This window comes from Oculina patagonica, chromosome 14 (genome assembly GCF_052425735.1).
Source record: "Oculina patagonica isolate OP01 chromosome 14, crgOcupat, whole genome shotgun sequence".
Taxonomy (NCBI): Eukaryota; Metazoa; Cnidaria; class Anthozoa; order Scleractinia; family Oculinidae; genus Oculina; species Oculina patagonica.
The window spans coordinates 311,694-426,473 of NC_135771.1; the positions used below are offsets into that span (position 1 = coordinate 311,694).

Consider the following 114,780-nt stretch of genomic DNA (forward strand, 5'->3'; position numbering starts at 1 on the left):
ACAAATTGAAAATACAGTTGATAAAGTACAACTGAAGACACCAAGAAAAGCTCAAAGCGAAAAAGATTCGGCGATGGATAAAGGTGTATCCTTTTTCAACAGTAAAGCCGAGGAGCATAAAAGTAAAGAATAGTGTCAGTTGATAAGAAATAAATGATGTGGCAAGAAACTTATCAGCAACGCGAAAATCTTAGTTTTCTTGGAGTTCAAAAATTGATGGTAGACAAATAAGACACGAAAGAGATGATATACTGTAAAATCGGAGTTATAAGCTCCCCCCCTCCTTTGCTTATAAGCCCCCCTGATTATAAGCCCACTTACCTGGAAGTAAAAAATACACCTGGTTATACCCCTGCCCTCGATAAAAGCTCCCCTCTGCTGGATGACAGTACTGGATGACAGGGCTTAATGTTGCTTTATTATGACTTTTTAACTTAAAGACGTCTTTCGATCAACACTGCCGTAGCTCGTTTCGACACAATTTCCGCTCATAAGTCACCTGGATTTAAGCTCTCCAGTTTTCAGGTTATAAATCCACCCAAAGGACTGGTCGTTATCTGACAGGGTGAAAGCTAATTGGCTAAATAAGTCGAAGAGCTTACTATACTTTCACTAGGCTTATTTACGAGCAGAATTCATCCAAGCAAGCAAAGTCTTTCCCCTTGAGATCACTTAAAACCTGGTCAAGCATACTTTGCAAAACCCGTAAACAAATATATCACTCGTAAAAGATTTATGACCCCAAGAAAGAGCCATGTTCTCATTGTCTAAGGTTAGAGTATTTCTTTGGTACACACATGATAAAGAAAGCCTTTTACATTACATTCTCGTTCCCAGAGCCTCCGTTTCTTTTGGTCACGTGGTCGGCGAAACGAAGGGCTCTGGTAACACTGACTACCGGATGTCGTAAAATCCACGACATCCGGTAGCGCATGCACACTGCATAAATGTTCTTCTGCGCCTGCTCAGTAAAAGAAAGGGGAAGGCTGGGGCTGACTGAGACGAGAAGAAAGTTGAAAGAAGATACGAGATTTGAGTTTAACGATCGAAAGAGCTGTACAGCAATCCTTGCTACAATTGTCGGAGGACATCAAGAAACAAGGAATGGAACAGGAAGCCGCCCTGCCTGCTGTAGTCGTTAAGTTGAACGACTGTCTTTGTGTTTTTCCCGCTGGTTTTGGCAATTCAAGTCGTTGGTATTTTCACTTACACAATTCGATTCGTTTGGAACTCGTTGAATTGCATGGCTGATAGATGTGTTCTTGTTGTGTCGTCTCTACACGCAATATTATCTGACGGCAGATAGAAAAGTTAGAATCCAGAGGAATTGGAGTTATAGTGTTTAAACATGGAGTCGAGGATATCATCAGCTGATAACATTCCGACGGTTGATAATACTGTGAAATTTATTATGGCCATGCGGAGGTATTGTAGAAAATTCAGAACTAAAAAAGCCGTTGATCGACGAGGTATTATTCTATTGAGCAGCGGTAAGAAAATTTTAATTTCAAAGTCTTCATGTATTCATGAACTCCATTTAGTGTGTATATCTTGTATAAGCTAAGTTGATAGTACAAATGTTTGCAATATTTTTAATGCAATAAAAGGTACAACTGAGTTACACCTTACAAGAGATGTACTTGTCATTCGTTCATAAACAAAGGTCTGCTTCGTGAATACGTTATTCCAACAAACTCCCAGTGTTATTCGGTCTTTTTCCGGTAACATTTTCAAACTTGCCCGCTACATCTTCAATTGTTTCAATGACCGGAAGTATAACCAAAATTGCGTAGAAGCGTTTCGTTTTTTACCCAATTACGCATGCAGTTTTTATCAGCCAATCAAAAAAATCATATTTTTTACCGTTACCAGGGCCACTACGTCATGTCATTTTAAAAAAATACGCGTGGCCCTGGGGAAGAGGATGTTTACATTATAATCACTGATAAAGCAATCGCGTATTCTCTTCCAAGTAAGTTACCACCATACAGTTAAGTTGTCGATTTTCTGTAGAATAATTTACTACTGTCTAGCATATATTTAACTATGTTCTTTTCTTTGTTGTGCACAAAATGCCTCCATGGATTTAGCTAAGAACTGAAGCCTTTAAAACTCCTGCATGATCTCGAAGATAAGGTCGCAAGTACCTTGGTCCTTTTCAGATCCAACATGTAGTCACTGGCTTTCAGTTCCGGGTTTCCCATGGTAGCCTTTCTTATTTCACATATATCACAAGGTCGGGAGTTTGTTTTAATATGATTAAACTTTTACGGGGACATTTTGTTTAATGAGGGAGCCAGTTATTCGCATAAATTAAACTGTTACTACCGAGTTGAATAACGAAGCAATGCGATAGTTTGGGGAAATTTTATGGCTATCTTAAAGTTTAAGTTTCCGTTGCCAAATTGAGTTTAACTACCAAAATGTGTAGTTACTATCTATCTCTACAAAACTTTTATAGCGAAGCTCCGGCACGCGAAGCGCGATAGCGGATCACCATGGGTAAGAAAATTTGGTAAGCCCATAAAACCGAAAAATAGGTTATCGAGTGAGCGTACGCCCGCCCGCGCCTACAGACTCTTGTAATGCGCAATTGAAATTTTTTTTATTGATAATTGCGCAATATAAGTGAATTGTTATTATTATTATCATTATCATTGTTATTATTATGATTATTATTATTATTATTATTATTATTACTATTATTATTATTATTATTATTATTATTATTATTATTATTATTAAAAAGTATTTTCCATGAAAATATTGAAGGACCGCAGCCTGGATAAAACATATTATAAAATTTGAAAACGATCTCTTGCTTAAAAACTTTAAAAATACGAGCTTTCGGCTGCTTGAACTACAGCCTTCGACGGGTAAAATGTAAAAAGGTAAAAAATTCAGAGTGTGAAGTAAGAATAAAAATGCTAATAACTAAGAATATTTGTTAAAAATAATGTTGTACTGTCCAGGTAGAGGACAGGAATTTGACCCAGATAAGACTTCACCCTAACAATATCAACAGGGATAGTGGAATTGAAATTCCCGAAGCATGGATGCCCACGATCAAAAAACACAACACCAGAAGAACTGAACGACAGCGGACCCCTGAGGGAACAACAGCACACCGGAACAGCGAGGATCGAAATGCACCAATCAAAGCTGTTGAAAACCAACCAATCACAGCGCAGCAGCGTGCTAAATAAGATTACACCTAACCAGTAGACCTTATCGCCTGATGAACACTAGCAGTGTGCAGTCGAAACGTCGCGATCTACATCACAAGTGACACTACGTCGTGAGACAAACGGAAAATACTTATTATTATTATTATTATTATTATTATTATTATTATTATTATTATTATTATTATTATTATTATTATTATTGAGGGGATTCACAAGTCAACCAGAGCTGGGGGGAGGAAATGCAATATTATCATACCCCAACGAACGTTAATTTCGGCATGTATCTTTGATATTGGGCATCCATGTTATGGTCAATTACAGCTGTCAAAACAAGGTTTCTGCAGACCAGTATCACATGACTATATTGCGTGCTCAAGTGAACAGCACATCGAGGTCATAAATTGTTTTGAGGCTGACCACTGACCAGGTTATTGTTTTTCATTGCATCGCGGGCTCAAATCCAATTTTCTGGCGTTCAGGGCAATGACAGGACTTTGTAAGCGCAATTTCTGCGATTGGAGTTGACGATTTTTTTTGGCTATGGATCTCTTTTGAGTAGCATACGTTTAATAACTTTAATAACAGTATTTTCAAAAGGAGTATTTTCACAAAATTTTAAGAACCAGAAGATAAATGTGGAGCTGCTCCGCTTTTAGGCTTGGCTAAATCTATATATTAGTGGACGTTAAGCAGTATATCACATTCGTAAAGGTGTTTTCAAAGCAATCGGTGATTTAGCTATGTGATACATATTTCAGCTCAGGCAGTGAATGTTGTAAACGACTGCTACACTTTTCATGACGTTGACAGTACATGGGAAGACGCCCGCGAGGCTTGCCGTGCAATGGGTGCTAACCTGGTTACCTTCGAAACTACAGAAGAGTGGAACAATGTGAAGAAATTCATAAGAGAAAAAGTAGAAAAGGGTGACAGTGATTATGTGCACTGGTACATTGGACTTCGTAACGAAAGTGGAACGTGGAGATGGGTCGGAGAAGGTTCGCCTGGTGTCTCTATAACTGAGAATGACCCTCGCTGTCAGCTCGATGAACCCAACACTTGCTCGGGCTCTGAACGTTGTGGAGAAATCAATGCTTTGTATCGAGGTCAGCGCGGGCACTTTAATAATGTTGAGTGCAATGTTAGATATATGGCAGAAAGAAGAAAGTACAACGGCGAGCCTGTCGATCCACGTGGATATATTTGCGAAAATGACTAATCCTGAATAGCAAAAATTTTTTGTGAGTTAACATTATTAATAAGAAATGATCAAAATGTCTTCAAAGTAGAAGTGGAAATAAAATAATACAACTTACTTAAAAATAACAAGTAGTCATAACTTTAAAAAAAACTGACAATATTCTATTTATGTTTAACAATGAACATCTGCTAACGATGTAATGCATATGCCCCTTACTATCTGTTTCTCTTCAAAAGCAGACGACGTTCGAATAGTATCCCATGGTGCAATTCTCCGCGCACTTCACGCAATATCGAAGTTATGGCGGATTCCACCGTAAAATAACGCCGCTTTCTCTACGGCACATTTCGTATTTTTATCCAGTCAAAAGCAAGAAAATTGTATTATTTTGTTGTTTGTCATACTTTCATTGATTTGCAATTGTCCTATGACCGTGGTTTGTTAAAAAACGCCCTCAATTTTGATTATTTTGATTAGCTCTCCTTCACAAAGTGTTCACTGACCCGCGACAAGGTCATAAATATTCACGATTCTTCGGATTATAAGCAGGTTTCTACTAAATATGGGTCTCACGCTTGCTTAATGAAGGCCGTATTATTCTACTTGCAAAGAAGTACCCAGAAGTACCCGCATCTTAACGACTTTTTCAGCGATCAAAGATGACTGAAATTTCGATCGAAAAGCAGGGCCGCGTGTTGCGAAGCGTGTGTGATGTCTGTTTCATTGCCATTTATATTTACATTCAAAATGACTAATTTCGAAAGTAATTTTAAAACTGTACTTTTTCAAATAAGTGAAATGCTTACAACTGGTGAAAAATAACCGTAATAATAAGCTCAAATATGTATTCACAGATTATGTAAACAACGCCGAACGAGCCCGCCGACTGCGAAGCGGACAGACTAGAGATCGATAGAGATGTAAGAAGAAATGTAAGAAAACCGATTCGGATCAGCACAGGACTTCTTTATTAACACTCCAGCAACAAATAGCTCATCTATAGCCGAATTTTTGACTGTCACAGGAACGAGAGCTCTTCGACGTTCGTCCAATTGTTCGATAATACTAACATGTATTTCTCTGTATACTAATTCTCCTTTGAAACGCAGTGAACGTAGAATCAGTCGTTTTATCTCGAAAGCAGCAGCAGCAGAATCAAAACTAGTCCGGAAACACGCCATGGCGAACGCTTCTTCTCGCTTCGCAAGAGCTGAACAATACTGATTAGGTCACGTACGCAGTGATAATATAAGATGAAACGAAATGCATCATGGGATACTATTCGAACGTCGTCTGCTTCAAAAGCGAATATTTTTGGCTTTAAATTGTGCGAAAGAAAATCTTTCATTGCTTCTTTTGACACCACTGCTTGGCAAAAACGTTCAGTTTGATTAACATTTTCACCGGCAATGTAATTAAACGTTGGGTGTTTTGGAGAAAACTCATGAAGCTAAAGTTTCTCTCAGCAATCGCCTCGAGCAACACTCACGCTTCTTTCATGCTCTCCAAACCTCCTGCACCATAACTTAATAGTCATGCTAAAGCATGAACCAATTGTAAAGTACCACCTAGTTTTCTTTACGTATGGCCTCACTTAAAACCTCTGAGGTTCTGCTCTTGGACGCTTTTCGAGACCAGTAGTGAAAGAAGCCCTACTAATCACGTCGTAATCTTAAAATGTTGAACTCTTTCCCTGAAAGAAAATATAAAATTAAACATAAAATATGCTATAAGCATTCACAAAGGCAAGGTGGCAGTGAAACAGTCTTGTTTGACGCACTATCAGATACTGTAGGATAATCGTTTTTAAAAAGTTTACTATCTACCATCCAGTGGATTAAGCCTCTTTTCCGAGGAGGGGGGGGGGGGGGGTTGTATTATTTTGATATGTCTTGGGTGGGTATGTGCCACCCGGGTCTCCGAAGTAGCACCCCATTTTAGAAAGAATTTCATCATCATCGCGCCAGTACGCACTTTAGGTAATCTACTGCGGTTTAGGTTTTTTGTTGGTAAAGGGGAGTTTGGTTTGTGGTGTTGTGTGGATTATCATGTGGAGGTTAGTGGATGTGATATTGAAGTGGTGTGGATCGGAGGTGATTTAAAGTATTTTATCCTAATTTTTTAGGAGAGTTATTTAGATAGAGTTTGCTTAATGGGTAGGGGCGTGGTCAGTGGGGTAGTGAGTAAGAGAGGTATGTGTTTGGGGAAAGGAGGGGTGTTAAGTGTGGTAGTGATGTGGATTAAATTAAATTGATACTTTTAGTGATGATACTTTTAGTGAGTTGCTCTGCGAGAGAGCACAATGGATGGAGTTTAGTTATTCGTAGTTAGGTACTCAGGTATGTCTTGTGTGCGTATGTGCCACCCGGGTCTCCAAAGTAGCACCCCGTTTTAGAAATAATTTTCATACAAAATAATTCCCCCTTCTACAAACAGGTCATTGTTTTAACACCCCGCTTTGGTGGCTACTGATAGTTTTAAACTTTAGTGCGTTTGAAATATCACATCCCGTTCTAGATCATACCTCAGATCATTCATGCTTCAAAAAGAATTTTAAAAATTGGGGGGGGGGGGGGGGAAGGTGCGTGGCACTTAGGTTAAGCAACTTCGACGAGCGCTACAGAAAGGAACATGGCCATAAATTTTAAAAATAAAACGATGTGCGATTGCCCCATCAAAACTCTATCATCATCGCGCGTTTGGTGGCAAACGGTCGTTTTTGAACTTTTCCCCAAAATGCTAGGGTTAAGATAAGCAACTTTAAGGAATGAGGAGGGGTGCCTCGAGGTAAATGATGAGTAATTTCAAAATTATTTTTTAACGACATTAGATTGCCCTAGCAAAACTGTATCATTGGGGTTTGTTTGGTGGCAAACGGTCGATTTTTATTTTTTGCCCAAAATGATAGGGTTAAGGTTAGCAACCGAGGACCGCTTAACCTAGAAAGACGTAAATAAATTGGGAAAATTTTAACGCCATGCGATTGTCTTAGTGAAACTCTATCATCGTGCCGAGTTCGGAGGGAACCGTTAAATTTGAAATTTTGGAACCTTTCATTTTCGAGGAGTGCTAATAGCCAGAAATTCCGAACCACGACCGAACCGCGACCCCCCACGAAGCGTGACAATTGTGTTTGCATGTGCTCTCAGGTTTCTAAAAGAAAAATATATAGATATCGTATTTCAGTCGATCGCTGCAAAGACCGAGGTGCTTGAATTTCACTGTTCCGATAAAAATTTCTTCAGTTGTGGTGATAGTTTTGAATTGGAAAGGGTTTTGTAGCTTAGCGAAGTAAATTTCGTTCGGCTTTTTCCACTTGAAAATTTTACGAATGCTAACAAGGATCCGCCATACTAACCTTTGTATATTATGTCTTGTTTATGCAAACCACTGATCTTTGCTTTGGGTTGCTCTCTCTTGCTGAAGATTAGAATCTCCATTCCAATGCAGAACTTGAAGACCACATCCAATACTTTAGTTTTCGATATTTTTTGGTTCTCTTCGAGTTGAATTCATTGCGGTTTTTGCTTTATAAAACTCCCGAAATCTCGCAAAAATTGTCCGTCTTTGACTGCACACTTTCAAAATCGCTCGGATGAAACTCTTGACGAACGCGAGCTGTTTTCCTAACCGTATGTGTTGTTTTCATCACAAAATCTAGCCACCATTTTGAAAAATAGTTCAAGCTTCGGCGTTTTTAGGGAAGAGTTAGAGCCTGGGACTTGAATTCCCCTGAGGGTTTTCGTGCTGCGTGACATATCGGTCACGGATCGAAAATGATTTTCGATCTGATTTACGGCGGCTCAAAACCGCTTGGAAAGGCTCCTCATTGTACGAAATCGGACCGGAGAAAACAGAAACGTATCAGTAGAGTTTCTACAGAGCTTATTTCAGGGAAATCTTCTTAGACAAGTGATAATATTTGCCAGATAATCTTTATTTTCTCGGCTGAAAGTTGGCTTGTCAGCGCCGGCGCTGGCGTGACTTGTTTTCTTGACAGCCGTGAGCCAATCAGCGCATTGGATATAATGACGTATGTCACGCCTGCTATGGTTCGGAATTTCTGGCTATGCGGCGGGAAGGAAAATGTCCATAAATTTTGAAAAAACGACGTGCTTTTGCCCTAGCGAAACTCTATTACTTTGGCTGTTTGGTGGCAAACGGTTGATTTTGAATTTTTTCCAAAATACTAGGGTTAAGGCTAGGGTTTAGATGAGGAGCTTTGACGAGGAACTCCTCGAGGAAAACGTGGAGTAATTTTAATAAATTGCTACGAAATTTATTTGCCCTAGCAAACCTGTATCATCGTGGCTTGTTTGGTGGCAAAACGTCGAATTTGAAATTTTGCCAAAAAATGCTAGAGTTTGGTGGCAAACGATTGATTTTAAAATTTTGTAAAAGGTTAGGTTGAGTTTGGGGTTACTAACTTTAAGGAGTGATACGGCATGCGATTGCCCTATTAAAGGTCTATGATCCCGCCGAGTTTTGAGGCAAACTTTTGATTTCCAAATTTGAAATTTGAAACTTCGATGAGTATTACAGGGAATAGGATGTCGATAAAATGCGAAAAACACGCAAAACATTTACTGGAAGACTTAACGCTTCACCATCGTAACCTGGCGTCGAGACGGCGAAGCATTTTGTGAAATGACTTCTCTGAAAACAAAAAAGACATTTGGTTCGGTAAGATCAGAAACAGAACAGATATTGACCAAAGACCCAAAAAATATTTAAAAATTCATTTTAAAATATGAAAGTGATCGCAATTTTGAAATGAGTCTGGAAATAAATCTGACTCGGAATGCGAACCTGTGTCTGAATGTGATTTTGTTTCCATTAGGTTGAATATTCCTAGAACTGAATCCGAATCTGAATATTTTGCAAGCGCAGGTCAAATTAATTCAACCGTTTGCCACGAAATGCGAGACGATGATATACTATTGCAAGGGCAATCAAATGCCGTTTAAAGTTTAGAAGTTCATCGATATCTTCTTTCGTGTAGCGCTCTTTGAAGCTTTACCATAACCCTAACATGTTTTGCTAAAATTTCAAATTCAACTGTTTGCTACGATACTGGACGCGATGATATACTAAGGCTTGGGCAATCGAATGCTGTTTTTATTTTAAAAAATCATAAACATCTTCCAACGTGTAGTGTTCTTCGAAGTTGCTAGCCCTGACCTGTTGTGCTAAAAATTTAAATTCAACCGTTTGCCACGAAATTTGAAACGATTATATACTTTGTCTAGGGGAATTAAACACTGTTTAAATTTTAGAAAATCATCGACATCTTCCTTCAGGTTGAAAATTACAAACCAACGAGCAATCCAGATCAGAAAAAATAGACTTCAATTAAGTAGAAACGACAATTCCAACTTTTTTACTTTTATTCATTCTTTATTTTTCGCTCATTTCTTCCATGATACTTAATGCCTTTTCGTTATGCTTCTGTTGGTGAATCGGACTCCTTCTATACGTCAACTGCAAAACAAAATCATTTTATTCAATATGTAGAAACCAATCCCTAGGCCCAGTCTACCGCGATTATGTATTACTCGGCCCAGTCCACCGTGTATATTAAGTCACCTTTTCGCGGGTTTTATGCATATTGTTTCTTCACGGAATATTCGTTTATATCTAAGAAGCTACGTTCGTTTATCGTCCTTCGTTTCGCCGCGTGTCCAAATCGTCAGGTACATATCGTTTCCTTCGTTTGTCTCCTAGTATTTCCTCTGTTATATGCTGTTATTTCTGTTCTTAGTGTAATATATTTCTTTATTTATGTCCTAGAAACCACTGGTAATTAAGTTACGTCCACAAGAATAAATTTACATTGAATTTTAAGTTGTATTGCTGGTGCGTTAGCTACAGTTTCTGACGAAATGGATTGAGCTACTTGGTTCGTTTGTGTGTTTATTCCTGTGGAATTATGTCATTTGTGTCTACGGATACTCCGTTAAACGGACGAGTTATGGATGAGTTTGAAAGGACTCGACAACCAAGTTCGCGTCTCGACACCGAAGCCGTTTGGCGTGAAAGAATGTTGTCCCTAAAGAAATCTCGAGCTGGTCACCTTGGAAATTTAAACAAGCTGTACAAAGACGTCGAATTATTAATGCGAAACGCCGAAAATTATCACGAAGCTTGTGGTAAAAAAGAAAATGTTGATATCGCATTTGCGAGATGTCTTCAAGCCTACGACGAATTTTACCAATTTGTTGTTGATGATCCCGTGTTGAAATCAGAAGCGTTTGATGCTTGGCACAGCGTTATGACTGGCAAAAAGGAATTCGACGAACGCTTCCAAGAATGGTGCCAATCAGTTCAACGTATCGCGGACGAAGCTTCTGCGGGTCTTCGTCAAGAAGATTATGTTAATAAAGAAGTGCCAAATGTCACACCTTCTCTAGTCGGTTCAAGAAGCAAAAAGAGTTCGAAGACAAGCTCCAAGTCAAGTTCCAAACATAGTTCCAAGGCTAGTTCGCGCGCTAGTGAGAAATCGAGAAAGGCTAGAGCCGAGCTTCTTCGTCGAGAAGTTGAATTAAAGAACTTGTTGAAGCGCCAAGAAGTGGAACGTGAAATGGAACGTCAAATAGCCGAAATCAAAGCTCAAGAAGAAGAATTAAGGCGCCAGATTGCTTTATTAACGGCAGAGGGGGAAATAGAAAAAGCCAAAGTGGTTGACGATCTCTATGAAACCTCGGAGCATTCAAAACGTACTACCAAGGAAGAGTTTAAACCGCTTAAACAAGAGGAAAACACCGAGAAATCGCGTCAAACCTTCCCTTCCGTTAAACAGCCTCCTACAGTGCCTCGTGATGAATCAAGCCTTGAACATGGCGACAACAAACAAGTTGAGAGAAGCAGTACAAAATCGGCGCTGGACCCAAATGTACGAAGTTCGGACCCAGGGCCTCCTCCCCAGAACATCAGTGGTGGAAGCCTCACCAGTTCGCAATCTCTGCAACAAATATTGAAGCAGCAACAAGATGCCTTGCATCTGATGGCGTTCTCAATTCAGCAAGGTTTCGAAATGCCTAAAAGGGAACTTTTAACCTTCGATGGTAACCCCCAGAACTATTGGCTCTTCGTGAACAACTTCGAAGTCAATATCGCGAGACGGGTACCAGACGCCGCGTCGAAGTTAGCATACCTTGTACAGCACTGTACAGGTAAAGCTAGAGAAGCTATTAAGAACTGTGCCATTATTTCCGACCCAGAACAAGGCTACATGAAAGCCCAGGAAATCCTGCATCACAGATTTGGACAGAAACATATTGTTGCGCATGCTCACATCGCGAAGATAGCGGAGGGTCCTCAGCTTAAGAATACAGATGTTACTGGTTTGTCAGACTTGTCTGTTCAAATGCAGAATTGTGCGTTGACTCTCGTTCAGATGGGCTACGAGGCGGACGTTAATAGCTCAGATAATCTCGTTAAGATAGTAAAGCGCCTTCCTGTTCATCTGCAGTCCAAATGGGCGGACAGAGCTGGTACGTTAACCTTAGCTGGCATTGAGCCTACCTTCACGCATTTAGCCGGATTTGTTGAAGAGAAAGCTTTGTTAGCAAATACGATGTATGGAAGGATTGTTGGTTCAACACCAGACAAAGAGCGGAGTTCTAAACCTCCATCTAAAGTGAAGCCTCCTTCCTCGAAAGGAAGCACGTTTGCAACGCAGTCAGAAGTGGTCGTAGGCGGTGTCCAAGTTGGCGCAGCACCCGCGCTCGCCATATGCCCTTTGTGTTCTGGTCAACACAGACTGTCAAAATGTGAGCTTATGAAAGCAAAGACCCCAGAAGAAAGGAAAAGCTTCGTTAGACAAGCGAGACTGTGTGACAATTGTTTCCAAAGCGGACACATGGCCATGAATTGTGGTAGTAAAATGAAATGTCAAGTAAGTGGATGTGGATGGAAGCACCACACAATGCTGCATGTCCGAAAGAAGAATGAAAGTAACGTTAACGACACTTCTCGTAACAACCCTCCAGTCACCTCACAACAGACTAGATCCACTACCGTTAATGGAACCGGTGCGACTGGATCGAGTGCCGTCAATGGGGCCGGTGCGACTGGAACAAATGCCCCCAGTGCGGGCGGAGAGACTGGAACGAGTGCCGTAACGAGTGCCGTTAGTGGCTCCGGAGAGACTGGTCTATGCAGTGCTACCGACTCTGGCAAGAAGAATGTCTGTTTACGAATCGTTCCAGTCGTCGTGAAAGGGAAAGGCCAGCACAATACAATTATGACGAACGCGCTACTAGATCCTGGATCGGATGTGACGTTATGTGATGTGAGTCTAATGGAGAAACTTCAAGTAGTCGGCCTTCCCAAAGAGTTCTCACTAGTAACCGTTAATGGAGCGTCTGAAACCCGGATGGGATATGAGTTATCTTTGTCCGTTAGAGGTCTACGTATGGATGAGGAGATTGAATTGAATAGAGTATGGACAGTGGATACATTGCGTTTACCTCAAGGTAGTCCACCAACGAAAGAGGATGCTGCCCAGTGGCCCCATCTAAATGGAATTGACTTTCCAATGATTCAAAATGACAAGGTGTCGTTGCTTATCGGATGTGATGTACCCGAAGCTCACTGGGTGTGCGATCAAAGGCGTGGTCGGCGTGGTCAACCTTATGCAGTGCGTACCCCTCTCGGGTGGACCTTGATGGGACCTCTGGATTCGTCTGAGAGAAATTGCTTTAGTGTGAACTTTGTTCGCTATGATGACGAAATGCTTCATCGACAGATGGAGAGTATGTTTAGAAACGACTTCAACGAGCCCATGATCACCTCAAAGGTCGCGATGTCAGTTGAAGATCGGAGAGCCTTGTCCCAGATGGAAGAATCAGCGAAGCTTGTGAATGGCCATTACCAGTTGGCGTTGCCTTGGAAATGTAAGCCTGTAAGCCTTCCAAGAAATCGCGACTTCGCTCTAGGAAGGTTACGCAAGTTAAAGAAACGGTTCCAGCGAGACGTTCATCTCTTTGAGAAGTATAAGGACACCATAAACGGTTATGTCTCCAGCGGGTACGCAAGACGAGTTCCTTGTGAGGAACAGGAGGTTGGAAAGGATACACCAGTCTGGTATTTACCCCACCATCCAGTATTCCATCCTCAGAAACCAGGAAAGGTGAGAGTCGTTTTCGACTGTGCAGCCAAGTTTAAGGACACCTCATTGAACGATAAATTGCTGCAAGGTCCAGATCTAACAAATGGTCTTGTGGGCGTCCTCATACGTTTCCGTCAAGAGCCCGTAGCCATGGTTGCTGATGTGGAGGGAATGTTCCACCAGGTGCGAGCTGCTCCTGAAGATTGTCATGCGTTGAGGTTCCTGTGGTGGCCAAACAACGATCTCTCAGAAGAGCCAGTTGATTACCAAATGTTAGTGCACTTGTTTGGAGCCACGTCATCGCCAACTTGCGCAAGTTTTAGCCTGAAGAAGACGGCCGCAGATAACCAGGTTGAATTTGATGCGGAAACCATTGACACTGTCAACCGAAACTTCTACGTAGATGATTGCCTAAAGTCAGTTCCTTCAACTGACAAAGCGGTACGTTTGTCTGGTCAGTTGCGAGAATTGCTGTCAAAAGGAGGATTCCGCCTTACGAAATGGTTTTAGTAATGACAGAAACGTAATCGCCACTGTTCCAGTTACGGAGAGAGCGGCGTCAGTGATCAATTTGGATTTGGAAGATCTACCTGTAGAACGGACGCTGGGTGTACAGTGGGACATGGAGACAGACGACTTTAAGTTTCGAATAATGGATGAAGCGAAAGCTCCAACGCGTAGAGGTATCTTGTCAGTCGTCAGTTCGATGTACGACCCTCTAGGGTTCGTGGCACCCATTATCCTGCCAGCCAAGAGCTTGTTGCAGAGCCTGTGTAAGCAGCAATATGGCTGGGACGAAGTGATTTCGAATGCAGACTCCATTGTCTGGCAAGGTTGGCTAAAGGAACTAGCATGTTTGAGAACAATATCAGTTCCCAGATGTTTCAAGCCATCAGGATTTGGCGCAGTTGTCAATGTTCAGTTACATCATTTCTCGGACGCGTCCGAATATGGTTACGGAGCAGTATCGTATCTCCGAATGGTCGATGACAAAGGTGTCATACATTGTTCGTTTGTTCTTGGCAAATCTCGCGTGACCCCCCTGAAAGTGGTGTCCATACCGCGCCTTGAACTGACCGCTGCTGTAGTTGCTGTGAAGTTGAATTGCCTTATCCGGAACAAAATCGAGTATCCCATACACGACACAATCTATTGGACGGATTCCACTGTAGTCCTGCAGTACATTCGCAATGAATCAAGAAGATTTCAGACATTCGTAGCCAACCAAGTCGCGATGATCCATGAAGAATCCACGCCACGTCAATGGCGACACGTAGACACCAGTTCAAATCCTGCGGACGTCTCGTCTAGAGGGGCCAAAGGTTGCGATCTACACAAGATGGAGTTGTGGCTTCATGGCCCAGAGTTTCTATGGAAGGAAGAGAAATTTTGGCCTGAACAACCTTCCCAGTTGCCAGAGTTACCTGAAGGTGATAGTGAATGCAGAAAACGCTCTGGTCAGGTGAATGTGATTGTTCATGGAAAGGCGTTGGAACCGTTGTTGACACGCTATTCATCCTGGGATGGTCTGCGAAAGGCCATCGCCTGGCTAGTGCGTTTTAAGAAATATCTGGTTGGTCGCGCTAGCAAGGCTGTAGACAGTATTGCCAAGGGGCCTCTAACTGTTGCCGAAGTTATTGCTGCAGAAAGCGACATTGTCAAAGCCGTTCAACGTGATGCGTTTCCAAATGAATTAGCTGTGGCAGGCCAGAGAGGATCTGGTAAACAGATGAAGTGCTTCCCACGAAGTAGTCCAATACGCAACTTGAACCCTTTCCTTGCCGAGGGAATATTAAGAGTTGGAGGTCGCCTTGAGAATGCTCCAGTTCCATTTGAAGCGATGCATCCAGCCATTCTCCCAAGTAAACATCACGTGACGAATTTAATTATTCAGAACTTTCATCGCCAACAAGGGCATTGTGGCCCTACCCATGTTCTTACTTCTATCCGACAGAAGTATTGGATTGTTCGAGGGCTCTCAGCAGTACGAAGAGTTCTAGCAAATTGCATGGATTGTCGCAAGAGAAATGTTCGTCCTGGTGAACAGATCATGGCACCTCTCCCGGAGGCACGAATCGCACCGTCAGATCCCCCGTTTACACATGTGGGAGTGGATTACTTTGGTCCCCTTTACGTGAAGCAAGGTCGAAGTGAAGTAAAACGTTATGGCTGCCTGTTTACATGTTTAACCATGAGAGCGGTTCATATTGAAGTCGCGCATACGTTAGAAGCCGATTCCTTTATCTGTGCCTATCAGCGTTTTGTTTGCCGTCGAGGAAAGCCTCGGAGAGTTTACAGCGACAACGGCACCAATTTTACCGGCGCTGAGCGAGAGCTTAGAGAAGCACTGGGGCGTTTGGACCAGACCAAGGTTTATAATCACCTGAGGATCGATGACGTTCAGTGGTCCTTTAACCCTCCGGAGGCAAGTCATCAAGGTGGAATTTGGGAACGTATGATCCGATCCGTAAGAAAGATTTTGGCCGCTTTAGCAAAGGAGCAGCTGATGAATGATGAAGCGCTGTCCACGTTGCTGTGTGAAGTGGAGAAGATACTCAACGACAGGCCCTTAACCCCTCTCAGTGACCACCCGGATGATCCTGAGCCGCTGACTCCGAACAAACTTCTGCTGTTGAAGTCAAATCCCTGCCTTCCCCTTGATGTCCTCACAAAACACGACAAGTATGGTAAGCGCTGGCGCCAAGCACAATGCCTAGCAAACTCATTTTGGAAGAGATGGATGAAAGATTATCTACCTGCACTTCAAACAAGACAAAAATGGTGCTCCCCTCGTCGTAACTTCGCCGTAGGTGATCTGGTTCTCGTCGTCGATGAGAAAACGCCGAGAGGTCGCTGGCCAATGGGCTTGGTTGAAGAGGTGTTCCCGGACAGTAAAGGTTATGTACGTCGCGTCAAGGTGAAAACGGCCACATCTGTCTACAAACGAGACATTAGAAAGCTGTGCCTTCTTGAAGGAGTCCAGAACTCATGAACTCTGTTTACTCTGTTTACAAACTCTGTCACATTACGAACTGCGTAATCTAAGAAATGAGTTGTTCTTCGTCGCATTATGAACTACGTAATTTAGGAATTGGTTACTTTTCGTTATTAGAATTAGCTGTAAGTGTGTAGCTAATTCGGGGCCGGTGTAGAAACCAATCCCTAGGCCCAGTCTACCGCGATTATGTATTACTCGGCCCAGTCCACCGTGTATATTAAGTCACCTTTTCGCGGGTTTTATGCATATTGTTTCTTCACGGAATATTCGTTTATATCTAAGAAGCTACGTTCGTTTATCGTCCTTCGTTTCGCCGCGTGTCCAAATCGTCAGGTACATATCGTTTCCTTCGTTTGTCTCCTAGTATTTCCTCTGTTATATGCTGTTATTTCTGTTCTTAGTGTAATATATTTCTTTATTTATGTCCTAGAAACCACTGGTAATTAAGTTACGTCCACAAGAATAAATTTACGTTGAATTTTAAGTTGTATTGCTGGTGCGTTAGCTACACAATAGCTGTTTGCCTTGTTGCGATACCGTAAAATTCCGGTTATAAGCCCCCCTGCTTATAAGCCCCCCGGTTATAGGCCCATCTACCCTAAAACAAAAAAATACATCCGGTTATAAGCCCCCCCCCCCGGATATAAGCCCCCCTCTGCTGAATGACGGTACTGAACAGGGCTAAATGTTGCTTTATTATGTGTTTTTAACCTTAAAACGTATTTCGATCAACACTCCCGTGGCTCGTTTTTTTTTTATTCCGCTTATAAGCCCTCCCAGATATAAGCCCCTCCGCTTATAAGCCCACCCAAAACCCCTTACGAAGTTGTATAAGCCCAGGGCTTATAACCGGAATTCTACGGTATTTAATCTGTTTAACCGAAACCAGTCAATAAACTTTCTCTTCCCTTCCCCGTAAAGAGAGATTAAACTCCGGCGAGAGAAGAGAGTTCAGCTTGCATGCACATTCGCTCCTCCCCTGCCCCTTAATGTACTAAAACAGGAAGATGGGAACAACTTAAATTTTTAAAGGTGAAACATAGCCACTATCCACTTAAAAACAAACGGCCGAAACAATACTCGCTATCTACTGCAGTCTACACTGTTCATTCATTTTTTACGATAACTTTTCTTGCATTTAAATCACGCGCTTGGTCGCGTAATTAAATTCGTCATCTGAGCGAGCAGTTTTTACCCGGACACGAGTCCCAAGCAAGTAACGCCACACTCCTTTGTCATTTTTGATCGGTGCGTTTTGAGCAAGCACATGCAAGTTATCCTCGAATCTCTTTTCTCCCCGCCTGGTATCAACCCCTATATAGGCGGGGAAAGAAGAGCGCAGGGACTTTCTGGACTAGATTAGCCCGAGTTGGAATTCAGATAAACATTTTACGCTATAAGACGTATTTTAATTGCAAAAGCAACTGCACAGTGATAATCAAAAGAAAACTAGGACTTGAATTAAATTTCATCTTCGAAACCTTATCATTTATTCTGTTGGGAAAAATAAGCTCCGTATTGCTAGATTATTGAAAAAAGTGCGCTTCAAACAAACTTTATCGAGCAAGCTAAAACTAAAAGATTATTGAAACTTTAGCTATAGTTTTAAGTGCTTCTATTGACGAACGAATTTTAAGTAGAAACATGGCCATTAGAATTCAAAAACATAATATTGTTAGCCTTTTTAAACAAAAAGTTTTAACGAGCAAATATTATGACAACAAAAACAAAATATATTTCCCACTTATGGAAAGATTATACATTAGGACTTACGTACCATAAAACCAATCGAACGAGATTGCTTCAATCTCTTTATTGAACTCCACAATTACTGTTTGCCTTCCCTTTTTAACCTTTACCTGAAACATAAAAAAAAAATATCTTGAAAACTTTTACTCGCGCTTGCGATACACAAAGTAGAGAAGCATCGATCTATTATACGTTCTAGTTTAGTGCTTGTATGTTACGTTTGTAAGCCGGGGAACAAGGAATATATTTCCAGAAAGGAAAAGCCGACCGTTTCTACCTTGCTTCTACAAATAACACTGCCTCTTCTCTCTAATCTGCGTAATAATAAAATCATTTAAACAATAACAACACAGTACCTTATTGAGAGTCCATTTACGACGTGGATATGGTCTTATCGAAATCCGCTTTATTTTTCCCACATTTATATCTTTAAAACGGGCTTTAATGACCAATAGGTCTCTAAAAAGAAAAATAACTGGCAGTTAATCCCCTATTGAGAAGGAAATGGCGGAGAAGACGAACAAATACCCATTTGCTGTTAATTTGGGTAAAGTTTGCATTCGAGTCCCATATCTCCGTTTTCCGTGGCATGAGGCGACTAGGAGTATTTCTTCTCCCCCTGGATTGGATTTCAATCATTCGGGGGGAATGTTACTCTCAGGACGGGGGGCGGTGGCACTTGACCCATGTTCGGGTATAGAGTTGCCGCCTGTTCGAAACCCTGACATCCCTTCCTTGTGTAAGACAACGCCCCCCGTTTTAAGACCTTATTTGTGATGCTGATTGGGTGGAAATACACTTGAAGACGATAGTGCTGATAGGGGGGGGGGGGGTAGTAACTCTCTTCAGAATTAAATTTACCGATACCCAATTATACACCTGGATGGATAGAAGGATGGATAGAAGCAATGGTGGATTGAGTATCTTGTCCAGTAGCACAACGCAATGACCGCGGCCAGTACTGGCAGCCGCACAACTCTAACTTGAGTCAAGAGCATTAATCAATGTACTAAACCATGCATTTTATTTTACAAAAAGGTGCGGTTATCACCCAGTCACTATTCTAAACGCTATAATTAGCTAAATGTAACAAGCACACGTCATACCCTTGCGTTTCTGTTGGCATTTTGTTCAAAATTCCATGTACTTGTGTTTGGTGTTCTTCTCCTTTAATCTTAACAGCCAGACCGTTCAGAATTTCCGCAGATTTGTCAGGGGTGTAAACTTCGACGAAGTACCTAACTGTTAAAACCAGCAAAGTGATTATGAAAGGAAAATGTAGTGAAACTAAACTGATTTCAAAATTAAAAGAAATAAATTAATCATCTTTGTCTTACGAGGGTAGCACTTAATAGGCTTGCGACTAACAAACCTGTGGCCCTCGAATTTCCGATCCAATTGGAATTGAAGTGTTGGTTCACATAGATGTCTTCTTTTTTGCCGTAAATGAACTTGAAAAAGACACTTTTTTGAGTTGTTGACGATCGAAAGCTTTCCAAAGAACATTTATGTTGGTGTTGTTGATATTTAGGACCTGAGGATCGGAGTAAGAGTACGAGATCGAGTACGAGTACGACATTCGAATTCAATCCAGTTACGTTCCCAGAGTCCTTACTTCTCCCTGTTACTGATCAGTTGAAAAGGAGACTATCGGTACAAGATTGGTGTGAAATGTAATAGTCGAGCATAAGAACTATATTTGGAAAATCGTTATCGTACTTAATCTCGTACTCATCGTACTAAAACTGAAACTTTAATTTGTAATATTTACTGTTTTGCTGTTCATTTCCATTCTACTTACCGTAAGGTCGACGAAATACTTTAGCTGCAAAACAAAATGTAAAATACAATTGACAATAGTTTTTTCTTTCGATATTATTAAGCCTTCTTTAAACCCCCCGTTGTTGGTTATTTCACAAAAAACGTTCAAACAGTATCATTGCTTAATTACATATTATTTAAGTTGAAATACTGACTTAAAAAATGTGATACATTGTCTCTTGGTAATTTGTTACTCTTTTGTCATTCTTGCCTTATTAAGTTGTGTAAAATGACGGCCGGCAAGCGTATTGTTCGGATTAAATAGTACATATTTATAGGTTCAATGCGCATAATTCTTAACGAATTCATCCTCTATCAACTGATTGTATTTCGTGCTGATGGTTCTTCGTATCGGCTGTTTTCGGGTTCAGCATTCAATGGGTTAAACACTTCTTCGAAGGTGTAAATGGGGTTAAACTCATAGCTAAGAATCGGTCAAAGTTTTAACCGTTAGCTGAGAAATGAGGTGTTTTTTTAAACTGACAACTGGAATCTGATACCTGAAAAATTTGCTTTCAGTTAAAACTGATCTAGAATATTACCTGCTAGCTAGAAATGGCCAAAATATAACTGATAACTGAGTTTACAACACACCCGGACATGGACTATTCAAATTCTACAACAAAGACATTTTTAACTTTTTGCAAGACTTTTGCATTGCAACTTACCAGAATACTGTCGACTGGAAATTTTACATAAGGACCTACCAGAAAACCATTCATTGTCTCTTGGCCATTCGGGAATCTCTTTTTTGAACACTGCAGTTACCGTTTCCTGTCCTTTTTTAATCTTTACCTGATACACAGCAAAATAAATAAAAATAAATAAATAAATAAATTCGCCCTTTGGGATGCATAAAGCAGAGTAAAATTAATTATAGGCATAATTTATGGTTTAGGGCTAGTTATACAAATTATAACATCAACTGAAGTGTATTTCCAGAAAATGAAAAGTGGCCGTTTCTGCTGTCAATCTAGCTATGTGGACAGTCAAGTTTAAAATGTTTAATGTTATTCACTTTTGATTGGCGCATGTCCGTGCGGTTTTACTTGGTTTTAAATGCAATTTGCAAGTGTTCTAGGGAAATATTGATTATTTTCTACTAACTCACCTGATATACGAGACTATCACTTTTCACGGCACATGGCCGTAAATTTTACTTGTTCTTATTCGCAGGCTGGTGATTTTAATTTCTATAAAGTCATGTGACCTATTACTCACTCACTTCTGTTGTGGTCAATTGCCCATTACACTTAAGGGCGTTATTACATTTGTGGCTTCCACGTGCCACTTTAAAGAGCACAGAGGGCCAAGTCCCGTCCGAAACTACACTTACTTTTTACAGGAGTAATAACAACGTACCTCTTCAAGGAACCAACCATCAATGATGCCCCCTTTTATCCTTTTTGGTAGTATCTCAATCCTCTTCATATTGCCCACATCACGATCGAAGAACTCAGCCTTTATCACTTGTAAGTCTCTAAAGAAAATCAAACAATTGACTATCGATCGAAATTCACCAATTTTTCTAAAATTAAAAGTTAAAAATTGTTTTCTCTGCATCTACTTGGAACAATTACCTATCGTTTTAATCCTAGATAAAGATTCCATATAATCTCCCTGGAGTGTTACCTTTATATACATACTAATGGGCCATTTAGATAAATCTCTACGTAACCAGTGCATGCACCCCAAAAGGTGCCAAATATCTTTAACAGTGGTAAATAAAGGTTAAAGAGAATACAAACACTAAAAGATACAAAACCACGAATTTTAACGTTTCACATTTCCCTCCCCTGACCATGTACTTAGCGGAACACAACAAAATACATGTCATACCCTTGCTTTCCTGGTGTTGTTTTATACAAAACATGATCTGCAGTTTTTTTTCCTCCTTCTCCCTCAATCCTAACAGTCATTCTGTACTTGCTGTTTACATATGTGTCCGGGGTGTAAAATTCCACTGTGTACCTGGCATCTGTTGACATAAAAAAAGTTGTTAGAAACGCGTTGGAACACGATGGGTCATATACTAAATAATTAAGCCACTTTTTATTTACTTTGGAAAATCAAAACGAAGAGCTCTGCAATCGGAGAGGCAATCTGCACTCTAAGCGAGGTAAAAGAGGGGACCAGGGGTGTAGAGGAAGGCCGGAGGAGTACTTTAGAATATGAACTATATTGGTACTGGTATAGCAGGGAAGTGCTGTAGTATGTGAGCTATAGTGGTATAGGCCGTCCCAAAGGCTATGGGTTTTGAATTGTTTTGATTATAGATTTTTCTATTTTAATCTGAAATTGGGACACGATGGATTAACGGCTTCCAAAAACGGCTGATGCTCGGCCAAAGGTAAATAGAAAAGACCAAAATAGTATATCCACATTGACCCACTTAACTCATTTCATCGGGTTTGCAAACGAAAAAAAAAAACAAAATAGTAACAACAAGTATTAGTAGACGCGATTAAGTTCTTTAAAAATTGTCAGGGTATGAGCGATGACGCATTTGCTCTGTAAACTGCCTGCCGGGAAGAGAGATTACTAATGAAGGCCATTTTAATTTACTTATAAATTTGTTGATTTTATGCAGAGTAATAGGAAGATAGAGCTCCTGGGAATTAAAATAAAATTCTTACTTGGGCAAACCAATCGTCTTACTCGAGCTACAAGACGATCTGCGATATCGTTAAGATCAGCAGCAGAAACTTCGAGGTCTATGGCATCTTGTGGGTCAGAAACAATGCTCTTTAGCTCTTGTAGTCGTTGTGTATTTTGAGTGTTAGGAATAAGGGCGCCGACCATTTTGATGTTGTTATCGACTCTCAACTGCTTTGCTGTTTTCTCAAGCCAGAACGTGTCCATATCGTTCCCATTCTCATGCTCTGAGTTCCCGTCTGAGAATACGACTAGTATCTTGAGTTTTGTCGACGATTTGTTTAATAAAAAGGAAGACAAAATTAAAATGGGTGTTGTGTGAATAACAGACTTATGTATTTAAGACATTTAAGTCTTACTAAATCGCAGTATACTTCTGTTTTTGCAATTATATAACTGTGGTCTGATTTGATCACACAGTTTTAACAAAAACGAAAAATAACCATGAATAAAGCTAACCTTTGCTGTAGCGTCGCCTTTTCTGTCGTCACGTCGTTTTTCAAACTGTTTTAAGACCATTTTTTCCAGAGCACGTTTCAAGAGGTTTTTGGTACCGCTTTCTCCATGACGGTATTCTCTTTCCATGTAACGGATTGTGTCCGCTGCGTCGCCAAAACAACTCATTTGCCGCGATGTACCGAACGTTGCCAGGGCGAAGTTGTAGTCTTGTGTTTCACTGCCTAGGAGAGTCAGTAGTCTTCGAACCACAGTTTTTATGCTTTGAACTGTCTCCACGGAAATACCCTGACTGTCTTGAATCAGAACAATCACATCTGCCTTCTTCTTGCAAAACGTGCCACCTGTAGTTATTATACAGTAAACACCCGCGAGTAAGAGCCTGATTCTCAAGAGCCTGTTAGGCTTTTAGGGAAATAAGGTAAATCGACATTCTGTATCTTTTTTAGAGACACCTACGAGCCGTATCACTCCAGTTGCAGTTTAAATGCCAATGTTGGAAATCATAAACTATTATTATTGATATAATCACAGAAATATGTATGCAAATCTTATTTATATAATAACCTGAATTCTACGCGCATTTTGATTGGTTCTTACTTATGATCTATTAGAGTACAGACGCATAGATGACGTTACGCGGTGGTGTGACTCGCGCGCGTGACCCGAGTTCATAGTCTAAATCAGAGTTGTCGACAAAGTTTTTCAATCTCGCGGGGCCACAACAAAGCAAAAAGTCCAGTTTAATTACAAATCTGCAGTAAGAAATAATACACCAAGTATCGTTCACCTTTCGAAACATTAAACTGGGCTAAACAAGCTTGAAGAAGACAGTGAATTATTCGAGAAAAAATCGAAATCTGTATGAAAGTGTTTGACCGATGTTGTTCAGTTGGACGACGCCAGGGGAAACAAATGAATGGCGGTTCAACGCTCAGGTTAATGCTTACAGATTTGAACAACTTTCCAAATCGGAATAAAGGTTAGTTTTTTCATTGACTTTCAAATTACCATTTTTCTGTTTATTTAATCGGTTTAACAGTGCTTCGTGGTTATGAAAACTTTATCATGCAATGAAAACAACTTAGCTCACCGGTATAGCGGTACTGCTACACTGAAGTGTACTAAAGTCTTGTGTTATTATATAAAAAAATAGATTCCATTTTGCCGTGGGTCTGTTCAGTTATAGATCACAGACGACGTCAAAATGTGGTATAAAGAGTTTAAGCAATAACACGGAACAAAACAAGCACTACGAGAAAGATAGATATCCGTTGCCTTTGTTTAATTGTTTAATAGAGGCTAAGAGAACTGAATAATGTTTGCTCAATCGATCCGACTTACTTTCTGATGACCGCGTGCGATCTCCAAAACCACCGTGTTTACGATCAATTCTAATGCCTTGACAACCATCTCTTGAAACTGTTTTCGGTCCAAACGCCTTAAAAGCCAATTTGCAAAATTTCCAATGTTTTAAAAATCCATGACTTAGAGTGGTTTCTTTCAAATGAAGGAAAATTTCATTCAGCAAATGCGGCCATGTTTTAATACTTGCCTGGATGTCAAAGGTGGTATGGCTCAGAAACCAAGCCTTCAAATGTTACAATCACCTCTCGTTGGGTGATAATAACCTCATAAGCCGAGTTTTTTGCAACTGCAGCAAAGTCAAAGTTCTCTACAGTATTTCATCATTGTAAGTATCGATCTCTAAAGAAGTTGATGGAATTACGATCAAATCGCAACAATCCGGAACGAAATGTTACCTTTGATAGTACATTGCTGAGATAATATGTTATCGGTGTTGATCACATTTTTGTAGTGCTTCATACACCGAACCATCTCCATGTCACAGAGACATACGGCGTGTCTACACTTCTTCTCATCTTCATTGCTTGTATCAGTATATGCACTTAATGGAGCTGGAATAAAGATACAAAGTAAAAGTTACCAATGGCCTGGTTTCACCAGTTGAGTGAGCGCTTTTATAAATATTTTCATTAATTGTTTGTAACTTTTAATATGTATTTTTATCAAATGAATAAAGACGTTATATTAATTATTATTATTATCATTATCGTTATTATTGTCATTATTATAATTATTATTATTATTATTATTATTATTATTATTATTCGTAATCAGTCGACGTTTCGGCATTGTCTTGACGATATTCTCAAGACTAAAATAAATTTAAAAATGCGATGTCTTTAAATAAATCATCGTCCATTTACAAGCATTACGTGGACGATCACAATGTTTCAATGCCTGTGTCATTGTTAAAGCAATTTCAAGTGCTTGCAAAGTGTGGGAACAAAATTGATTGCCTAATCAAAGAGATGCTTTTCATCCGTAAGCTGCGACCAATCCTTAACGTGCAAACGGAATCTGTCCGTGCGAAAGTATTCATCTAGGAATTTTTGCTTTATGCAAATTTAGAAACTCTTTAAAGGTCAAATGAGCAGAAATTTCAAAATGCCATTTTAACCAACCAAACACTACAACTATCCATTATTGAGTGAAATTAAAGAAAAATTTTGCTTATCGAGCCTTAAAGCGCGAATTACAGCAAAAAATACCACGATTTCCGAAGGCTTCATGAAAACGTTTTTGAATGACCGCGCACTGAAATGGAAGAAATGGAACGCGTTTGTGGCGTCAAAAATTGGTGTTTTTGAAGACGACCGCAGACTGATTCTACAGACCACACTGATTCTCAAAATTCGACAACATCTTGTAAAATTCTGGGTACATGTATTTATCACTTTTAGAGCAATCTCCCGCTGAATATGTAAAAGAAGCGTTCAACCCCAAATAGAAAAAAAGAATAAATAAGCCGTCGTGGCTGTCGTTGTCCAAAATACGCAGAATTAGTCGTTTCACGTTGTTGTTTTGCAAGGGGCGGCTATGAAATGTACCAACATACAAAACGCACGTGCAACGCTATTGTTCTGCTAATTAAACCTTTTGTTTAGTGACGTTCTCTTTGCCGTTGCCGTAGCAGTTTGTTACATGCTAATGAGAATCGTTAAATGCTAATGAGAAAGAACAATAGGATTACTGAAAATGTTCGGCAGGCTTGTTAGCCAGGCATGTTAAAAAATTCATATTAATAAGTTGACACTGGCTAAAAATATTGTTTTTGGACGTTTCGGCCAATACTGTTGCCTTCTTCAGCAAGATAAATATGCAAATGTTCAACGGCGTCCTGTTAAAATATGTAACGAATGTGTGATAAAAACTAAATGAACTTTCCGAGTGCAACAAAAGTCTCTAGAGCATTCTTAATGAGTCTATGAATTCTAAATGCTATTGTAAACGTTTGGTAGCGCTATGTGTTCGTTTATAGCGTTCCTATCTCGCACAGAATGCCAAGCTTCAAGAATTAGTCGTTGTTTCCACACCGTTGACCTGTCAACAATTTCGACGCTCTCCAAATCTATTTGATGGTCGTTAAGCATATGGTGTTTTGCCAAGAGTTTTTATCCAATGTTGCGATGGCCTTCGCGTGTTCTTTCATACGTGTTTTAAACGCGCGTGATGTCTGACCATCATAAACACAGTCGCAATCGTTACACTTAATCTTATATACAAGTCCTCTGGTATCCTCTTTCTCGATACTGTCTTTTGTTTTTTTCAGTATGTTCGAGATGGGTTTATGGGCGACCTTGATGTTGAAGCCACGAAGAACGTTTGCAATTCTTTCGGAAAAACCTTTGGCGTAAGGGAGGATATTAAAACCACGATGGTCGATATCATTTGTTTCTTGTTGTCTACTCGGTTGGCGCAGACTGTGAATACAATTTGCAGGGTAGTTATTAGTGGCGAGGGCTTTCGCTACTTGCTTAGTTTCCCGTGATACTTCCTCCTCGGTGGAAGGGATGTTCCTCGCGCGATCCATGAGAGTGCGAGCGACCGAGTGTTTATGCTGGGGATGGTGGTGTGATTTGAAATCCAGGTAACGATCGGTGTTGGTAGCTTTTGACGTCGTGTCACTGTTTACTTGCATTCCGACCCACCTAGCAATCGAAGTGGTTAAAGAGAGACTGGATTCTGACCAATCACTACCGGAGAGAACCAACTTGTCCATCCACAAACTGCTTGAAATACATTTTACACTAAACACATTTATTGAAATTCTAAGGTGCGGTCTGCGGTCGTCTTCAAAAACACCAATTATTACGTCACTGGTTTTTATTTCCGACAATTTTTCCGAGGACTCTATGATGATGAAGGCCTAGAAAAGATATTTTTCAACTTGCAATATCTCTGCGATGTAATGTCCAATTACCTTGAGACTTCGGGATATGTTTATCTGGCTCTAAATAACTCATAGGCAAAAACTAAAAAAAATCGAAATTTCTGTTCATTTGCCCTTTAACGACATAGGATATTTAATTTTATTTTAGTCCTGAGAATGGCCTCAAGATGATGCCGAAATTTCGACTGATTACGATTATTTTCGCATGTATATGCTTTACAAAATATCTTCTGATTAATATTATTATTATTATTATTATTATTATTATAGACAACCAAAAATAAGTCGTATTTGTAATGTATGCTCAAACTTAAATCAGAATGTATTTTTAGCCATTGTAAATATTTTAGAAATAGAGAAATAAAATTATTATTTTTTTTAAAAAAGTTATTATTATTATTAATTATTATTAATATTATTATTATTATTATTATTATTATTATAGACAACCAAAAATAAGTCGTATTTGTAATGTATGCTCAAACTTAAGTCAGAATGTATTTTTAGTCATTGTAAATATTTTAGAAATAGAGAAATAAAATTATTATTTTTATTTACAAAAATTATTATTTTTTTTTTTTGTTGTTTTTTTTTTTTTTTTTTTTTTTTTTTTTTTTTTTTATTATTATTATTATTATTATTATCATTATTATTATTATTATTTGATCAGAAGAGATTTTGTAAATCATATACATGCGAATATAATACAAATAAGTCGACGTTTCGGCATCATCTTGATGCCATTATCAAGACTGAGATAAAATTAAATGTGCAATGTCAATTAAAGAGCTGAAGAGTTTCTTAATTTGCATAAAGCATAAAATTCTTAGATGGAAACTTTTGCACGCACAGAGTCCGTTTGCACCAACGTGTTGACAGACATAAACAGAAAGCGTCGTCCATTTACAAGCACTAAGTGGACGATCGCAATGGTGCAATACCAGCGTCTCTACTAAATCAATTCTACGTGCTTGCAAAGTGTAAGAACAAAATGGATTTCCTTATCAAAGAGATGCTTTTTATTCGCAAACTTAAGGTGGTAGACTGGAGTTTGGCTCAAAAATGAAACATATCAAAACATTCAAGGATTTGAAAGATAACATAGATTTATTCACAACCCCAAGAGATAAGCGCTCAATTCTGTCTATGTGCGGAATAATTTAAGCCTAAAGTCGGTCGCTAGGCCGGCACTTTGCGCGCCATATTGAATTTATTGTGTGACACGCGAGTGACACGCACCAAATGTTCATTTGAGTCTGCTTTTGCCGTTGAAAAGCTTTGCTACGTTTTGGGAGACGCAATTCTACAAAAGAAGCTAAATAACGATCATTATATCGGACGAACGTGATTTAGAAAGCGGCATTGTGTTACACTATCGATCATTGTGAAATATCAACTATAAGCCGAAATTAGTCGTTCAGAGCAATTTACACGTCTTGAATTAAAAAAATAATGGTAGAAATAAACTTAACTTATGTCCTTTTTTGCTTTCATGGTATTTTGGCTCTATTTAATGGTTAAATCATGTTTTTTTTCTTTTCTGGGACTCGTGACATAACATTTACACAACACCGAAAGAATTTAACCGCACATTACGAGATTCTTCACGGAAGACTTGCGCAGTAACTCAGTACGCCTATTATCCGCTGTGCCCATTAGCCGAGGTCTCAAGTTCACATCGTTGCTATGCATTACGTAGTTGTTTACGCCGCCATCTTGAACTTCGTCAAAGGATGGACAAGATCGTAGATTTTCGGCATTCTTCGCATTATAAACGGTAATGTGTTGCCACAAACACTTCGAACAGCGGTTTTCTAAGAAGATTTCAAAATGGCGCCCGATAAACACGATCTTGTGATGAGATATCGGCGAGAAACTACCACAATTTAAGGACCTACATAGACCACACTGAAAGGTATTTTAAGAATAAAGTTGTAGATGTATCGTATCTGGATGAAATTCGCGTGGTTTGTTATTATAGTGTAAAAGAAACTTTTCACGGGAACCCGGAGCAAAAGAAGTTTTCTTCGAGATGTGAGTGCCGCGTAAATAATCAGCACGTGTTTTTGACTTTAAAACTCAATATCAGAGGGAAAAAGCGGCTTTCTACTCCGGGCTCCCGCAGGATTTTTCCTTTTCTATATGGGAATAGATTCCTACATTTCATTTTGACCAGCTTTTGAAAATAAAGCCGCAAAACGAACATTCTTTAATTTTAAGCCCGCAGTTCACATGGGGTTTGTCACCTGAGGTGTGAAAATTGTCACCTCAAACATCAATTTTTCTGAAACTTAACTTAAGTTGTCTTGGCCTGCTGTGTTTTTACTTTAGCCACCTCTCTTAATTTTAAGACATTTCTATCCAAAAAGGACCTGTTAAACTCCAGTCTACCACCTTAAACCAATACTTAACGTGCAAACGGACTCTGTGCGTGCAAAAGTTTTCATCTAAGAAGTTTTTGCTTTATGCATATTAAGAAACTCTGTAGCTCTTTAATTGACATTGCATATTTAATTTTATCTCAGTCTTGATAATGGCATCAAGATGATGCCAAAACGTCGACTTATAATTGTTATTATTATACATTGTAGTCACCATCTGTCTTCTCATTGGCTAAGAGCCTCAGCGCAAGAATCAGCGCAACCTACAGATTAGTGAATAATCTGCTAGCAGATTATTCACTAATCTGTAGGTTGGACGCGCAATGCATGATTTCCGAGGGCAATGTGGGACACATCTGACTGCGAAGGAAATTCATAGTTCGTCGATTCGCTTCTTCAACTGGGCAAAACATTTACCTTAATTGAACAATTGCTGGACAATAAATTCTCGGAAAACACAAAATGACCGACAAAGATTGCGAAGGAACTATTCCACGAATACCTTGAGAGAAAAGCATTCAGAAGCAGGACGACAAGTAGGAATTAGTAGAACGGTTGTTATCGTTTTAGCCTTATTTTATTTTTTTCAGAAAAACAATGTATAATAAAACAATTATTAAATTCGTTTGTGATCTCGGTAAGTGTTATCAGCCTCAGCCTTCGGCTTCGGCTGATAACACTTACCTCGACCTTGATTATTATGGATATTACAAAAACCTCATCCAATAACTGTTTATTATTATTGTTATTGTTATTGCTTCTGAATAACAGTATTTTCTTTATAAAATGCCGAAGGCATTGATGGGAATTTGTTTTTTGGCTTTTAACTTTGCGAAGTCATTTTCATGATGGCGTTTCTTTGTAAATATTTATTTATTGCAACCAAAAACATTCTGCGCTAAATATCCTTACCACACTTGTTGGTATCTTTGTTGTACTAAAGTTTACACTTATCCGCACTTTCAGGTGTAATCCCTCCTTAAATGAAAACTGCAACTTGCATTCGCCAAACAGTTAACTTACCACATGTGTAGTTATTGTAAACGCTGAATTCCTTATAAGAAAACGCATCACCTCCTGGTACCTTACACTCATGCCGATAATATCCTGATTCACAAAAATCGTGGGCTTTGCAGCAGCTAAAGAAAATTGCATATGAATAATTAAGGAGAAAGGGAAAAAATAAAAACGGAAAAGACGACAGGAAAACTGCAGAAAATGTGCAGGTGTCGGTTGTTGCAAGTGCACATTTTCTGCAGTTTCTTGCCAATTTTTTGCACTACCTGCAGATTGTCTGTAGTTGGCTGCAGACTTTCTGCAGTTACCTGAGATTTTCCGCACTACTTGCAGATGTTCTACAGTTTACTGGAGATTTTCTGCAGTTGCCTGTATATTTTCTGCAGATTAATTGCAGATTTTCTACAGTTGCTTGCAGATCTGCTTCAGTTCAGTAAATGTGCAGTTCAATTGAATGCACGTCAGTCTGTCTAGTGCCGTGACGCTGAGTGATGCTCCTTTTTGTTTTCCCATTTCTCCGGGAGTGAGGATTTTATGTCGCGTCAATGTGGTTATTGTTACAAGCCATTGCCCGTAATAGAAATAAAAGACATTACGAGAGGTATACTTGTTGGAAGCATTTTGAGCATGGCTAAGATTTCCCAAAAGATGTATCCAAAAGTGCATTGCTTACCGAAACGTCAAATGGAATCCCAGGAATAGAAATGGAAGAGGCGTTTCGGATTAAGACACCCTCGAGTATTTTGGTCGTGGGTCGCTTTAGCTGCGACAAAACTGCAAGACTTGCTTTACCGAATCGTTACGTTTGGGTCATTTAGGAAAGCTGTGTAGTTCACCCCCACGAGACCATTCATTATTGTTACGGCGCCTGGCGAGATGGTTTCTTGGACATAGAATATTTTCATGAAAACACTTTCACGAAGGGACTTCCTACGTCCTCCCAATTGCAAAAGTGGTTTCCGAACAGTGGGCAACTTGTGTTGGACGATCTAATGACATAGGGAAGTGAAGATTAAGAGTTGTTGGATTTGTTCACCAAACACTTTTATCATAAAAATATCACCGTTATGTTTCTTTGTCAAGACATGTTCACACCTGGTAAATACTCCAAGATTATTTCCAGGATGCTCACCACATAATAGCGCTCAAGAATCCTCGCGACCAGCTAGCCATGAAGGATTTTCTGCTTCAAGCTTTTAACCACCTTCTGGCCAGACATAATGACGGTGTATAAAAAGGGCGGAACGACCTTTCAGGTACTTGGAAAACAGATGTTTAGTCACCTCGTGACACACGAAGGAAACTCACACTGGTATCGATGAAAGAGAGAGAACGTTTGAACGCTGACAAAATTGTATATAAAAAACCGCTACAAACGACCCAGCTCATTTCAAGCAGGTTGTTTTAGGTGAAACATTGCCGAGTAGAAAAAGTCCAGGGCTGGTCGCTCGCCAAATATTTTTGACACCGAGCAAGAAGGTGGAAGCGATGAAGAAAATGAGGAGTCTGAAGAGGAACTTGAAGAGGAAGAGGAGACTAGAAGCAGTTTAGAGGAGGAAGGGGAAGTGGAGGACGATGACCCAAACTATGATCCATGGGTTCCGTTACGTAATAAAAGTAGGGTAAGATCTCAAAGAATCGTACACGAAACAAGTCAAACGATTCCTCAATAAGGATAAAACCAAAGATTATGCCGAGAAAGGCGCTCCCAATGCCTTATTACCTCTAAGAGGAAGAAGGCGATGGAGCATAGCAACTTGCGAAGCTTAGAGCGTCTAAAATGGGCCCACCACATTAAACGGGCGTTTTTTTTTTTCAATCAGTTTTTCCATTCGTTTGGGAAAATCTCTCAAAAGCCAATGGTCAACAGTTATTTCCGGTATTTTTCACCGAGTCACGTAGAACGGGCTAGGGTCCAGACTCGTGCTCTCCCTCCCTGCCAACCTCTATCTTTCTCTCTCTGATTATTATTATTCACGTTAATATAATACTAAACGCTGATTGAGCCGTTAGAAAATTTCCTGCAATCTGATTGGTTACTGCTCATATTAAGGAGCTTTACTCCTTTCAGGGACCTGCTTTTTTAAGTTTTTGAAATGCTATTCGCAGTAGTTTTTATTGTCATCTCTTTTTTCTTAATTTCACTTGATTAAGATCTGAGATTTTCTTATGGATAATATTTAACATATATTTGTGACGTCATAGATGTCATGATGTCTACAAGTTCATTTATAGGACCGAACTTATTGCTTTATCTGCGTTATCCCATTTCATGAAGGTTACGAAGTAAAGCAAACAAAAAACAATGTCTGGGGCTCTAAGACCAAAGGCAGTTTCTACGTATATCATATTACCATTTTGACTTCCATAGTAGAGAGAATGGTCATACTTTTTTTTTTATTATTGCAAAACACACAGAACGTTCTTACAAGGTGACATGTTCACTGCTAATTACTTACTACACAAGGATTTACTAATTACTTACTATACAAAGCCTTACTTATTACTTACTATACAAAGCTTACTCTACTAACAGTACAATACACTGCTTACACTACCTACATGACAATTAAGTGTCATTGTCAGAGTAAACCAGGCAATGCCAAAAGATGGGGGTCAGCCGATTTCCCTCATATTTTCAGCATTTAAAACCTATCAGATAAGATTAAGATTGGTGGCATTTAAATGATTTTCTGCCTTTTCAATCTTGAGATTGACCACCCCCCTAGTTTTTGGCACAGAAAGTGCCAAAAATCCTCATAAAAAAGGCCAAATTCTCAGTACAGGAAACAGATCTTCCTTTTGCATTTCGCGCACAAAACTTTTTCTCAAAGTAAATTAACTGGTTGTTGATGTTTTGCATGCTTAGAAACAACTTTTCAGTTCAACTGTAATTTTTACCATATTTTCTAAACTAGGTAGGTAGCTTGTGTCTTGCCACAGAGTGAATTTGGGGGATTTTCAAATTCAATTTTTTCAAAAGTGCGATAGTTTATTTTTTATTAAAAGCCATTTTATAACAGTCCATACCCTTCTTATTCGAAAACAAGAATTTATTGATTGGCACAATAAATTCTTTCTCCACGAATTTAGTTCAAAAATGGCTCTGATCGCTCTTATGGCTATTTTCCCGCCAAAATTAAATCACACTAAAATATCACATAACATCGATACAATTATATTTTGAAATGAAATAGTTGTATTTTAATTCATTGAAAGGAGTAGAAACTTCATTAAATGTGTTAATAATCGATTTCGAATTAACTATGTTAATTAACCCTCGGACGTACAAGGGGGGAGGGTGGATGCCACCCCCCAAAGGGGTTTTTTCTAAATTTTGAAAAAACGATTTACTCTACAATGCTGAAACTTTCATTAGCTGTTCATTCATCCTTTGCGGAAATTTTGATATGTCAACGTGTGTCCGTGGTGTGTGACGTTGCCATGGCAACGTCATAAATACAAGCAGGTCTTGCCAAAAATCGTCATTTTTACCATTTTTCTTATTTTTTTTTCCAGTTTTTTAAAACAGGAGTGCAAGATGTGTTTTTTTTTACATTCCGTAAGCATTCTGGCTTGATTTTGCATCAATTCCCGTTATTTTCTGACTTTCTAAGAAAATGTTGAAATCCAAGATGGCGGATCCAAGATGGCGGCTCTAATGACGTCACAGCCAATTAAAATTATGTCATCTTATAAAGCGGGCGACACACCTGGCGATTTTATACGCCGATCGCGGCGATCGGCGATAATCGCCAAGTGTGCCCGGTGCAGCGACTGCGATTTTCGCCGATCGCCGCGATCGGCGTATAAAATCGCCGATATCTGACATGTCGGATATCGGCGATTGAAATCGCCGGCATTCGCCAAGTGTGCCCACTCCCGCGATTTTCTACGCTCGTCGCCGCGATTCGCAAGTTAAGTCAACCAATCATGTTTGGCCTTTTTATCACATGACTTTTCAAAATGGCGGAAAGCAGCGATTCTGGGTTTTGGACTGAAGAGAAAGAAGCAAATCTGATCATTCAGTGGTCAAGAAAGCCGTGTCTATTTGATGTTACGTCGAGCGAATACAGTAATCGCCTGAAGAAAGAAGCTGCCTTTCAGGAAATCGCCGCGAAATTGAATATGCCAGGTACGCAAATCACATGCAAACCGGATGCAAACTTTACGCACACATGCATGCATGCTAAATTACAATTCCGGTCATAAACTTTCTTTATGTTTTGGTGGCTCCATTTTTTTAAATGCCCCTCGATGGAGACTGGGAACGAATAAACAAGGACGCGCGCGCGATCGGCGAAAAAAATCGCCAAGTGTGTCCGCAACCGTCCGCAACAGAAATCGCTTGCGATTTTCGCTGGCGATCAAATTCGCCGCGATCGGCGAATAAAATCGCCTAGTGTGTCGTGGGCTTAATAAAGTACGCTGAGGGCTTTCTTCCAAGTTCAAAATAATTTCGCTACGCCTTAATATAACGAAAACTCCGTGGAGGGGTTCCATCCACCCCCCCCCCCTTGTACGATGGTGGGGGTGTGAGTTGGCTTGTACGTCCGAGGGTTAAAGTAATAGATACCGCAGTCCGTGCATAAATTCATGGTGTATTTCCTGCGAAAAACTAAGTCGTATTACGTAAGTATTGCTTCGATTTTCATAGTTTAGTTTGGTATGTCTTAAAAGCGAGATTATAAACGTAATATATAAGGCGGTCTTTGTAGTAATGATCCAAGGTACCAAAGAAAGAAACCACGAGTCGAGACGTTATTTCTCACGTTCACAACCCTTCTACCCGAGATGAGACAGCATCATTGAAGCGTGTCACGGCGTGGGAAAACAATATAGCTCCAAATGATTGAAGAAAAATATGACTTTTAACTGAATAATCAAGGCTTTTCGTCTTCAAAATGCAATCATCATCGTCATCATCATCACCACCGCCACCCCCACCATCATCATCATCATCATCATCATCATCATCATCATCATCATCATCAACAACAACAACAACAACAACATCATTATCATCATTATCTCCACAGGTGTCCCATGATCTATGATTGTTATTTTATTATAGGAAATGAAAGCTCAGATTTATGAACTTTATGGGCCATATTGCTGAACGTTGTGCTTCTGTGCAAATTTAGATGGGTGTTGGGATTACAGTCGTCTTAAGTGATAAAAACGAGAATACAGTCCTCAACAACATATATCCAAAACAGAGATTTGTGCGTTTATTGGTCAAATGAGAGTACATTAAATTATTAGCACACAATTTCATCAAGAGTGTTACGATAACAGTTGCTCTATAGCCAGATTGTATAAGCAATGGTATAAGGAAAAAATGCTTCCTATTACTAACGATTCTAGCATAAAAATTGCTCAGCTAAACTTCTACCTGTGTACGTCTACTTGGGTCTTGTATGCGTGTTTGTGTCTGTTTTGGTATGAAAAGAACTAAAGACTAACTTGAAAAGAGAGGAGCTCGAATTACAACCAGCGTGACAGTGTTGCATACATTACAAAGGTCATGCAAACACGGCGTGGGTCATTAATCTGTTTGCATTGATCTTTGTGCAGTGATAACAACAGGTATTTTTTCAAGGTCGCCAGTCGCATGCAGTCGCCTGTTACTTCTCTTTTAGTGTTCTGGACAGATGCTCATACCTGCCACTCTATCTACGGATAAGTCAAAGTGACCTGAACTGAATGAAGAAAGCTCCCTCAGTGATTTCTGAACTTCGAGATCGCCATCCTCGCTTGCCACTCACAACAAGACCTCGAGTAGTAGAGTAGTAAGCGAACTGTAACATCTTGTTTACAAGCATCTAACGGTAGAACAGTTGTACTATATTCGAGAAGACTTCAAGGTGATTCTTGTGAAGCTAACGAACAATTCATACTTTATATAAGAGTGTTTGTCCCGAATGAAACGTGATAGTATGTATTGAAACTGACAAAATTCCGTGTCGAACGTGAGAAATAACGTCTCGACTCGTGGTTTCTTTCTTTGGTACCTTGGATCATTACTACAAAGACCGCCTTATATATTACGTTTATAATCTCGCTTTTAAGACATACCAAACTAAACTATGAAAATCGAAGCAATGCTTACGTAATACGACTTAGTTTTCGCAGGAAATACACCATGAATTTATGCACGGACTGCGGTATCTATTACTTTAACTCTCGGACGTACAAGCCAACTCACACCCCCACCATCGTACAAGGGGGGGGGGGTGGATGGAACCCTTCCACGGAGTTTTCGTTATATTAAGGCGTAGCGAAATTATTTTGAACTTGGAAGAAAGCCCTCAGCGTACTCTATAAGATGACATAATTTTAATTGGCTGTGACGTCATTAGAGCCGCCATCTTGGATCCGCCATCTTGGATTTCAACATTTTCTTAGAAAGTCAGAAAATAACGGGAATTGATGCAAAATCAAGCCAGAATGCTTACGGAATGTAAAAATAAACACATCTTGCACTTCTGTTTTAAAAAACTGGAAAAAATTAAGAAAAATGGTAAAAATGACGATTTTTGGCAAGACCTGCTAGTATTTATGACGTTGCCATGGCAACGTCACACACCACGGACACACGTTGACATATCAAAATTTCCGCAAAGGATGAATGAACAGCTAATGAAAGTTTCAGCATTGTAGAGTAAATCGTTTTTTCAAAATTTAGAAAAAACCTCATGGGGGGTGGCATCCACCCCCCTCCCCCCCTTGTACGTCCGAGGGTTAACTAACATAGTTAATTCGAAATCAATTATTAAAACATTTACTGAAGTTTCTACTCCTTTCAATGAATTAAAATACAACTATTTCATTTCAAAATATAATTGTATAGATGTTATGTGATATTTTAGTGTGATTTAATTTTGGCGGGAAAATAGCCATAAGAGCGATCAGAGCCATTTTTGAACTAAATTCGTGGAAAAAGAATTTATTGTGCCAATCAATAAATTCTTGTTTTCGAATAAGAAGGGTATGGACTGTTATAAAATGGCTTTTAATAAAAAATAAACTATCGCACTTTTGAAAAAATTGAATTTGAAAATCCCCCAAATTCACTCTGTGGCAAGACACAAGCTACCTACCTAGTTTAGAAAATATAGTAAAAATTACAGTTTAACTGGAAAGGTGTTTCTAAGCATGTAAAACATCAACAACCAGTTAATTTACCTTGAGAAAAAGTTTTGTGCACGAAATGCAAAAGGAAGATCTGTTTTCTGTACTGAGAATTTGGCCTTTTTTATGAGGATTTTTGGCACTTTCTGTGCCAAAAACTAGGGGGGTGGTCAATCTCAAGATTGAAAAGGCAGAAAATCATTTAAATGCCACCAATCTTAATCTTATCTGATAGGTTTTAAATGCTGAAAATATGAGGGAAATCGGCTGACCCCCATCTTTTGGCATTGCCTGGTTTACTCTGACAATGACACTTAAATTGTTTACAACACGTTACTTACAATACAATACTCAATTTCTTAAAATTCAATATTGATACTTTTAATACATTTACAAAAAAACTATCAACTACTTTCGGCTTATTAAAGATAAATTATAATTAAAATGGTAACTTATAAAAACTAAATCAAATTGCGCCATTTTTTTTCTTACCAACATTTTGTTCAAAAATTTTAAGCTGTTTCTGTCAGTCATTGAGAGGGGCTTGAAAGAGCGTTGAAGGAATTACCTGTTCAGAGGACCTTAGAGCCTAATATATTGAGTATATTCGGCTAGGGAGGGTGAAGATAAAGAGATTAGTTTTTATTCATTTATTTTATTTCTTCTTTAAAAGGCTTTCCAGCAAATCCCACTTTTTGTTGGTTGTGTCATCTGTTCTTTGTTCAACGACATAAATCGATTTAAGATAAAGTAGAAAACTTTCTATTTTAGGAAATCTTGTTTTATTTTTACAAATCCAAATAAAGTGTCTGGCCAGTAGAAAGCAGAAGTTAATTTGGCGATGATTTTTTGAGCAGTCCGGTATCAATCCTAAGGCTACAGAGATGTTCACTGTGTAATGTTCTGGAAATATTTTAGATAATTTTAGCAGTTCGGTTAAGGAGTTCCAAAAGGAGGTCACCCTGGAGCACGACCAGAAGAGATGCTTTAGTTTTTCTGGTTCTTCTTTGCAGAAAGAGCAGTTTGGGTCATCTTGTATTCAAATTTTTGTTAAGAATTCATTAGTTGATATTCGCCTATGTAAAAGTTTGAATTGGAACTCGACAAGTTTTGTGCTTTTGGTGCATTTAAAGGCTAATTGATAGGCATCGCTCCATTTAATGCATTTTGTTTCTTCTGTATTACAGTCTTCAAACCATTTCCGTTGAGATTGGGAAGAAAGCGTAGATTTTTTGGATATCAGTTTCTGATACACTGGTGGGCTTGTTCGTTGCAATTTTATTAACGTTTCCGAAAAGGTTTCGTATTCGGAGCCTGTCGTAATAAGGTTGTTTTTGTGTGCGTCCCATAGCAGTTTAATGGCCGATATGAGTCCATAGTATCTGAGAAGACAACTTTTAAGACTGAATTTTGTCTGTAGTTCAAAATAGGATAAGAAATTATTTGAGCCATCTTTCAAATGTTTCACCTTTGTGATACCTTTATGATAACATTCAGAGTAAAAGACAGGACAGTCATCAATTCTGATCACTGAATTGTGCCATAAGTTTTGGTTAAGGAACTGATTCTCAGATTTAATTTCATCTTCAAAATTAACTTCCGACCAGATTGTCAGTACTTCTTTGATGAAAGTATCCTTAATTTGAAATTTCTTTATGTCTTTCGTGTTGAGATTGCCCTTAAGGACTATTGGACCTCCACTTTTGTCTAGCTCCACATCAAAAAAAAGTTTCCATTTACCATGATTTTCTTCATCTAAATATTTTTTAACCCACGAGGCTTTCAGGGATTTGCTAAAACTTTCAATATCGATCATTCTGAGGCCTCCGCTTGGGTAGTCATTAATGATAACATTTCGTTTGATTCTATCTGGTTTTCCATTCCAAAGGAATGAGAAGAAAAGTTTGTTTACTTCTTTGATGACTTTCTCATTTGAAGGTGAAGGCGATAATACATAAACGAGTTGAGAGGCGACAAGACTCTTCAGGAATGTTATTTTGCCCATTAGTGTGAGTCTGCGATATTTCCAGCAGCTTAAAACAGTCCTTACCTTTTCTAATTTTTCATTGTAGTTCAAAGCCGCGGTTTCTTTCGCGTCAATTGAAAGCCAAACACCAAGAGCTTTTACTTTGTTTTTTGGCCACTTAAAGTTTCTTCCAGGAAGTGATATTTCAGAGCTACCACATTTTGATCCGATCCATAGAGCTTCCGTTTTTTTGTCGTTTAGTTTCAAACCGGAGACTTTGTAGAAATCATCCAGAGTTTGAAGACAATTTATTAAAGATTCTCTTGACCCATTTAGAACTAAAGTTGTGTCGTCCGCGTATTGACTTAACTTAATTTCTTTATATTTTACTAGGATTCCTTTAATATTTCTATTTTTGCGAATTGTTTTGGCTAACACTTCAGCTGATAAAACGAACAGATAAGGCGAAAGGGGACACCCCTGCCGAACACCTCTTTGAATTTGAAAAAAATCACTCGCCCTGCCATTGTTTAAAACACAGCTTTCAAAAGATTGGTAGAAAAGGTTTAACCATTGTATCATACCAGTGCCGAAACCGAAATATGCTAGAGTTTTCCTGATGAAAGGCCATTCAACTGTATCAAAAGCTTTTTAAAAGTCAAGAAACACTGTAATAATCCTGGTATATTTTTTTCTTTTGCATAGCGAATGATACTGTCGATTAGTCGGATGTTTTCACCAATGAATCTGCCTTTAATTAAGCCTGTCTGATCGTTGTTAATTACGTTCGGGAGGTACTTTTTTATACGGTTAGCAATTGCCTTAGCCGCTAGTTTATAGTCGCAATTTAGTAGAGTTAGCGGTCTCCAGTTCTTGATTAGATAAGGCTCTGCGTCCTTCTTTGGGATAAGTTTAATAATTCCCCTTCTCTGGGTGATTGAGAGTTGACCTGTATCGTAGGCAAAGTTTAATGCATTGATAATAATGGTGGATAATAAATGTTGATATGTCATTCCAAAAAATTTTGTAAAACTCGGCTGCCAAGCCATCTGTACCGGGGTTTTTGTCTGATTCCATGGTTTTAAGAGCATTCAGGCACTCTTTTATGGTGACTGGACCTTCGCAGGCTTCCCTTTCATGATCTGTAAGGATTTATCGTTTTCACCGTCAAAGAAGACAGATGTATCAAGCAATTCATCTGCCATACATCTGGATTCATAAAGACTCTTAAAGAAAGATACGCACTCTTTTCCAATTTCTTCGTTTGAAGTAACGAATTGGTTTTCGCTTATTTTAATTTGCATTGGCTTATTGCACTTTGTTTATAGTGTCGTTTTTCCAGTTTTAAAAGTATTTAGTATTCTTCTCTCCTTCGTTATACCACTTCGTTTTGGATCTCAATATTGCACCTTTAATGCGCTCTTCAATTATTTTCTCAAGTTCACGCTTTTGTTTATCAATTTCTTCCTCGACGTGTGAAGTTTGAGCGTCATCTAAATTTCTTTTGTCGGCTTCCTCCTCTAATTTGGCGATTGATTGTTCTAGGTCAATTTCCCTTTCCTTTGTTTGTTTCTTTTTAGTCTTGGCATATAAAAGAGATTGTTCACGCACTTTTAATTTAACCATTTCCCAGAGAAGTGTAGGGCTGACCGAGTTATCTTCACTATATTCGTCAAGTGTTTCTTTAATAGTTGCTTTTATTTGATTTACATAAGTCGTTTCAATCAAAAAGGATGTATTAAGCTTTCAGAAACCCAGTCCCCTAGGGTTTGAATGTATTGATATCTTTAAAGTTATCATAGAGTGATCTGATTTATATCCGGGAGATATTTCGGCGTGAGTTGTCAAGTTAGCAATACTTTGGCTTACCAAGAAAAAGTCCAACCTGCATTGAACTTTAGGATGCCGTTGTCTCCAAGTGTATCGATTGGTATCGGGATGCAATAACCGCCATGCGTCCACTAAATCAAGATTCTCAGAAAATTCGTGAATAATTTTTACACTGTTTTGGTGCGTTTTTGGAAGACCACCACTTTTGTCCTTTTCTAGATCAGGACGAGGTTAAAGTCTCCTCCTATAACAATTTCCTCGCTTCTGAAGTCAGCAAGATGGTCGAAAAAATCAGAAAAGAACGCTGGGTTATCGTCGTTCGGGGCGTAGATGTTAGCCAACGTTAAAAGTTTTTCATTTGCTTTTATATCGCAAAGGATGAAGCGCCCTAAAGGGTCGATGTATTGTTTTTGAATTTGTAAATTGAAGTTATTATTAAATAGGATGCAGAAAGGTCATACTTACAAATCAAAGTTGTCCACATATTTGTCAGATCCTTCTCCACGTAAACCACACCAACAACCGTAATTGTAAAGACATTCAACTTCCTGTTGAGTTTTTTTAAGTACATCTACCATTATATCTCGCACTTGAATGGTTTTTGGTTTCTTGGGAAAAAAGCACCTCTGTCTTTTATCTTCTGAAAATATATTTATAAACTGTTCAAATATTGAGTGTACTACCACAGGATTAGTGCTCTTTTTATAGGATTAACTGTTTAACGATTTTCTGTCACACATAAAAAAACGCAAATTTTACCTCAATTGATGTTTTGTTTAATAGCGGAGCTCCGTTTCTATATATTTTCAGATCTTTACGTGAATTTTCATTTTAATTTGTTGCAATAATAATGCTTTTCGTGGCTTTTGTTGTATGTTAAACATCATTGGTGAAGTTGCAATAGAATGCAAAAGACGGGAACATCTACACCATAACAAGCCACCTTAAACTACAAAAACGGCGCCCACCTACTAATCGCAAATAAAACTGCTCAGCCAAATAAACGCTTCACTTAACCCACGTCTACAACTTATTTATTTGATCGGACTGTGAAGAAAAAAACTTGATTTCTTTCAAGCTGCAGGAAGAGCTTTGAGCTTTAATACAGCGATCGATGAGGAGATGGCGGATGATGATAAGAGTACAGCAGGGTTCGTTCGTAAACCATAAGTGTTTTTACACATATAAATCGCTTGCTTTCAACTGTTCATCTGCAAGAACTGTGGCATTACAACTGTTTCTGCAAATCTCCAATCAGACCGTTTATAACTATCAGCAAAATAAATGTTTTACCCAACAACTTCTATAAAAGCGCTAATCCATTGACCTTGTCTGACGGATGCCCTACTACTTAATGTTTTTAAATAAAGCACTAGCTGACTTACCCAAAAAGTCACGACTTACCTTCTATTAGGCTGGTTCCGTTAAGTTGATCATACAAGATAGATGATGCTCGACCTTAAAACAAACGTTTTAGTATTAACAATTTTGCAACGCTATTGTCTACTCATATTTCAAAAGTAGGACAACTTAGTTTTAAGTAACTGAGTACATTGTAACTATGGGATCTAATCAGATCTATTAACCCGATCAAGCTTTGTAACTACAGCATTGATATAGACTTTTGGAGTTACAGAGTCGCGGGGATCTGGAGTTACAGAGTCGCGGGGAGGGGTGTTGCACTCCACTGTAGATCTACATCTAATTGCAGTAGTGTTACCACGGCGAAGAAATGAAAGAGACTCAAAACTCCATTTAAGTGATAAAACAGTTCGAGAACTCATTAAAAATATTAAGGAAATAACCTAATTAAAGGAACTAGCTAAGTGGTACCCATATGACGAGTTGTCACAATAAAAAGTGTGGTGAAGGGACAGCGTTAAGGGGTCAGAATGGTACAGTATTCTTAAGAAGCTTCAGCAGCAATCTAGAGGCTACTTCGACTTAAGAGCGCACAAACTATTCCCTACCCCTAGCTTTTCTCCTTAACGTTTTGTTTCATTATGTTTATCTTAATAAGACGTGTCAAAACTACTGTAAAAGCTGTATTTAGCCCCTTGAAAAGAGGGCTTATACCTTTTAAGACTTTTTAGAGAGGGGGAGTTTCTAGAGACAGAAAGGGGCTTATATCAAATCATATTTCAGTAAGGGTACATAGGAAAGAAGCCCAGGGGGAGGAGGAACTCGAAGTATACATGACAGGGGGTCCGACGTATATTTTTGGGTTGAATATTTACACGCTCGGTATTTTTTGGGGTCAAGAGAGCAGTCACATTTTTTTAGGTCTTAAAAAAATATGCGTATTTTTTGGGTCTTGTCTCCGAACGAACTTTTCCGTTTCTGGTTTTCGTTGCGATCAGTGGATCGGAAAAATATTCATTCGAAAGTTTTTTCAATGACATGCATTAAAATTTCTGCTTCATTGAATAAATCAGTATTGAGGTATTTAAGTCTTGTATTTTTTGGGGTTGGAAATTTTGAGGCCAGTATTTTTTTGGGTCTAAAATTTCAGGCGTATCATGTATACCTCGAGTACCCCCTGGCGAAAGAAGTACACTTCATAGAAAGCGAGGTGGTCTTACTAAAACATTAAACTTCCAGGCTTTTAAAAAAGGGGGCTTTTTAAAAATAGAACTTTTTAGCAGGTTACCAAAGCGCAAAACCATTAGAAGCATTGCCCATCCCACAAACACGGCGAAGACAATTTTCATCATTGACCTGTGCAAAGAAGACATGATACTTGTTAAGTTACGGAATGAAATATTGTCTTACAAGAAAACTTATGATCGAAGGAGAGTATTCAATTATCAGTCAACTGTCGCGAAGAATATACTTACGCACAGTTCTGTTTTGATTGTGCGAATAAAAATCATATTTCGCTGCATGAAACAGCTTCAAATACATGGAATCCAAATTACACTTTTTAAAGGGGCTAGGAGAAAAACTGATTCTTCTATTCAAGTTTGCTTTATAGTGGGTGAAATATTGATGTTCAAAAGAACAAAGGTCATTTTGATTTGATTTCATCTGTAAAAGTATAGAACATAACAAGAAGAAATCAATTTGTGAAAAAAAGAAATAAGGAAATAACTTACGCGGAGAATAGATAACCATTAATTTGTTTTCTAAATCCTTCCTTTGGCGAAGTGTTTTACAGTGTCTCCTTAGCTTTTATGTCTAATGTCAGTTCACAGAATAGATAAAAGTTATCAGTTAACTATGATAAACCCACCATGTTTTAAATTTTAATAAGATGAAATGTAAATAGATGGCTTAGGGACAGAGTTCAACCTGCAAAAGGAGGCAGAATTATGTAATGGGGGACTGTTTTAAAGAACCTGCTTTCTGGTTCCTTGGCGTGTGTTTTTGATGATCTTAGCTTTAGTTCGAGTAACTTTTGAAAGTTTTTCAAGAAGATGGCGATTTGCTTAGTCTGGGCACCTCCAATCACGAAAAGAAAAAACTATTTTCTCACATGAGACAACTGCCTGCAAGAGTCACCCTTACGTAGTAATTATAAGAGTTGGGATCACATGACCACTTATTTTTATTATTAACAAAAATAAACTGATATACTGTTCAGATTGGCACAAGAGGAAGGTTGTCTTTTTGGAAGGGTGTTCACTTTAAGATGGTTACATACGTAAACAACTATTTCCTTAACAGACTACTCGCCTAATAAATTTGTTCTTGTCATAGCTTGAGTAAACTCTTCTAGGCAGCATTTGAGCAGAGTAGACACTGTTTACGCTCACTGACCGGCAGACAGAAAGGCCACTGAATTTACGAGCAGAACATATTCAAGTGTATCCTTACTGACAGCGAGGCAAGACATAAACCTAGTCAAGCGTAATGTGCAAAACTGGCTAATAAATTGATATACCCCTTATGCTATATTAAGAATGTTTTAAAATTCGTATCCAAAATAAGCTAAATGAGTCAACCCTTTTTAATCACACGAGCAAAAAACTACTCAGCTGCCATAGGTGGCCCACATAATAAAACAAAGTCATAGGTTTGCAACCAAAGAATCACTTAAGTTTTTCTTCCCTAGGCTTGAGTGAGTTCTGCTGGCTGCATGTCGAGCAGAATGGACATTTTTTAAGCTCACGGGCTGGGAAGGCAGAATATGCCAGTTTAAAAGCAAAATTTATCCAAGCGTAATCTTCTGACAGACATAAAAAGACATAAATCTAGTCAAGCATGTGCAAAATGTTAAAAGAAAACTTTCAGATTCATATCAGAATCATGCCAATTAAACCAACCTTATGCCACAAAAGCGAAACACAAATCAACCGGATGGCTTGTCGCCAAAGTATTTTTCAAAATATTCAAATTCACCAAAATTCGCTTTACCGCATTAGTTATTCTAGCCTAAGCTTGAATGAATTCTGCTAGCATAGTTCCGAGCAGAATATACCTGTTTTACGCTCCCTGGCCATGGAGGCAGAATATGCCAATTTACGGGCAGAATTTATCGAAGCATAATCTTACCTCAGGCATCGTGTGCAAAATCTGTAAACAAATAGTCAACAGTTGACCATACAGGGTGGGCTCAAGAAAGAGCAACGTTTTTGTGTAGCTCAGTTTAAGGATATTTCTTAACTACCATACATTTTTCCAATCGAAACGTTAAGCAACAACGTTAACCTTCCAACGTAGGTCGACACTTTTCATGTCCTTCGCGTTTTTGTTTATCGAATATTACCTTCGTATCAAAAAATAGTCTATTGTTGTGGCTCAACTTTTCCCATTAATCAGTAGACAATAGTCTTTTGGTGTTTGGTTGCGCTGAGGGACTTCCGCCGAAGCTTACCGGAAAATGTTTTAGTCTGGATGGTCTGTCCATGAAATAACTTGATACTGTCAACTAGCAAAACTTGAAGGCTTGGTAAAAGTTACATCTTGAATGTTGGTCTTTTTCAGGTAAAAGATGAGGTCGGTGGTTCTACTCAATTTCATTCTGTTGCTCTTTTGTCCTACGCATCTATTAAAAGGTTAGAAATTCAAATTGCTCTTAATGGTTCGATTTCTAGGAAGAGTTTGGTTTATGAAAGTAGTCAAAAACACCATGGCACGTTGGGGTACGGGGATTGTCTATTATATCATTCCATAAGGTCGAGTTTCGAGTATAAAATAGCCTGGTAGGTCTTAGAATTTTTTTTATCACCAAGCTCGGTTTATTTCCAGTATTGTGTGATTGGTTTAGAACGTTATGTTGAGATTTTTCGGTTAATTTCCCATTTTTCTCTAAGTTGTTGCCCGAAATCCAAGCATTTTGCCTGAAAAAGAGTCTAGGGGGTCGTATCCTTAATAACGGTCCGATCGGTTCCGGATCGAAATATTAAATCGCCTGATTTTTTTGTGTTGCGAAAGGCCTTTATACTTAGTTAGGGCTAAAAATAATTTTGTGCACGCCCGAAATCCGGCACGATTTTTAAGAAATCGATGAAACGCAAGGACAGCATGTACTGCCATAGTTTTTAACATAGCAAGGAAGAACTGCGTCTTTTTTATGGGCTGTAGGAGTTTCGAGCAAATGAAAGTTAATCTGTTGGTATTTCGTGATGCTATTCACACCTACGATTACCGGTTCGCGGGCAGGCGGTGTTGGACACGACTCGCAAAGCATGCCGGAAGAAATTTTCAATTGCACTTATTATCGTCTGATCGCCGATCTGTAAACATCTCCTCGCGGTGCGAAGATATTCCAATGCTGAAAAAATATCGTAGGAAATACATATCAAATCTTTCGCGAGCCTAGTAGCACCTATAGATGATCATAGATGCGTATTGCTGGATTCATAAAGGCGACATTTTACGGCGGAACAACTCATATTTTTGATTCGAAACATCGCGGTTCGTCGACTATTGGAAATATTATTCGATTCTAGCACGTTTGTGATCGAAGTAAACGGGCTAAAATTGAACTTATCTTTGGCGCTTTGTTTTTCAGAAATGTCGAGTTATGTATGAAGTACGTCGATGTACTACTGGCCAACGCAGTTCGCCCTATCGTGGTTTTTGATGGATTTTCGCTGGGTTGTTTTACTTGGAGGGCCCAACGGCCGTTTTGATATAATATGCCGAGTATCGGCGAAACAAAATGATGATATAAACACTTAATATTCGTCTTCTTGAATAGATAGGTGGAACACATGCATATTTCTCGTTCTTCGAGCGAGCTGCGCGAAGGATAAGTGGAACACATATATATTTATCGTTCTTAAAGCGTGCTGCGCGAAGGATAAGTGGAGTACATGCATATTTTTCATTGTTAAAGCATGTTGCGCGAAGGATAAGTGGAATACGTGTATATTTTTCGTTCTTAAAGCGGGTGCGCGAAGTATAAGTGGAATACATGCAAATTTCTCGTTCTTACTAAAGCGTGTTGCGCGAAGGATAAGTGGAATACATGTGTATTTCTCGTTCATAAAGCATGTTGAGCGAAGGATAATTATTCGTCGACTGCGGGACTGCGGGAGCATTATAGTTCAACTGCTTGTGGCTGGGCAATCGCTCCGACATGCCGAATATCGGCCAAACAAAAGGATGATATAAACACTACAATAACAAAAATGGCAAGTGAACATTAAAATATAAATACACATCAACGGGAGTACCAAATTAAGCCCTTGTCCTGTAAGAACATCGACATAAAACACACCATCAACTCCCGCAAAATGCCTCGAAATGGAAGAGAACTGAGTGACATATCAAGGAAAAAAACCCCAACTTCAAGTCCAAATTTGACCGTTAAAACGGCGGGGCCCGCCCGGGCCCACCGTACTTTTCTTAAAGTTCAACTATCGAACTTAAGTTCTATGCAAAAATAATCTACAGTACTGATCCTTGTTTGTCAAGAAATGAGCAAATGTTCATCGACGTCGAACGCTTGCGACAAACAACCCTTTACCATATGGCATGATTTCAATCGACTAGTTTTGAGAGAAAAATCGCTTCCCTTAATTCAGAACTTGACAGATGACTGGCCTAGGTATTATTCTTCCAGCTCCAATAAAATAATCCGTAACAACCGTTAAAGTTTCGCCGGAATCGCACGAAGAAGATGAGACCTTCTCAAAATCCCGCGACAAAATTGTCCGCCATTGCTTCCACCAAGGTGACAAATGATTGGTCGAAAAATGTCACGTGAACCGTGTCCAACACCGCCTGGTTCGCGGGACTAGCCGAATATTAGTCATTTTGTGGATCTCTTTTCTCAGTTGGCGGATGAAAACAAAAGATGGCAGTAACACCAATGTAAAGTCTTAACCTTTCCCTTAAAGAATATGTAAGCAACTTTTGTCTATTACACCTTTTTTGTATACGTCGGAGGAATAATTTTCCCTAAGTTTAAGAAATTACCATAAATAACACCCAATCGCATATTGTTTAAAACATGAAATACCTTGGACCAAATACCTGTCTTGTCAGTCAAGAAATAAACTAATTTTCACCACATTTGCGCACGTGTTTGTGAGCACCTCGTCAGACAAGTCTTCACATATTTACAGGCACCTGCAGTCATGTAGGGCCTGTTATGACTCTTGCACGATCTTAGATTTTGCCGCCTCGAAATTCCAAATTAAATGAAAGAGGCGATGCATATTAAGTGGGAAAATCCTACTCTTAAACAGCAGCTAAAACATCTAGAGTTATCTCTTTTTTTAATTATTTTGTTCTTTCTTTTCGTCTTTTATTTTATCTTTCATGTTATTGGAAGTCCTCTTTTTGTGTTCCTTATTCACTTAAAGTAACTATGCGCGCCCTATTTTGTTTCCCGCGTATTTCATTTTCAAATTGTAAATTGTAAGTTTTAAAGCGCAATTTTGCAACGTACGTTAATACGAAAATTCAAATCTTCACCTGTTAAGGCCCATTTGCAACTGAAGATGACATAAGAATGCCGAAACATGTTTTTTTCGGTAATTGAAAACTGTTGTTTCTTTATTGAGAACTGTTCCTATATTTTGATACTCTTACCAGAAGCTCTTACTCGCAAACGCCTCAGGAAAAAAATAATAAGCCAATGAGGGAGCGGCAGCTTAGAAAAACACAAAAGGCATTGTGTCGATAAAGGTGCACAAAAAAAGACAACAAAAAGGTGTTTGGAAAATTAATTCGCCGAAACAAATTACGGTCAGATATTGAAAATTCGGGCAGCTTAACAAACCAATCACAGTGTTGACCAGTTTTGATAGAATAATATCTTATTTTACATATTTTAGATCAGAAGTAATCGAAAATATACTTGCATAACTTTGAAACTTAGTCCGCCGGAAAAAAATACAAATTTAAACATAAACGCTTATATTGCCAGGTTATTACATTTCACCCTAATCGTCTGCATATGTCCGGTTGCTAATTCAACTGGATTGACGCGTGCAGTATAAGTCACTGAGGGGTAAAATGGGAACTGGTAAATGGGAAATTTTCACTGAGAAAATGAAATTTGGGTTACTGCACTGAGACTGGGAATCGCAAACAAATAAACAAAAGAACTAGTACTGGCATTTGGAAAATCGGGAAAACATTGGCTGGTATCTGGGAGAAATTTGGGCTAGTGTAATGGGGTTTTATAACACTAACCCAGCCCCCACTCTTACCCCCAGCTTCCAAAACCACTGAGAAAAAAACACGATTTCAAACACGAAATTGAGCAATGATCAATAGGATTATTTATTTAACTTTTAAAACAGCGAATTTCACTTAAGTGTCGAAGGCAATTTAGTTTTTCTTTGGTTTGCAGTACAGCATTCAGTGGTTTAATAAAATTCTCACCACTCTTTTCTCAGCCAATCAGAAATCAAACCAAACCAATCGTGTCTTACACACGTTTTCCCTCGACTAGTTGTGTCCTTTGTGATTAGCCAGACAGAATACTTTGAATTTGGTTGATCGACAGTAAATTTTTATAACTTTGTGATTCAATATTTCAGCTCAGGAAAGTTCATCAAGCGAAAACCCTGTAAACAACTGCTACACTTTTCATGACGTTGACAGTACATGGGAGGAGGCTCGTGACGCGTGCCGTGAAATGGGTGCTCACCTGGTTACCTTTGAAACGACAGAAGAGTGGAACAATGTGAGGAAATTCATAAGAGAAAAAGTGGAAAAGGGTGACAGTGATTATGTGCACTGGTACATTGGACTCCGTAAAGAAAGCGGAACGTGGAGGTGGGTGGGGGAAGGTTCGCCTGGTGTCTCTATAACTGAGGATGACCCTCGCTGGCAGCTCAATGAGCCCAACACCACCCATGGCCCTGAATTTTGTGGAGAAATCAATGCTTTGTATCGAGGTCAGCGCGGGCACTTTAATAATGTTGAGTGCGATGTTAGATATATGGCGAAAAGAAGAAAGGACAACGGCGAGCCTGTCGATCCACGTGGATACATTTGCGAAAATTACAAAAAATAGCAAAACTTATTATGAGTTAACATGATAAATGATCGAAATGTCTTAAAAGTAGCAGTTGACATAAAATAAAACAACTCACTTGAAAATAATAAAAAATGAAGTGTAACCAAAATAAAACCAGCTAACTTAAAAATGATCAGTGGTCACAAGTTTTTCTTTAAAAAAATACCTGACAATATCCTATTAATTTTATCAACGAACATCTGGTAACCAGGCAATGCATATGCCCCTTACTATTCGTTTCTCTTCAAAGCGGATATTTTTTGTAAAGGTTGGCTTTGAATCATTCCAAAGAAAATCCTTCCTCGCTTCTTTTAAAACCAATGCTTGGCAAAAATCTTCAGTTTTAAAGCTTGCTTAGCACGGCGGGGTTTGATGAACATGTCCACACCGGCAATGTAATAAAACGTTAACAGTTGCTTCTTGTTTTTGGCTGTGGATGACCAATTTATGGTTCACTTGGGAACTTTCTAATAAACTCAAGAAGCTGGAGTTCCTCTCAGCCTTCGCCTCCAGCAACATTTACGCTTCCCACGTGTATTTTAACCATGGTAACTTCATACCCAAATTTTGGGTATATTTTAACCATGGTTTCTTTAAACCCAAGTTTTGGGTATATTTTAACCATGGTTACTTTATACCCTACACTGGCTTCCTGTTCGGTACCGGGTGACGTTAAAGATACTGCTACTGGTATACAAGGCCCTCCATGCGAAAGCTCCGCCTTACATCTCTGGCCTTTTGAAGGCCAAGCCTGTTGGTCGGTACAACCTGCGTTCCGCTGGCCATGATATGCTAGTTGTCCCCAAGATAATGCTGAAAAATTTTGGGGATAAAGCCTTTGCCAAGGCAGGCCCGTCCCTGTGGAATGAGCTTCCTGTTGACATTCGCAAAGCGTCATCAGTGGAGACTTTTAAAAGTCAATTGAAGACTTTCCTTTTAAGAAAGCATTTCGCGTTTAAGCGTTTTAACTTTTCAATCACACTGTTTCTAGTTTATTTGTATGTAGCGTTATGCTAATTTTTATATTTTTATATTATTTTTACATATAGTAAACAGCGCTTTATAATATTTATAGTTTTAGCGCTATAAAAATGTATAAATAAAATTAAAATGGTTACTATTTACCCAAACTTTGGGTATATTTTAACCATGGTTACTTTATACCCAGATTTTGGGTATATTTTACCCATGGTTATTTTATACCCAAATTCTGGTATATTTTAACCATGGTTACTTTATACAAAAAATTTGGGGTATATTTTACCCATGGTTATTTTATACCCAAATTCTGGGTATATTTTACCCATGGTTATTTTATACCCAAATTCTGGGTATATTTTACCCATGCTTATTTTATACCCAAATTCTGGGTATATTTTACCCATCGTTATTTTTTACCCAAATTCTGGGTATATTTTACCCATGGTTATTTTATACCCAAATTCTGAGTATATTTTACCCATGCTTATTTTATACCCAAATTCTGGATCTATTTTACCCATGGTTATTTTATACCCAAATTCCGGGTATATTTTACCAATGGTTATTTTATACCCAAATTCTGAGTATATTTTACCCATGCTTATTTTATACCCAAATTCTGGATCTATTTTACCCATGGTTATTTTATACCCAAATTCCGGGTATATTTTACCAATGGTTATTTTATACCCAAATTCTGGGTATATTTTACCCATGGTTATTTTATACCCAAATTCTGGGTATATTTTACCCATGGTTATTTTATACCCAAATTTTGGGTATATTTTACCCATGGTTATTTTATACCCAAATTCTGGGTATATTTTACCCATGGTTATTTTATACCCAAATTTTGGGCATATTTTACCCACGGTTATTTGATACCCAGATTCTGGGTATATTTTACCCATGGTTATTTTATACCCAAATTCTGGTATATTTTAACCATGGTTACTTTATGCAAAAAATTTTGGGTATATTTTACCCATGGTTATTTTATACCCAAATTCTGGGTATATTTTACCCATGGTTATTTTATACCCAAAGTTTGGGTATATTTTACCCATTGTTATTTTATACCCAAATCCTGGGTATATTTTACCCATGTTTACTTTATACCCAACTTTTGGGTGTATTTTAACCATGGTTACTTTAAACCCAAATTTTGGGTATATTTTAACCATGGTTACTTTAAACCCAAGTTTTGAGCATATTTTAACCATGGTTACTTTATACCCAAATTTTGAATATATTTTAACCATGGTTACTTTATACCCAAATTTTGGGTATATTTTAACCATGGTTACTTTATACCCAAATTTTGAGTATATTTTAAGTAAGAGATAAATACCGAGAACGGAGGTATTAATCCATATACATCCCGAGGGTCGTAGGCCCGAGGGATGTATATGGATTAATACCGACGTTCGAGGTATTTATCTGACTTATTTTATGATATTATTCATGAGGGATCATTATATAAAGCCCGTTTCCAGCAGGACAAAAGGTGTCTAATTAGTGAAACCTCGGCTCCGACCGTAAACAACATATCCTTCTTTTGTTGTATTGTTGCCATTGTGAGGTTTTCGCAGAATGGTCTGATCGTGCGCTTTTCACGGTTTCGCGACTTATTGTGACTTGTCAAACTTATTTGAATAACACAGGACTGTTGTGATGTTTTGACAATTTGTTTTGCTCTGTGTGATGTTCGCAAGGAGCGGGTTAGTGTGTTTTGTACGGCGTCCATAATGTACGAAGAAAAACCTCGAGAGAAACGGCAAGGGCATTTTACGAAGAGTTGAACCAACGACAGGAACAAGGTCACTGAATTCCAGATAAGTTGTTAGGAAACCTTTAGGAATGTCATGTTTTTAGGAATGAGACGCGCGTTGTTGTATTCAAACAGGATAGTCAAGCAGAAGGATTTTTAACTGAGGCAATATGCGGCGACAAATTCAAGCGAGCTTTTCAAATTGCTTATGTCGATTCTGTTTTTCTTGAATTTTATATTTCCGAAATGAATTTATCAACAGAAGAAGGCCTATTAATTTTGAAAGACTTAAAATATCAGGAAAAGTAATCCTAAGAAATGTTTGGGCTGTTTATATGGTTTAATTTGTTTTGTATTTGTTTGCTTTAAAAACTTTATTGTTGGAAATGTGAAGTTTAATTTGTCCATAGAAGGGGTTTGATTTGGTCAGGAAGAGATTAGTCGTAGCCTAGAATATTTATGAGAGGTTTAACAAATTATCCCACGTTTGAGGTATTTATTTGTATAAATCCCTGAAACGAGGGATTTATACAGATAAATCCTTGAAGGAGGGATTTATACAGATAAATCCCTCATTAATAATCATAAATTCAATTCATAAGCCCCGCTCTTCCCTGCTACGTTATCAAGCCCTCCCCGGACTTTCAGTTAGTTAATATTCATCAGGGTTGAATGTTAAATAAAGGTTGTTGAATAACAAAAGAAAATGTGTCAATCATGAAATAACCATGGTTATTTTATACCCAAATTTTGGGTATATTTTAACCTTGGTACTTTATACCCGAATTTTGAGTATATGTTAATATATATATATAATTTATACTCAAATTTTGGATATATTTTAACCATGGTTACTTTATACCCAAATTTTGGGTATATTTTAACCATGGTTATTTTATACCCAAATTTTGGGTATATTTTAACCTTGGTACTTTATACCCGAATTTTGAGTATATGTTAACCATGGTTACTTTATACTCAAATTTTGGGTATATTTTAACCATGGTTATTTTATACCCAAATTTTGGGTATAATTATTTTAACCATGGTAACTTTATACCAAAATTTTGTGTATATGTTAACCATGGTTACTTTATACCCAAATTTTGGGTATATTTTATCCATGGTTATTTTATACCCAAGTTTTGGGTATATTTTAACCATGGTTACTTTATACCCAAATTTGGAGTATATTTTAACCATGGTTACTTTATACCCAAATTTGGAGTATATTTTAACCATGGTTACTTTATACCCAAATGTTGGGTATATTTCAACCATGGGTTCGATTCCCGCCGGGGACTCAGATTTTTTTTCTTTGTCCCACGCTCGTGTCATGTAGAATAATTTCTTCACTAATTATCACCGAGCTTAAAATCTACCGTCTTTATTATTTACTACAAATTTGATGATTTCGACATTGCTGATCCTAGCAGTATGCAGGACGCGTGTCACTTATCAACCTAGTAAATGCCCTAGCTCACATCGAGTCTCACGTAACTCAGTTGGTTAGAGTGCCCAACCGGTATCTGGAGGCCATGGGTTCGATTCCCGCCGGGGACTCAGATTTTTTTCTTTGTCCCACGCTCGTGTCATGTAGAATAATTTCTTCACTATTTATCACCGAGCTTAAAATCTACCATCTTTATTATTTACTACAAATTTGATGATTTCGACATTGCTGATCCTAGCAGTATGCAGGACGCGTGTCACTTATCCACCTAGTAAATGGCCCAGCTCACAGCGAGTCTCACGTAACTCAGTTGGTTAGAGGGCCCAACCGGTATCTGGAGGCCATGGGTTCGATTCCAGCCGGGGACTCAGATTTTTTTTTCTTTGTCCCACGCTCGTGTCATGTAGAATAATTTCTTCACTAAATATCACCGAGCTTAAAATCTACCATCTTTATTATTTACTACAAATTTGATGATTTCAACATTGCTGATCCTAGCAGTATGCAGGACGCGTGTCACTTATCAACCTAGTAAATGGCCTAGCTCACAGCGAGTTTCATGTAACTCAGTTGGTTAGAGTGCCCAACCGGTATCTGGAGGCCATGGGTTCGATTCCCGCCGGGGACTCAGATTTTTTTTCTTTGTCCCACGCTCGTGTCATGTAGAATAATTTCTTCACATGGTTACTTCTGAGTATATGTTATCCATGGTTACTTTATACTCAAATTTTGGGTATATTTTGACCCATGGTTACTTTATACCCAAGTTTTGAGTATATTTTAACCTTGGTTACTTTATACCTAAGTTTTGAGTATATTTTAACCATGATTACTTTATACCAAATTTTGAGTATATGTTAACCATGGTTATTTTATACCCAAATTTTGGGTATTTTTTAACCATTGTCATCGTCAGGAGGTACAGTTTCAAAATGTGCTTATTTTTTCGTTTTCGCTAAACATTTTGAGTAGAAGCAGGAATCGGTCTTGTCACCCTGATTAAGAATATGATTGTTTCAATCTTGAATTGTTAGGAGTTCGGCATTTAAGGGGTGTTTCTTTAAGGCTCTCATTCCTGTAACATGGAAAAGAGGCTGAACGGGCAAACATAATTATTAAAAGCAAGATTGGTCACGCAACCATATCCCCCTAGCACAAAAACGAGGCTAGACGAGAAATAAATGTATCAATATACGTGTTTTGCACGTTCACAAAATTATGTTAAGTCCTAGCGTGGTTATGCTAAGTCCCTAGGGGGATATCTATATAAAAACCAACACGCGGTACGAGACGAGCAGTAGCGATGCAATCTTGTATGTTAAGTTAAATCAGGGAAGGATATATAACCTAACACAAGGCTACGATCGGGAAAAGGATCACAAGAATTGTTAGTTCAATGTAGTTTAATTTCAGTTTGTATTCGTTCAAGACAGTTACGAACAATTACGGCACAAAGCCTCTAACAACTTGTAATTTATCTTTCAGTTTGACTATAATGTAACTCTAATCAGAAGAAATAGTGCAGAAATAAATCCTCAGATTTTCCCAAGCTGAAGGTGTCCAGTACAAGTGCAAAAAAATATGGAAAAATATTTCAAAACCAACCTACTTTTCAGGCGCTTCGTATTTTTCGCTCTGCAATACAAGGCGAGCCCGAGCGACTGGTGCACTGCCAATCGTTGGTCTACTGCCGATCGTGAATGCCTTGCACGCGAATTTGAAAATCTGTGGATAGTTATTCTCAGATGCAAAACAACTGAAGAGGCTCAGGAATAGGAAATATATAGTAGTTACAATGAAAGCAGGTTTTGTACAAGAAAGCAAAGATGCCTATATGGACAAGCGTTCAAGAGTGTTGTTATCTTACTGGGAAGTTCCACATCCAAAGAACATTAATTTTAGCAAAGTCACTGGAAAGTGCTTACAGTTATTGGAAATCTCAGACATATGGGCGAAGCTTGAGTGTTTGGAGAGACTTTCACTGAGAGCATTTTTCACGGAAAGCTTTAGAATCGTGTCATGCGAGCTTACAAGCTAAGTTACGAGGCGCTCGGGAGGGTTCTCTGGCCCATGTTCATAGCATGGAAAAGGAATTATTTATGAATGTAATCTGATTACAAATATATTTTTACCCTCTAACATATATTTATCAGGTTATTCATGTATTTATTACATGCCGTGTAGTTGGCGTAGTTTGCAACAGTGTTCTTAGTCGCTAGGAGTTTTGTAACCCTGTATTTTTTCCTCCTAAGTGTATTCTCTTATATATTATGCAGCAAAATGAAATATTTAATGGACAACATATTGACCTTAGACACCAATGTAATGAACCCTTGTATGTTAAGGTGTATTCATCGACAAATAGCATGGAAAAGGAAAAGGAAAGGAAAACGGGAAGGATGATACACTGGTAGATCTTTTGACGTGACTGGCTTCTCAGTTTGACAAGAACTCTGAGATGAATGCAGCGTACAGCAGTCTTATCAATGAAATTCAGGGCAGGTTTCAGATATTGTCAATAAAATTCATGCCGGATACATCAAGATGATTCGCCGTATTGTTACCTCAGACAGTATAGGAACTTGGTCGGCTATTTTGCTGAAGGTCGGGCAACCATTGTCTGTCGGGTAGTGTTCTTGAACTATTGAGAGAAATCAGCTGTTGATCACCCGGGAGGATTTCTTATTATTTTGAGTCATCATTCCAAGAAAAAATTCAAGCATGTATATCCGCAAGAATGAGAAGTGTTCAATCAATAGACTGCGACGATTTAAAAAAAACCGTCGAACAAAAGTAAACATTTTTGCTTTTTCCGGTCGTTTTACCAGATAACTTTACTTTCCGCATGTTTCCTGGTGTTCGTTTTGGGCGTCGCAACAAGCATCGCCTCAGCCCATGATTAATAACAGCTAAAATTTCGGAAAAATCAAATATCGCGTAAATACTCCGGCAAAAAATGACCGGAAAAAGGAAAACATATGGGCGCCGCCTTCTTCCATGACAAACTGTGCCAAACTAAGTATGCGTCATGTACCCCTCTTGTCGTTTCTCAGTGCGCTGTCCTCAATAACAAAAGTTTGTAACTTCAAAAGTTACAACGCATTCAGAACACTGCTGCGAGATTGGTGGTTAAGGCAAAGCGCACGGATCACATAAGCCCTATTCTACAACAATTACACTGGCTGCCTGTTAGCGAACGCATTTCGTTTAAGATCTTGTTGTTTACCTATAAAGCTATGAATGGCTATGCTCCGTCATACATTGTAGATCTTCTTGACCAATACGTGCCATCACGTTGTCTACGCTCGGCCTCGCAAAATTTGCTTAAATTTCCAAGATCGGCCACCTCTACATACGGAGATCGGGCCTTTTCCATTGCTGCGCCGAGACTTTGGAACACACTACCAACAACAGTAAAGAATGCCCCTTCAGTCTCCACTTTTAAAACACTTTTAAAGACATGTTTATTTAGGTCGATATATTTTTAACAAGTTCGCCATGTTTTTATTGTCATTTTTATTTTTATTTTTTATCAATTGTAAATAAATTAGGTTATCCTTAGCGTATTTTTATCTGATTGTAATTTAAATCGGGTTTTTATATTTTTACTTTTAAATTTCAAATGTAAACGCACTGAGACGTATGTAAAGTGCGTGCTAAGAACTGTTATTATTATTATTATTATTATTATTACCATGTGACTGCACAATAAGTACTGTGAATAATTTGTCTTGATTTAAGCTGCATTCAGCTGGTTGATCCACTTTCAAAACACAGACGGAGAGCAGAAATCGTTGTTTTTAAGATCAAAGGAAGTGCTTCAGCGTCCGGAAGTTCCTCTTGGCGAGTGTCCATTATAGAGTTATCACGCACGTTTTCTTCTCAGCTGTCATGTCTCTTTATCAAGTGTCTTGGCTGAATATCCGGACTATCTAGTTTATCAGTGTTTAACATTTACTCGACGCGGACAGCATTTTAGTTGCTTCTTTCTTTGTGGAATAGTTTGTTCTTTTAACTTTACGGCGGCGTCTTCGAAGAGGCGATGGTGCTGCTGCGATTGAAAGCTGTAAGCCTGCTCACCCTGCTCTATGCTTTAGAATTGCCAGGTAAGAGACTGCACCGCGGTATACAAATTTTTCTGTTGTGAATAGAATAGATACTGTTGTGAATTATTTTTACTCGAAAAGCTTTACCGCAATTTTTTACCAGTTTACGAATTGCTCCGGCGCACCCCCAGTCCCTAAAGGATTAAATTAGTGAATAACAACAATTTTTTTGGAAATATTAAAACTCTATAGCAAATCGTTTGTCTAAAAAGGAACATGTCAGTCTAAAAACTTTAAAGGTTCAAAAAAATTCCTGCACAAGCCATGGGCGTAAAAAAAATTCGTGCAAGCCGAAAATCCCCCACCTTCCCTATCACTTTTCTAATGGTCTGTCTCTTAGTCTGTATTCAGCTTGTTGATCCACTTTCAAAACACAGACGGAAAACAGAAACACAGTAGGTGATTTCGATATCAAAGGAAGCAATCAAACGTCCGGTATGAAAAGTTCCTCTTGGCGAGTGTCCATTATGCCCGGGCCATTATGGAGTTTAAAAAATATCTGGTTTGTAGCCAGGCATGATAAGATTAAAATTATTTGAGAAAAGTTAACACTGGCTTATTTTATCTTTGGGTTTTTTCAAAATATTGGCGATTGAACGGATGGGCTTGTGAGCCACTTTTCAATTTGGAGACAAAGACTTTTCCTCGAAGCGTGGCACTCAGTCCGAGATGGAAACGCTATTAATGAACACGTAGCATTCCCGAACATTTATAAAAAACTTAACAATTTTTAATTGCATACCACCCCCTATTCTATCCTTTTTAGTCGCGTTTTTAGAATTCCACCTCCCTTTTAATTCGGTACATTCCTTATCACCTATTTTCTGCATTTTTAGTTTTTTTAACCCTATAACACCAGGGACGCCGTTTTAAATTTACATATTGCTAAAGAAGACTACAGCAGTAGTCGAAATGTCCTGCGCATATTTTAAGCCAGTGTCCACTTTTATCAAATAATTTTAACATTATGGAATTATCAGATTCATCGTGACCCCAACTGACATGTCACGTCATCAAGGGACTTGGCTGAATATCCGGACTATCTAGTCTATCAGTATGTAACATTAACTCGACGCGGACACCATTTTAGTTGCTTCTTCCTTTGCGGAATACAGTATTTTGCTCATTAGCTTTAATTTACGGTGGCGTCTTCCGATGGTGCTGCTGCGATTGAAAGCTGTAAGCCTGCTCACCCTGCTCTATGCTTTAGAATTGCCAGGTACGTCTGCACCGCGTTATTCTTCCCCAATTTTTTTTGTTTTGAATAGAATAATAATTATCTAACCTTCCAAAATGCTTTTCTTGAAAAGCTATACCGCAAATTGTCTTCCTCATCTGTAAGTCTGTAAAATTTTAGCTTAATCGCAACTCAAGAAAAAATAAGGACAAACATAGAGCATGCAGATTTCAAGACCAAAACGGGAAATTCTTAATAAAATGACCCTCTAATCGACGACTAAACTGCGCAAGTGGCGCGCACTTCTTAACCTGCGTGAAAGGAAACCACTTCACCTCTTGGGCTCGCATGTGACATTTGACAATGAGTGATACGGGATCAGCCAATTGTTTTTATTTATTTATTTATTTGGGATTTCCTAAACAATTTACATTTACAACTAAAAATGGATAAAATAAATATTAAAAAAAAACTAGTTGGAGGATAACAGCAGGGGGAAACTGAATTCCCATGTAAAAGCTGTTATCCTAGATAAAGCTAAAATTTACAAATATATTTACTAACGACGAGAAAAAATAAAAAAAATTGAAAAAAATTGAGCTTGTAACAATTTATCATACTAAGATAAGTAATATTAATATATAAAACAGTAAATGGCTTAACAGCTTTTTCTTAAATAAACTTAATGATTGAGCCTCAAGGACAACACTCGGCAACGGATTTCATTCGTTTATATATCTAAGGAAAAGTTAAAGTAATTAGTGCGAGCATAGTTTGGTCTTTTTTTTTAGTCCCTTTTCTGAGTTGAGAAGCGAGCAGTTTTAACATTACATGACCCAATCTGACTCAACGAACCCATAAATACGACTGCTACCACGCGAATGGAATGAATTCCACTGACTACTTTGTAAACATTCAGCTAATGCATTCTTTCATTGAATTGAGAGACAATCTCGTTACAGTGATCACAACATCAAATAGTTAAAATGAACAATTGTTGTAATAAGAAACGATTTGGTAATACATGATACAAGAAATATAAATAATAGGAACCGACGTTCCGGTTATACATAATTAAGGTTACATAAAGAGTGCCAAGCTTGGCACTCTTTATGCCAATTTGCTCACAACTTAGCCTCTTCACAACCGCTTTTTATCACTCATGTAACCTTGAAAATGGCGCAAGATGCACCGAAACAATAATAATAATAATAATAATAATCATTTGTATAGCGCCCTTTCCATACGTTCAAGGGCGCTTGACAATGTTAAAAAAAACGTCGGTTCCTAACATTTATATTTCTTGTATCAATTGTTGTAGTTATTCTATTTTGTTTTATGTTATTTTCTATTTTACTAGTTATCTAAGTTATCGAAATAATAAGTTATTAAATTTAAGTAGCTTTTGCAATACTACTAATCCTATGTAGTCATGCAAATGAAGCTTGTTGTTGACTTTTTTCGCTTATTTATCTAGTTATTTATTTATTTATTTATTTATTTATTCAGCTACATGTATTATATTTATTATTATTATTATTTTCGTTCAATGTTATGTAGTACAATGCAGTGTAATATAATGGTACTTTCTTCTGCTCATTCTTAATTTCCATTTTTTACCGCTTTTTTTAATTTTTCTTATTTTTATCTTATTTTTTATTGTTCATGGTACTACTTCGTGCTCATTCTTAATTTTAATTTTTTATCGCCTTTCTTTCTTTTAGTGTGCAATGGTTGTAACGAAACTCTGCATGCAGACAGCGGTGGTTTCCACTCTCCCAACTATCCACAAAAGTACCCGGATGATCAGTACTGCTCATGGAGGATCACGGTTAGTCCATCACATCAAGTGTACTTGATGTTCACCAGCTTCAGTTTACAAGCTGAAAACAACACGGACAGTGTTTATGTGTACGATGGAGACGAAGAGAGAGGGGAGGTGTTGGGAGTGTTCTATGACGGTCACCCTCCCCCCGAGGAAGGAATATATTCCTCGTCTAACAGCTTGCTTGTAATATTCAAGTCAGATATGAATAGTTCTTATCCCGGTTTTCAGGCGGTTTACCATTCTGTTAATTGTTCTGGTAAGTAGTCTTAATGTGTAGTATTTTAAGTGAATTTTAACTATAACTTTTTGTTACGATATTTTTAAGTCAATAACGTTAGATAAAGCTTGACAATAGACAATAATCTCGAGGAAATAAAATACTTTTAAATACGCATTCGCAAAAAGAGAGAAAGAATACGAAAGATAAAAATTAAACTAAACAACGGTCTACCTAGGCCAGTACCTTGAATAGTGCTGAAACGTCTGCTTGAAGATTCTTTTAACGCACAATTCTGATTCTGATTGTTCTGAAGGGTTCTATTACAACCAATCAGAATTGTGCGTTGAATGTTAAATTCCCATTTATTTATTTATTATTTATTTATTTATTTATTTATGTCAGTGTTCAATTCAGTTGTGTCCACATCATCTAGTCCATTTGTAATTGTAATTTGTAATGCTGAAGTAAGTAAGTGACGTATTTACAGTGCTGCGCGTAGTCTATTACCATTTGGCAAAGTTTTTGGTCCCTTTTGACAGCTTTTTGACAACTCTCTCAAGAAGTAATGGAGGTGGAGATGACAAAAATTTTTGCCAGCGAACGTGTAACTTGAGAACTCCGCCTCTCATAGTTCTTTTACTTTGATTGAAACGAAATCCATCAGAAAATTATGCGTAGTCTGGAGAATGTGAACCACGACGGCGAATTTGTCATATTTCTTAATTTGAAATTAATGATGCTCTTACATAGTCAGCTACAGATTAGTTCTGACACTACAAACGCAGAAAAATAAATTAGGATAGTTGCAAGATTCTAAAGTAAAATATAAATTCATTTTTCAGTCGAAGTTGTCTTCAGTGTCGCAGTCGTCGTGGTTTCGTAAGGTCCCTAATGTGAGTCACTTAATTTTCGCGTCATGTTATATTCGCGACACTGATTGTTCGCGTCACTTTAATTTTGCGATTTTCTTGGAATCGCAAAATTTGCGAAATTAACGTGTCGCGAAAATTTCATGTAAAAAGGTAGGTAACTTTTTTGTTTCTTGTAGCGTCCTTTCTGAACCTTTACATGCGAAGTGAAGGTTGCAATGATCCAGGACTGTCAGTTGGGTCATGTGGTATTGCTTACATCATCGTGAATGGAAAAGATCATTCGCATCATGGCAGGGGTCATAATGTAGTCGTTGTTGATGCTCAAACTGGTAAGTAAAGTTGTGTTTTGCTCTGCAATTTTTTTTTTGGCTTATTGTGTGATTAAACCGTGTGTGAGTGTGACCCGGTATATGTAAGACCTTGAATGGCAGATCTGGGATAGCGGTACTCAGGATTGATGGAATACGCGGCTATTCATGTAACCATTACACTAAGTGTCGTCGTACTAGCCGTGCATTTAAAATTACTGCATTACACTAAGGACCATGTGTTTAGATTGTATTGTATTTTCGCAACTCCTTCCTCCGCAGAGGGTCCCTGGGGGAGGAGAGGCGGAAAGGGGTGAACGAGGGTGCGAGTGAGACGATGTAGCGTTCCCCGCGTACTTTCTTTTCCCGTATCCCCAACTTACAAAAGTCCAGTGGTCAAGGCAGCACAAGATCCCTTTGTGAAGGAAAAATTTTCTTCTGATTTATAGGGGCAGTGCTGGGGTCACAAAGTTTTGACACCCATGGAGATTTCTCTGCTGGTGAAAAGTTACGAGACTATCTTAACGCCATAAATGGAAAGTAAGTACAATGACCAATAAAGTATCTTCTTTTTGATTTTGCTGTTATTGTCATTTTTGTTTCTTGGCAAATTGAACGAAATTATTGATTGTGTTCTAAAGGCAACAGTTTGGGCGTCAACAAACAAATATATATCTATACATTCTATAAAACTGACTTTCTCTTTAATGGATAAAAGGAGAGTACCAATAAAGGCATTTTCTGCTGTTGCTGTATTTGAATTTCTTAGCATTTTTCTTTCAAAGAAAAGTTGAACAAAATAATTATATTGGTATCGATTATTGTTTTTGCTCTGTGTGTAAAGACAACCGTTTGGGCGTTAACAAATCGAAATTAAATATTTTAAAACACTGACTTTTTGTTTGCCACAGTAAAATCGTCCTTGTTGCCACACAAGACGAGGCGTCAATGTACGCGTCATCAGCTTTTGATGCTCTCAGGAGACTGGGCGCTAAAGATTCCATTCTAGCAGCCTATCGTAGCTCATTTGCATTCATTGGCTACGCTCAATCAAACAAGCCACACTGGATCACACAAGAACAGCATGAGAGATACAAAGGACCCAGTGAAATTTCTTTGAGAATTCTACTTCAAAGCCGTCAATCACGTAAGAAATAACAGTTAATCGCAACAAAAAGTGGACAACATGATCGTTTTTGAGTCTAATGCTTGCGTGCGCTTTGCGCATGCGCATTAGACTCTTTGTTATATGAAAAAAAGCTGTTAGCAATCCCAAGGGAATGGTTCGGGATCGATAATCGTTCGCTGTTATGTAGAAAACAATGATCAGCTGCAAGAACGAACTCCGTACGGACACGCACGATTAGTTTCAATTAAAAACAGCCAATCAGCGACACGTGTTCCCACGCATAATTAAAAGTTCTTTCTCAAGTCACGATTATTCAACACTTGAACAGGACGAAATAATTTTCCAGTTAAGACATTTGTAAGCTTTTTGTGAAAATAAATCTTCGTTTTCAGTTCAGTTAAGCACTTGTGTTTTCGTCTTGCTTAAAAAGCAAGACGTCTTTGAGAAAAAATATTTCGACGGCGACTCGCGTTTATTTACACAATGCGACCAAATATTTATTTTGTTTTAAAAAATAGAAAACTTTACCTCGGTTTTTGTATTTAAGTCATTCGAATTTTGACCAATTTTTTCTTTACAGTGCAAACAAAAACCTTCAAAAATAAAAGATGTACATGGATAAATGTAAATCAAGTTACGCGACTAAATCAAAATGCGTTTGTTTGGCCGCTTTGCAGTATTACACTGTCCTGGCCTTTGCCATACACTGAAATCGAATTTCATGCTTTTACGACTCTCAGAGATCTTAAGTTCTTCTTACAGCTAGAAAAATCATAAAATGGTTACATTGATATGGAAGTGATGATTCGCGAAATTTGTACATCATGATAAACAGTCTTCGCTCCTGTGTATGGTAGCTCGATAATACACTACCAATCTTAGTTCAATGAAAAACCCATGAATATCTCGTGGAAACCCCATGAACCCATTTTCATGGTCATGAAAATGGAGATTGTCAATTTCATGGTGTTTCTGAGCCCATGAATTTTCCGTGAAATATGAAGTAGTATTTTTCATGACCCATGAAAAAAGATTTCATGGCCATGAAAAATGTTGAAAATTCCTAAGTCAGATTTCATGGGCATGAAAAATCCATGAAATCAAAATAAATGAAATTCACAACCCATGAAAAAACTTTCACGGCCATGAAAATTGGTAACAGACGGAAGTTGGTTTTCATGGCCATGAAATTTCAATGAAATGTAAACATATATATTTCATGACCCATGAAAAGCTCTAATATTCTGTAGATTTTGAATCGTATATTTTCTTGCACTGGGTCACATGTACACCTGTCATATGAAAGTTATTTATGGGGCATGCACACAAACATTAGTAATATTCCCATGAGTTATCCAAGAATCTTTGGACACAAAAATAATGGTAAGAAACAACATATTAAGAGGAAACTTGCGTATTTAATTTGCTACTTTTAGTGGTGAGCAAAATTTCACTATTGTGACCATATGTCAACTAGTACTGGAAACAAGTTTCAATTCACAAATTATCCAAAAAATCTGTTCTCTTAAAATGCTGATTGACCATCTGACCAACATGATGAGCTATATTCATATGAAATTTCTATGAAATCTGAAGTGACCTGTAGAACACACCAAATTAAAGACTGATTTTATGGGGCATGAAATTTCCATGAAATTTAAACTTACAATTTCATGACCCATGTAAAAGCATATATTCTTTTGGAGTTATGAATTTCATGGATCGTAAATTTCCATGAAAGTATTGCTTATAATTAAGACATGACACCATGAAATATTCTTAACGCCTTCATGAATTATGGGTCATCAATTAAGAAAACTACAACAGCTGAGCGGTATCTTGGCTTACATAAGTTTGAATCGATGAGCTTTGTTTGTATTCTATTGAAAATATACATATTTTTGCTGTTCTGAACAACCTGCATTTGTGTAAAATAATGCCAAATGACACCATTTAGCCTTGTGTACAACTAGTTTAATAAAATCACACAAGTTTCTTTAGTTTTGGAATCTATTAAGTGGCAAAACAGTCTTATCCTGTTTATGTTGACATTCTCTCTTATATTGCCCATAAGCACTGCCTTCGTCCTGAAATTAAAAAGATAAAGATAATTGATTTCGGAAGTTTGTTACCTTAGTGTTATGAATAAAATGCGGCTGTTACAGCTATAATTGATTCACCATTTGGATTTGCATTATTGCTCCTGTGCGAGTGTCTGATCTAGTACAAGAAACTCACCATCCTAGCCTTTGATGTTAATTTAACGCTTAAAATCGTTTCTAGCATCAATAGGTTTAACAAATTTTATAATTTAAGGCGCAAAGATTTCTGTTTACCTGCTGAAAAACTGCAGGGATTGGCCTGTAAAAGTTGTGTGGACTGCAGCACCGCATATTCTTGGTTGATCATTGTCTTGCCAACGAAAATCCAAACTTTTCAACCTTTCAGAATTTGAACCGATTGGAATAACCAAGGGCATCTTGATTTGTGGCTACATGTCCAGCTTTATAGTACAAGCGTATTATAAACTAAGTAAAACACTGTGTTTCTCTTCTGAAAATCGAGTACAGCAACACTCCGCCATGTTGAATCCATCCCATGATGCTTTGGGAATTATGTTAAAATGGTACTTTTGACCAGCGGATTGTCATTCCAAAAGTCGTTTTTTTCTGGCGGTAATGTTGAATCGATCTGTCTCTGGCAATTCTGTTTAGTTGTATTTATCATGAGATTCCCTTCAAAATTGCACGTAAAAGATCAAGTAAGGATCGTAAATGTTTCAGAGAATGGAAAGCAACTACGGGCAAGTAAGTATTAGTGTAGTTCAAGAAGAAGACCATCAAATCCTACCCAGCGATAGAGCACTTAATTACGTAACTGAAGTTGATCGTCGACTTAAGCTTACATTTGTAAAACAAACTTTTAGCTTATATCAGCACTGATTTTTTGATATATTTATTCAGCTGAAAAACTAAAAGAAAGCTACTGCTCCTTGAATGTTTTGAACACTTGTAACTTACGAAATTCGTATACACAATCACTGGTGATGCGCTTTTCTAAAGACTTACAAGTAAGATTATTACCGACCTTGTATGTTGCTTTGTATTTTATTACAGCTTTTGAACTTCCAATGAAAGCAGGATAGCTTGAAAAAAACAGAGTTACTCAATGAACGCTAAGTGTAAAGAATGTTATGTTATGTTAAAACAAGGTTATAATTTTTTTTTTATATATATGAATCAGCTGTAGAATATTTGTGAATTAAGTCTTACGTCTGTTTAGAGACCCTTTCTTTTCATGTTTGACACATTTGGTATGAGCTGAGCTTTTAATTGCAATGCAGTTGTATTTTGTGTTATTGTTATAGAAATAATACATTGTTGTTTAACATTAAACATTTCAATGAGAAAATGAATGTAACTTGTGAAACAATATCTGACTGACTTTAGAGAATTTTGGTATGTTTCTTTGTATAATTTTATTGTTTATGGACTATATATTGATGGCATATTCATGGGGTGCAGCAGTGATTATTCACCCCATGAAAGTAACGGAGGGCCGGATTTCATGGGCCATAATAATGCTGTGAAAAGGCCATGAAAGTAGTGGGAAAATTTTCATGGGCCATTAAAAACTCCCCGTTCAGGGGTTTTTCATGGGCCATGAATTTTGTATCCCATGAATTTTCACACCATGAAAATCTGGTAGTGAGTTTCATGGCTTTGCTTTCTAAACCATGAAAATCTCATGAAATTAATTAATGGCATTTTCATGGATTTTTAATGACTTTTCTTTTCAGACTAGAAATTTCATGGCCATTAAACGGGAGTTTTTAAGGTGATTTTCATGGCATTTTTAATGGTAATTTCATGGGTCCACTCCATGAAAAACCCCTGAATTTAAGCCATGAAAAAGCTGTTAAAAAGTCATGAAAAACCTGTGATTTTCCCATGAAAATATTCACAGGATTTTAATGGGTTTTGGTTTCCTAGTGATAATTGCCTAGTTTCCAGCGTTCAAAAGGTCATCATTATATTGACGTGAGCATTTACACCCGTTTTTAGGAAAATCTGTCACTAAGTGCTTACAGTACAATGGAGTAACAGTCACTATTTCAAGTGCTTTTATTGCAAAATCTGTTTCAAGAGTCATCATCAAAATGGTGAAAAATCTGAAAGAAAACGATGTGAAGTTCTTCAACCCTTGTTGTAATGAACATGCTTTTTGTAAATCGTCACGCAATCTTGTCCAAATGTTTAATCGTTTCTGCTTTTACGGACAATACGGAAGAAGTAACATCAACTCCTGTTCATACTTTAAATTTTGTGAAGCATATAACATTTATGACTGTTTCGTTTTCATCCATAATCATCCACGATGCCCCTAGCTTGCTATAAGCATTTTAAATTAAACTCCCGAACACAAACCTCTAACCAATTTTAACCGGCTTACGAAAACCGCGCAATCTGTATCACTATGCCATACGGCATTAGACTCATGTCACCCTTGGTGACCTATTTTTAAATTTGCCTGCGCGCCGCCATTTTGGATTTTATGACGTGTAATGGTTGCCGCTATTGTTAGAAAGCAGAGAATCTATTGTGTGAAACAATGGGCAGCCATTACACGTCATAAAATCCAAAATTGCGACGTGCGGGAAGTTTAAAAGCGATAGTCTTTTCCACCTATTCTTGCTAGATAATGTTATTTTTCCCTTGTCCTATAAAATTTGGAATTTAGGCATTATTTCAAACAATACAACGTCAACTTGTCGTAATTAAGAGTGGAGGTTTCTTTTAAAAATAAACCTAACTCAGCCTTTCCATTATTTTTATCCTCTTTTTTTAAACTTTTTCAAATTAAATATGAAGCGCCTCTTGGAATGGAGAGTGGTGAGATCTCTAATGCCCAAATAAGGGCATCGTCGCACATGGATGTCAATCATGCCGCAATACAGGCGAGGCTTCACTTCAAACAACAGGGAAACAAGCAGGGAGGTTGGACATCTCGTACAAATGATGTTAATCAATGGCTTCTGGTGGATATCGGTAGTTATACCACAGTGACAGGTATCGCGACTCAGGGGAGGAATTCAATCAGATGGTCACAGTGGGTAACCAAATTCAAACTACAGTATAGCGTTGATGGCGTGATCTTCCAATTCTACCAGGAACCTGCAGGAAACAATTCAGCAAAGGTATCTCGTAAAATTTTCCTTAAAGCCCTGGCCTAATATTTGCTTAACGTCCCTTTACGAAGGGGCTTATTTTCGAAGAGGGCTTCAGTCGGGGAGGGACTCGGGGAGGTCTCTTGCGGATGAGAATTTGCGTTACAAAATAATTTGGGTCTATATTATGTGGAAAGGATACTGTCTGAAAATTTTAGTTGCATATATAAATGATAAAACCCTCTAAACATAACGATATGTAGTCCTTCAGTAGTTACATGTGTAAATGAACATAACAGGTCTCTGAACATATGCAAAGCACTGTTGTCACAGCAACCATTCTGTCTTTATGGTTAGGTTTTCACGGGAAATCAAGACAGTGACACAGTTGTGTATAACAAATTGAGCCCACCAATCACAGCACGCTATGTCCGGTTGCGACCAGTGGCGTGGAATAATCATATATCAATGAGAATGGAGCTTTATGGTTGTCAAGGTATTATATAATATTCTCCAGTGCCGCCAAGGCGTCGGTTGTTCAAAGGATAGATAACGCTATCCACTGGATAAATGATTGTCCAGTGAATAGCGTAGTTTGCTAATTTGTCAACACTTATCTGCTGGATGACAATTTTTCCGAGGAAAAGCGTTCACCACCCTTTGAATGAATGGGCCCAGTTAAAATGGCCAATAACCAGTACCGGATAGTAATTTGTCTGATCATAGAACAACAGGGCCCATGCTGAGTTCTGATGGTGGAAACGGTAGAGTTTTCCTGGGTACGTTGTGTAAAATCCATCTTGTTCTTAACAATGGAGTCTTCATAGCGGATAACTGACGTTTGAAAAATTGCTTACACCTTTATTGCTTTGTTTCACTAAATTCAGGTTGCATGGAACCCATTGGCATGGAAAGTGGAGTGATATCTGACGCCCAAATAACCGCTTCTTCTCAACAAGATGAACATCATTCCCCATCAGGGGCCAGGTTGAATAACTGGGGTTGGACTGCTGGAAGTGACGATCTTAGACAATGGCTTCAGGTGGATATGGGTAGCTTTACCCGAGTTACACGTGTTTCAACTCAAGGCGTTTCACGCTGGGAAACTGGTTCCTGGGTAACCAGATACGCGTTATTGTATAGTGATGACGGATTTACCTTGCATTTCTATCAAGAACCAAGTTGCCCTTCTGCTAAGGTAAACTCAAGTTTCCAAAGTTACAAGATTAACTTATGATTAGCACGTTATTTTTGACAATGACAGGTTACTTACTAACATGTTGTTACGTTTTGGCGTAATTCTGACGTATTAACGTTCGTAGTACTTACAAAAATTTTCGTTACCATCTTTGGGAGGAAGAAAGTACCAGAAACTATTTTAGTGTTTCTTCAGAATTTGACTAAAAAATAAACGGTTTTTCGTGAGGGTACTCCTTTAACGTAGTAAAAGTAATTCCAGGTTGCAAGTACTCGGATTCTCCCCTGTAGGTGACATTTTGTAGGGTATATTACTTTTAAAAGGATTAAAAGTCATAGCTTGCAATTGGCACCGGTTAGCGTGATAAAATCTCTGAATTAAAAATTACTACTGTCATAGTTATTCCGGTACCTTCTAGGGTATTAAGCTTCCAAAAACAATACTAGAGAGACTTGCCAAAATGAATTGGTACATCTGAGCGGTAAAAATATGCCACGCCCAAAATACGAGCACAGCACAGCTTTAAGGCGTTCCTTTCTGAATTGTCTTTCCATTATTTATATCCAGCTTCTACAACTAGTCCCCAGGGCCTTGCAAATATTGAAGTGTAATTTTGTGTCGCATTCAAAATACAACTGAAGCCTAAGAGTTGTTTCTTTCTCTGTTTTAATTTGAAGGTGTTCACTGGAAATCAAGACCGTGGCACCGTTGTATACAATAGACTCAGCCAGCCAATCACAACACGGTATATCCGGATATTGCCTCTGCAGTGGCACATTCATGTATCATTGAGGGTAGAGATCTACGGCTGTCCAGGTATTTAAGCGAATGTTTATGGAACGTTACATGGATGTAAAAGGATAAAAATCACATCAACAGGCTTTTACCACGCTAGAATACTTCCCTAGTTTGATAGCAGCTAGAAAACGAGGACAAAAGAGGAGGAGGAGGAATTCGAAGGGGAGGCAAAACCTTTATAGGAAGTGATTGTGATCTCTGTTTTTGTAAAAACTTTTACAATTGTGTTGGAGAAAGTTCGGCAACGGTGTTGTTGCTCATCCATTTTCTGAAAGCTCAGCTCTTGTAAAAGACTTGGTAATATCGACATCCAGTCAGTGAACGTTCTTTTTTTATATTTTCTACTACAGGTTGTATAGCACCTCTCGGCATGGAAAGTAAATCAATAACTGATAGCCAGTTACGCGCCTCCTCACAACTGGGAAGCAACTACTCCGCAGTACAGGCCAGGTTGCATTTTAAAGCAGATGGAAACAAGGCTGAAGGTTGGTCAGCTCTTAGTAATAATCTTTACCAATGGCTTCAGGTTGATCTTGGTAGTAACACCCGAGTGACACGTGTGGCAACGCAAGGAAGGAATGCTTGCAATGAATGGGTGACCAAATACATGTTGCAGTACAGCGATGATGGAGTCACCTTCCAATTTTACAAGGATGTTGGTGATAGTTCAGCAAAGGTATTCGAACTCGAAAAATTAATTGTGTTAATAAAGTTGACATGAAAAGCACTTTAAGCACACGATTTTATATTAACATAAGCGTTCGGTTTCTAACGAAACTGTTGCGCTGCGTTAGCTAGCGAATGAAAGACTGATTAACAATTATTCTTTGAAATCGACGTGCCTGAATAGCGGTAGAATATCAACCGAGCCGAGTGTCTATACATGTATACTGGTAGTTAATTATAGAAGCCGCCATAGCGAAGTAAGGAAGCCGACAATTTAAGTGTTTGCTACAAAGCAGCAGCGGATCCCAAGTGCTAAAATGGATGGAGTGGGGAGCTGGGGGGGGGGGGGAGGGGGGTTAAGGCAATGTTGGGTCTTATCTTGCTCCAGTAATTGTCAGGCATAAAGGCGTGGGGGAGGGGGGCAGTCTCCCTGGGTCCTGGGTCCCTCCACTGCGCCACTTAACGTTGTGTACATAATGTTGTTTTAAGGTGTTCGAGGGGAATCTCGACAGTGATACCGTTGTGTACAACAAACTGAGACAGCCAATCATAACACGTTACATCCGAGTTTTACCAACACACTGGAATAATCGTATTTCAATGAGGATAGAGCTCTTTGGATGCCCAGGTATTTGTCAACGATTTATGTCTCTGATATAACTGAAGTTAGAAAAAAACTAGCTGATTATCATTGCAGGGTGTAACAATTTAAGTAAAGCTGGATTAGCTGTCCGGGAATTGCTGCATGATTAGCCAAATGCAATTTATGACGGTAACTTGAAGTACAAAATATAAATATTTCTGAACCTGATAAACCCCACCGTTCAGTTTTAGTATATAAGTAATCGTGTGGAGTTTGTCTACTAATAGCCTCGTTCCTAAGAAAAAAATTGAATCTGGTCAAATACACTTTGACGTGGCGACAGGCCGCTTCGTTTCCCCTCGCAAACCCCGATCTGCTCAAAGGCTTACTTTAACTTGCACCTTGGATGCACGTTCTTGTATCTTATATCTTATTGTTTGCTTGTGATGATCATGATTACCTCAGATTGCATAGCACCTGTTGGGATGGAGAGTGGATCAATCTATGATACTCAAATAAGCGCGTCTTCACAGCAAGGCGACAACCTTGGGCCACAACGAGGCAGGTTGAATATGAAGATCAGTGGAATCAAGCAAGGAGGGTGGGCGCCTCTCCAAAGTGATCTTAACCAATGGCTTCAGGTGAATCTTGGCAGTAACTTCCGTGTGACGCGTGTGGCTACTCAGGGAAGATACGGATACGACCAGTGGGTCACCAAGTACAGATTAAAGCACAGGGCTGACGGAGTAACTTTTAAGTTTTACCAGGAAATCCATGAAAGTTCAGCCAAGGTATGCCCATCTTATTGTCCTGCCACCGACTAGGCTACGCTGAAGAAAAGAGTGCATTGCGTAGTTACCAAACAAAATATTCGTTGTCCAAACAGGAATATGTCCGCTTTAGTATGCCTCCCTTTGAAGGGTGTGTTAAAAAATGTCTTCGACCGAAAGAATTAATCCATAATTTTATAAGGAAACTTGCAGTGACTTGTTAATAATAACATGAAGGGCAAAATGATTGAAAGTATACATCTGGTGGCTTTCTTAATCCTCGTGTACTTTCATTGCCTGGAATGTCAGTCGTCTACAGCCTTTAGCCTCACAAATCCAGCGGGAGACGAAAAAAGTTCATTGTCAGACGACAGATATTAATACTTTGTTTGCATGAAGTTTTCAATGCTTTAAAACTAGCACAGAGAGAGGTTTATATTTGGTTCTCAGTTTGTACACATTGTAGAGCGAGGGGGGACCCAAGCAAGACTTTATCTTTAAAGGTGGCACTGCGTTGGGCAGGAAGGAGGTGTAATTAAGAGACTACCACTTTTTAGTAGCACATTGGGTTGTGTCGGAGTACACTTGTAATAACAACCCCCCTAACTGATTGCTTTCCTGTTACGTTCAGGTGTTTGATGGCAATGACGACAGTGACACAGTTGTTTACAACATTTTGAACCCGCCATTCACTGCACGTTACATCCAGATAGTGCCAATAGAATGGCACAATTACATCTCAATGAGAGTAGAGATCTACGGTTGCAAAGGTAATATTCAATGACATCCAAGGTAAAACAAAAAAGTAAAAAAATGTGAGAAAAAAGTACACTTGTGGGGTGAATATGAGTTATTGGGGCAACACCAATTATTAAAGGTGCTTCATCGCAATATATTAATTTATTTTTTGTTGTACAAAGTAACTTTCAGATTGCAATTGAAATTGATGGTAACCTAAAAAAAATAGTTTTCTTGGGGGAAATACTAACGAAGTAATAAAATAAACCGAAAATAAACAAGGTTGGTAAGGAGCGAGGAAGAGTAAGACGAATTACGAACGACAATTTTTAAAATGAATAATTAAAAAGAGTCAATGATGGATTAAGTGCAACAAGACTTGGTCTGACAACCAGCGAACTTTACTCATTATTAATTTGCTAAAATCTTTGAGATCGAGTGATAAGGATGCTAATTAACATTGCATGCTCAAGACCTTTACCCTCTTTACATTTAGACCTGCTCTAATACATTTCCTCTGCTTTGCATTGACACCTGGGATCCTTAAACACATCATGCCATTTAATAGGTGCAGTTGAAATAGCTGACTATGGTGTTTGAAAACGGGGGAATCCCTGGAAAGTAGATGACCCGTCAAAAAGGCCGTACCGTGGAGTTTATATACACTCTAATCATTCAGTTTCATTTTATTGTTAAAATTCTAATAATAATTTCGAATGACGCTTCGATGAATTGTTCATCAATCAATCAATCAATCAATCAAAACTCTATTTAACGAGGGTGACACGAAAGAGTTTTTCAGCCAAAAACTTTATGGCCCTCTTAAATGTACTAAAAGTTAAAAATCTAATATAATTAATAAGCTTATTTAAAATCTAGCTAAAACCTAATTAAAAATCGAAATGTAAGTTAAACATTTAAGCTAAGCTTCAAGGTTACTCCAAAAATTATTACTAAAATAAATTATCTCAATCTAAAAATTGTTATCTAAAAAAAGAGAAAAAAATTTTTCTCGAGCTGACTTGATATAAAATTTTTGTACAAAGCATTCTTGAGACTATTCACAGATGAAGAGGCGCATTTACTTTATAGGATTTTTCTTACCAAACGCAAGGAGTTGTGGTCGGCGGTAAGATCAAAGGCGCAAAGCATTGTGGTTATGCGTGAATGGAAGATTCACGATGCGCAGTGAAGTTTAATGTGATCCTCGCGCTAATGCGGCCTCGTTGATTTGCGCTTTAATATGTGACCAGGGGCTCGTTTCTCGAAAGGCACGGAAACTTCTTGGGCCCGTAAAGCCATTTTTAGTTATCTGTTTCTTAAAAACAGAGAAGTGTATAGGTCTGAAACTTTGTATGAAGAGAACATCTGTTCATATTAAAAATATCATGGAATAAAACAGCTCTGTTTAAGATTTTGCTTTGGCTTTCCGGGTGCGAAAACTTTTTGGGACCTTTGAAAAACGAGCCCCGAAGCGTGGCAGGATTTCAAACAAGTGACATCTTTAAGTTGACTGAAACAGTAAAGTACTATGCTAATCAAGGGGAAATTTGTTAAAAACCTCACTCGAATCGACTCGAAATTTTCTTCAGTTTTATTTTACTGCTGTGACTTACAGTGTGACTTGTGGCTTAAAACCGAAATCGTAAAGAGTTTTCTTTTGTTTGGTTTACGGTCGTTGACAGTTAAACGAACCCTCTTCTGTTTCAGCCTCTTCGAAATTCCCGCGGCCGCCATCTTAAATAGCGCGCAATGGACTGTGAGCATTGATGACGTATCGTAGTTGCTCGCTTCAATCTTTGCTAAACACGTCTCAGTTTTTGCCATATATCACCTCGACCTACAGTACTCTTTTACTCTTCTGTCTGGTGAATTTTAAAAATATCGGGCCACAAATGAAGAAACATTTTGAAATATTTGAATGGCTTTTATTTATACACGAGCAAAACAAAGATCAACAGTTCAGTTCAATTTATCACTTTTATTTCACTTTTTAAAGTATACAAATACTTAACAAATCATAAGGCTCATATAAATGAAACACAGAGCATAGATGACCTTTTGCATCACAGTGTACCTTCATCTTTCGACAAAAAATGCCATGACAGCTCTTTAAAAGCACACTGATGCCTTCTCAATCAGCAGTGCAGAAAATCGTTCGCATAAGCTGTCAAAAGACGTGTTTTATGGCGATCGACATTTTCTACATTTAAAATTGAACCTTTTAATTCAACCTTCTTCTTCTTCTTCTTCTTCTTTAAATGATGCCTTCTCTGGTCGCTCGTCATTAGAAGAGTACTCTAGACTCAGGTGATGTGGCAAAACCTACCACATAGTTACCAAATTAACTCGAATTCATACAGCAGAGATTGGAGCGAGCAACCACGATACGTTATCAATTCCCACAGTCCATTGCGCTTTTCGACATGGCGGCAGCGGGAATTTCGAAGAGGCTGAAAGGCACTTCATGGAAAAAAAAAACAAAAAAATCAGTTCGCTAGGTGAGTCATTTTGTTAATATAGGATCTATTTATTAGCACTTTTAGTCTTTTTCTTTTCTTTTTTTTTATTTTATTGTACCGCTAATGAACACTTTTAGGTGTAGAACTAGTCCCGAAATTAATATTTCGTCGTCTTTTAAAATCAGTCGCATCCCTTCACCTGCTCCAATAGTCAAGAACACTAAGCGTGTTTTCCTTATATTGCTTATTTAGTTTGTAACAAATTTTTAACTTATTTATACTCGAAAATTGAGGCTTGTTATTCCTCTAGCTCTACAGCTAATGAATCGAGTTCAATTACACTTACAGTTATCACTTTCTCCTTTCTATCACCTACAGGAATCCCTAGTAAAACTACCATCAAGACAAATGTGTCTAACAATGTGGCCGGTCTTGGTGAAACTGTTGCCATAAGGTGTTCTTCAAATGGCTATCCCAAACCAGTTTGTCGAATTTACCGCGAGGGTGTCTTGATTAACGTCAATGGAAGCGTTTTTTTGATTCGAAATTTTGCAGTGACGGATCAGGGAGAATACACGTGCAATTGCTCCAATGCTGTGGGTGCAGAGAAGGTTAATGTTATTCTTCTTCTCTACGGTGAGTTGTAGCGCCTTTTTTCTGTTTTCCAGTAACTGGCAAAGGAGGAAAACAGAATATACCTATTAAGAATATGGAGGCATGACGAATACGCATCCGGATACTTAGAGCGAAGACTATATTACGTGTTGATAGGAAGAAGGATGGTATTAACAATGATCGTTTATTTCGTGTCCTCTGCAGAGTCCCCAGACATCGATTCCATTCTTCCTGCCTATCAACTTGTCAACGAAACAGATAGTTTTCAGATCGTCTGTAATGCGACGGGAAATCCACCCCCTGTAATAAAATGGGAAAAAGTTGGCGACAACAGCAGAGTATATTACAGATCTAGAGACAAAACACTGAGAGTAAAAAATGCGGTGAAGTCGGACTTTGGGACATACCGATGCACGGCTGTGAGTGTGCGTGGGGAAAATGTTTCTGCAGCGGCCACAGTTGAGATGGACAATTGTAAGTTACTAGTGTTCATGTGTTTATAGACCACCCACATGCACTTATGTCGTTAGGATTCCCTTTTAACTCAAAACAGCAGGTTGTGTCTAGTTCATCTCCATATCTGATTGATAACAGGAGTAATTATAAACACATTTTATTGTACACTGTATCTTCTTCATTTCTTCTCATCCACAAACACCCTTGCTTCCTTAAGATGCTGCCGAGGTTAATATTAAATAAAAATTAAAAACTTCTTCTTATTTCAGTTTCACCAGTTATTGACAATGGCCCTCGTAACATAATTGTTTTAGAACAAGAAAGAAGAAATGTCACACTGTACTGCAACGCCACAGGAAAACCAACAGCAGAACTGTCGTGGATAAGAGTCAGAGACGGCAAAACAGTGGCTTTTGGGAATACTCTACTGATCTCAGCTGTTGACCGGTCACACCGTGGGGAATACAGATGTATCGCCGATAATGGAGTTAGAAAACCCGTTTCTAAGTCGGCATTCCTCGACGTACATTGTAAGTTGGTTTCAGTCCTCCCTGGACTTGAAGTAAAACCTAAGAATCTTATCGTAAGAACGTGAATGTGTGTGTTAAGTTCATGCACTTAAAAGTAGTAGCTAATGCTTGTAATCCTTGTTTTATCAAACACATGCTTCTTACCAGACAAAGCGTGCAGTCATACTTGTGACTATTCTTTGCGATTTCCTATCATCTTTACAAGTGATAATATCTCGGCTGCATAAGGGAAAAAAACCCTGAGAGTCCATCTCGGAGGATTTCAGACAACATTTTTCGTACAAATTGATCAAAAATTGATTTTTCTCAGCCACTGGACGGAGGTATCATTTAGTTCGAAGTAATTGTAAAAACCTGTATATTTTTACCATTTGTTCCCTTTCCTGAGTTGCAAGTATTTATTGGGTGTTTATACACTTTTTAGCTTTCATTATTAAGTTTAGTCACCTGGTAGGAAAGACAGGAAACAGAAATGACAAGATAAAAGTCTTTATTAGTGAAGGAAATGTAATATGTATTTCGTTTGCAACTCAGGTTTAAAGTTCTGAGACATTGTGTTCCTTTTTTTTAAGATAATCCTTCCTCCACAAGATTAACCACCGATAAATTCAACGCATTAGTGTTTGGAAACGGTCGTATTGTTTTAACGTGCGTGACCGACGCAAACCCACCGCCCAGCCAATACCAGTTTAAACGTGACGGTGTCCACCTCAGAAGCAGTATTACAGGAAGTCACGTGATTCAAAAGGCCAGGCATTACGATGCAGGGAAATATCTGTGTGTACCAGTCAACAGCATTGGTACTGGAGCTAACAGCTCTGTTCAGGTTACTGTATTAGGTGGGTAAAATCGAAAAGATGATATTTGTAACCAACCGAAAGATGTTTGGTTGATCCTTGCGAACAATGAAAATAATGTAAATATTATACATGTATAATTAATTTTAAATATTTCTTTCTACAGGTGCTTTCTCTATCATTCACTTTCTGCAGAACATAACCATCAACGAAAGTTCAAGTGTGTCATTATTCTGTAATGCTACTTCCTATCCTCCATTTGAGCATCTAAAATCTTATATCTTCTGGACTAAGCTTGGAGACAACAATAAAGTGTTACCACCAGGCGAACAGCTTGTTCTTAGGAATGTGAGTCGACACGACAAAGGAGCGTACATGTGTAAGGCTGAGAATGGACTTGGGTTCCCTGACACAGCTGTTGCTGTTCTAAATGTTTTACGTAAGTACAAATCGGTTGCATGACAATTGAACTAATAGCACCGCTCAAACCTAATTTTGCATATTATGCCAATAATTGGTCAGGCAGATGTCAGGCATCTCGTGGCTGGGAGGTAGAGGTTGAAGTCCAGCGCCCTACCACTAGGCCACGCTGTCTCCATAAAATACCCTTAACTAACATTGAAAAATACCCATAACATACCCATAACTAGCATTGAAATAATAGAATTCAATAAGAAACTGATTAATATTTTACCTGAGGAATGCAGGGAGAAAGCCTTAACAAGTTGGCTAAAACAACAGTTTATATTAGCCAATAATAAAATAAAACTGTCTGGGAGGCCGCAGTATGCAGGACGCGTGTCACATATCAACCTAGTAAATGGCCCAGCTCACCACGAGTCTCTCGTAGCTCAATTGGTTAGAGCGCCCAACTGGTATCTGGGAGGCCATGGGTTCGATTCCCGTCGGGGACTCAGAATTTTTCTTTGTCCCATGCTCGTGTCATTGTTGAAAAATACGTCTGTATTTTAAAAAGTTGTTGTTGCTGTTGTTTTGCCAGGGGCTTATTAGAAAGGGGGCTTATTTCAAACCATACAGGTATCATGTCAGTTAGGGTAAAAATAAAAGAAAGTACTGTTTATTGCTGTTTAGTAACACATTTTCACAAAATAGGTAATGTAAAAATAAATGTGGTGAGTAGATAACCTTACAATAAAAGTGTAATGTTACCTTGTTTTCTTGTTCATTACAGAGGTGTGGGGGGCTTATTAATAAACAGAGCTGTTGTGGTGTATGGCTGGGAGAATTATGTAACAAATCAAGAAAATTTGACATTTTTAATCGCTTCCTTAATTCTCATTACATTTTCTTCCATCATGGTTATATGCACTGTATTGATATCGGGGCCCAAATTATCATCATCATTATCATCATAGTTGTCGTTGTTGTTAATATGTAAATCATTGCCGTTCAGTCTGCTGTATACTCCTGAAGGGCCAGGTCCAAACCATGGCCCTGAGGCACAACACGGTTGACAAAACCTCACTTATTATGTGGGCTATTCCAAATTATTATTATTATTATTATTATTATTATTATTATTATTATTATTATTATTATTATTATTATTATTATTATTATTTATATTATTAATATTTGTATTATTTATCATTTGTCTAAGAGGCTCTAGGGCATGTGTGTATTGTAAATAGTTTAAATAGTTTTCCTGTCGTTTTTGACTGCTACTCGCGTACGCCAGATTACTTCAAACGCACAATGTAGCCATTAGTTTCCTTTGGATTTTAAATCGCTCATTCCAATTTTAAACGTTTCTCAGCTTTTATTCATTTTCTATTTAACATATTTTGCTTTTCATTTTAACAACTGTATTATAGAACCTTTTGTTGCAAATAGTTTTGCGCTATAGTTAACTTTTAGAACCTTTTTATCCACATGTTACCTTTTTTAAAATATTATGTGAAATAAAGTTGTTGTATTCTTAATTTATTATTATTATTATTATTATTATTATTATTATTATTATTATTATTATTGTCATTATCATTATTATCATCATCATCATTACTATTATTATTATTATTATTATTATTATTATTATTATTATTATTATTATTATTATTATTATTAATAATATTATTATGGTTAACAGCCTTTCCTTCAGTTGTACCGGATCCCCATTTTCTTACTCCAATACTCTCAAACTTGGTTAAGCCTCTAGTTCTTAAAATCTCAAGTTTTATTTTTTTTTTCTGTTTCTAAATGTCCTTATATTTTTTCCACAGGTTGTTCAACATGTGCACATCATACAGGTTGTAAAGAAGAAAAATAAGAGTTTGTTAACCCAGGATTTGCCTTAATATGAAACACAGCATGGATATGACTTTTATAGAATATGGCTACAATTTATTGTCATGACTGACAATAAAAGTGTTTTTGACAATAAAAGTGTTCTTGACAATGAAAGCGTTATTAGTTTAAAAGAATATATGTTGTGGGTTTTTACAGAGTTTCATAGAGACATTCCCAGACATTTATGTGCTGAGAAAACAGAGAGGAACTGGGTATAAAGAGCTATCATTGATTTTAAAAAATGAACGCTGCAATTTCCGCCTCTGTGACTATTAATACTAGCCATGTATATAGTCTTTTTATCACATAAATAGATTTACTTTTTTACCCGTTTTTATTATGTAAATAGCTTTTTTTAACTTATGCAGCAAAATGAAATATTGTAATGGACAAATTATTGACCTTAGACACCAATGTAATGAACCCTTGTATGTTAAGGTGTATTCATCGACAAATAGCATGGAAAAGGAAAACGGGAAGGATGATACACTGGTAGATCTTTTGACGTGACTGGCTTCTCAGTTTGACAAGAACTCTGAGATGAATGCAGCGTACAGCAGTCTTATCAATGAAATTCAGGGCAGGTTACAGATATTGTCAAGAAATTCATGTGATACATCAAGATGATTCGCCGTATTGTTACCTCAGACAGTATAGGAACTTGGTCGGCTATTTTGATGAAGGTCGGGCAACCATTGTCTGTCGGGTAATTTTCTTGTACTATTGAGAGAAATCAGCTGTTGATCACCCGGGAGGATTTGTTATTATTTTGAGTCATCATTCCAAGAAAAAATTCAAGCATGTATATCCGCAAAATTGAGAAGTGTTCAATCAATAGACTGCGACGATTAAAAAAAAAACCGTCGAACAAAAGTAAACATTTTTGCTTTTTCCGGTCGTTTTACCAGATTACTTTACTTTCCCCATGTTTCCTGGTGTTCGTTTTGGGCGTCGCAACAAGCATCGCCTCAGCCCATGATTAATAGCAGCTAAAATTTCGGAAAAATCAAATATCGCGTAAATACTCCGGCAAAAAATGACAGGAAAAAGGAAAACATATGGGCGCCGCCTTCTTCCATGACAAACTGTGCCAAACTAAGTATGCGTCATGTACCCCTCTTGTCGTTTCTCAGTGCGCTGTCCTCAATAACACTACCATGTGACTGCACAATAAGTACTGTGAATAATTTGTCTTGATTTAAGCTGCATTCAGCTGGTTGATCCACTTTCAAAACACAGACGGAGAACAGAAATAGTTGTTTTTAAGATCAAAGGAAGTGCTTCAGCGTCCGGAAGTTCCTCTTGGCGAGTGTCCATTATAGAGTTATCACGCACGTTTTCTTCTCAGCTGTCATGTCTCTTTATCAAGTGTCTTGGCTGAATATCCGGACTATCTAGTTTATCAGTGTTTAACATTTACTCGACGCGGACAGCATTTTAGTTGCTTCTTTCTTTGCGGAATAGTTTGTTCTTTTAACTTTACGGCGGCGTCTTCGAAGAGGCGATGGTGCTGCTGCGATTGAAAGCTGTAAGCCTGCTCACCCTGCTCTATGCTTTAGAATTGCCAGGTAAGAGACTGCACCGCGGTATACAAATTTTTCTGTTGTGAATAGAATAGATACTGTTGTGAATTATTTTTACTCGAAAAGCTTTACCGCAATTTTTTACCAGTTTACGAATTGCTCCGGCGCACCCCCAGTCCCTAAAGGATTAAATTAGTGAATAACAACAATTTTTTTGGAAATATTAAAACTCTATAGCAAATCGTTTGTCTAAAAAGGAACATGTCAGTCTAAAAACTTTAAAGGTTCAAAAAAATTCCTGCACAAGCCATGGGCGTAAAAAAAATTCGTGCAAGCCGAAAATCCCCCACCTTCCCTATCACTTTTCTAATGGTCTGTCTCTTAGTCTGTATTCAGCTTGTTGATCCACTTTCAAAACACAGACGGAAAACAGAAACACAGTAGGTGATTTCGATATCAAAGGAAGCAATCAAACGTCCGGTATGAAAAGTTCCTCTTGGCGAGTGTCCATTATGCCCGGGCCATTATGGAGTTTAAAAATATCTGGTTTGTAGCCAGGCATGATAAGATTAAAATTATTTGATAAAAGTTAACACTGGCTTATTTTATCTTTGGGTTTTTTCAAAATATTGGCGATTGAACGGATGGGCTTGTGAGCCACTTTTCAATTTGAAGACAAAGACTTTTCTTCGAAGCGTGGCACTCAGTCCGAGATGGAAACGCTATTAATGAACACGTAGCATTCCCGAACATTTATAAAAAACTTAACAATTTTTAATTGCATACCACCCCCTATTCTATCCTTTTTAGTCGCGTTTTTAGAATTCCACCTCCCTTTTTATTCGGTACATTCCTTATCACCTATTTTCTGCATTTTTAGTTTTTTTAACCCTATAACACCAGGGACGCCGTTTTAAATTTACATATTGCTAAAGAAGACTACAGCAGTAGTCGAAATGTCCTGCGCATATTTTAAGCCAGTGTCAACTTTTATCAAATAATTTTAACATTATGGAATTATCAGATTCATCGTGACCCCAACTGACATGTCACGTCATCAAGGGACTTGGCTGAATATCCGGACTATCTAGTCTATCAGTATGTAACATTAACTCGACGCGGACACCATTTTAGTTGCTTCTTCCTTTGCGGAATATTTTGTTCATTAGCTTTAATTTACGGTGGCGTCTTCCGATGGTGCTGCTGCGATTGAAAGCTGTAAGCCTGCTCACCCTGCTCTATGCTTTAGAATTGCCAGGTACGTCTGCACCGCGTTATTCTTCCCCAATTTTTTTTGTTTTGAATAGAATAATAATTATCTAACCTTCCAAAATACTTTTCTTGAAAAGCTTTACCGCAAATTGTCTTCCTCATCTGTAAGTCTGTAAAATTTTAGCTTAATCGCAACTCAAGAAAAAATAAGGACAAACATAGAGCATGCAGATTTCAAGACCAAAACGGGAAATTCTTAATAAAATGACCCTCTAATCGACGACTAAACTGCGCAAGTGGCGCGCACTTCTTAACCTGCGTGAAAGGAAACCACTTCACCTCTTGGGCTCGCATGTGAGATTTGACAATGAGTGATACGGGATCAGCCAATTGTTTTTATTTATTTATTTATTTGGGATTTCCTAAACAATTTACATTTACAACTAAAAATGGATAAAATAAATATTAAAAAAAACTAGTGGGAGGATAACAGCAGGGGAAAACTGAATTCCCATGTAAAAGCTGTTATCCTAGATAAAGCTAAAATTTACAAATATATTTACTAACGACGAGAAAAAATAAAATAAAATTGAAAAAATTGAGCTTGTAACAATTTATCAAGGCGCGCACTTCTTAACCTGCGTGAAAGGAAACCACTTCACCTCTTGGGCTCGCATGTCACATTTGACAATGAGTGATACGGGATCAGCCAATTGTTTTTATTTATTTATTTATTTATTTATTTATTTATTTGGGATTTCCTAAACAATTTACATTCACAACTAAAAATGGATAAAATAAATATTAAAAAAAAAACTAGTGGGAGGATAACAGCAGGGGGAAACTGAATTCCCATGTAAAAGCTGTTATCCTAGATAAAGCTAAAATTTACAAATATATTTACTAACGACGAGAAAAAATAAAATAAAATTGAAAAAATTGAGCTTGTAACAATTTATCATACTAAGATAAGTAATATTAATATATAAAACATTAAATGGCTTAACAGCTTTTTCTTAAATAAACTTAATGATTGAGCCTCAAGGACAACACTCGGCAACGGATTTCATTCGTTTATATATCTAAGGAAAAGTTAAAGTAATTAGTGCGAGCATAGTTTGGTCTTTTTTTTAGTCCCTTTTCTGAGTTTTAACATTACATGACCCAATCTGACTCAACGAACCCATTAATACGACTACTACCACGCGAATGGAATGAATTCCACTGACTACTTTGTAAACATTCAGCTAATGCATTCTTTCATTGAATTGAGAGACAATCTCGTTACAGTTATCACAACATCAAATAGTTAAAATGAACAATTGTTGTAATAAGAAACGATTTGGAAATACATGATACAAGAAATATAAATAATAGGAACCGACGTTCCGGTTATACATAATTAAGGTTACATAAAGAGTGCCAAGCTTGGCACTCTTTATGCCAATTTGCTCACAACTTAGCCTCTTCACAACCGCTTTTTATCACTCATGTAACCTTGAAAATGGCGCAAGATGCACCGAAACGTCGGTTCCTAACATTTATATTTCTTGTATCAATTGTTGTAGTTATTTTATTTTGTTTTACTAGTTATCTAAGTTATCGAAATAATAAGTTATTAAATTTAAGTAGCTTTTGCAATACTACTAATCCTATGTAGTCATGCAAATGAAGCTTGTTGTTGACTTTTTTCGTTTATTTATCTAGTTATTTATTTATTTATTTATTTATTTATTTTTTATTTATTCAGCTACATGTATTATATTTATTATTATTATTTTCTTTCAATGTTATGTAGTACAATGTAGTGTAATATAATGGTACTTTCTTCTGCTCATTATTAATTTCCATTTTTTACCGCTATTTTTTATTTTTTTTATTTTTTTTTATCTTATTTTTTATTGTTCATGGTACTACTTCGTGCTCATTCTTAATTTTAATTTTTTATCGCCGTTCTTTCTTTTAGTGTGCAATGGTTGTAACGAAACTCTGCATGCAGACACAGGTGGTTTCCACTCTCCCAACTATCCACAAAAGTACCCGGATGATCAGTACTGCTCCTGGAGGATCACGGTTAGTCCATCACATCAAGTGTACTTGATGTTCACCAGCTTCAGTTTCCAAGCTGAAAACAACACGGACAGTGTTTATGTGTACGATGGAGACGAAGAGAGAGGGGAGGTGTTGGGAGTGTTCTATGGCGGTCACCCTCCCCCCAAGGAAGGAATATATTCCTCGTCTAACAGCTTGCTTGTGATATTCAAGTCAGATATGAATAGTTCTTATCCCGGTTTTCAGGCGGTTTACCATTCTGTTAATTGTTCTGGTAAGTAGTCTTAATGTGTAGTCTTTTAAGTGAATTTTAACTATAACTTTTTGTTACGATATTTTTAAGTCAACCCGGCCTGTCCAATCGATGAAAATCGATCATCGGAAACCAATCGATATAATCAATATAATCGATAAAAATCAATCGATTAATATCGATTGGTTCCATTAATCGATGAAAATCGATACTCACAATTCACGTCCTCTTAATTGTATCGATTTTTATCGATTTTATCGATTATTATCGGTTATAATAAATAAATGAACCATTTATCAATTCAGTCAAATCGAAGTTCTGCGAGTTAAACAAAGCACGAAATGAACGTACTAATAATAGAGGCTATTGTGAAGGGCTACCACGAGTGCCCATTTTGATGGAATTTAAATCGCCTTTTCATGATTAAACAAAATAAAATGAGCTAGCAACGTCCAAGAGTGTTGTAATTTTGATAGAGTTCCCGGTAGAGTTGGATACCAGTGAACGTTCCTGCGAACCTGTGATAGTTAAGCCCGGAGTGAAGTCAGTCTATACGTGGAAAAAGGGGGAAATGGTCAGGTCTCTTCTTAGCTGAAGAAGTCGGTAATTTCAGAAAACGTTGTTTAACAAATCCGTGTCTGTTCACATCAGAGATTATGGAGGGCTATTTAGAAGGTATTGTCCACAAATCATGGGTTTCAACTGATTATACATTTGGAAGAGAGTTTTGAACACACAGTTAATCAAGTGTTTCGTAATTTTTACACATTTAGATGAAAATCAGCAATTGCACAACAGATCACTTTTTGTGAAGAGGAAAAAATACAATAGGTTAGACTCAATTGCCAATGCCTAGCGCTAACGTATCTGAAATCATTATTAAACGATTCCAACTGAAAATCGATGACAATTGATGAAAATCGATGAAAATCGATACTCACAACTCTTTGGTTCATCGATTTTCATCGATTTCCGATATCAATCGATTAATTGCTATCGATTATTATCGATTACAATCGATTTTATCGATTATCGAATTTCATCGATTGGGCACGCCGGGAAGTCAATAGCGTTAGATAAAGCTTGACAATAGACAATAATCTCGAGAAAATAAAATACTTTTAAATACGCATTCGCAAAAAGAGAGAAAGAATACTAAACTAAACAACGGTCTACCTAGGCCAGTACCTTGAATGGTGCTGAAACGTCTGCTTGAAGATTCTTTTAACGCACAATTCTGATTCTGATTGTTCTGAAGGGTTCTATTACAACCAATCAGAATTGTGCGTTGAATGTCAGTGTTCAATTCAGTTGTGTCCACATCTTCTAGTCCATTTGTAATTGTAATTTGTAATGCTGAAGTAAGTAAGTGACGTATTTACAGTGCTGCGCGCAGTCTATTATCATTTGGCAAAGTTTTTGGTGCCTTTTTGACAGCTTTTCGACAACTCTCTCAAGAAGTAATGGTGGTGGAGATGACAAAAATTTTTGCCAGCGAACGTGTAACTTGAGAACTCCGCCTCTCATAGTTCTTTTACTTTGATTGAAACGAAATCCATCAGAAAATTATGCGTAGTCTGGAGAATGTGAATCACGACGGCGAATTTGTCATATTTCTTAATTTGAAATTAATGATGCACTTACATAGTCAGCTAGAGATTAGTTCTGACACCACGAACGCTCTAAATAAATTAGGATAGTTGCAAGATTCTAAAGTAAAATATAAATTCATTTTTCAGTCGAAGTTGTCTTCAGTGTCGCAGTCGTCGTGGTTTCGTAAGGTCCCTAATGTGAGTCACTTAATTTTCGCGTCATGTTATATTCGCGACACTTATTGTTCGCGTCACTTTAATTTTGCGATTTTCTTGGAATCGCAAAATTTGCGAAATTAACGTGTCAAGGAAATTTCATGTAAAAAGGTAGGTAACTTTTTTGTTTCTTGTAGCGTCCTTTCTGAACCTTTACATGCGAAGTGAAGGTTGCAATGATCCAGGACTGTCAGTTGGGTCATGTGGTATTGCTTACATCATCGTGAATGGAAAAGATCATTCGCATCATGGCAGGGGTCATAATGTAGTCGTTGTTGATGCTCAAACTGGTAAGTAAAGTTGTGTTTTGCTGTGCAATTTTTTTTTTTTGGCTTATTGTGATAATTAAACCGTGTGTGAGTGTGACCCGGTATATGTAAGACCTTGAATGGCAGATCTGGGATAGCGGTACTCAGGATTGATGGAATACGCGGCTATTCATGTAACCATTACACTAAGGACCATGTGTTTAGATTGTATTGTATTTTCGCAACTCCTTCCTCCGCAGAGGGTCCCTGGGGGAGGAGAGGCGGAAAGGGGTGAACGAGGGTGCGAGTGAGACGATGTAGCGTTCCCCGCGCACTTTCTTTTCCCGTATCCCCAACTTACAAAAGTCCAGTGGTCAAGGCAGCACAAGATTCCTTTGTGAAGGAAAAATTTTATTCTGATTTATAGGGGCAGTGCTGAGGTCACAAAGTTTTGACACTCATGGAGATTTCTATGCTGGTGACAAGTTACGAGACTATCTTAACGCCATAAATGGAAAGTAAGTACAATGACCAATAAAGTATCTTCTTTTTGATTTTGCTGTTATTGTCATTTTTGTTCCTTGGCAAATTGAACGAAATTATTGATTGTGTTTTAAAGGCAACAGTTTGGGCGTCAACAAACAAATATATATCTATACATTCTATAAAACTGACTTTCTCTTTAATGGATAAAACGAGAGTACCAATAAAGGCATTTTCTGCTGTTGCTGTATTTGAATTTCTTAGCATTTTTCTTTCAAAGAAAAGTTGAACAAAATAATTATATTGGTATCGATTATTGTTTTTGCTCTGTGTGTAAAGACAACCGTTTGGGCGTTAACAAATCGAAATTAAATATTTGAAAACACTGACTTTTTGTTTGCCACAGTAAAATCGTCCTTGTTGCCACACAAGACGAGGCGTCAATGTACGCGTCATCAGCTTTTGATGCTCTCAGGAGACTGGGCGCTAAAGATCCCATTCTAGCAGCCTATCGTAGCTCAATTGCATTCGTTGGCTACGCTCAATCAAACAAGCCACACTGGATCACACAAGAACAGCATGAGAGATACAAAGGACCCAGTGAAATCTCTTTGAGAATTCTACTTCAAAGCCGTCAATCACGTAGGAAATAACAGTTAAACGCAACAAAAAGTGGACAAGATGATCGTTTTTAAATTGATTGCGCGCCGCCATTTTGGATTTTATGGCGTGTAGTGGTTGCCGCTATTGTTAGAAAGCAGAGAATCTACAGTGAAACCCCGATATAACGATATGCCAAGGGGGCAGTAAAATTATATCGTTATATCGAGGAATCGTTATATCGGGGTTCCGTCCCATACATTTTTCTTTTGCCGGGACATAACATATTCATCGTTATATCGGGAATATCGTTATATCGAAGATCGTTATATCGGGGTTCCACTGTATTGTGTAAAACAATGGGCAGCCATTTCACGTCATAAAATCCAAAATTGCGACGTGCGGGAAGTTTTAAAGGGAAAGTCTCTTCCACTTTTTCTTGCTAGATAATGTTATTTTTCTCTTGTCCTATAAAATTTGGAATTTAGGCATTATTTCAAACAATACAACGTCAACTTGTCGTAGTTAAGAGTGAAGGTTTCTTTTAAAAAAAAACTAACTCAGCCTTGCCACTATTTTGATCCTCTTTTTTTTAACTTTTTCAAATTAAATATGAAGCGCCTCTTGGAATGGAGAGTGGTGAGATTTCTAATGCCCAAATAAGGGCATCGTCACACTGGGATGTCAATCATGCCGCAATACAGGCGAGGCTCCACTTCAAACAACAGGGAAACAAGCAGGGAGGTTGGACATCTCGTACAAATGATCTTAATCAATGGCTTCTGGTGGATATCGGTAGTTATACCACAGTGACAGGTGTCGCGACTCAGGGGAGGAATTCAGTCAGATGGCCACAGTGGGTAACCAAATTCAAACTACAGTATAGCGTTAATGGAGTGATCTTCAAATTCTACCAGGAACCTGCAGGAAACAATTCAGCAAAGGTATCTCGTAAAATTTTCCTTAAAGCCCTGGCCTAATATTTGCTTTACGTCCCTTTACGTAGGGCTTATTTTCGAAGAGGGCTTCAGTCGGGGAGGTCTCTTGCGAATGAGAATTTGCGTTACAAAAATAATTTGGGTCTATATATGTGGAAATGATACTGTCTGAAAATTTTAGTTGCATATATAAATACTTTATGATAGAAAAACCAACACCTCTAAATTCCAACACCTCTAAATTCCAATTCGATCGGCAATCCGAGGGCCACAGGTTTGTCAGTCGAAAGACTGTTATGTGCAACCCTCGTTAAACAAAGTTGATTTATTTATTTTATTTATTTAGAACTCTCTAAACGTAACGATATGTCCTTCAGTAGTTACATGTGTAAATGAACATAACAGGTCTCTGAGCATATACAAAGCACTGTTGTCACAGCAACTATTCTGTCTTTATGGTTAGGTTTTCACGGGAAATCAAGACAGTGACACAGTTGTGTATAACAAATTGAGCCCACCAATCACAGCACGCTATGTCCGGTTGAGACCAGTGGCGTGGAATAATCATATATCAATGAGAATGGAGCTTTATGGTTGTCAAGGTATTATATAATATTCTCCAGTGCCGCCAAGGCGTCGGTTGTTCAAAGGATAGATAACGCTATCCACTGGATAAATGATTGTCCAGTGAATAGCGTAGTTTGCTAATTTGTCAACACTTATCTGCTGGATGACAATTTTTCCGAGGAAAAGCGTTCACCACCCTTTGAATGAATGGGCCCAGTAAAAATGGCCAATAACCAGTACCGGATAGTAATTTGTCTGATCATAGAACAACAGGGCCCATGCTGAGTTCTGATGGTGGAAACGGTAGAGTTTTCCTGGGTACGTTGTGTAAAATCCATCTTGTTCTTAACAATGGAGTCTTCATAGCGGATAACTGACGTTTGAAAAATTGCTTACACCTTTATTGCTTTGTTTCACTAAATTCAGGTTGCATGGAACCCATTGGCATGGAAAGTGGAGTGATATCTGACGCCCAAATAACCGCTTCTTCTCAACAAGATAAACACCAGTCCCCAGCAGGGGCCAGGTTGAATAACTGGGGTTGGACTGCTGGAAGTGACGATCTTAGACAATGGCTTCAGGTGGATATGGGTAGCTTTACCCGAGTTACACGTGTTTCAACTCAAGGCGTTTCACGCTGGGAAACTGGGTCCTGGGTAACCAGATACGCGTTATTGTATAGTGATGACGGATTTACCTTGCATTTCTATCAAGAACCAAGTTGCCCTTCTGCTAAGGTAAACTCAAGTTTCCAAAGTTACAAGATTAGCACGTTATTTTTGACAATGACAGGTTACTTACTAACATGTTGTTACGTTTTGGCGTTATTCTGACGTATTAACGTTCGTAGTACTTACAAGAATTTTCGTTACCATCTTTGGGAGGAAGAAAGTACCAGAAACTATTTTAGTGTTTCTTCAGAATTTGACTAAAAAATAAACGGTTTTTCGTGAGGGTATTCCTATAACGTAGTAATTATAGGTCGCAGGTAGTGGGATTCTCCCCTGTAGTGATATTTTGTAGGGTATATTTCAGTTACTTTTTAAAGGATTAAAAGTCATAGCTTGCAATTGGTACCGGTTAGCGTGATAAAATCTCTGAATTAAAAATTACTACTGTCATAGTTATTCCGGTACCTTCTAGGGTATTAAGCTTCCAAAAACAATACTAGAGCGACTTGCCAAAATGAATTGGTACATCTGAGCGGTAAAAATATGCCACGCCCAAAATACGAGCACAGCACAGCTTTAAGGCGTTCCTTTCTGAATTGTCTTTCCATTATTTATATCCAGCTTCTACAACTAGTCCCCAGGGCCTTGCAAATATTGAAGTGTAATTTTGTGTCGCATTCAAAATACAACTGAAGCCTAAGAGTTGTTTCTTTCTCTGTTTTAATTTGAAGGTGTTCACTGGAAATCAAGACCGTGGCACCGTTGTATACAATAGACTCAGCCAGCCAATCACAACACGGTATATCCGGATATTGCCTCTGCAGTGGCACATTCATGTATCATTGAGGGTAGAGATCTACGGCTGTCCAGGTATTTAAGCGAATGTTTATGGAACGTTACATGGATGTAAAAGGATAAAAATCACATCAACAGGCTTTTACCACGCTAGAATACTTCCCTAGTTTGATAGCAGCTAGAAAACGAGGACAAAAGAGGAGGAAGAGGAATTCGAAGGGGAGGCAAAACCTTTATAGGAAGTGATTGTGATCTCTGTTTTTGTAAAGATTTTTACAATTGTGTTGGAGAAAGTTCGGCAACGGTGTTGTTGCTCATCCATTTTCTGAAAGCTCAGCTGTTATAAAAGACTTGGTAATATCGACATCCAGTCAGTGAACGTTCTTTTTTTATATTTTCTACTACAGGTTGTATAGCACCTCTCGGCATGGAAAGTAAATCAATAACTGATAGCCAGTTACGCGCCTCCTCACAACTGGGAAGCAACTACTCCGCAGTACAGGCCAGGTTGCATTTTAAAGCAGATGGAAACAAGGCTGGAGGTTGGTCAGCTCTTAGTAATAATCTTTACCAATGGCTTCAGGTTGATCTTGGTAGTAACACCCGAGTGACACGTGTGGCAACGCAAGGAAGGAATGCTTGCAATGAATGGGTGACCAAATACATGTTGCAGTACAGCGATGATGGAGTCACCTTCCAATTTTACAAGGATGTTGGTGATAGTTCAGCAAAGGTATTCGAACTCGAAAAATTAATTGTGTTAATAAAGTTGACATAAAAAGCACTTTAAGCACACGATTTTATATTAACATAAGCGTTCGGTTTCTAACGAAACTGTTGCGCTGCGTTAGCTAGTGAATGAAAGACTAATTAACAATTATTCTTTGAAATCGACGTGCCTGAATAGCGGTAGAATATCAACCGAGCCGAGTGTGTATACATGTATACTGGTAGTTAATTATAGAAGCCGCCATAGCGAAGTAAGGAAGCCGACAATTTAAGTGTTTGCTACAAAGCAGCAGCGGATCCCAAGTGCTAAAATGGATGGAGTGGGGAGCTGGGGGGGGGGAGGGGGTTAAAGCAATGTTGGGTCTTATCTTGCTCCAGTAATTGTCAGGCATAAAGGCGTGGGGGAGGGGGGCAGTCTCCCTGGGTCCTGGGTCCCTCCACTGCGCCACTTAACGTTGTGTACATAATGTTGTTTTAAGGTGTTCGAGGGGAATCTCGACAGTGATACCGTTGTGTACAACAAACTGAGACAGCCAATCATAACACGTTACATCCGAGTTTTACCAACACACTGGAATAATCGTATTTCAATGAGGATAGAGCTCTTTGGATGCCCAGGTATTTGTCAACGATTTATGTCTCTGATATAACTGAAGTTAGAAAAAACTAGCTGATTATCATTGCAGGGTGTAACAATTTAAGTAAAGCTGGATTAGCTGTCCGGGAATTGCTGCATGATTAGCCAAATGCAATTTATGACGGTAACTTGAAGTACAAAATATAAATATTTCTGAACCTGATAAACCCCACCGTTCAGTTTTAGTTTATAAGTAATCGTGTGGAGTTTGTCTACTAATAGCCTCGTTCCTAAGAAAAAAATTGAATCTGGTCAAATACACTTTGACGTGGCGACAGGCCGCTTCGTTTCCCCTCGCAAACCCCGATCTGCTCAAAGGCTTACTTTAACTTGCACCTTGGATGCACGTTCTTGTATCTTATATCTTATTGTTTGCTTGTGATGATCATGATTACCTCAGATTGCATAGCACCTGTTGGGATGGAGAGTGGATCAATCTATGATACTCAAATAAGCGCGTCTTCACAGCAAGGCGACAACCTTGGGCCACAACGAGGCAGGTTGAATATGAAGATCAGTGGAATCAAGCAAGGAGGGTGGGCGCCTCTCCAAAGTGATCTTAACCAATGGCTTCAGGTGAATCTTGGCAGTAACTTCCGTGTGACGCGTGTGGCTACTCAGGGAAGATACGGATACGACCAGTGGGTCACCAAGTACAGATTAAAGCACAGGGCTGACGGAGTAACTTTTAAGTTTTACCAGGAAATCCATGAAAGTTCAGCCAAGGTATGCCCATCTTATTGTCCTGCCACCGACTAGGCTACGCTGAAGAAAAGAGTGCATTGCGTAGTTACCAAACAAAATATTCGTTGTCCAAACAGGAATATGTCCGCTTTAGTATGCCTCCCTTTGAAGGGTGTGTTAAAAAATGTCTTCGACCGAAAGAATTAATCCATAATTTTATAAGGAAACTTGCAGTGACTTGTTAATAATAACATGAAGAGCAAAATGAGGGAAAGTATACATCTGGTGGCTTTCTTAATCCTCGTGTACTTTCATTGCCTGGAATGTCAGTCGTCTACAGCCTTTAGCCTCACAAATCCAGCGGGAGACGAAAAAAGTTCATTGTCAGACGACAGATATTAATACTTTGTTTGCATGAAGTTTTCAATGCTTTAAAACTAGCACAGAGAGAGGTTTATATTTGGTTCTCAGTTTGTACACATTGTAGAGCGAGGGGGGACCCAAGCAAGACTTTATCTTTAAAGGTGGCACTGCGTTGGGCAGGAAGGAGGTGTAATTAAGAGACTACCACTTTTTAGTAGCACATTGGGTTGTGTCGGAGTACACTTGTAATAACAACCCCCCTAACTGATTGCTTTCCTGTTACGTTCAGGTGTTTGATGGCAATGACGACAGTGACACAGTTGTTTACAACATTTTGAACCCGCCATTCACTGCACGTTACATCCAGATAGTGCCAATAGAATGGCACAATTACATCTCAATGAGAGTAGAGATCTACGGTTGCAAAGGTAATATTCAATGACATCCAAGGTAAAACAAAAAAGTAAAAAAATGTGAGAAAAAAGTACACTTGTGGGGTGAATATGAGTTATTGGGGCAACACCAATTATTAAAGGTGCTTCATCGCAATATATTAATTTATTTTTTGTTGTACAAAGTAACTTTCAGATTGCAATTGAAATTGATGGTAACCTAAAAAAAATAGTTTTCTTGGGGGAAATACTAACGAAGTAATAAAATAAACCGAAAATAAACAAGGTTGGTAAGGAGCGAGGAAGAGTAAGACGAATTACGAACGACAATTTTTAAAATGAATAATTAAAAAGAGTCAATGATGGATTAAGTGCAACAAGACTTGGTCTGACAACCAGCGAACTTTACTCATTATTAATTTGCTAAAATCTTTGAGATCGAGTGATAAGGATGCTAATTAACATTGCATGCTCAAGACCTTTACCCTCTTTACATTTAGACCTGCTCTAATACATTTCCTCTGCTTTGCATTGACACCTGGGATCCTTAAACACATCATGCCATTTAATAGGTGCAGTTGAAATAGCTGACTATGGTGTTTGAAAACGGGGGAATCCCTGGAAAGTAGATGACCCGTCAAAAAGGCCGTACCGTGGAGTTTATATACACTCTAATCATTCAGTTTCATTTTATTGTTAAAATTCTAATAATAATTTCGAATGACGCTTCGATGAATTGTTCATCAATCAATCAATCAATCAATCAAAACTCTATTTAACGAGGGTGACACGAAAGAGTTTTTCAGCCAAAAACTTTATGGCCCTCTTAAATGTACTAAAAGTTAAAAATCTAATATAATTAATAAGCTTATTTAAAATCTAGCTAAAACCTAATTAAAAATCGAAATGTAAGTTAAACATTTAAGCTAAGCTTCAAGGTTACTCCAAAAATTATTACTAAAATAAATTATCTCAATCTAAAAATTGTTATCTAAAAAAAGAGAAAAAAATTTTTCTCGAGCTGACTTGATATAAAATTTTTGTACAAAGCATTCTTGAGACTATTCACAGATGAAGAGGCGCATTTACTTTATAGGATTTTTCTTACCAAACGCAAGGAGTTGTGGTCGGCGGTAAGATCAAAGGCGCAAAGCATTGTGGTTATGCGTGAATGGAAGATTCACGATGCGCAGTGAAGTTTAATGTGATCCTCGCGCTAATGCGGCCTCGTTGATTTGCGCTTTAATATGTGACCAGGGGCTCGTTTCTCGAAAGCCCCGAAAACTTTTCGGGCCCGTAAAGCCATTTTTAGTTATCTGTTTCTTAAAAACAGAGAAGTGTATAGGTCTGAAACTTTGTATGAAGAGAACATCTGTTCATATTAAAAATATCATGGAATAAAACAGCTCTGTTTAAGATTTTGCTTTGGCTTTCCGGGTGCGAAAACTTTTTGGGACCTTTGAAAAACGAGCCCCGAAGCGTGGCAGGATTTCAAACAAGTGACATCTTTAAGTTGACTGAAACAGTAAAGTACTATGCTAATCAAGGGGAAATTTGTTAAAAACCTCACTCGAATCGACTCGAAATTTTCTTCAGTTTTATTTTACTGCTGTGACTTACAGTGTGACTTGTGGCTTAAAACCGAAATCGTAAAGAGTTTTCTTTTGTTTGGTTTACGGTCGTTGACAGTTAAACGAACCCTCTTCTGTTTCAGCCTCTTCGAAATTCCCGCGGCCGCCATCTTAAATAGCGCGCAATGGACTGTGGGCATTGATGACGTATCGTAGTTGCTCGCTTCAATCTTTGCTAAACACGTCTCAGTTTTTGCCATATATCACCTCGACCTACAGTACTCTTTTACTCTTCTGTCTGGTGAATTTTAAAAATATCGGGCCACAAATGAAGAAACATTTTGAAATATTTGAATGGCTTTTATTTATACACGAGCAAAACAAAGATCAACAGTTCAGTTCAATTTATCACTTTTATTTCACTTTTTAAAGTATACAAATACTTAACAAATCATAAGGCTCATATAAATGAAACACAGAGCATAGATGACCTTTTGCATCACAGTGTACCTTCATCTTTCGACAAAAAATGCCATGACAGCTCTTTAAAAGCACACTGATGCCTTCTCAATCAGCAGTGCGGAAAATCGTTCGCATAAGCTGTCAAAAGACGTGTTTTATGGCGATCGACATTTTCTACATTTAAAATTGAACCTTTTAATTCAACCTTCTTCTTCTTCTTCTTCTTCTTCTTCTTCTTCTTCTTCTTCTTCTTTAAATGATGCCTTCTCTGGTCGCTCGTCATTAGAAGAGTACTCTAGACTCAGGTGATGTGGCAAAACCTACCACATAGTTACCAAATTAACTCGAATTCATACAGCAGAGATTGGAGCGAGCAACCACGATACGTTATCAATTCCCACAGTCCATTGCGCTTTTCGACATGGCGGCAGCGGGAATTTCGAAGAGGCTGAAAGGCACTTCATGGAAAAAAACAAAAAAATCAGTTCGCTAGGTAAGTCATTTTGTTAATATAGGATCTATTTATTAGCACTTTTAGTCTTTTTCTTTTCTTTTTTTTTATTTTATTGTACCGCTAATGAACACTTTTAGGTGTAGAACTAGTCCCGAAATTAATATTTCGTCGTCTTTTAAAATCAGTCGCATCCCTTCACCTGCTCCAATAGTCAAGAACACTAAGCGTGTTTTCCTTATATTGCTTATTTAGTTTGTAACAAATTTTTAACTTATTTATACTCGAAAATTGAGGCTTGTTATTCCTCTAGCTCTACAGCTAATGAATCGAGTTCAATTACACTTACAGTTATCACTCAATCCGCGCTTTCTCCTTTCTATCACCTACAGGAATCCCTAGTAAAACTACCATTAAGACAAATGTGTCTAACAATGTGGCCGGTCTTGGTGAAACTGTTGCCATAAGGTGTTCTTCAAATGGCTATCCCAAACCAGTTTGTCGAATTTACCGCGAGGGTGTCTTGATTAACGTCAATGGAAGCGTTTTTTTGATTCGTAATTTTGCAGTGGCGGATCAGGGAGAATACACGTGCAATTGCTCCAATGCTGTGGGTGCAGAGAAGGTTAATGTTATTCTTCTTCTCTACGGTGAGTTGTAGCGCCTTTTTTCTGTTTTCCAGTAACTGGCAAAGGAGGAAAACAGAATATACCTATTAAGAATATGGAGGCATGACGAATACGCATCCGGATACTTAGAGCGAAGACTATATTACGTGTTGATAGGAAGAAGGATAGTATTAACAATGATCGTTTATTTCGTGTCCTCTGCAGAGTCCCCAGACATCGATTCCATTCTTCCTGCCTATCAACTTGTCAACGAAACAGATAGTTTTCAGATCGTCTGTAATGCGACGGGAAATCCACCCCCTGTAATAAAATGGGAAAAAGTTGGCGACAACAGCAGAGTATATTACAGATCTAGAGACAAAACACTGAGAGTAAAAAATGCGGTGAAGTCGGACTTTGGAACATACCGATGCACGGCTGTGAGTGTGCGTGGAGAAAATGTTTCTGCAGCGGCCACAGTTGAGATGGACAATTGTAAGTTACTAGTGTTCATGTGTTTATAGACCACCCACATGCACTTATGTCGTTAGGATTCCCTTTTAACTCAAAACAGCAGGTTGTGTCTAGTTCATCTCCATATCTGATTGATAACAGGAGTAATTATAAACACATTTTATTGTACACTGTATTCTCTTCATTTTCTTCTCATCCACAAACACCCTTGCTTCCTTAAGATGCTGCCGAGGTTAATATTAAATAAAAATTAAAAACTTCTTCTTATTTCAGTTTCACCAGTTATTGACAATGGCCCTCGTAACATAACTGTTTTAGAACAAGAAAGAAGAAATGTCACACTGTACTGCAATGCCACAGGAAAACCAACAGCAGAACTGTCGTGGATAAGAGTCAGAGACGGCAAAACAGTGGCTTTTGGGAATACTCTACTGATCTCAGCTGTTGACCGGTCACACCGTGGGGAATACAGATGTATCGCCGATAATGGAGTTAGAAAACCCGTTTTTAAGTCGGCATTCCTCGACGTACATTGTAAGTTGGTTTCAGTCCTCCCTGGACTTGAAGTAAAACCTAAGAAGCTTATCGGAAGAACGTGAATGTGTGTGTTACATGCACTTAAAAGTTGTATCTAATGCTTGTTATCTTTGTTTTATCAAAAACATGCTTCTAACCAAATTTAGTGTGCAGTTATACGTTTGGCTATTCTTTGCGATTCCTATCATCTTTACAAGTGATACTGAATATCTCGGCTAGTACATAAGGAAACAAAGCCCTGAAAGCCCATCTCGGAGGATTGAAGACAACATTTTCGTACAAATTGTTCAAAAATTTATTTTTCTCCGCCATTTCGGACAGAGGTATTATTTAGTTCGAGGTAATTGTAAAAACCAGTTATATTTTTACCATTTGTTCTCTTTCCTGAGTTGCAAGTATTTATTGGGTGTTTATACAGTTTTTAGCTATAATCTTCAAGTTAAGTCACCTGGTAGGAAAGACAGGAAACAGAAATGACAAGATAAAAGTCTTTAGTAGCGAAGGAAATGTCATATGTATTTCGAATTCGTTCGCAATTTAGGTTTAAAGCTCTGAGACCTTTTGTTCCTTATTTTTAAGATAATCCTTCCTCCACAAGATTAACCACCGATAAAGTGGTTCCAGCAGTGCGTGGAAACGGTCGTATTGTTTTAACGTGCGTGACCGACGCAAACCCACCGCCCAGCCAATACCAGTTTTATCGTGACGGTGTCCACCTCAGAAGCAGTATTACAGGAATTCACGTGATTCAAAAGGCCAGGCATTACGATGCAGGGAAATATCTGTGTGTACCGGTCAACAGCATTGGTACTGGAGCTAACAGCTCTCTTCAGGTTTATGTAACAGGTGGGTAAAATCGAGAAGATGATATTTGTAACCAACTGAAAGATGTTTGGTGGATCACTGCGAACAATGAAAATAATGTAAATATTATATAATTAATTTTAAACATTTCATTCCACAGGTGCTTTCTCTATCATTCATTTTCCGCAGAACATAACCATCAACGAAAGTACAAGTGTGTCATTATTCTGTAATGCTACTGCCTACCCTCCAGATGAGTATCTAACACCTCATATCTCCTGGACTAAGCTTGGAGACAACAATAAAGTGTTACCACCTGGTGAACAGCTTGTTCTGAAGAATGTGAGTCGACACGACAAAGGAACGTATATGTGTAAGGCTGAGAATGTAATTGGGTTCCCTGATACAGCTGTTGCTGTTCTAAATGTTTTACGTAAGTACAAACCGGTTGCATGACAATTGAACTAATAGCACCGCTCAAATTTAGTTTTGCATATTATGCCAAAAAATTGTCAGGCGGATGGCTTGCGAGATGACCTAGTGCGAGAGCCCGTAGTTATAAAATAAAATAAAATAAATAACTTTATTTTAGTGCCAATGTATTTAGCACGGCTGTGCTAATTGGGGACACTGTAAACAAATAAACAAATATTATAAATCAAACATAAACTAGTTAAAAATCCCAGCTGTCAGATGGCTGACCAACTGGCTATTTACAAAGCATGGAGAATTTGAATTCGGACACCACCAAACACAAATCCATCTCGTGGCAGGGATGTGGATTTGAATCCGGGACCTCCGGATTACAAGTCCAGCACCCTACCACTAGGCCACGCTGCCTCCATAAAATACCCATAACTAACATTGAAAAATACCCATAACTAGCATTGAAATAATAGAATTCAGTAAGAAACTGATTAATATTTTACCTGAGGTATGCAGAGAGAAAGCCCTGACAAGTTGGCTAAACCAACAGTTTAGAATAGCAAATAATAAAGTAAAACTATCTGGGAGGCCGCAGTATGCAGGACGCGTGTCACATATCAACCTAGTAAATGGCCCAGCTCACCACGAGTCTCTCGTAGTTCAGTTGGTTAGAGCGCCCAACCGGTATCTGGGAGGCCATGGGTTCTTTGTCCCATGCTCGTGTCATTGTTGATAAATACATCTTCCATTGCAATTGATTTATCCAAGGCTTTTGATTCTATTTGTCATAATTTGCTACTCGCTAAACTAAGTGCCTATGTTGTAAGCGATGAGGCAACGTGATTCTTACACTCATATCTGTCTGACCGAAAGCAAAAAGTGAAAGTTAATGGAGTCCTTTCCGATTGGCTACCCGTACATTGTGGTGTTTCTTAAGGCAGTCTCTTGGGGCCACTATTGTTTGGCATATTCATTAATGACCTGAATTTTGTTGTCCAAGGAGCTTCGTTGCGGCTTTATGCTGATGATACGACGACGTATGCATCAGATACGAACACTGCAGCTTTTTTCATTTTGGCGATTCACCTATTGATATAAAGGACTCCCTGAAGATTCTTGGTGTTCTTATCGACAATAAACTGTCCTTTAAGGAACACATATCAGCCGTTCAAAGGAAAGTGTATGCCAAAATTGGAGCTCTGAGACGACTAAAAAGATTGGTGCCTGCTGATGTTGTACTTTGCTGTATAAAGCTTACATACTACCCCACATGGAATACTGCAGCCCACTTTTATTGGGAATTAACAAAACGTTAATCAATAAACTTGAATCTGATAACCATTTTTCTTTGAAAACCCTTCTGAATGCTGGATATAGCTTAGAATATAATTCCATTTTGTCTAGAACATAGAACATAGAAAGTACGATCAATCACTCACCTTGCTTTTTAAATGTATTAATGATAATGGACCGAGTTACATCTCCAACTTATTTCAACATCGCAATTCTCATTACAACCTACGGAACAAAGTCTTAAATCTTGTTCAACCATCCTACAACATTCGCTTCTACCACAACTCTTTCACCTACAAATTAGCTCACTTATGGAACCAGTTCCCTTCTCACGTTAGACAATCAAGTAACTTGAAAGACTTTTGAAAACATTTGAAATCATGCGACTCTTTTAACTTAAAGGCTAGTTGCAAATGTAACTATTGTATTTCATAGATTTTAGTGACATATTTATAGCATGGTATCATTTTTCAAGTTTTTAATCCAGGGTGTAACATTTAGTGTGGGTGGGTTAAAGCATTTTTACATTTTCAAATTTTTTCTCATAAGATATTGTAATCTAGCTATTTTTAAATTTTTAATTATTTTTATTATTTTTTAATTATACTAGTTTCTATTGTTTTTATAATGTATTTTAATTATTGTCATGCGCTTTTTACATGTGCCTCTGGCTCGCATATAGAGGGCAACCTCATCCCGCGCAATGACGTTAATAAATTAATTGATTGATTGATTGATTGATTGATTGATTGATTGATTGATTGATCTTTATTAAACTTGTTGTTGTTTTGCCAGGGGTTAATTAGAAAGGGGGGCTTATTTCAAACCATACAGGTATCATGTCAGTTAGGGTAAAAATAAAAGAAAGTACTATTTAGTGCTGTTTAGTAACACATGTTCACAAAATAGATAATGTAAAAATAAATGTGGTGAGTAGTTAACCTGACAATAAAAGTGTAATGTTACCTTGTTTTCTTGTTCATTAGTTGTCATGATCTACCATCTATAGAGGTGTGGGGGGCTTATTAATTAACAGAGCTGTTGTGGTGTATGGCTGGGAGAATTGTGTAACAAATCAAGAAAATTTGCCATTTTTGATCGTTTCCTTAATTCTCATTACATTTTCTTCCATCATGGTTATATGCACTGTATTGATATCGGGGCCCAAATTTAGATTTCGGTATTATATACTATTAATGACTCTGTAAATAGACAACCAAAAATAAGTCGTATTTGTAATGTATGCTCAAACTTAAGTCAGAAGGTATTTTTAGCCATTGGAAATATTTTAGAAATAGATAAATAAAGTTGTTGCATTATTATTATTATTATTATTTGTATTATTATTATTATTTGTATTATTTATCATTTGTCTAAGAGGCTCTAGGGCACGTGTGTATTGTAAATAGTTTAAATAGTTTTCCTGTTGTTTTTGATTGCTACTCGCGTACGCCAGATTACATCAAACGCACAATGTAGCCATTAGTTTCCTTTGCATTTTAAATCGCTCATTCCAATTTTAAACGTTTCTCAGCTTTTATTCATTTTCTATTTAACATATTTTGCTTTTTATTTTAACAACTGTATTATAGAACCTTTTGTTGTAAATAGTTTTGCGCTATAGTTAACTTTTAGAACCTTTTTATCCACATGTTACCTTTTTTAAAATATTATGTGAAATAAAGTTGTTGTATTCTTAATTTATTATTATTATAATCATCATTATCATTATCATTATCATCATCATTATCATTGTCATTACTATTATTATTATTATTATTATTATTATCATTATTAATATTAATATTATGGTTAACAGCCTTTCCTTCAGTTTTACCGGATCCCCATTTTCTTACCCCAATACTCTCAAACTTGGTTAAGCCTCTAGTTCTTAAAATCTTAAGTTTTAGTTTTTTTCTGTTTCTAATTGTCCTTATATTTTTTTCCACAGGTTGTTCAACATGTGCACATCATACAGGTTTTAAAGAAGAAAAATAAGAGTTTGTTAACCCAGGATTTGATATGAAACACAACATGGATATGACTTTTATAGAATATGGCTACAATTTATTGTCATGACTGACAATAAAAGTGTTTTTGACAATGAAAGCGTTATTAGTTTAAAAGAATATATGTTGTGGGTTTTTACAGAGTTTCATAGAGACATTCCCAGATCTTTATGTGCTGAGAAAGCAGAGAGGATCTGGGTATAAAGAGCTATCATTGATATACAATGCATTGGAGGGCTCTAACATTTTTGAGTAACAAACATCTTTGGTACTGTAGAACATGTCAACAACAGCATCAAAAACAACAACAGCAAAACTTAACTGGCTTACATTTTTCACAATAACAATTTTTGAACGTTGTGAACATTGTTAGACAAGCCTCATTCTTACACATGTTTTTGAAAATATTTTTTTTGTGTGTTTGTTAGCAGTAATCCCCTGCAGACAATGATGAAGGGTCGAGATTCAATCGCGTTCGACCGTTGGGACTGCCAGTAGTTACGCAGGCGCACTGTTGATATCGGATGATCGTCCTCATTTATTCATTCAACAAAGCATGTGGTATAACCCTAACATGAAGTATACTTCAGTCATGTGAGCAGTTACACGGCGCGCGAAAACATTAGAAAGCGAAAACTATCAATCACGAAATAGCGCACTTAGCAGCGACGGTACGTATAGATGAAAACACAACAATGCGGCATGAGTTATCGTTTAAATGGGAGGGCCGCAAAAAATGTCCACGGTTTGTACTGTACTTGTTCTTACAGTTCTCTTGGGGGTTTGGAAATTTTATGCCTGCGTCGTAAAGTTAAACTTGATGGTGAATGAGATCTTGGGCTTTAAGCAATGACCCTACCCTTCCCCAACCTCCTCCCTCCTCCTTCCGTAAGTCCTAATTTAAATATCTTGCCTTTGAGAATGAAGAAAACAATAAATCTCATCGTAACCTAGTGAGGAAAAGCCCCGGGGGGGACCCCTATATCAAAGGGGTGGGGATAAGATACCCACTAGGGGCTAGTGTCTGGTCGTAGGCTTGCAGACAGGTTTGGCGAGCACCTCCGCTCAGTTGAAGGCTACCACAACAACCAACGGTACCAGAACGGTGGTTTCCCCGTGGCCGAACATTTTTACCAAGGGGGCCACAATTCCATCCACGACATGTCAGTATCTGTTATTAAGCAAGTTGCTGGACCGGCGGCCCATAAACGAAGGGAGGAGATGAGGATAATCTTTACTTACAAGACACTAGCCCCTAGTGGCATGAACATTGACTTAAAATTCTAAATTCACATTTGTATTCTCAGACTAATATTCTGATGTTCATTTAAATTTTTGTCATGTGCGCTGAGCGCGCGCGCAATCTCGCGCTCTGTTTATTTTTAAACGACGCGCACGCAAGACATTTAACATACGATCAAGCGTTCCTTTTAAGACATCACATTTACAATGATGAAGGGGTTTCCCCGAAACGTCTGTTTTTAAAAAAAAAACTATTTTGCACTCCAAGAACACTTATTGAACACTTGTAATGTCTTTCTTGTCGAAATCAGTAAGCCACGGAATACACCATTTCTGGTCGGTACTTGGTATCGACCCCCAAGTTCTCCACCAAATCTATTAAGCGAATTTGAGAAAGTTATAGCCAAAATTGACGCTGAAAATAAGGAGTTATATATACTCGGTGATAGTAATTGCAATTTGTTGCCTGAAGCAAATGCATATAATTCTCCCTATATGGCGAATATTTTCGATATATATATGGTCTTAGTCAGTTAATCACTGAACCAACACGTGTTACCCCGGTATCCAAATCGTTAATCGATTTATGTATAACAAATACTCTGGAAAAGGTTACTAATTCGGGTGTCATTCACCTTGGCATAAGTGATCATTCTCTTGTTTTCTTGACACATAAGACTCAATTCTATCGCAACGACCCTCGCGTGATCGAAACGCGACAATTTAAACATTTTAAAAGAGAGAAAAATTCTTAAGTGATCTCAATCAATTCCCATTCCGATCCAAATGATATGTGGCATCTATGGAAAGAAATGTTTCTTGATTGCGTTGATACACACGCACCACTCAAATTGAAAAGAATTCGTAAGAAGCGATCTCCATGGATTACCAGAGAATTATTGTGTCTTATCAAAAAACGAGATTTCCTTAAAAGAAGGCAATCGCCTCCAATAACTCGGCTACATGGGATCAATTTAAGCGTGCTAGAAACCAGGCAAATAACGCAATTAAGCTCGCAAAGAAACGCTTTGTTTCTGACAACCTGGAAGCCAACAAAGGTAATTCGCGCAATACATGGATAGTTATCAACGAGCTAACTTCGCGTAACAGTGGTAAGTCGGCTAATATTTTGGAGATCAAAGCTGATAACAGAATAGTTAGTTACCCGATGGAAATAGCTAAAACTATTAACGAACATTTCTCAAATGTTGCGTAAGTATTGGCACAAAATATTCCTGTTGTCGATGTAAATCCCGAGTCTTACTTGGAGCCCACTGATAGTTCGTTTACTCCGCAAATTCCGAGTGTAAATACTGTTTTTAACCTTTTGTCGAAAATTGATGAAAAGAAAGCCACGGGTCTTGATAGGATTCCGAGTAAATTGTTAAAAATGGCTGCTATAAGTATCGTCGCGCCTTCTCTTACTTCCATTTTTTCAAAGTCCATCCTCACGGGGATATATCCAAATGATTGAAAAGCGGCCAAAGTAACTCCACTTTTTAAAAAGGGCTTAAAATCGGATCCTAACAATTATAGGCCAATATCTGTAATCCCAGTAGTTTCGAAAGTTTTTGAAAAAAATGTTTACAATCAACTTTACAATTATGTAGATGACAATAAATTGTTATTAGGTTGCCAATCCTAATGGAGCATAGCGAAATTGACGACCAAGATGAGGCCTCACCCCCGCCATCACAACCAAGACGGGTCCGGGTCGAAAGAGCCGAGCATCCCATACCAGCACGAAAGCCTGAGAAAAGCGGCATTGAGAAAAAAATCTACACAAAGCCTCCAATTATATCAAAGAAGAGGGGTAAATCCCTCAAAGATACGCTTGTTAGAGCGAAACTTTGACACAAGGCTCAAATGCGTCGCGATTAAAGGTCACGAGGGGAGTCCTCGTAGGCCTGTCAATTACAATTTATTCTAAGGCATTCGACACCATTGATCATGAGATTATCCTGCGTAAGATGTCATACTTGGGTGTCGATCAGGTCATATTAGGTCTATTGTTATTTTTAATTTACATTAACGATCTTCCAAACTCCCTGCAGAACGCTGTACCAAAATGTTTGCCGATGACACCAATCTGACGTTATCTGCTAAGACGTTAACAGCTTAAGCTGGCTTTAGCCCCTGAATTAAATAGCCTTAGTTTTTGGCTGAAAGCTAACAATCTCAGCTTAAATGTCGCCAAAACAGAGTTAATGATAATTGGATCAAGGCAAAGACTATCTGTTCAATATGACGACGTAGAAATCAGAATTGATGACCAAATTATCGAGAGAGTTGATCATACCAAATCTTTGAGCCTTACCATTGATGCTCATCTCTCTTGGTGTAAACACGTTAAGAGATTTGCAAAAACGTTTTCTCGGCTATTGGCGCCCTTAAACAAGTGCGCCCCTTTATACCGAAAGGAACTGCAATTCAAATTTATAACGCTTTAATTATGCCACATTTCGATTATTGCAGCCCCGGTTGGGACTGTATGAGTGGTTACTTGAGTGACAAGCTCCAAAAATTACAGAACCGTGCAGCCAGAGTTATAACAAAATCACCTTTTGATACGAGTTCAAAGCACCTTCTATCCACACTCGACTGGGAAAGGCTACTTTCTCGAAGAAAGAAACAGAAAGCCCTAATAATGTACAAAACCATGAATGGACTTACCCCAGATTACCTACAAAACCTTTTCTTTAAGCGTCACTCTGTTTATAACTTGAGAGACTCTGAGGAAAAGCTGACGCTACCCAAAGCAAATACCAACTATTTAAAACGAAGCTTTTCTTACAGCGGCGCTATGCTCTGGAATAACATGCCCAAATGTCTTTAAAATGCCGCATCAGTTAATAATTTTAAGAAAAATTATCAAGAAGGTAGCTGACGTATCGAATTCCCACACGGCAATCATGTAAAGCAGTTTTAGTTTAAGTTTTTTTAATACTTGAGCTTATTGTAACTGATGGTTTCCCGTGTTTAAATAAAGTTTTTCCGTTACATTACATTACATTACATTGCAATCACCCCGACAAGGGCTTGAACTCGGATCGCAAGATCCAGTGTTCTGAGCTTTACCCGGCTCAGTACCACAAACTCTCACTGTTATTCATACTGTTACTGTTACGCCCACGAAGCTTGACTTACGCAACCAATTTCTTGTAACACCTATGTCGTCCAAGAATTGCGACAACAACATTTATGTAAATCTTAGCACTAATCTAAACTTTCATTTTGTAAATATCTTCCTTGTAAAGTTTATCATACTCGCGCGACCTTATTTGGACCAAACATGCTTCTAAAGATATAAAAATTTAAGAAAGAAGTGATCCCTCGTAAAGAAACTTTTTCGAAGGTTCATGCCAAATGTGGCGCACGGTGCAGCCGCACTTAAGTATGGAATGAGATGTGCAGAGCTTATGTAAGGCTTAATTTGCAAGTTTGGCATTCTCGATCGACAGCTCGAGTTTGGTCCAAAAAAAGAGCGCGCGCCAAATCTTTTCCTCAGATTATAGATTTGATATAGATAGAGTTGAAACAGTGGAGTTGTAATAGCCAGAGATTTTCTTAAATAAAGCAAGTTGGAACCTGTAAAGAAGCTGTGATCGAGTGTTGAAGTTGAGGACGTTAATCCCCATCAAAACTCGCTTCAACAATCGTCGTTTAGTTAATTTAAAACAAGATTTTTAAATTGCAAAATCAACCGCGTTTTACACATGCATCCTCTTATTATTTCTCATAACCTGCTTAAGCCAGTTTTTAAAATAAAAAGTATCAGAAAACACAGCTGGATCCCCTTTATTCGTACATCCGTCTTTGGCCCAGCTTGCAACACCCATTAAATACCAACGGCCGTATCTTTCACAGGCCAGCGGTCCTCCGCTGTCCCCTGTACATGTACCTTGACTCTGACCCAGTGTCCCTGCACAGCGCATATGTGACGTCACTGGTTTTATGGCCTTGTAGTGATTTCTGCAAACTCTGTGATTCATCAGAGGAACAGTGGTCTCTTGAAGAATGTCCGATGTAGAAATGGATGGTCCAGTCTTTCCCCAGCCAGTGACGTAGCAACTGGTACCGACATCAAAATCAAAGTCAGGAAGGCAAATAGGTCTGACATGCGCATTAAAGAGGATTGGCTGTTTGAGTTTCATCAGAGCGATGTCATTTTGCACGTTCTGACGATCAAACTTGTTGTGCAAAATGATCTTTTCAACTGGAATATTTTGTTCGCTTCCTTCAATGACTTCTCTGTGAAGTTCTCCTAATGATAAAAAACATTGTGTGAGTCACGGGTAAAAAAATGTGAATGTGATAGAAATCTCCCAAGTTATCACTTCCCTCTTAACTGTGACGATACCGTTTCATTGTTAATCCGTAGTTCTTTGTTATTATAACAGATATTCCTGAAGTACATTATCAGTGTGGCGACTGTAATTTGAATAAATAGGACTTCAAAAGAGAAAAAAATATTAAGGAATTAAGACAAAACGTATTTTTTTCGGGTGCGGCAACGTTATATGCAGTGTACCAAACTAGTGAATAGTGCTCTTCTATCGTTATCTTAGATTTTCCACAAGTAACTGGGGGAATTTTTGATCCCGAGGCAATATTACTTTTTAGCTGTATTGTTCACCAGTAAAAACGAGCACTAAAAAAACAGTTACCTTGAAATCATCAAAAAGTTTTTAAGCATGCGAAACACGTTGCAATTTTTTGTCGATCGCATTATATTGTCATTTGATTTTCCCAAAACTCACTTGTACCAAACAAAAACGTGGCTACACTAGTTATCCGGGTGATAATCAAAGTACCCACCAACAGTGACGTTAAAGTTAGCAGCCTTTCTTTCTTTACTTTTTGATTTAACACAATGAGCTGCAGTCACTATCCAGTAATGGTCCAAGATGGAGGCACCACAGATATGAGGTGTATATTCGCTGTTGTCAAAGTATCCCAACTGGACTTGCCAAGGCCACTCCCCTGGTTTTGCGTTTATCCCTCCTATGATCTGAGGTGACCATGAAACATGCACACGTTTAACACCGCATGGTCCTTTCATGAAAAAGAGAATAATTATAAATATAATCATTGTTCCTTGTCACCCTCTTTGGGAGCATAGGGCGTCCACCAGTTTCCTCCAACGCACACGGTTCTTTACTAATGCTTTAGTTCTTTCCCAGGAGTAGCCTACTCCTTCCAACTCGTCCAGCATGAATCGCTTCCAATTGTAATTATATATATAATTACAGTGAAATTTACCAATTAACAGAGATCGATACGCAACGCTTACAGCGTGTCAAGACCATACTAAATTGACAACAGTTTGTTGAGATAGATACACTAACTGCGAAGTGGCGTTAGCATGGCGATTAGAAGTACAATGGCGGTTGCAAGACCTGAAACGACCTGGTGGCGGGCAGTCAAAACAGAGAGAAGGAAGACATTATGGATTCCTTGAGTACCGCAAGAACGGTAGCCAGAGTCAGGACGGTAATATTTTTGTGATTTCAAAATCGCTCATCTAAGTAAGTAAAAACCACAAAACTGCTCTCAAAAACTGAAATAATTCTATACACCTATTCCATTAACTCACCTACAAACGTAATGTTTAATGCAGCTCTTTCTCCAAGTCCAAAATGGTTGTAAGGTATACATGCATATGATCCATTATGCTCTGCTAGTGCGCGTGTTATGTTGTGGACACCAGTGGATGCATTGGACACCAGAATGCCATTGTGGTAAATATTATATGCAGTAACAGGTGGGTTGGCGTTTGCGCTACAAGTCAGAATAATTGATGAGTTTATTACTCCGACGTTATCTGGTACTGATGCCTCCAGTTTGGTGTCGTATGGTTTATCTGAAAAACAAGTTGTGGTGACGTAATAATGACAATATTATTTGGTTCTATAGATCTTATTCACGATAGCCACCATGTTTCTTTTCTCTTTATAATGCAATTTAGTCACGTGATTCACGAGGGGGCAAGCAAGCTTATATCGACAAATTTCAGCTGGTTTCTTACTATGTCTGATATTTTTTTTCATACCATGCTTTGATTCCCGGCGTATCCAATCGAACAAAATCGAACCAAAAATCAATCGAACCCAATCGAACACCAATCGTTCGATTGGGTTCGGTAATCGAACAAAATCGAACATCTATTTTGCTGTGAGTTCGATTTTCGAACCAATCGAACTAATCAACCCAATCGAAAAAAATCGAACTCAATCCGATTCGATTTTGTTCGGAATCCGTCTCTTGATAAGTAAATCACGCAGGACTAATCAGGGGGACGGAAAACAGGAGTTCGGTTATCAAACGTTCGACTGAGTACGATTGTCGACTGTTCGGTAATCGAACGTTCGATTTTGTTCGATTGTCGACTGTTCGGTAATCGAACGTTCGATTTTGTTCGATTGACCAAAGTTTATTGTGAGTTCGATTATGTACGATTACCGAACCCAATCGAACGATTGGTGTTCGATTGGGTTCGATTACCGAACGTTCGATTGGATACGCCGGGAATATTGTAGCAAATTCATTCTACGTTTTACGCAATTTTGGCGCTTTCGAGGCGTATACGGTTTGCGTAGTTTAAAAACCGAGCAGTTTTTCCAAAGTAACCTTAATAACAAAATCATTATTCCATAACCTGGCTCTCAAATGTGATTTTGGCGCAGATAGTTCACTATTTTGCCGAGCCGATTTTCCAAGAAACGGCATCATTTCAATAATTGCCCCCTGGCAGACAACGTGGCTAATTTGCATTATATAATATAAAAACCATCATGGCGGCTATCGTGAATATGGTCTATTGAGTTGTCATATATTGATACCATCAACATATCAGTGCAGAGGCTTTAGTTTTATCTTGATTTCACTTTTACTTAAGGTGGCTGGTAACGGTTTCCAGCACTTTCCAGCTCTTATACTTTGACGGGTCATTACTACAAATCTTTATCAGTTGATGCTACAATAATGGTATGAAATTAATGCCGAATGATTGGTAAATATGTTGTGATTATTTTCATGACGTCAGTAGTTACTATAGCAACAGTATAACCTGTTAAAAACACCCTAAATTTTGGCTTTATGTGCTTGTTACTTCAAAACGAACTCGGTGACCCCCATTTTTTATAATTGAACATTGATCAGCATGTTAAGATACACCTTTTTGCAAAGTTAAAAAAATTTCTACGAAGCGGTTTCAGAGCCACCTTAAATATTTGAAAATTTAAGGTGGCTCTGAAACCGCTTCGTAGAATTTTTTAAAACTTTGCAAAAAGTTTTATCTTAACATGCTGATCAATGTTCAAAATGGGGGTCACCGAGCTCGTTTTTGAGTTATAAGCACTTAAAGACAAAATTAAAGGTGTTTTTAACAGGTTATACTGTTGCTATAGTAACCACTGACGTCATGAAAATAACCACAACATATTCACCAATCATTGAGCATTAATTTCATACCATTATTGTAGCATCAACTGATAAAGATTTGTAGTAATGACCCGTCAAAGTATAAGAGCTTGAAAGTGCTGGAAACCGTTACCAGCCACCTTAAGTGATTTTAGACACTTGAGCATTTATATTACGATTTGAATGAAGGCTGGACTGATTTTTGTAGCATCAAGTTGTGGCATCAAAGCAGATCAATTTAATTATGTTGTTAGTGTGTAAACTTTAATTTGAGTAATAAGATGTTAATGATGATTCGAGTTAAACACGTCGAGTTTTATTTTATTATCGGCTATACTAAACTGTTGTCTTAGCCAACTTTTTTAGGCTTTCTTCCTGCATTCCTCAGGTAAAATATTAATCAGTCTAGCACTGAATTATATTATTTCAATGCTAGTTATGGGTATTTATGATACATAACTAAGGGCAAAAGCCTTGGTTATCTCGCAAACCATCTGCCTGACAAGTTATTGGCATAATATGCAAAACTAGGTTCGAGCGGTGCTATTAGTTCAATTGTCATGCAACCAATTTGTACTTACGTAAAACATTTAGAACAGCAACAGCTGTATCAGGGAACCCAATTACATTCTCAGCCTTACACATATACGTTCCTTTGTCGTGTCGACTCACATTCTTCAGAACAAGCTGTTCACCTGGTGGTAACACTTTATTGTTGTCTCCAAGCTTAGTCCAGGAGATATGAGGTGTTAGATCTGGAGGGTAGGCAGTAGCATTACAGAATAATGACACACTTGTACTTTCGTTGATGGTTATGTTCTGCGGAAAATGAATAATGGAGAAAGCACCTGTGGAATGAAATGTTTAAAATTAATTATATAATATTTACATTATTTTCATTGTTCGCAGTGATCCACCAAACATCTTTCAGTTGGTTACAAATATCATCTTCTCGATTTTACCCACCTTTTACATAAACCTGAAGAGAGCTGTTAGCACCAGTACCAATGCTGTTGACCGGTACACACAGATATTTCCCTGCATCGTAATGCCTGGCCTTTTGAATCACGTGAATTCCTGTAATACTGCTTCTGAGGTGGACACCGTCACGATAAAACTGGTATTGGCTGGGCGGTGGGTTTGCGTCGGTCACGCACGTTAAAACAATACGACCGTTTCCAAACACTAATGCATTGAATTTATCGGTGGTTAATCTTGTGGAGGAAGGATTATCTTAAAAAAAAGGAACAAAATGTCTCAGAACTTTAAACCTGAGTTTCGAACGAAATACATATGACATTTCCTTCACTACTAAAGACTTTTATCTTGTCAGTTCTGTTTCCTGTCTTTCCTACCAGGTGACTAAACTTAGAGATTATAGCTAAAAACTGTATAAACACC

General features: G+C 38.1%; 8 protein-coding genes across 8 annotated transcripts; 7 read left to right on the forward strand and 1 right to left on the reverse strand.

Moving 5' to 3' along the window:
• The first annotated feature begins 1,933 nt into the window (after positions 1-1,933).
• On the forward strand, positions 1,934-4,422 carry LOC144638058 (E-selectin-like). The gene is made up of 2 exons (XM_078497156.1): positions 1,934-1,972; positions 3,947-4,422. Exon 2 carries the CDS (start codon positions 4,033-4,035, stop codon positions 4,405-4,407), a length of 375 nt encoding a protein of 124 aa, XP_078353282.1. The 5' UTR covers positions 1,934-1,972; positions 3,947-4,032; the 3' UTR covers positions 4,408-4,422.
• A 5,356-nt stretch (positions 4,423-9,778) lies between these two features.
• On the reverse strand, positions 9,779-44,889 carry LOC144637412 (uncharacterized). Its single transcript, XM_078496475.1, has 16 exons — positions 44,862-44,889; positions 44,417-44,484; positions 43,171-43,224; positions 42,232-42,406; positions 30,843-30,958; positions 24,944-25,099; positions 23,184-23,524; positions 22,706-22,982; positions 21,909-22,047; positions 21,432-21,549; positions 20,777-20,864; positions 20,050-20,073; positions 19,355-19,490; positions 18,605-18,707; positions 18,277-18,358; positions 9,779-9,870 (listed from the first exon to the last, which is right to left on the reverse strand). Exons 2-16 carry the CDS (start codon positions 44,478-44,480, stop codon positions 9,860-9,862), a joined length of 1,884 nt encoding a protein of 627 aa, XP_078352601.1. The 5' UTR covers positions 44,481-44,484; positions 44,862-44,889; the 3' UTR covers positions 9,779-9,859.
• A 1,796-nt stretch (positions 44,890-46,685) lies between these two features.
• On the forward strand, positions 46,686-51,258 carry LOC144639367 (C-type lectin domain family 4 member D-like). The gene is made up of 2 exons (XM_078498679.1): positions 46,686-46,763; positions 50,709-51,258. Exons 1-2 carry the CDS (start codon positions 46,700-46,702, stop codon positions 51,185-51,187), a joined length of 543 nt encoding a protein of 180 aa, XP_078354805.1. The 5' UTR covers positions 46,686-46,699; the 3' UTR covers positions 51,188-51,258.
• Positions 51,259-59,396: 8,138 nt separating this feature from the next.
• Positions 59,397-65,064, forward strand: LOC144639051 (CUB and zona pellucida-like domain-containing protein 1). Its single transcript, XM_078498312.1, has 5 exons — positions 59,397-59,501; positions 62,403-62,762; positions 63,775-63,927; positions 64,356-64,446; positions 64,818-65,064. Exons 1-5 carry the CDS (start codon positions 59,438-59,440, stop codon positions 65,062-65,064), a joined length of 915 nt encoding a protein of 304 aa, XP_078354438.1. The 5' UTR covers positions 59,397-59,437.
• A 4,853-nt stretch (positions 65,065-69,917) lies between these two features.
• LOC144639053 (neuropilin-1a-like) lies at positions 69,918-75,001 on the forward strand. The gene is made up of 8 exons (XM_078498314.1): positions 69,918-70,232; positions 70,560-70,698; positions 71,090-71,400; positions 72,078-72,216; positions 72,549-72,874; positions 73,354-73,492; positions 73,913-74,238; positions 74,849-75,001. The coding sequence occupies exons 1-8, from the start codon at positions 69,918-69,920 to the stop codon at positions 74,999-75,001; spliced, it is 1,848 nt and encodes a 615-aa protein (XP_078354440.1).
• Positions 75,002-77,381: 2,380 nt separating this feature from the next.
• On the forward strand, positions 77,382-82,221 carry LOC144638914 (neural cell adhesion molecule 2-like). The gene is made up of 7 exons (XM_078498199.1): positions 77,382-77,415; positions 77,796-78,053; positions 78,237-78,506; positions 78,758-79,018; positions 79,591-79,857; positions 79,982-80,254; positions 82,059-82,221. The coding sequence occupies exons 1-7, from the start codon at positions 77,382-77,384 to the stop codon at positions 82,103-82,105; spliced, it is 1,410 nt and encodes a 469-aa protein (XP_078354325.1). The 3' UTR covers positions 82,106-82,221.
• A 1,284-nt stretch (positions 82,222-83,505) lies between these two features.
• Positions 83,506-93,863, forward strand: LOC144638915 (neuropilin-2-like). The gene is made up of 11 exons (XM_078498200.1): positions 83,506-83,693; positions 86,827-87,186; positions 89,111-89,263; positions 89,649-89,739; positions 90,111-90,346; positions 90,923-91,248; positions 91,706-91,844; positions 92,236-92,546; positions 93,212-93,350; positions 93,683-93,817; positions 93,859-93,863. Exons 1-11 carry the CDS (start codon positions 83,630-83,632, stop codon positions 93,861-93,863), a joined length of 1,959 nt encoding a protein of 652 aa, XP_078354326.1. The 5' UTR covers positions 83,506-83,629.
• A 40-nt stretch (positions 93,864-93,903) lies between these two features.
• Positions 93,904-104,815, forward strand: LOC144637409 (hemicentin-2-like). The gene is made up of 10 exons (XM_078496474.1): positions 93,904-94,008; positions 94,484-94,622; positions 95,042-95,367; positions 95,978-96,116; positions 98,957-99,214; positions 99,398-99,667; positions 99,920-100,180; positions 100,763-101,029; positions 101,148-101,420; positions 104,658-104,815. Exons 1-10 carry the CDS (start codon positions 93,940-93,942, stop codon positions 104,702-104,704), a joined length of 2,049 nt encoding a protein of 682 aa, XP_078352600.1. The 5' UTR covers positions 93,904-93,939; the 3' UTR covers positions 104,705-104,815.
• Positions 104,816-114,780: the final 9,965 nt, after the last annotated feature.

Excerpts from the sequence above, each read along its gene's own strand:
- LOC144639053 (XM_078498314.1), top strand. The coding sequence starts at position 69,918 with ATGGAGAGTGGTGAGATCTCTAATGCCCAAATAAGGGCATCGTCGCAC. Across the intron at positions 70,233-70,559 it reads CAGGAAACAATTCAGCAAAG|GTTTTCACGGGAAATCAAGA; the intron begins GTATCTCGTAAA and ends CTTTATGGTTAG. Across the intron at positions 73,493-73,912 it reads AGAGCTCTTTGGATGCCCAG|ATTGCATAGCACCTGTTGGG; the intron begins GTATTTGTCAAC and ends TGATTACCTCAG.
- LOC144638915 (XM_078498200.1), top strand. The coding sequence starts at position 83,630 with ATGGTGCTGCTGCGATTGAAAGCTGTAAGCCTGCTCACCCTGCTCTAT. Across the intron at positions 89,264-89,648 it reads CGTTGTTGATGCTCAAACTG|GGGCAGTGCTGAGGTCACAA; the intron begins GTAAGTAAAGTT and ends TCTGATTTATAG. Across the intron at positions 92,547-93,211 it reads CAAGTTGCCCTTCTGCTAAG|GTGTTCACTGGAAATCAAGA; the intron begins GTAAACTCAAGT and ends TTTAATTTGAAG.
- LOC144639367 (XM_078498679.1), top strand. The coding sequence starts at position 46,700 with ATGAGGTCGGTGGTTCTACTCAATTTCATTCTGTTGCTCTTTTGTCCT. Across the intron at positions 46,764-50,708 it reads TCCTACGCATCTATTAAAAG|CTCAGGAAAGTTCATCAAGC; the intron begins GTTAGAAATTCA and ends TCAATATTTCAG.
- LOC144637412 (XM_078496475.1), bottom strand. The coding sequence starts at position 44,480 with ATGATGAAAATTGTCTTCGCCGTGTTTGTGGGATGGGCAATGCTTCTA. Across the intron at positions 22,983-23,183 it reads AAGGCGACGCTACAGCAAAG|ATACTAGTCGTATTCTCAGA; the intron begins GTTAGCTTTATT and ends ACAAAACTCAAG. Across the intron at positions 22,048-22,705 it reads AAGACGATTGGTTTGCCCAA|ATGCCAGGTACACAGTGGAA; the intron begins GTAAGAATTTTA and ends TTATGTCAACAG.
- LOC144638058 (XM_078497156.1), top strand. The coding sequence starts at position 4,033 with ATGGGTGCTAACCTGGTTACCTTCGAAACTACAGAAGAGTGGAACAAT.
- LOC144638914 (XM_078498199.1), top strand. The coding sequence starts at position 77,382 with ATGGCGGCAGCGGGAATTTCGAAGAGGCTGAAAG. Across the intron at positions 79,019-79,590 it reads GGCATTCCTCGACGTACATT|ATAATCCTTCCTCCACAAGA; the intron begins GTAAGTTGGTTT and ends CTTTTTTTTAAG. Across the intron at positions 80,255-82,058 it reads TGCTGTTCTAAATGTTTTAC|GTTGTTCAACATGTGCACAT; the intron begins GTAAGTACAAAT and ends TTTTTTCCACAG.
- LOC144637409 (XM_078496474.1), top strand. The coding sequence starts at position 93,940 with ATGTTGCAGTACAGCGATGATGGAGTCACCTTCCAATTTTACAAGGAT. Across the intron at positions 99,668-99,919 it reads CACAGTTGAGATGGACAATT|TTTCACCAGTTATTGACAAT; the intron begins GTAAGTTACTAG and ends TTCTTATTTCAG. Across the intron at positions 100,181-100,762 it reads GGCATTCCTCGACGTACATT|ATAATCCTTCCTCCACAAGA; the intron begins GTAAGTTGGTTT and ends CTTATTTTTAAG.
- LOC144639051 (XM_078498312.1), top strand. The coding sequence starts at position 59,438 with ATGGTGCTGCTGCGATTGAAAGCTGTAAGCCTGCTCACCCTGCTCTAT. Across the intron at positions 63,928-64,355 it reads CGTTGTTGATGCTCAAACTG|GGGCAGTGCTGGGGTCACAA; the intron begins GTAAGTAAAGTT and ends TCTGATTTATAG. Across the intron at positions 64,447-64,817 it reads CTTAACGCCATAAATGGAAA|TAAAATCGTCCTTGTTGCCA; the intron begins GTAAGTACAATG and ends TGTTTGCCACAG.